Raw genomic sequence first — 144,179 nt, 5'->3', positions numbered from 1 at the left:
CTGAAAAACGCTCTAACTTTCGACAAAATCGTCCTAGATACTTTGTATAAGACTTAAAAAGCATGTGTGGTAAAATCCTACAACTTTTAGTCGAAACTTTTTTCAAAAAAAATTATAGTTTTCTAAATAGAATTTTTGGAATATTTTTGTCTCTTTTGTTTCAAAAATAGAAAAAAATTGACTATTGGAATCAGGATAAACTCCTTAAGGGGCGATGGAGTTTTAAAAACCACGTTTTTTGAGCTTAATATGAAGTCATTCTGTTGATTCTAACAGAAGTTATAGCTTGCCTTAACTTGAACGAAAGAAAAAAAAAAAAATCGATTTTCAGAAAAATAAAGAAAAATGTACTGTTATTGTATTGTTACTTTTAAAAACCATTTAAGAGATAAAATTTAACACGGCCCTAGCCGGAGTATTGAAAATTTTTAATTTTCAACGGTAACGCGGTCTACACGCCCCAACAAACGTTACCAGATCTTTTTTGTTACATGAATAAATAAACTTGGTGTCCGTTTAGTCTTGGTCTTTCCTTTGCAAGAAATATGTAATTCTTGTCTCGTTCTTGAAAATTTTTTGGAAAAGCGAATATTAATATATTTTCTAAACTACATTTGACAGGCTTATAGTGGCTGATTTTTCAATTTTCACATGGATATCATGACTGTAGAGTAACGATTGCACAATTATTTTTTTCCTTCATATATTAATAGTTTTGATAATAACAAGTACGTATTTTGTCATTTCTTTAACTGTCATATTAATGATATTTTTGCGAATGATGCAAACATAAATAAAGAAAAAGTAATTATAGCATATATAAAAGAAACTTTTTTTCATTAGTATCTGTTGGAAATTTGATATAATTTATTTGATAATTTTAGTTTATTCAAAAGAGAGATAGTGAAACAAAATAAAAGATTATCTTATATTTTATTTATGTTAAATTTCTAGATAAGATTGTGTGTGCCTATAGTAAGATTGTAATATGAACTAGTACACGTGTGACACTAAATGTCTTCCTGGAATATTTGTGTTTTGTTGATACATTTAGGATATGAGTCTTTAGTCTTGGTCTGAGTAGCTCAGGTTCAAGTCCTGGTTGAAGTATTTTTATCTTTTTTATTTGTGAGAATTTTATAAAAATGAAATTCTATAAAATTAATTTATGGGGGACAAATCGAAATATGCAAATATAGTTTATAATTTTTTACAAAAAATTCATTAAAAATGTACAAATGTACGAGTAGCCCGGGTTCAAGTCCAAGTTAGAGTATTTTTTTTTTTCCTTTTTTTAAAAACTTTTATAAAAATTCATTTATAGTGAAATATCGTAGCCGGATTATTTATTAAACATATGTATTTTGCCCAATAAAATAATCCTGGCTGATATATAATTGATTCAACCTAATTTTCCCTGCTCACTTAAGAAAACAATAGGAGGGTTTACGCAGATAGACACGTAATTTAGGAAGGGTAAATGACACCTGAAATGGACACGAAAAATATAACACAAACACAAATATAATTTAACCATGAAATAATTGAGACGACACACGAAATTTAATATTCGGATAAAGCAATTTTATTTATAAAAACACCATGATTTGAATTAAAAATTACATATAAAAACACATTTAATTCAACGTAAAAAATATAAAAATATAAAACGCTCAAAACTTAATTAAAACAAAGGCCCCTACGCGTCGATAATATAGAGAGAGAAAAATCAAGTGAATTACGGAGTCAGTGATTAGAAATATTAAAGAAGCGACCCGTTAATTAAATATTACGTGACTCGATAAATAATCAACTAGATTGAGAAGCAATCTAGTTGTTGAGAATTAACGAAACACTGACTCTACATTTACGTAATCATTACACTTGATAATCGCCGAGAATCTACTTAAAATTACACTGATACAAAACACAAATAAACACTTAAGATAAAATTAAAAATTGTACTTACAATAATTGCTGAATTAAAATTACTGGTAATGAACGACGTGGACCTTGGCTTCGCTTTGATTACAATAGATATTTAAAGATGTGTAGTTGATTGATGATGGACAACGGTGTTCGACGTAGAACAATGCACTCGCGAAGCACAGACGTTAAACTTATTTAAGTGACAATTATTGAATTATTAGCTCATTAACTGTTTATCTATTTATTATAATTATATTCTCGATATGAATTGAAACCAATTTTTAATTAATTAATAATGTTATTGAATTAACATGTAGTTAAAACCAATCTAATTAATTTATTGAATAGCAGAAGGCTATACAAATTAAGTTAAAATAATTAATGAATTTAATTTTAAATGAGAAATATTAAAATATTAAAATAATTAACTTGCAAATGATTCGACAATAAAAATATTCTAATTTTTAATTCAACCAAAAATAAAATATTCTAAGTTCTCAAAACAAAAAATAAAAATATTCTAAGTTTTAATCCAAAAATAATCAAATTTCTCTAAGTCAAAATTTAGATATTGGAAAATTTTCTAAGTTTTAATTCAAAAATATTAATATTTTTCAAGTTTTAATTTAGAAAAAATAAAATATTCTAAGTCTTTAAACTCAAAAATAAAAATATTTTAAGTTTTAAATCAGAAATAATTAAATTTTCTAAGTCTTTATTAGGAGAATAAAGCTTCGGCGATTAAGTACAACTGAATTAGAGCTGGAAGAGCTAGTTATGGTGCAGAGACTGCGGACCAAGTGAAGTGAAAAATCTAGATCGATTAAGTTTGGGACTCAATCAGCCCTTAGAAAAGTGGGGATCTTCCGGAGACGTTCGGTTTTCTCCTGGTCCATTCCCTATTTTCCTTAGTCTACTTTTTTTCTATCAGGGTCAGCCCAAAAACGTGATCTTTGATTATCAATTAAAAATATTTCTAATTAAAATTTTATAACATGAGTGGTATCAAGAGAATCCTTGTAATTTTACGATTCTGTTGTTATCACTCATTGTACTAATTTATCTGTTAAATCAATTAAGAAAATTGGCAGTATTGCCGCTTGGCATTAGTGCCGGCTCAAGAAAATCATTGAAGGGGCGAAGTCGTTGGTTCCTCATAATATATTACTTTTATATTGCGTAAGATGGAGCTCAGGGTATCGAAATATACCCTGAATATATAGAAGGATTAAAATATTTAAAAATAAAAATTAAAAAAAAATTGGTGCGCCTACCGCAGGACATTACAATAGGAAGAAAGACAAAGCATCCAAAATTAATTCATAGTTTCTTACAAAAAACTTGTTAGAATGTTACGAATTTTCCAGATATTATATATGCTAATATAAATTGTAAAAATTGTATAATTATAAATTTGTTCTTGATTAAAATGAATATTTTTTATTCCAGAAAGTATTAAGAAAATTTATCCAAAAACAAATAAATCATTGTGTACTCTCACAATTGTAATTTCAAATTCTTTTTTTAGAATGGTTCATCAGCACTAGAGAATAAAAAAAAAAAAAAAAAAATTACCATGAAAGTTTTATACGTATATGTGAGTGTTGGCATTCTGCCACGAAGGGCGTCACACTACTGTCGCTGCTTTTGAAAGCATTATCTACAACGAACACTTATAACATGATAAATAAAATTTTATTTGGATAAGTTAGCTTATTTATCGAATTAATTTCAGGTGAAAAAAATAAAATTTTCATGATAACAAGAAACAATTAATTAAATAGATTGAAGAATCAAATTTATCAGGTAATTGATATAATTTGATGATAGCTGGAAAATTTTATTTTATTAATATTAATTTTTCAATATGATAAATCATTTTCGATAATAAAATCTCAATTCATCTGGAGATTGAAAATGAATTATAACAACATAAAATTTTCATTGTAACAATTAACCTTTATTATGAATTCTAAAATTCAATTTTTGACGGAAATACAATTTTAAAAAAATGTTTCAAAGTTGAGTTTACCAAAAATTAATGATTGTTAAAAAATAATAATAGTTAATCACCCATATTGTTTTTTAGAAAACTAATATCAAGTAGAAGAAATGAAATGTCAATGATAATTATAGATAAATAATTTTCCGTTAATTGATATAATTTAGAAATGGTTAACAAATTTTATGTTATTAATATCAATTTCTCAATATGATAAATTTAATGTATCATATTCATCATGATCAAATAGATGAATTAAATTCGATAGCAGAGTAAGTAGTAAATTTTTATATCAAATAAAGATAAACACCTATATATTCATTTTTTATTTACATATCTATCATCTTCTTCGCAGACATGTCGAACATATTAGGATAAGCTAAGTATTTTTTTGACATCATTATTTATTTAACAGGAAATGTGGTGAAAACATGTATTGTTAGAGGTTGCTGTTATATAGTGAAAACAAATAATCATATTGCTCTTTTTTCTGTACCAAAGGTGATGTCTTAAGGGAGTACATCCGTCAATTAGTTTTCTTACAATTTTTCTAATTTTTGGATATATAAATCTTGAAATTCCCCTGCATCTAATGATCTTAACTTTGTGATGATGAACAATCTAGTATTAGAGATAATTGAGTCTAAACAGGTGAACTTTTTACGTGGTTTAACATTGCAGGTATAGGATTTTTTTTTAATTTTTTTATATTTTTAGTTCTAACAAAAAAACGGTTCTTACAAATTTGATAAAAAATTAATATGTCAAAATTGATATAATTTAGAAAATTTTGGAAAAAAAATTAAACGCTTGAACTTTCCAGAATCAGAGATATTGTTAGTTGAAGTTTGCAATATTTATCAATATTTGACATGAAAGTGAGGCCGAGTGTATCCGAGCGACAATGATGGGTCGCGCGCAACTCTCCACTTATTTTATATGTTACACATATACATTATGCATACAAACATCTAGATAATAAATAAACTATAATTTTATTGAATAAAAATTTCCAATTATTTTTAAACAAATTGATTATAATTAACTAATGAAATAAATAATCAAATGCATATTCCAATATTGATAATCTCAATTAACAACTAAATAAACAGCTGTCACAATAAGCATCATAGATTCACACAAACACAAGTACACATTAATCCAAGCGTTTTCCCGAACACAACTTGGCTGTGATTGGCTGGGATTTGTACAGTATCAGGCAAAAATTTCAGGCTCCGATATAGACTTTTTGTTGCAATTAACACTACGCTTTTTCCTAAACTTTCTATTTGGATTATCTTAAAAGTACTCCCTTAATATCAGGGATGTATAATTATTTTTTCAATTTTAATATTTTTTTTAACAACAATAGGATCCACTACTATTCAATGGTTGGAAATCGTATCTCTTAGAACTTCAAAAAACTCTAGGTTCATAAAGCTACGTTCGTGAAAAACATTTTCATCCAAGAGATGTATTGAGACATTATATTCAAAAATTACCATCACAAATTTGGTCATGTTCTTATAGTAAAAAACGATTGAAACCTAGCCCATCCTAATACACAAGGTGACGTTACAGTTTACCCTCGTTACTAAACACCATGATAAATGCATCTTTAAGTTAGACGACACAAACCCTGTCTGTTACAAGAATCAATACCTTCGTAAACTGTATTAGCAATGGATCAAAACCACAAAATAAAGAGTTCATTTGTACGATGAAAAATTAATGGGTATAGATAAGAGGGTAGGTAATTGATTGAGATAGGGTAAAAATCGCGAAAAAATTTTTAGAGGGGGAAAAAAAATAAAAAGTTTTTCTATTTTGAATAGCGGGTAGGATAAAGGGTTTATGGAAAAGTTGTAGAAAAAAAAATTAGCTAAATTTTATATTGTAGGTCGATTTCGAGTTTCATGGAAGGGTCAAGGATGATAGAAGGGTTTTTAAAGTATGTAGGTGCGTTCAATTGAAATTCGGAGAGGATATAGATAGCAATATCCAAATTCAGCATCGTGGCACCCCGGGGCGGCGTATTGTGAATTATTGGCCTTCCTACCATTCATAGTTCTCTCTTTATATTTTATTTTTGCCAAGTTCAAAATAAGGGACTTTCTTTCTTTGATTTTTTTGTTTAAGTTTTTTTTGTACTTTTTAAAAGTTTAATTCTTATATTTTTTTATAATCAATTTCAAATATGATTAAGGCTCAGTAGAAAATCTAGTGGCTGAGTAAAAAACTTAGAAAAAAAAAAAAATTGATGGCATCCAAAAAATGAATTGACGAGTAGAAGGACGTCGGTGTTATCTTGATGGAACTAAGAAAAATTAAGAAGCCCTGTGCTCTAGAGGTCAAGGCATTTGCCTGGTAAGCAAAAGACCTGGATTCAATTTCCGGTGGGGGAACTTCGTTATTTTATTAAGTTTCTGGTTTTTTTCAAAACCCTAGCTGCCACGGGGCTGAATTTGGATATTGCCATCTATTTCCCCTTCGAATCCCAATCGAACGCTCCCACACACTTTAAAAACTCTAATATATCCTTAACCGTTTTATTAAACTCGAAATTGACTTACAATGAAATTGAGCTGATTTTTTTTCTGCAACTTTTCCATAAACCCTTCCAAAATGGAAAAATTTTTTATTTTTTTTCTCCCTCTAAAAATTTTTTCGCGATTTTTACCCATGATTTTTTTCTAAAGTTCTTTTACAAGTGAGCAGACTCAACCAACTTTTGACTGAACTAAATACAAAGTCTCTGTTACCATTTCATCATGAGTTATAGTTTGCCTAAAAAATTGAAACAGCACAAGCTATAACTCAAACTAGAGTAGTCGCAGAGGTTTCATATTAGGATTAAAAAAATTGTTTTCCAAAAATTTATAACTTCTTCAAGTAAATTTTTTTCGTACAAATAGTGTTTTTCTACGAATTTTTTTTTTTTTTTTTATTTTCTGGAGAAAAAAAAAATGACAGAATAGATAATGCTTCTTTCTATCAGGAGTGGTAGAATTTCCAGAGACGCTCCTTTGAGGCCAAAACCAAAATCTTTACGACGAATAGTTCCGAAGTTATGAACGTTCTGTTTTTTGGGGAGATAAATTCAATACTTCGGCTTATATTTTATATTATTATATAGTTATACTTTAATTTTAATTATACAATTGAAATTAAGTTCTTTTCATATTTTCAAAATGTGTTAATTTCTTTGCCTAAACTAATTCTTCATAAATTAACAGGTAAACAACTTTCTTTCCTTAGCTACTATTTTTCACATAGCTTTTTATTTTTTTAATTGAACAAAGAGCTATAGGAAAAATGGTAGCCAAGGAAAGGATGTGGCCACATGTTGATTTATAAAAAATTAATTTAGCCAAAGAAATTAACACGTGGGCAACAACATTGGCCTCTTTCTCTGGACAGCTTGTTCTGGAGCATCTTCGTGACAAATTTGGAAATTACGTATTTAATGAATTGTGTCCGTATGTGTTAGCTGATGTTATTCATCGAGATTCTTGAAACATCTTTCTAACTAAACAATATTAATAAAAAATTTTGAGGCTCCTCTATATATATTTACAAAAGTCTACTTTAAAGTCCATTCTTTTGTCGTGGCTGAAACTTTGAAAGATGCGATTGAGGCAAGTGTGTTTAAGGTTATTTGAATGGAAATATTTTTGAAAGATTTTCCCTAAAATAATAAAAAAAAACTAGGAATCAATTAACTTCAAAATCAAGTGCGTGTGAGTTACCTTGTAATCTTGCAATGTCGAAATTTCGTGAAAGTGGTAATGGCTGCCTAATAATTAAATCAGTTAAATTGTGGGTCAATTAAGTCAATCCATCAAGAGCTTTTATACGAGTGATTCGCCGTCTCAAAAGTTTTTTAATTATTCTTCGAATCAATGAAATATTTATTTCCGTCATTGTTATATCTGGAAAATGAATTAATAATCCTCCAAGTCGTCCGCCAATTACTCGATGTGTTTTTTTTTTATTGATGCAATGATAAAACTTAAATAACTCAAAACACGAGCATGTTCTACTAATCGTTGAATTTACGTCTCGAATCTTCATAAAACTTCATCTATGCCAAGCTTCTCAATAAGTGCTTGATTTCTTCCGTTTACATCATAAATATCGTCAGCAGGCAGTAGAGGGATGACCATCATTTTTTTGATGATTGGTAAATTATGGTCATTGACTTCTATTCCAATGGCGTCTTTCTTCGTATCAACAATCTATATAGAATTAAATTCTAAGATTATTCTATAGAATAAACAATTCTTCCATTTTTATTTTAAAGGTGTCTTACCATACGAAAGTGATACAATTTTCCACGGACATTTTCACATAACATACGACAACTTTAAGTTAAGTCATAATCATAATTCGTCAGTACTAAAATTATAAGCATGAATTTTTCAACAGCTGATTCTATGATCGCATCATAGACTTCACGAGACTTCTCCGTTATCAGTGCCCACATGCAAGGCTATATTTGATTGGAGAATGACAAACAAGGTATAGACAATGAAATATTATAATATGAATAAATAAATGAATGAATATTACTATAATATATATGCATATATTGAAACAAAATCAAATAGTGTACATATACAGACTGTCAAATTTTAATCTATTAGTTAATTTTTCTCGAAAAAATGCAAGCAACATCCTTTACAAACTGTGAAAAATCAAGTTATAATGAAAATTATAAAATTTAAAATAAAATACATATGAAATGAATTAGATAAATAAATAAATGAATAAGTTTTTAAATGAATTTTTTTCATTTCCAATTTTTAATCTCATTTCTCCGAATATTTTTTTTTTTTTTTTTTGCTACATTTTTTTCTTCATTTTTCAATGTAAGAATATTTGTCTGCTGACAAACATCTGGAACAAACGCTATGATTTGAACTATAACAAAAGTCACATATGTCCTAATATTTTTCACCGGCAGATAATCTATTTCTCCGATAATTTTTGTTTCCTCAGAAATTCCCTCTCTTTCAAAATTTGACCAACGAGAAAAATAAAAATTATCATATTTTTTCTTCGAAGGGAAAATCTTTGTTCTTTTCTAAATGCCCATTTTTTTCTCAACATTATCATCAGTTCATCAGAGCAGCACCAGGTAACAACCAACTCGACAACAAGAAGAATTAAACTGTAAGTTTCTTTACTCTATACTTATTATCTGTAGAAATATAAAAATAATTATTCAATTACATAAACTACTTAACACAAATACTAATTTGTTATTATAAATTTGTTTCGTTTAGAATTTTTTAAAATGGCATGTGCAAAAACTAAACAACTTCAAATAGCCAAAGAACGTCAAGTTACTTGAGATCTATCAAAAAATGTAGCATATAAAATAACCAAATTGTTCAAGTTTCCTTGCAATGTATCATTTGATTGTTGTATACATCTACGATTTTTTTTTTCTTCAAAAAATGAATTGACGCATAGAAGGACGTCGGAGTTAACTTGATGAAACTTAGAGAAAATAAGAAGCCTCGTGGTCTAGTGGTCAAGGCGTTTGCCCGGAAAGCAAAAGACCCGGGTTCGATTCCCGGCGGGGGAACTTCGTTATTTTTTCTAAGTTTCTGGTTTTTTTCATCGGTTAGTTCTATTATTTTCGAAAATGACTTAGCTCTTGCTTATTTATAAACAATTTCAACTAAACCAAATGACAATGGTTTAACGGGATCAACACCATATGCAATTGCAACTTTTTTAATAGTAGCTCTAACTTGTTGAATAAGTTTACATTGTTGTTTGAGAAATGGAAATTTAATATCTGGCTCTTCATCTTTTCCTTAGCTAGTCTTTGTTAAAATACCACAGCAGATAATAATGATGCAATTCCATCTGCTTGTAGATTCCTTATTTCGATAAACAAGTTTAGTTATTAGTAGCTCATGTGTACCCATATCAAGTGTAAGACGTCCTTTTAATGTAACACGATCATCAACATCAATATAACTAAGTTCTTTCAATACAGCAACACAATTAACATAATTTAAATTTAATGCCATACTTTCATCACTCGAATGAAATTGTAAATCTCTACGCTGTCTTTCCAACTCCAGTATAGGTCTGCATGATGAACGAATCGATGATATACTATTCAAACCACCTGGATCATGGAAGGATGTACTACAGAAATATCAATTGATAAAAAATTGGTTGACACGAAATTGGCATGGCCTAACGTGGCTTGATGGTGATATGCCTTTTGAAAAAACATACAAGAAAATGACTGAAATTTTAAAACCAGCTGAGTTTATTTGTGTCAAAGGATTAGAAAAGAAAAAGTGGTTAGAAAATATTATTGATTATTCAAAACCAGTAATTGATCTTCATGATTACGGTTGTCCAGCTTTGAAGAAAATACGAATACCTTTTTATGAAAATCATAAATGTGGATATGAAAAGATCGAACATATGAACTGTGCTGTGAAAAACGTTTTAAATTTGAAACACTGGTACATATCGATGTAAGTATATTTTATGAATCCATAATATCCTCGAATTAATATTGTTCATCTGGTTTTGAAAATTCATTTTTTTTTTTTTTTTAGGTTATTGGAAGTACATTGGTGGGGTGAATCTACAATTTTTTCACAATTTTTATCATCAAATGCATCATACATTGATAAATTCAGTGAATTAAAAAGTTTTCATGAAGATTTACGCTGCTTTTGGGAAAGTATGGAACTTCTGAAAAAAGATTTCAATGTTGAAACACATGAAGAAGTACTTTCATGTCACAATAATCAAGCACCTCTGATTTTTTTGTCTACACAACGACCATGGGTCACAGATCTTCATCAACTCGTTAAAAAATATTTCGATGAATCACCATATACTGACTTTGAACAACCTATAAGCGATTTATTCAAGCTATGGAACAAAACTGAAAAATTGGAACATCGTATTCAAGGAAAAGAAGAGATAACTATAGAAGATAAAATGAAAGAATAATTTTTTTGTAACAAGAAAAAATAAATATATCTTCTTTTTCAATTAATTTTTTTTTGTTGTAAATATTTTTTTTATCCTATTCATATATTTGGAAAAGGTTAAATAAAAACATCAATTATATTTTTTAATTTTTAATGAAAAAAAAATTTATTTCATAATGTTTAAAATTTTTTCACATTTTTTAATCAATATTGGATTGATAATTTCACTCAATCGTTGAATTCTCAAGTTGAAACGTTCATAATCACGAGCAAGTTGTTCCCATTCTCCACATCGTGCAGCCTTGTTAGCATACAACCATGTATACATCATATGAATTTTAGGTGTTGAATTGAAAGAAACTTGATTCTTAATTATCCTTGAGTTTTTCATATTTGATATTTTCATATTGATTCGGCTTTTTTTCTCCCCAATTATATGACTTTGGTTCATTGAAATTTTTTTTTTTTTTCTTCATTCAACAAACAAGTTTTATCTGAATTCTCCTTAGCAGATTTATCTTTGCTTTTGTGAGTAGACTTATTCCTCACTTTATTATTTTACATTTAATTTAATTTCAAATAAAAATTTTGAAGCAAGAGACGAAAATTTATATTTAATATTAACAAGGATAAAACAATTAATTTAATAATGAGACTATTTAATATAATAATTTAACAAGACACAATATGTATATATTTTACTGGTTGTGATATGGAGGAGCCAAATCACCAATACAATTTTTAATTAATATTCTCAATATTTTTCGGACGCACCGTTTAGTTTGGTGGCCGGACAAGAAGTGCAGTTTAAAATTTTCTACGTCGTCTCTACGACACGCAGACACACATTACACACATACATTATACATTGATGAAAATACAAAATTATACTAGTGTCACGGAGACACCGATACATACATACATATATTTTATTTACAATATGGGTGTATCTATTTTTACACGCTACACTTTTAAACATTTTTCGTGTCGTTTCATCAAAAGACGATTGATTAATGAGAGATTTTTACGTTTTTCTCTCCTATTTATACCAATTTTCGTACTGAACCAGTGATAGGTTTGTACTCTACAATTCGATCGTGTAAAATTAAACAGTAAGCTGATGTATCATCAGGAAACTGTTTGACTGATTCGATTTCCAAACGTATATCCACAGGTCCACTTTTAAGAAATTCATTTTGTTTAGAACAGTCTATACCAGCAAGTGGTGCTTGATTTGAAAATCCCGTTTTTGTTAATAATGGTTCTGGCTCTTTCCCAAAGTATGATAATTGGAAATTTGTAAACATATCATAGAGCAGAGCAAATTGATTCTTGCTCATATCAAGATTCAAATTTCCATATGGGTAGGATTATGAATTCAAAAATAATTTCACATCTCGCAAATTGCAATGATCAAAATGACTTGCATTTTTATCAGCTTGATTTTTACGTGCAGTTTGAAATCCTACAATCACATATCTTGGTTTCTCGAGTTGTGTTGATGTTTTTACACTCCATATATGTTTTGAAGTGGCAGGAAGTAGAGGGTAATCATACAGCTCCCAGGCTCGAAAACTCAGTGAAATAGCTGGATCTTTTGATATGTAGTTTAATAGTTGAATTTTTTATTTATCTGAGACTCGAATATATGGTACAACCCATTCTATTTTTTGAATAGCAATTTTTGCCGTTTCTGCTGCTATTGTTTTTAGGTATGCATTGGTATCAGTATTTGATCTTGTAAGAATAAGTTCATGTTTTGTATTAGTAATCACTTTACGATAATCTTCAGCAAATCCAAGTAGTAAGCTCAATGGCATTGATATATCAAAGTATCCATTTGCATTATTTATAGCAGAATCTGTCCAGCCTGAATTTTCCAATAGTGGTGTGATGATTAGGTGTGAGTGATACATAACCTCTCATGCGAGTTGTGAGTGCTACATTTTTACTACGATCTACTTCAACAGCATTTATTTCATAGCGGATTTCTTGAAATAAATAAGCAATAGCCATTTTTACTAGACTCGTAGTATTTGCAACAGCAGTTCCATCATTTTTTGTAAATTTTCCTTGAATATGTTGAGTACTTTTAGATGGTAGTATGCAAAGATCTTGATGTTGAATTCCAATTCTTATTTCATCATTATTATTGAAAGATGGCGCTCCATAGGGTTGATGAGCATGGAGTTCATAATGAGCTATAGACTCATCAAAAACAATCGAATTTTGAATTTTTAGGATTTCTTCCATGGTATAGAACAAAAAAAAACAACACAATTGAACTTTAACTTTATTTGACGTGGTTTGAGATTGAGACTCTTGAGAAATTGAACATTTGGACGTGTTAATACTGTGTCCGATGATGACTGATGTATTTTCGGCATGTTGGTTTATTTATATAACTGCTTCCAACTATTCTCTTTTAAAAGACAATACCCATTATTTTATACTCTTCACATGAAGTCTTATTGATATGACTTCTCCTCGGAAATTTACTAAATCTCCGTCTTGATCAACAATTTTTAGCTGAAGATGATGTATTGCTCGGACGGTGACTGGTAGATAAATGACATGTGAAGGTACTTCTATGATCTTATATCCTGGCGGAACACCAGGGAAAAATTCATGTATAGTATGAACTTGTTGATTATTCAAATATGCACCTGTTACATTACATTCAACACGTAAAGCATTCACTTTTAATATTGTCACTGGTAAATCAGATTTATGAGTTACATTAGGTAAAAATCCTCATAATCTTCAAATAGAATCTTCAGGAATAAAATTTATCGGACGATCACATTTAATTTCACAACACAGTTCACTATTATTTGGTTTAAGACTCATGGAGACCATTCGCAGAAGGTATTTTTTAATGTCTTCGATTTCATAACTTCCTGTCGGTATATATAGAATAATTTCACTTTCATAACCAATATAAAATTTATTGTTATGTAAATCGATATTAGATATCGAATTAGAAGTAAGTAACTCAACAAGTCCGACAACATAATTTTTCTCAGGTAATGATTAATAGTTGTTATCGTATTTATAACTGCTCAGTTAAAAATTTCAGACATAAATGTCCGCAAATTACTGTAACATAATTTTGAAATTGCTGATAATTATATTCAATGCTACCAACATCGAGATATTTTACAAGATCTGCAGGTGGTTGTAAATCGCCAAAGCTATCGAAATAAATGACTTTATTATTCCTTTTTTTATATGCTACCCAATGCGTACCAGAGCCAACTTTGCCATCGAGATTTATAAGGCTGATTCATATTTCCATGGTTTAGTAGTTGGTAAATCTTTATTATTCCTTTTTTTATATGCTACCCAATGCGTACCAGAGCCAACTTTGCCATCGAGATTTATAAGGCTGATTCATATTTCCATGGTTTAGTAGTTGGTAAATCATTTCTCATGAAAACTCCTCTAAAATATGGAATATTCATAGCTTTAGCGTATTTTTCAAGATCAATATTTGTGAGTGCTCGATGTGGTAGCTTTATATGTTTTTTGCTGGTTTTAAGAATAAACCCATTCCTTTTTCATGTGGCTGGAGATAATGCAAACTTTATCGTCATTTTTCGACAAGATGAAATGAATTTAAAACATATTTATAATGATCATGTGAATACTGACATGACGTATACTCAATTCCGAAACTTATGTTTGAATTGTTGGGATAGCGATAAGCATGGATTCGTTGTTATCGATAAGGACAGTGAAATTAACAATGGCTGATATTGTAAAGGATATGATTGTTTTGTTACTATAAATTGAAAAGAACTTTCAAAAAAGAATTAGTTATGCAGTAAGTATGAAAGCGTCAACATGACGAGTAAAATGTTCGATAAAGAAAAAAATAATCTGTATCAGATTACAAAAGCTAGGGATGCAATAAGACGTAAACATAAAATGTTAAAAATGGATCAAAACGCTTCAGAAAAATATGCAAGTGACATATTTAGGCCTATTGTAACACCTTTGGAAAAATTGGTGAATCAAACGACAAGTGATATAAAAAACGAAGTGAAGAATGAACTTGAAAATGATGTTGTGAAAAAAGAAAGAGCAAAAGAGGAAGATGATGATGATGATAATGATGTTTTCTATAAATCTTTCGATAAGTTTGATGAGGATCCTGTAAGAAAGTCACTTGATCAAACATCTTCTACACTAGATACTTTTTTTTCGAAAAATAATGAAGAATATATGAAAAAAGTCGATGTCAGTAAAACTCGAGCAACAGGATTTCTAGTACGGAAACTTGATAATAATCTTATGTTTGGAAACTCAAATATTAAAAAATAAAAAAAATTTTATCAAAATTATTAAATTAACAAATGCTCAGTATAGATATTTCAAACCTAATGGTGGACTGAGTTTTCACTTCAGTCTCAATTTCAAGAGTTCATTAAGAATTATCGTCTTGAATTTGAGACAGCGCAAAGTCTTTCACTTCAAAATATAGACATTGAAGTCCAGATTAACTTCATCGAATAGAGCTTTTTGGAATTTTGAACTAAATTTTGAAAAATCACTCAACACATTGAGCACTGAAATTGGAAATTTGGAAATTAAAATAATAAAAAAACTGACAATCTTAGATAATCATCTCAGGATACTTGAAAATCGTTCTAATGGATCATAAAAAAGCAGTAGTTGCTCATGAACTACACAAACCTGCTCGTCGTCATGTTGACATTAAAGGATTGGATGAAACTTGGCAAGCAGATCTTGTTGATATGCAAGCTTATACGTCTGTTAACCGAAACTATAAATATTTGCTTACAATTATTGATATATTTTCAAGATTTGCATGGGTCCAATAAAATCAAAAACTGGAAAAGATGTTACAGCAGCGATAAAATCTGTGCTTGATGAAGGACGTATACTACAAAATTTACATGTTGATCAACGAAAAGAATTTTACAACAAGGAATTTGCAGCTCTTTTGCAAAAACATAAGATACATATGTACTCAACATACAGCAATCTCAAAGCATCAATTGTTGAACGCTTCAATAGAACACTGAAGAATAAAATGTGGGAAAAATTTACTTATCAAGGATCCTACAAGTGGTGGGAAATTTCACCACATCTGCTTGAAAATTATAATAATTTAAAACACAGAACAAAAAAGATGAAACCAATAGATGTTACGAAAGAAAATGAAAAACAACTAGTGAGAAATATTTATAAAAAATTTCAACAAAATCGTGATATCAAAAATAAATTTAAGATTGGTGATAAAGCTCGAAATAGTCAATATAAAACTGTTTTTAAAAAAGGTTATACACCAACTTTCACAACAGAAATATTTACAATCAAGGAAGTGAAATATACAGATCCAGTGACATATAAACTCATAGATTACAAAAATAATCCGATTGAAGGAGGATTCTACGAAGAAGAGTTAACTGAAGTTAAATATCCTGATATTTATTCAGTTGAAAAAATTATGAAAAAACGTGGCGATAAGTTATATGTAAAATGGTTAGGTTTTGACGATACACATAATAGTTGGATGAATAAATCAGATCTGTAAAAAAAAATAAATGTTTTTTTTTTTAATAAAATAAACTGTAAAAAATATTTTAATTATCTTTTTATTTTATAACCCCATAGTACAGTATCCGTAGTATTTGGTAACAATTCACTCTTATCATCTAACCAACTTAAAGCTATTTTCTTTTGTGCAATTGTATTTACTTTATGTTTTTCACTTCTAATTAGATATCGAGTTTTTGTTAATAATAATTATGTTCAAAAAGACAATTTTTATAATCATTGTAATATTCTAATTTTTATTTTTATTTATTTTAAAATTATATGATTTTATGCAAATTGTTTAATGAAAATTAACAAGTGAATTTACTTAACATAACCTGAAAATGTCGAGGTATTTTAAAAGATTGACACAACAAATTTATATTCATATTAATATTAATTCATTATTATTGTAATTTTATTTAAATAATTTTGATGACCCTATTTGCACACACGCTCATTCACACACACATACTATTCATACAATTATTTACAACCTGGTTTACGTGTTGCTCTGGATGATGATGTTGGCCAGAACTGGTGATGTTGTCCGGGTTGATCAGACCCAATGATGACAGATTATATTGATTATTTATTCCAAAACCAATTAACAAATATACCAGATGATTCCAAGTACTGTTTGATGTTGTTGATGTTGAACAAAATATTGGCGGTGAATTTTCACCGAATGGACGCCGTCCTGAATGCCAATATTTTTGCTCACAAAAATTTTACTTGGACAACTTGAAATTGCAATTGTTGTTTTGTTGTTGTTGTTGCAATAATTTACTGGTTACAATAACCCTCAGGTTAATTGCAAAATTGTACGTACAATATATTTAATTTATTTAACCACGTTTTGATTTTATTTATTTAATTGATTAAATTTTATTTTGCTTGTGATTTCTCGTGGCTAGCCGGCACGCCGGTAGTTAACCAAGTGACGGTAGCAGTGAAAAAAAATAGCACCGTCCCTTTAGACAACTCTCTCCGTCGCCATGTTGCTCTCCTCTCTCCCTCACATACAAACATTCACATACTCACATACATACATCAGTCACCGATATCACACAATATCACCAATATATATATATATTATTATCTGTGACTTGTTACACGCTACATCATCAAAGGTAATTTCTTTTAAAGTTGAACCTTTAACACCTTTGGCTTTTTGTAGCATCTTTTTTTTCTCCGAGTACACGAAATGTATAGAGTTTAGCTCTTAAACCAATACATTCAGTTATAATTTTTCCACAACTTTCATCTTTCATTAACCCGAGTACTTTTTTATTTACACGAGGCATTTCAAAAATATTATCTTGAGAATAATCAGAAGTATCGAATTTATCTAATTATTTTTTCATTTCTTCATAAATATTAAAATTAAAATCATATAACAAAGTATCTGTGTCGTGGTACATTAATTTTGCATTGTTACCAAATCTAGATTTTATATAATTATAATGAAAATCCTATAGACATGTTTTTGATATATCAAGTATTGAAAATCCTACATAAACTGGTTTATTAAAATGAATTTTTGTTCGATTCATTTCAATAATAACAATGTCTTCTCCAAATACTGTGAGGCTATGGAAATTCGGTTGTTGAATGTAGTATTTAGCACCATATCTGTTTTTCCATCTGGTGACCATTTTAACATCTTTTTGCTTTCTTACATTTTCAATACATTTTCCATATATAGCATTATTCAAAAGTTTATAATAATCTTTTTCAAATTGAGTTGTTGCCTCTTGTCTTTATTTCGTATTCAAATCTATGTATTTTTTTAACCAAGATGACTGTCTAAATTTGAGAACTCGATGAATTTTTAATAATTTCATACCGAGTTTTAAATATTGTTTGAGATTTTTATAATGAATAATATATTTTTCTTTCGGATAAAAGTTGTCATTTATTTGCATTGTTTAGAATTAAGTGGTATTTTGTGCTCTGGACACAATGGAAGATCTTGATGGAGTTCATGTAATTCTTCAGGATATTCAAGATCGACTTCATAAATATAGCCTGTAGAAGAGTCGTCAGGTGTTGATAAAATGTCTTCTAAAGACCACTGATTATTATCCCACTCAAAGCCACCGTATGGAAGATGTTGTGACATTGCCATTCCATATAAATTATTATTATCAAAGTTCATGAGGTATGACTCTTCTTTGATTGTATCATACTCAATACCCATGTATGGATTGTTGGCTTTTGCATAACGATTCGGACATACAGCTACTCCACCTCGTATTCCTTTCTCGATGAATAAAAGTTGTTTAGCATCTGTTAGTAATTCCAATTCAACACCAGTACATTTCAGCATACAATCCCCTGAAAATCCTGGTATTGTATCGTAATGAAGGGGATCCAAGTTGTAAGATGATAAACAGTTTTTACGAAAATTTTCAAAAATATCAGCTAACAACAAAACATCTGTACGTAAATATAAATCTGAATAGTCACCAAGTGTTTTAATTTCAATTTTTTTCCAAACTGTTTGGGCATGTTCATAATCATCATTTGAAGTATTGCTGTTATTTAATCTTGAATAAAATTGATCAATAAATGGAAGTTTCATATTTTCTAATCTATTCCAGGTATTGATGTATTCATATGGGAATACTCCTTTTCTTTTTAATAATTGAAATTTTTCTGGATCTTCCCAATATTTTTTAGTAATTTTTTTATCGCAATCAGCTAAGTTTGAAGCCAGTTCGTCAAGACTAGATGCCATAAATCTGTAGGAGTAGATAAATCTTAAATTTACTAGTCGGCTACCTCTTTTATTTAAACATGGATACTTCATCTCTTCTATGAAAGATATATATTTTTCTTTGTTGATCGGTAAAATTCTAATTGGGCCCTTAAACATGTTTGCTAGAGTTTCCAAAAAAAAGTGTGAGTCATAACCTGAGAGATTATGAAATATTACTGGTATCGTATGTGAATCTGTATAGTTGACATTACATTCAGGATGAGCTGCTCCACGATAATGGCCTGTGTAATGGCAGTGATCGTGATGCCTGATCTGTGCAGGAGAAAATTCATTTTCACAAATATGACATATTTAAGCTGTTGGCGAATCCATGATTTGTTCTTGAGTAAAAGGCTTCATTGGTATTAGATTATTCAAAATGTCATTTACTTGTTTCGTTCTTTCCCGAAGTTCTCTGACAAACCACTTTATACAATCAGGACCACGACGTGAGTTGAATTCTGACAGAGACTTATCATATGTACAATGAAGATAATATGCACCTTCTTCTGGTAAAATCATTCTCACTTTATTATTATTTTCAGTCAGTTAAATGTTTTTCATATGAATTTTGAATTTTGAAATGACAATGACAACGATCACACAACCACTTTTTATGATAATTTTTCGAAATTTGTGAACTGACAAGTCGCGATAAATTTCGTATCCAAGCAAAATGAAATATTGGTTCATCGGCTGACAATCCACTATTCATAATAAGTAAATGAATTATGGGTATTAATGACTTGTGTTTACTCAAATACACTGGTGCTATTTCATATTTATCATAAATACCGTAGACTCTGATTGATAAATCACTCATAACCATAAATTTCGGAATGTCACATAACATTATTAAAAAATTTATCCCATCATATTTTAGAACTGTCTTAAAATCAGGGTATGATGTGATACGATAGCTGTGCGATCGAGCTGGATACAAAGCCGCTGCGATTGCATACAAAAAACAGTACTCATCATTATTTTTAATATTTAAAACTGCTTTTTTTATTTGGATACTCTTTGGCAATTTGATAAATGTTGATAAACTACCTCTCAATGGCTAATAACGATTAATATTATTCATCAAATTAATAATTGCTCTTAATGTCCACCCAGAATCTTTTTCTTGAAAATCTTCAATTTTTGTGAGAAATTTTTTTGTTAAGTTGTCATTGAACCAATTTTTCAAGTCAGTAGTTGGTAATATCACTTGATTTTTTGTTTTAAAATATTTTGTATCATCGATAGGTCCACCATTTTTTACAATTCTTACAAGCTAAAACACCATTCACTTTTAAATTTTCATGATTTTTGAGAATATTTTTTAAACGGTTAATTGTCATCTTTTTAGAATCCTCTAAAAATAAATGTATATCAGTATGTTGAAGATTAACGATAGACTCTGATCGTATTCGACCCTGGAATGCTGAATCACCATCTAGCCACTTCACTCTATCACTTAGTTTTTTTTTCATATGTCCAACACCAGGACCATGTTTTCGTCCACTTTTAATATTTTCACTCAATGATCTTAGTTGGGATATTGTTGTTTGAATTCTTAATTTATCACCAATCGTTTTGGCAGCTTGCAATGCTTTATTTAAAAGCCGAATATATTTTTTTTCGAATTTCAACCAATTTCCTATTTGATCTGGCGTACGAATTATTCTATATGCTCCATCCCTAATCTTTATCAATTTGAGACACTGCTCTGAACTCATGTTGTTCATTTATTTGAATGCTCACGTAATCAAAAAGATCGATAAACTGACAGAGCCGTATACCTTACAGGCTTTATATAGCATGAATTAGGAATTTTCTGGAACAATTGAGAATGTTTTGGAACAGATCAAGAAACTTCGATGGATCGATGATTCAAGAATATATTGAAAGCATTATCGATATTTTTGAGAATAATCGGAAACATTAAAGAACATTTGAAAAAGATTTTAAAACACTCGGAAACATTTTGTGAACATTCGAAAATATTTTAAAACATTCGATGACATTTCCATTACTCTATGGAACATTCTAGAACATTCAATGAAATTTCGAAGACTCTTCTAGAACATTTTTTTTACTATGAAAAGAGTGCGATCAATATCAACAGCATCAGATTAATTCAAGTATTTAAACAGTACTCATCATAAAAGGAATCAAGGTATATATTTTTTTCAATTTAAAGCAATCAAAGTTTTTTGGTCAAATGTTACCAAAACTAATGACCATGTCATCGATGTGCATGTTGTTCCATATTTAGCAGTTTTTCCATTTATCATATGGAATTTCTAATTGATGTTCTTTATCATTTGATTTTAAAACTTAGAGCTACTAGAAAAAAAATAAATAAAAAAATTAAATTAATATTTTTTTTCCTATAATTGATCATAAAATTATAATAAGAATAAAAAAAAAAAAAACATCAAAAAAATAACTTAATATTGAAATTAGTTTTGTAATTCTCATCAGTAGAATCTGATGTTTTATACTTTTTCCAAGGAATAATTTCAAGCTGAGTTAAAAGGTCTGCTACAACTATAAAAAATATTGATAATCAATCAGTATATCATATCAATGTTCAATATTAAATTGAAGGTTGATATAAAAAAATTATTTGAAATTACTTACAGTTTTTAAATCTTCTTTGGTGACATATTCTTCATTATATTTCCGTTTGTTACTAACATTCGCATCCTTACTAGTTTTTATTTTATTCGGAACTATTGAAAAAAAAAAAAAAATTTGTGAGCCATCTCGACTCGCGGGTTTATTATGTGTAAACATCTTCGGCGTGTTTCTACGAAAAATTCCTACGAATGCGCAAAGTGGTTAAAAATGGAGTTGATATGAAAACAACGGCTATTTATCGGTTATATGTCGTATAGTTATTGAAATAACGATTAATTCTCAAGTTTAATAATGGCAGTTAATAGAGATCGTCGGAGAGAAGAAAATGTTTTTAAAAAAATTTCGAAATCTCGAATAGTTTTTGAGTTATAATATTTTTTAAAATTTCGATTTATCGATTTTTTTTTTTTTATTAATTTAATAATAGAAGTCAATTAAACTCATCAAGGAGAAAAAAAAATCGATTACAATTTTTTGATCGCGCGAATAGTGTTCGAATTATCGATATCTTTCTAATGTTAATAATAATTGTTTCGTAATTGATAATATAATAGAGGTAAGTAAAAAAATATAGCTAAGGAAAAAATATATAGCTAAGTAAAAAATATAGCTAAGTAAAATTATGTAAATATTGTGTGTTTGGCTATAAATATAGCTAAGTAAAAAATAGAGCTAAGTGAAAAAAAATAGCTAAGTAAAAAATATAGCTAAGTAAAAAACCTAGCGACCAAGTAAAAAAAACTTGGATTTATTCATTATTTTCGAAAAAAAAATATATATTCGTGCTTAACAATACGCGACAATCAATAATTAGCAGTTTTTTTTAAAAAAAAAACAAAATTTTCGACTTTTCTTTTTGAAAAAAAAAAAATTGTATACATTTTTAAAAAAATATCGATAAAATATCGATAAAAAGTAATATATGCAGCTGAAACGTTCAACTGACTAATGTTAATGACAATCGACAATCGACAAAAAAAAGTAAATTGTAAATAAATTTCAGTTATACCTGTTAGAATTTGTATACAATGTTATTTTTAGATTTTTTAAGGTATGTGTTTTATAATTGAATTGAAACAAAAAACAAAATGTTATGTTTAAAAATTTACAAAAAAAAAACGAAAAGTAAATTTTAAAACAATTTTGATTATGTCTGTTCAAATAGGTATATATTTTAAATTTACTTGAGATTTTTTCCAAATATAAAATAAATTGATTTTGTATTTTCATTAAATATATATAGCCGGCTCGTTTGGAGTAGTGGGTAGCACTCTTAACTCTCCACCCAAACGTCTCGAGTTCGATCCCGGGCTACGGCAAACAAAAATTACTGTTAAAGCTATGTGCAGAGCCTATACAGTAATTTTCATCGAAAATGTTGTCATCGTTACAACAAAAAGGCGATGTAAAATAAAGACTCGAGTTTTCGACTGCACAAAAATCTTCTCGAAAACACCAATAATGATGATCATCTGGTCGTGGATCAATGTGGAAGTCTGTGTGTCACTCTGCTACAACTGTGGATCGTCATTCGTATGTCACTCTGTCACAATCGTGAATCGTCATTCGTATGGCACTCTGTCACAATCGTAGATCGTCATAAAAAGTCATCAACGGCAGTCTACTACCACATGTTCATCTCATCAATTTATAATAATATTCTCTTACATATATAATTATATACATATTATTAAGTAACTTGTAATTGTAATAACTTATATAATGTAGCCCAAAAGAAAGAAATGTCAAGGGCGTAAACTTAATAAATAAATAAAATATATTTTTTTTCACTTATAAATGACATATGTCCGATATCTTCTAAAATACGATTTACCAAAGTTAGTATTTAGCCAAAGTAATAAGCTTTCCCCCACTCTTCTTGAAAAACATTTGATGCCGTGTCCCCTTCTCTAAAACTAACTTTGGTAAATTTTACTCTAATTCATTAATATTCAAAATTGCCTCATGGTAACAGTTACCGACCGCTGAATAACCTATTATACTATACATAATCTACCATTGCGCTTATTATAGTAATGGAGTCAGGCTAACATCTGTCACAGGATATGACGCTCTTTTTTTGGTTTTTTCATTTCACTCCTACTGTCACCCGCGCCTAAAGATGTTTACACATCAAAAATTTTAAACTTGACCTCACCTGGTTTTTCCCAAACAAAATTTCAGTATTCAAGACATATATTTTATCAGGTGGGGTCAAGTTTAAAAATTTTTTTTTCAATAGTTCAGACTTAACTACATGCGTCACAAACATATTTCCTTCTTGTCTTTCTGGTATAACATCTCAATTAATATACTCTTAATATACTCTTAATTAATTAATGATATTTCTGAGAGTACTAATGGCAAGATATTTCTATACACAGATGACGCTAAATCAATGTATTAATAATTGGGCTAATACAAGTGTCCTACAGGACTCATTGGATAATATCAATACTTGGTGTTTATCTAATGAGCTCTATCTCAACCATCAAAAATGTAAAATAGTGTCATTCTGTCATGGCTCTCGCGTATTTGAATTTAATTACATGATTGATGATTTAATAGTTGAACGTGCTCATGTAGTCACCGATCTTGGTGTCATGTATGATGCCTCGTTGTTATTCAACCAACATATTGACTATATTAACAGAATAGCAACTCGTATGCTTGGTTTTATAATTAGAGTAAACTCTCGACTTTTCACTTACCCGTGTACACTATCCTTTCTTTTCAGGACATATGTCTTACCCATTATGAAATATTGCTCTCCTGCCCTGGCTTATCTTACTAATAAACATAAGCACGAACTTGATAAAATTCATAAAAAATACCTCAAACATCTAATCTATAGAAAGTCCGGCTTATTCCCACCTAGAGGCAGTAATAATTTAGAACTTTGCAATACTTCTGAGGTTTGATTGATATGATACGTCCCGTTCTCCCTTAAGAGACCGAAAAAAATGGAAGAATGAGTTCGGAATTGATAATGGAAATAACATCACCAACAAGTCATAATGTTTGGAAATTAAATTATCAACAAAAATCATCAATGAAAATAAATAATGAAAATGATAATACAAATCAGAAAGACAAAGAACATGCGTCAGCAATGATGAGACCATCAGTGTCAGGCACGTTATGAATATTGTCATTATCAAATCGTCAAGAAAGTCTTGATGCATTTTTGAATATGTTACAATCAAATGGTAATAATTCTTTTATCAATTGAACGTCTGATTTTGAAAATGCAATAATTATGAACACATCAAGACCTTTTTTTTTTGGATACAACGACAGATATTGATAAAATTAATAAAAAAAAAATAACAATAATAAATTTATTGACAATGGATTGAAATATTCACAATGTAACGATGACATTGGTGATCGTTTAGCAATGGCTGTTTCACAAATTTTAACTGAATCAACGATGAAAATAAGTATGTTTAGTGATGTTTTTTGGAAGTAATTCATCTTCTAAAGATTAGTTGGAAAATTTAAAATGTGAAATTAAAGATAGTTTTTACAGTAATACTCTTACTAATACAAATAATACTTTTACGTCTAAATCGTTGAATGTATTGGGCAAAAAAAAATAATGATACTTTTACTGAATCATTAAATGTTTTTAATGGTAAAAATTTGAGACTTTAACTTCATTTAAAAAAACAAATTATGCCACATTCACTAAACTAGTTGATGTTTTATCAACAAAATATGACAAAATTGTTGATACATGTTTATTAAATAATATGTCAATAGAAAATAATGAGACATTCACGGAATTATTAGATAGTTTGTCAGAAAAAAAAAATCATAATGAAACATTTACATCAAGTGAATTCAAAAGTGCATTATCAACACTATCAGTTAGAAAATCATTAATTGCTAATGCTACATATGATACTGATTTGCCCCATCATTGAAACTATGCATTGTAACAACAGATTCACACTTGTATTATTATTTAGAAGAAAATCAAAACATTAATGACAGTAGTCATTTACAACTATTTCCAAACTCAACATTCAACTGTCCTAAAAATCAAGATGATGATGGTTGTAATGATAAAAAAACGACATTTAGATTTTCCAGATGTTACATCAATAAATCGTTGACCTTTGGCCTACATTTTATTAAAAAATTGAAATAATTATTGACTGACAATTAAAAAAATAATTCAAACTTGAAAATTAAAATTAATCAATGAATTGATCGAACTTTAATTAATTGTATATATGAACGCAAAAAAAAAAAAAAAAAAAAAAGTCATTGAACTTGATGGAAAAAAAAAATAAACACAAACAACATGTGATTTTGTGCATTCGACTTACTAGCACCATTACTGGTGATAATATGCACTGGCTTGCTCCGATTGCTCCATTCCGCGAGCTTTAACAACTGCCTATGCTAAAAGCTAATACACAATGTGACGTCACAACCTCTTTATGAAACTATATCAGAATAAATAATAAATTGATTCGTCAACGTATAAAAAAAAATATATTATTATTTAAACTTCACAAAAAGATGTGATATCATAACAGAAAAAACCTAGTTTTTTTTACAAAAAGAAGCGTCAAGTATTCGAAATTGTTTAGCTATTTTATTGTTTTAATACAAAAAGATGTGGTACCAAAAAAAGTCAAGAATTCAATATATTTTTAATGCATATAATTAAGTCTTAACTGTTGACAAAATTTTAAACTTGACCCCACCTGGTTTGATATATATGTATAATATATAAATGATATTTAAATTGAAAAAAAAAAGTGGGGTCAAGTTAATTATTTTCTTGACAGCTTTATCCGGCCCTGCCACCACAATCAGCATACTGAGCGATCCAGGTTTTTCTCTAGACGGTTTATCTCGAGTTTGTTTTCTGTTGGTTTGGTTAGTTTCGGATATGGTTCTGTATTTTGGTATTTTGAGCGTATGAATGGGTTATGCCTTTTTCGAGTTTTGGGGCGAGTTGAAAACCTTATGAATTTAATTTGAGCCGTTTTTATAATTTTCAAGCGATAAAGAAATTATATTATTTTAGCTAGGCCGTTTTCGTATATTTGAGGCGAATAAGAAAATACTGGGATTTAATGATAATAATATCTTTGGATTTTGAGTATTTGGTATTTTGGGTTTTAGTATGTGAAAATATTTAAATAAAGTATTATTAACATGCTATAATTCTTTGATAAACTGTTCAATAATGTAACAGGCAAAAATGTCACGTTATAGTGTATTGCAGTTTATTCTCATTCTCGAATATGTACAAAGGCCCAGGTGTGGTACTCAATGGCCAAGAGTACCAATTAGAGATGTAGTATCTTGTTACGTAGTAACACATATTACAATATGAGGAGATATTTAATTTTATGTTAAATCATTAGTAGAATTAGAAAATTAAGGAGCTAAATTTTGCTAATGTGTTTTAACAAGTGGAGAATCATGTGTTATTATTTACCACATCACAGTGTCATAAAAGAGTCGAGTACATCAACGAAATTGAGAGTAGTATTTAATGGTTCACAAATCACAAATACAAAGAAATCATTGAATGACAACTTATACGAGGGTCCAAAGTTGTTAAATTCTCTGGTATCAGTCCTGATACAGTGAAGAAAGTCACGTTTTGTCTTTTCTTGTGACATCAGGCAAATATTTAGGCAGATCTTGATACATCGTGAAGATCGAAAATACCAGAGAATACTTTGAAGACACACACTCACCAGTTCAAGAATACGAGCTTACCACGGTAACATATGGTACCAAGCCAGCTCCATTCCTGGCCTTGGCTACACTGAGACAACTTGAACTGGAAGAAGGAGATAAATTTCCACTTGTAAATCCAGCAATTTCCCAGGGATCATATATGGATGATATACATATATGTTGATGCTGACAATTTACAACAAGGAAGGGACAAGGCATTTTAGTACGTTCCTAACACAAGTTAAGTGTTTGCTCAAGTTGAGACCTTTGTGCCCAATGACTGATGATCTTGAGGATACAGTTAACACCTGGTCATTTCTTGGATGGTGAACCACCGAATGCAGTACCTGAGCCATCTGTTTTGGATGTACCTGACAATCGTCTCAACAAGTGGCGATTGTTAAGGAAGTTCATGGAGTCTTTTTGAGACAGATGGTCCAAAGAGTATTTACAAAAATACTTAGTCAGGTCTAAGTGGTTACATACATCTCCATGCATTCAAGTAGGTACAATGGCATTGGTCATTTATGAGAGACTACCGCCAGGTAAGTGAGCCTTGGCTCGAGTCACTCAGGTGTTTCTTGAAGCCAATGGATTGGTCAGAGCAGTCACTGTTGAGACACAAACTCCTGAGTATCAGAAGCCAGTGGCTAAATTGTGTGGTCACACATACATGAGTTAACAATTACATTGTCAAAGGGGGAGAATGTTAACGCGAGAGACCGCTATGTTGGGATAGCAGCACATCCGAGAATATTCGGCTACTTCTCCTACTGGATCGCTTACTGGACTGTGAGACGCGCAATGCTTCTTACATCGATAGACTCAACGTCTATATATAAATTCAGTGTATTAATACTTGGTGCATACAAAACCAAGTAGTTTTTGACGTTAACTTTAAGAGTTCGCAGAAGGTACACACAATCAATTCTAATTTCAATAACAACATCTAGCTTTCTTTTTTTTTTTTGCTTAGCATTTGATCAAGTTTTTTAGCTTGTGGTACACTTTGCTAGAAACCATCTAGTAAAAATCTACGTTTACAATCTTGTTTATTTGAATTACTATCAATCATATCAACAACAAGATCATCACTTACTAATTTTTCTTTTATTGATTATTTTTTTTAATTAAGCACCAATTTTTGAGCCAGATTGTGTTCGAGTACTGTCATTTAGTACGTAATATGTCATCAGTTGATAAATGACAAACACAGTAACATTCTTTAAACAGTGGTGCCTGTGATCCTTTTCCACAACAAGGTGGTCCTAATAATACATCATTTATTCTTCCTGATAAATTATGACGTATTTCATTTGTCATTAGTGATGGTGCTCAATCTATTGTTAATCAATTTAATTTATATAACAATCAACAAATTAAAATATATGACTGGTTGGAATGTTTGGCTCTTCCTTATTTATTTATTTATTTATGTATTTATATATTAATTCATATACATTGATATATTTATTTTTTACCAGTTTTAATTTGGTTTTTTTTTTGTACAGTAGTGCATTTTGTATCAGTAATTTTTTGTCTCCCAACTCGATTTAATCCACAGGTAAATATATATTTTTTTTTTTTTTTTCCTTTCAATTGAAAGATTATTTAAATCTTCTATAATATTTTTATTTTGTACCCACGTAGCTTCTTTTTTTTATATTTTTTTAATTTGAATCTCAAATTCAAATCCTTTTAAACACACTATTTTTTTTGTAAATCATCAATCAATGAATCAAGAATTTTTTCTTTTCTGTACCATTGGGTTAGTCATTTAATCGCACATGATTATCAACATTAAAATCATTATGATAAAGACATTTTAGAATTTTACATCTTTTATGAAATTTCTCTGGACAAAAATTATATATTAAATAATACATTTGTTTAAATATCCATTCAACCTCAGGATCTTTTTCATCATCATCCATTTCTTGAACTGCTGGTGCATTTTTTACATCAAGTTGTAAAATATCACCAGAATTTTTAACTGGCTGCATTATTCAAACAGGTGATGATTGACACCAACGTGTACAAAGTTTAATGGTAAATGGTGGTAGATTAAAGGCCTTTCGCACTGTTAAAATATGTTTACAAATAAGTAAACAAGCTACCCACTTGAAACGTGTACAATTATCAGGAGAAACATACAAAAAATATGTTTCACCTTCACGAATTACCTTCTTGATTTTACATTCTTTCAATGAATGATTCATGATGACCAATTTTTCAAAAAGGTAATTTTCAAGATCAAATTGTACTTTATGTTACAAGGGCAGTGGGAATAATGTGTGAATTTCCAAAGCGTAAGAGGGGTAGTGCGCGTTTTAGAAATTCACACATTATTACCACTGTCCCTAGTAACATAAAATATAGTTCGTTACATGTGCCCAATCAGAGAGCCTGCTTACAACTCATTTGGAGGGGAAACACTCGCCAAGGCTCGTGCTTGCCCCTCCAAATTCGTTGAGAGCACACTCTCTGAGTGGGCACTTGTAACGAAATATACTATTTTCAAACGCAAACGTGGTGGGATGTGCAAGAAACCCAAGTACTGAACTTTAGAACAACAGAAATGACTTTTATCACGATTGATAGTGAGGTTAGCATTTTTCAGATCACGTAAAACCTGTTCTAGAAAAAAAAGATGTTCCTTGAACGTTTGTGTTACAATGATGATGTCGTCTAGATAGACGAAGACTTTCGGATAATACTGGTGGCCCAGCAATCAGTCAACCAATCGCTGCATCGTCGTGAGGCTATTAGATAATCCGAAAAGCATCCAGAGAAATAGGTAAAGACCATAACCGGGTACAATAAATGCTGTAATTTCTCGTGAAGCTGGTGTAAGTGCATCTTGGAAAAATGCCTGACTTCAATAGTAGTGATATAATGTGCTTGACGAAGTTTGTCCAAGATGGCTGTCATATCCAGAGTTGAATAAGCATCCTTCTTGGTTACGTTATTTCCTTTTCTAAAGTCAACAAAAAAACTATATTTTTCTTTACCTTTTGGTACCAACACCACCAGACTCGCCCACTCACTTTGAGAAGGTTTATTGATTCCGGATGCCAACTTTTTGTCAACCTCTCGCTTCATCACCACACACATGGCTGGATTTGCTCGGTGTGGTTTCTGACGTATGGGTGAATATTCACCAACGTCAATGTAGTGCTGAGTCAGGTGAGTGACAGAAAATGATTTATCAGGTGATGGTGCCTCAGAAAGATTATCAGTCAAAAATTTATTTAATTTCGATTCTTGATCGGGCTCAAGTGTCCTTAGTCCAAGACAGTGTATTTTGGTGGCATTGACAGCTGGTGTAAATAGGGGTCTGTTTTCTAGGTTATCCCTACCACGACCTATTACCAAAGTCAATCACCATACCTGCTGCTTGTAAAAAGTCCAAAACCAGGATGAAATCTTTTGATAAAAAAGGCAAGATAAGTGCTTCCGTCTTAGTTGCTTTATCAGCTTCTACAAGAACAACCTGAATAAAATATAACACGGTTTCAATTTGACCACTCGCCGTGACAACTCGTTTTGGTGGTATAGCTTGTTGTTCCAAGCCGGATTGTTTTAACAGCTGAGTTCCAGCTGGACCCGCAAAAGAACGACTAGCACCAGAATTAATGAATGCTCCGATAATGGATGGGCCTATTACGATATCAAGATGAAAAGAAGTTGTATTATTATCAATAGCAAGTTCTACTTTTGGCTCTGGTTTGGGAACGAATTCCGGAGCCAATGGTAATAAAGTGGTGGACAGGGTTTCCTCAGGAGTTAATGCTCTATGGTCAACCACAGATCTCCAAGTTATTTTCCTAGTCAATTTAACCGGTTGTGAAACAACCGATTGAGGCTCAGACACCGGTGTATTGAGACTCAATTGGCGTTTCCTGGATTACAATAAATATAGGACGCCGTCGTGACACCTGCTCTCCTACAACAATAGCAAAAGCGTCGTCGAGGTTCCTGGCAATCACAGTATATGTGTTGTAACGAAATTTGTTATTTCGTGGGTTCTCGAAATAAATAATCAACAGAAAAGAGCCTGTTGACGTATAACGAGTTCTGATTATTTATTTGTTGTCGTATGAATTATTAATAATTAATGGGAGTTGATTATTAATGATTCAAAGGGTCACTGCATAAGCACTGTGGAGGGTCAAGTCTACTACGAGTGGTGTCAGTGTGGCACATGTTTCGTATATATTCGAGGTCCCGTAGTAGACTTGATACGTTAAACCTCGACCGGTGCTAGTTTTCCCCTCCATCCGTCGAAAAGACGAACTCTCCGAAGGCTACGGGCTGGATCGGATACCTATTCGTGTTGCGGGCTAGGAAAGCGTGCTGCGCATGTCCGGGACGATAGGTGGGAGAGCGCGCGAGTGGGGATTCAGAGGACTCACAGTAGCTTAGCATTGAACGTCGTCGTGAGACGACACAACTTGTCTGGCTCTCGAACTGATCACTTCTCTTCTCTTGACTGGCTCTCTTGGTTCACTACTGGTTCTCTCGACATCGTTTGGATCTCTCGTAAAGGTTCCCTAGGTATCAGACGTTGAAACTCTGTCCGAATTTCCAATGACGGACTAATACTAATGATCACGCTATATGGTTCTCTTATTATAATAATAATTATTATTATATTCATCGCACATAAATGTGTATGTGTGAGTTCACGAATGGATCGCTGTAAATAATAACAATAATAATAATATTGAGATATATTATTATTGCAATGGCAACGTATGTGTAAGACCTGGTCACGGATGGATCGCTGTATGGTTCCCTATACAAAATACATATCTCACATGTAGACTATTTGCTCCCACACTTACGATACTTGTGACGTAGGTATTTTACTATAGTATAGTCGCAATGTAATATAGGCGTATGTAATACACTATGCTTGGTTCACGATAGTTCCCTCAGGTTTGGTTACGTATTTCATAATCCAATCAGATGGACCGCGCCCCTCTACCATTTCTATGACTGAGTTAGGCTCCCGAATTAGTTCTCGTGACTCCCACGGTTGTTGGCTTCCGAGATAACCAACATGGCTCCCCCGGTGATTTTGAGGAGGATGGTGAGAAATCCTCGTTGCTAACCTTGGCCGATAGTTCTCGCCGTGCAGGTCAGAAAATCGGTTACAGTGTCTACGAATATCACAGTTCCAACTCTCAACTTCGTTACCACCGAATCGGTCAGCACGTTCTGGTTCGAGGTTCTTGGTGAGACATTTCAGAATTCGTCTTAAATATTTTTTTTGTTTTACTTTTTATTAAAAATTAAAACTTTTTTTCCTCACTGAGGCATTTTTTTTACTACTTTTTTCCACGCGTTTGCGGTGGTAAAGTGAACTATTATCTCACTCTTCGCTCCACACGTCTTTTTCCCTTTACCGTGCGTAACTTTCATTTTACCGTAAAAATCATTTTACCGGAAAGTTCGGTTAAAGTGAAAAAGACGTGTACAGCGAAAAGTGAGATAATAATTCACTTTACCACAACAAACGCGTCCAAAAAAGTAGACAAAAAATGCCCACGTGAGGAAAAATATATGCGACATTAGGGGGTTAAGCAGAATTTTATCAAACACTGTGAGTGAGGCCCGAGGCGGAGTGGGCCTCACTCGTAGCGTTTGATAAAACCCTACTTCACCCCCTAGTATCACAATATACTATTTCATATATAATTATTGCTTACGCAGTAATAATTGATAATATGTTGAATTTAAAATAATAACTGGATAGTTATATTCCTTTTGATAATTATCACTTACACAATAATAATGAATAATATTTCAAAATTCGTTTCAAATATTTTTAAATTTGATAGTTTGTTTTACAATTATTATTTACTAATAATAATAAATAGTATTTTGAATTTGGTTGAATAATTGCAAATTTCATAGTCCTTTTTGGAGAAATTACTACCTACACAGAAATAATTAATAATAATTTGAATCTATTTAAATGTATAAAACAATAATTTCCTTTTTTTTAATATCCATTCATTGATAATAATTGGAACTTGGTCAAATAAATCAAAATTTGATATTTCCTTTGCAGAATTAATAATCCATACAGTGATGAATAGCTATAAATAAAATTGTTTAAGTACTCGAAAGTTAATGTTCCTAGTTATATACTAATAATAATAATAATAATAATAATTTATTGTTTGTCAATAGTAAGTTGAATTTGTTCGAATATTTGAAGATAATCTTTTTTATTTTGATAATTATTATTCGAACATTAGTAATGATAATGAATTGTAATATAATAATTGATTGGTTATCAACAGAGCCAGGAAGTTCGTCTGTTATTTCAGTTTGCCGTCAGTACATGGCAACATAGTGAAATATAGTTTAAAAAAAAGACGATCTGAACCTCGTACATGGAAAAAATGGCCTTATTTTTTTTGGTTTCTTAAAAATGGCCTTATATTTTTTGGCCTTTTTAAATGGCCTTATTAACTATATTTCACTATAATGCCATGGTGCTATTCCTTGTTTCCAAAAAAAAAAAAAAAAGAATACTAAGACAATTCAATAAATAAGTACAAATTTGGGGGAATAAGCTTACAACAAATCGCCTTTATTGTATTTAATGGATGGTTCCTTACTTATTCGATATCAATTCTTGTATAGAATAAAAGTTTAATAATCTCTAATGTCGGTTGACAAAACAAAAGTAAGCAAATTTAAAAAGAAATATAATTTGAGACCGAGAGGAGAATTGTACTACGGTCCAGACAAGAAGAACTTAGAACTGTCAAGAATAGAAGCACGGTCAGTCCACAGGAGAAATATTTTGAAAAACCTGGTACTAAAAAAAGATCAATCATTGAAAAACAGGAAAAATGAAAGTTTCAATTTAATAAACTGAAATACACCATTAAATACAATAAACCCGGATTTCGAGTCAAGGTTATTTCCAGACGAATCAGAAAAACTGAGATTCGAACTCGAAGCAGAAAGGAAAAATAAAAAAATTTCTGAAATCAAACAAAAAAACGAAATAGAGCATTTTGAGTCGGAAAGGTCCCAATTGGGACAAAAAAATTAAGACCTAAACAACTTCTTCAACCAAAAACTTGAAACAAAAAGACTTTTGAGAGAAAAATACGAAAAAAGTCAAGAAGTCAAAGTTTTTGGCGAGAGCGCTAAAACTAATTCGAATTGGGAAAATTTTAGTTCATTGGCGTTTTCGTTTTTTAACAGGAAACAAACTAAAGAAATTAAAAGTCAAATAGATAGACAAATCTTAGAAAACACACCATCACCGTTAGTAAACATAACGGAATCGTGTGAAAAATTATCAGAACCACAAAAAAATTTACCAGAATCAAACAAAATGTTAAATAACACCCCAATAAAAGTACATATTAATTCACCCACAATAAAGCTACATCATTATAACGACTTGATTATAACCAACGACGAAGATAATTATAACAACAGTTTTAATATCCATACTGCAAGAAATACTGAATTACTAAATAGCAGTAGTGACAGCAAAAGTGACAGCAAGAGCAACACATTAGCAGAATAAGAAACAGAAATATTGATTGAAGAAATAGACGATCAATATTCGGAAGACGACGAGCTCAATCAGCAAATAGCGGAATCTCAGACATTAATAAGTAGTATTGATCTTGAAAACATAGAGAACAAAGAAAAAGAAAGAGCATTGGATACAAATCAAATTGCATTCAATAAGCAAGATTAGCAGAGATCCAAGAAACAACCCATCTTATGACTCTTATGAATAAGTTATATAAAAATATTTCCAATTATACAGGCAAGTCCCAAGAACTCACAAGATTCAGGATAGAATGTGAGGAAAGCCGAGACTGAGTAGGTAGAGACCTAGAAAAGAACTTGGTGGAAATGATAGTACGGACCAAAGTAAGCAGGGAAGTACGTGATGACATGACAAAAAAGAAATTTGAAAACATTGGTGAATTGATGAAAGCACTAAGAGAATTAATAGGCAAAACCAAAAATGAAAAAGTGCTGATTGGAGAATCTTTGAAATTTGCGACATTAAAGGTCACGATGCATAAACCTGTTATAAAATTGAAAATTATGTTCCACCACAACCGAACTATGACACACCAATATGCCAATTATGTAAAATAAAAGGGCATGTCGCAAGAAATTGTACAATCCAAAAAGACAATTGCCAGCGCCCTCAAGTGCAATTCAACGGAAGGACAACATCTGGAAGAATTCAACGTCCAATCTGCCAATTATGCATTATAATTGATCACCAAGCGAAAGAATGCAACCAACAACGACGGCGAAATTATAATAATTATAATAATGGAAATAATGATGGCTATTATAATTGTAATAATAATGGCTATTAAAATGGTAATAAAAATGATTATAATAGTAATAATATGAATGGTTATAATAATGGTAATAACAATAGTAATAATAATGATAACACATAATACATCAAATTAAAATAAATAAACCAGTCATTACCATAAATGCAACAAATTTTAATGCTATCCCCTATATAGAAATCAAGCTGAATAATAGTAACGACAAATTAAAAATGATGTTAGATTCGGGAGCAACCCGAAATCTTCTAGAAAAATCTCAGGCATCAGGCCTAGAAATTGATAAAAGTAAAATAGAAACTTTACAAGGCATATCGGAGGGTCTTTTAAATACTTTGGGTAAAGCCAAGATAAAAATTTGGGGGAAAGAAATAATCTGTTTAATTATACCCGATGAAGTGCCTATTAATTGCGCAGGTATCTTAGGTTCGGAATTTTTCGAATCACCGGGCGCAATTATAAATTTCGAAAAACATGTATTGAAAATTAATGATAAATTCGTTGTTTTCGAAAATCCAAAAATCGAGGGATTCATGAGAATTCCACCAAACAGTCGCAAAGTATGCTCGGCTTTGATAATTAATAATGATAAAAAAAAGGGCTACTTGAAAGGGAACAATTGAATTTGGGTAACGGTATTATTGCAAGAGAATGCTTGGTGAAGAATATTAAAGGTAGAGCATGCTTCCACATTTATAATACAAATAGTTATAAAATGGTTATTAAAGAACCAAAAATAAAAATGGTCGATTTCGAGATTACAAATGAAAATTCTTTGTGTGAGAGTATCAATGTAAAGGTAAATGAAAATTTTTTGTGTGAGAGTATTAATACAAAATTAAATGGAAATTCTTTGTGTGAGAGTATTAATAAAAAATTAAATGAAAATTCTTTGTGTGAAAGTATCAATCGAAAATTAAATGAAAATTCTTTGGGTGAGTGCGCTGGGGGAATAATTTAGAACGTTATAAACAAGTCAAAGAATTGTTAAGACTTGATCATTTAAATACGGAAGAATTGGACCATGTAGGTAATATAATAAAAAAATATACCGATAGGTTTCAAGACCTCCTTATAATTTACGGGAAGAAGTTGAGAGACGAGTATAGGAGGGAGTTTTGAAGGGAATAATAAAGCCTTCAGAAAGCCCTTACAATTGTCCTGTTTGAATTGTCCCTAAAAAACCCGATTTCGTAGGCAACATTAGGCATAGAATGGTAATTGATTATCGACCATTCAATGAAAAATTGATTGCGGATGCGTTTCCGTTACCTAATATAACGGATATATAAGACCAGTTGGGGGGATCAAAATATTTCTCTGTATTTGACTTAGCATCGGGATACCATCAAATAGAAATGGATCCTAAAGATGCGCACAAGACTGATTTCTCAAACCCACGTAGTCACTAGGAGTTCACACGCATGCCATTTGGCCTAGCTATCTCTCTCGCAACATTCCAGCGATTAATGAATTTAGTCTTTGTCGGTATCCAAGGAATCTTTATGTTTGTCTATCTAGACGACATAGTTATTTTTGCAAAAACCCTCGAGAACATGACTTAAAAATCACTGAAATGATGAAAAGGCTTCGTAAAGTCAACCTACGCTTGCAACCAGACAAGTGCGAATTCTTAAAACCGGAAGTACATTATTGAGGTCACGTAATTGGGGAAATCGGGGTTAAACCCGATCCAAAGAAAATTGAAGCGGTCAAAAATTTCCCTAAGCTCAAAAACCAAAAGAATGTTCGTCAATTCTTAAGGCTTAGTGGACATTACCGTAGATTCATTAAAAATTATTCAAAAATTGCGAAACCTTTTACAAAACTGTTGCAAGATGGCGTAGAATTTGTGTGGAAAAAGGAGGAAGAAGAAGCATTTGTTACTCTAAAAAACCTCCTTTGTAACGCACCATCTCTACAGTATCCAGATTTGAGTAAACCATACATCATCACTACGGATGCTTCCGGATACGCAATAGGTGGCGTTTTGTCGCAAGGCGAAATTGTAAATGCTAAACCAATAGCTTATTTTTCAAGAGCTCTTAGAGGAGCTGAACTATAGAGCAGACAAAGAAGCCAGAGCCATTTTGGACTCGTGGTGAATTTTCGAACTTACGTGTATAATTCAGAATTTGCAGTGGTAACTAATCACGAAGCCCTAAAATGGTTCGGTAACCCAGTTAATAATAATAATAGAATATGTAAATGGAGGCTAAAATCAGCTCAATATAAATTTAATGTAGTATATAAACCAGGTAAATTAAATTTGAACGCAGACGCACTGTCCAGGAACCCAGTAGAGAAACCTGAAAGCGAACGCGAAAAAGATATTTTTGTTGTCACAAGAAACCAAAATGGAAGGCCTCAATCTGTTGTTGGAACAAGGCCCCTTGAGGTTGTGACAACACCAGAACCCACACAGAAAAACAGGGGTAGACCGAAGAAGCTAAAAACTTTGGTGGCAAATAAACTTCCAATTTTATTAAAAAACGAGGGAAACCCAAGAAAATGGATCATTTGGAAACAAATGATATTCCAATTTTATTCTTTTGAGATACAGGAAAAGAGGGAACGAATAGGCAAGAGAGTCGAAATTACAGCAAGTAAACATCCAGTCGATATCGAAATAGCAGTAGACTCGCCAATTAATATAGATCAAAGAAATAAAGACGACTCTCACTTACAGGACTCAGAATTGAGCGAGGACGAGATCGAAACCCAATTGATATCAATTCAAGTAATATTAAAATTTGTAGGGAACCATTTCAAGTTCAAAAGAACCATAAAATATATTTTGTGTCAGAAAAATGCGAACCGTGTAATTCAGGCGCCAAAGAATTACGTAAAAAACATAGTAGTATTCTAAAACACCCTGTGGAAGCAGGAAAAGCAAGTTGTAAAATGGTGGGTAAGAAACTTTATTTTTCTCTAATAATAAGAAAAGAGGAGGGGGAGTCATTATTTACAATAACTAAATACATAAAAGAGGCATTAAATCACGCTCATGATATTATGATTGAAAAAAATGGAGTTGTAAAATGATGGGTAAGAAACTTTATTTTTCTCTAATAATAAGAAAAGATGAGGGGGAGTCATTATTTACAATAACTAAATACATAAAAGGGGCATTAAATCACGCTCATGATATTATGATTGAAAAAGAAAAAGAGTCTGTAGTAATTTCAAAATCAAATAAAGTTTGTGATATAGAATGGGTAGAAATTTTAGAAATGATAAAAGAAGAATTTATAAACAGTAAAATTAAAATTATAATTTGTACAAATGAAATTGAATATGTGGAAATAAGAGAAAGAGATAAAATCTTCAATAAAGCCCATTAGGCACCCATAGGGGGGCATAGAGGGGTAAATAAAACTTACAATAGAATTCGAGAAAGATTTTATTGGGAAAATTTAAAAGAAGATATCCAGTCACGAATACAACATTGCTTAGATTGTCAGAAAAATAAATTAGTATGCAAAAGAACAAAATCAATGGTGATTACCGATACACCAAGGTCGGCCTTTGAAGAAATCGTCATGGATGTGGTTGGTCTGTTAGCCATCACAAAATCAGGCAATCAGTGCATCCTCACTATGCAATGTCTACTGACCGAATTTGTAGTGGCAGTAGCCATTCCCAACCAAACTACTCCAGAAATAATTAAAGCCTTCATCGATAATTTCGTAAGTCTTTATGGTACTCCAGTCACAATCCTCAGTGAGAGAGGGAGGAATTTCGAGAGCCAGCTCTTAGAAGCAATGGCTGGTCAATTCAAAATTGATAAATGTAGAACCACTGCTTTTCATCTACAAAGCAATGGCTCATTAAAGAGATCACATCACCCACTGGGGGAGTATCTCAAACATTTTGTAAATAATAAGAAAGATAATTGGGACGAATGGCTCAAATTAGCAATCTTGTCCTATAATACGAGTGTCCATGAGTCTACCAAATTTACCCCATACGAATTAGTCTATGGAAAAAGGGCTAGACTACCGTCAGGTAAACCGTTACTAGAGTCGGAGCACATTTCAAGGGTTTATGGAAGACCTAGTCACGAACATCCATGAAATTCAGGGTTGCGCAAGACACAATCTTATCCAAAGAAAGGCAAAGACAAAAAAATATTATGACCAGAAATTAAATCCAGTAAATTTTAAAATTGGAGATTACGTCTATATTGAAAAAGGACCCAAACCAGGGAAGCTTTAACCTTACTGGGACGGGCCTTTCGAAATCTTGAACGTAACAGACAGGAAAAGTAGAATTGATAGACGGTGGAAAAAAGTAAGAAGTCTCCCCAAACCGTCTCAGGTTATCCAAAATTTCGCCTGAAGAGGCTAAAATACTAGATGAAAATAAAAGTAAATTAAAAGAATTAGAACAAGAAGAAGAAGATATGTATAATTGATAAAAAACCACTCACTTACATAAAAGTTTGCTCGCATGTTAGAAATAAGGTAGATATTTTGGACTAACAGTCAACTCCGTCTTCAGTGAGTCCAAGCTTACTGGGGGGGGGGGGGTAGTGTGAGTTCAAAAGAGTAAAAACCGGGTTAAAATAAAATTGTACAAATACCAGAATACTAAATAATAATCGACAGATGATTAAAACAAGCATAGTCACCTTGATATTAGCAGTAGCTATGGTAGAGGCTCTAATTAGGTTCGATTGCACTGGGCCCATGCTAAATACCACAACTATTTCACTGTTGGACGTTGATGAGTCCGATATTGCTCGAGATCCAGTAAAGACTAACAAAACACAGGTGATGCTGAGCGAACTAGTCACGTACACCCAGCGATATAAATAAATATTCAACCATATAGTTTAGCAAAGCCAACGTAGTAGAAAGTAAAGAAAGCCCGGTATATTCGGTAACAGAAAATGGGTATAGCTTTTCTCTTAAGACAAAAAGTTCATTCGAAAATTGCGGTATCAAAATACCTACTACCGAACACCCCAGACTATTTATAACTGTAGGTCCTCTGTCCATCGAGGACCATTTTTTTTTTTTACCTTAAACCTTGTTTCCTACCTGAAACAAGAAAACCTAAGTCCCTCGAGGGGCATTTTTTACCTTTAACCTTGCTTCCTACCTGAAACAAGGAACCTCAGTCCATCGAGGGCCATTTTTACCTTTAACCTTGCTTCTCCTACCTGAAACAAGGAACCTCAGTCCATCGAGGGTCATTTTTTAAAATTCCCATCTTACTTTTACTTGAAGTAAGAACTTCTAATTTTTATTCCATGTATGCATAAATTCTGTTTACATGTAAATTATTTAGTTAATTTTATTTTAATGATTCTTTTTATTTTTATCACAACTATTTGCATAGTGGCCGAATTTTTTGCATTTGAAACAAACAACTCCAGATTTATTTTTATCAATTTTTTCTCCATTTGTATTGTTTTTATCACAATAATAATTATTTTTTATAATAGTTCTTTCATATTTATAATGGTACTTATATTTGTTATTATTATAATTATTATTTTCTTGATGTGAATTATTTTCTCTAAATAACTGTATTATTTCTTCTCTCATTATTTTTCTTGATTCTTCTAGTTCCTTTCTGATTAAATTTCTAAATGCATTTAATTTATCGTCGAATTCTTGTAAATTTTTTGCCATTTTAATTCAGATGTTTGTCACTTTTTTAATATTGATTCAAATTAATCACTTTTTTTTTTTTTTTTATTAATCACGTTATTTTTGTTGTATTTTTATTTTTGATATTACTTCTGTGAGCGTTTCACTATTTTAAAAATAAAATAGAATTCAATTCAAATATCTTAATGAATTTATATTTTTGATTTTATTATTTAATCCTTTCTTTCTATTTTATTTTTAATTTTTCTTCTGACACCAATATTACGTTTTAGGGTTAAAATAAAAGTTATCTCTTTTCTATTCAAATTAATAGATCTTTATTTATTTGCTATTCTATTGCAACTGCCAACTTAACTCTTTCTCTCATCTCTTTCCCGTTACTAAGGTCGTCATTTGTTCTTAACAAATTCTATTGTCTGTCTCTGTCTATCATTAGGGAGGAGGGAGCGATTAACTTCATATTCGTAACAATATTATAATTTGTTGGAAAATGGATGTAGATTAGAAAGGAAACAATCGCGGGCAAGTCTGTCCCTCGCTGCAAATATTCCCGATGAGTTCGCTTATCAATATATGGGCGAACCCGGCTATACAGCAATAGTAGCAGAGGAAGTCATTCATAAGATTCGATGTGTGGCCGTAGAAGTCAAAATAAGACAAGACGGTAAAGGCTACAGTACTTCACCAATCACACGAGGAAGAAATGAAAGTATGTTCATGACTCCTCGCACACATATAATAACCCCTGAAGCAACTCAACTACCATGTAATGGGCCCTTACCACAATTCCTGAAAATTGATAAGTTATGGTACAAGTTTATACCTATCCCAGTCTTAGGCGACACACCTTCAATTTTAAAGCCAGCCACTACACGTTGGAAATGCAACGCATTGACAGAACTAGCCTCATTAGGTATTTACACCTCGGAAGATCTACAGAACATTAGGGAAGGAATCATGTTCCCTATTGAGAGATCCATGGTATTGGGTGACTTCGCAGCTCAAGCCTCCGGTACAAATCTCGTATACGCTAAAAGATCCTACCTTTTTCAAAGGATAAGTAATTTCTATAAATTAGTTATCGCTTGAAATAACAAAATTTTTTATCGTTAAAATGAATCTTATTTAAGTGAGTAATTAGTATCTTTATACGAGTAAGCGAGTTAACCTACATTGTAAATCTATGTATCGTCACCTATAACTTCAAAATCGTCTAGAACTTTTAAATCATCCAAAACATCTAGAACTTTGAAACATTCCAGAACTTCAAGATCCCCTAGAACTTCAAAATTCAATAGATAAACGTAAAATAATTATGTAATATAATCTTGAGAGTAAAAGTAAGTGTTCCGGGTCGAACCACATGTCTGTCGGTCCCAGACTGACCGGATTTTTATTATTTTTATTTTTTAAACAAAATACAATAAGTTGATAAGTTTTAAACATTACTCTGTTTTTTATGGCTACTTCGTGAAACGACAAACTTTAGAATAACATATGACTAACACTTTGATTTTATATTTTTTCTAAAATACTTAAAACAACGATTTAATTTATGTACTTTTAATAGCTTTTTTTACAAACTCGAATATTCTCACACATGGTCAACTCATGCATAGATTTTTGAGTAAAAATCACGTAACAAATAAAACCATAAACTCAAGTTTCTCTTTGGTACTATTATAACATATTTTTTAAAACATTATTTGTCAAGAATTAGAGAAAATCCCACATCTGTCAAACAACTGCACTAACGTATTTTCGATACATAGGATGATCGTAAAATCGACATTAAAAAAGTAAATTTATAACTATTTAAAATAAAATAAATTCATGAAAACGTCTTGGACTTTCCCGTCGTGAAATCTATATTTTTTGTTTACACATGGTACTTTATGCCACCCTTTGGACCACACAAGGCCCAATTTTATGTCTAAAAATCCCACCACCTACGCCTAGTTTTTTACCCTCTCTTGAACTAATTTTTGACCAATTAAAACTAATTTTTTAACTAAGTACACACCCATTTTTTGGACTTAACAATTTTCAACAAACTGAGAAATCAGTTGCTCTTCAACACTCGTTTACGTAACATCTCTAATTAATATTGATTCGCGTACAACGGGATTTCTTTATACTCACAATATAAAATAGTAGTGTCTGTCCATGACAACACCTTTTAGAGTCAACTCAATATACAATATACAATACAATTAATTATAATTTTAGTGAAATAATAAAGTGAATATATTAATAGAATTTAAGCCACAGTGTTTGGATTTATTTAAAGTGTTATTCCTATTATTTCAATTTACAACCTATCCTCCACATCCTTTGAAAGCCCTGTATCAAACATAAGGCCTTACAACCCTTGTGAAATTATCGTGGTATATTTGGATACGTGGTGCGATACAGTAAGCACGAATAATCAGGGAATAATACGATAGGCCTTCTGTTTACATACATTGCATTCCCTGAACGAAAGGTTCCACTGTGGGGGGTGTAATGTCTGGCGGTAAAACGTCTGAACTTTTTTATTTTTATTATCAGTAAAATATATAAAATCAGGGTGCATTTCGGCAACCCTAACTCCATCTAACGCACGACAAGTGTAGTGCGCTGGAGGAATTTAGAGGCCTTGCACCCTAAAATAAAATCTAGAGCCGGCACTAATGCCAGTTGGCAATACTGCTGATATTAATAAAAATAATTAATAATAAACTAATGTAATGAGTGACATCGATAAAATCCTAAAATTATAAGGATTCTGTCGATACCACTCATATAATATTCCAATAGTTAGAAAGAATTATAAATAATAAATTAAAGTCGGACTATTGTAACCAATTTTCTGACCTGCGCGGCAAGAATTATCGACCAAGGTTTACAACGAGGATTTCTCACCATCCTCCTCTAAGTCACTGGGGGAGCCATGTTGGTTATCTTGGAAGCCAACAGCCGTAGGAGTAACGAGAACAAAATACGGGAACCTAACTCAGTCTTAGAAATGGTAGAAGGGCGCGGTCCACCTGATCGGACTACTAAATACGTAACCAAATCTGAAGGAACTATCGTGAACCAAGTATAGTGTGTGACATACGCCTATATTACATTGCGACTATACTATAGTAAAATACTGACGTCACGAGTATCATAAGTGTAGGAGAAAATATTCTACATATGAAATGAGTATTTTGTATAAGGACCCACACAGCGATCCATTTGTGACCAGGTCTTACATATACGTTGCCATTGCAATAATAATATATCTCAATATTATTATTATTTTTATTATTTACAGCGATCCATTCGTGAACTCCCACATATACATTGTGTAGTGAAGATTTAATAATGATTATTATTATATTAAGAGAACCATATAGCGTGATCAGTAGTATTAGTTTGTCATTGAAAATTCGGACAGAGTTTCACCAGGACTTAACTTCTGATACCTAGAGATCCTTCACGAGATATCCGAACGATGTCGAGAGAACCAGTAGTAAACCAAGAGAGCCAGTCAAGAGAAGCTAGTGATCAGTTCGAGAGCCAGACAAGTTGTGTCGTCTAACGACGACGTTCAGTGCTTAGCTGCTATGAGCTCTGACCCCACTCAGTAGCACTCCCCTACCTATCGCCCCCAGACATGCGCAGCACGCTTCCCTAGCCCGCAGTTCGATAGGTTTACGATCGGGCTTCGTACGCAGCCTTCGGTGAGTTCGTCTCTTCGACGGAAGAGTGGAGCCATCGTCGCAATAAGGTTTATGTATCAAGACATCTTATAAACATCGAATAGGCACCCCATTGATGTCATATATGATAGTCTTGACCCTACACAGAGCCTTGCACTAGTGATCCTTTATTTGTTAATAACTAACTCCCATTAGTTATTAACACGCAAGCGTTAACAAATAAATAATCGGTATTGTTACGTACTGGTATTTTTCTATTTGAAAATAATTAATTAATATAAATAATTTTTGGTAAATTCAAGGGACATGTAGAATATCGAGTGACACATAAAATTTTTCTTTTTTATTTCTCATAATTATTTTTCATTTTTAGCAACATATACATTTTTAAATATTTTTTATACCTTTTTTTATATTATTTTTTATTTTTATTTTTATTTTTTCAAGCCGTAGTTCAAAGTCACCTCAGCTACTCGATATTTTACATCCGTTGACGTTACAAATAATTCTCTAAGTGAAATATTAAACGCTGACTATCGTGGGACAGGTAAAATATAATTGGTCAAGATGTTGCCACTTTTAATCATCCCTACTTTTTAATTTAATTTTTATGGGAATTATTATTTTATAATTTAAGGAGCTTCACTCTTGCGACAACTTTTGTTTGGACAATATCTAAATTAAATTTAAATCAATTTTATGAAATCAAATATAATTAAATAAAAAATAAAATCAATTGAACTTTTACGTTTCTAATAAATAAAATTTTAAAAGTGAATTTAATTTAAATAATCTTTGTGTTTAAATTATTATTTTTTCGTTTATAAATTGACTGTTTCTAATACTATAAAATTATTGACTGTGAAATTTCTCCGGGGTGTTGTTTTCTGTGCTTCGAGTTTATTTTACCGTTTGGATTATTTGAGACTACCAACATCAACAGGCGACCATCCAGATTGACACGCTCTTAACAGCAATTGTTTCGGATTATTCTTACATCAAGGTACATCTACAATCATACACATTCCCTCCTAACCCGTTACCCTGTAGGGAATAACAAAATAAGAGGATTTTTTAATATTAACGTGAAAAACCAAGTTGATTTATTTTAATTATTCTATGATTATTTGCTTATTTAATTTTGGTTTTACATATTCTTTCTTTTTTTTGTTATTTCATAGTTTAATTTTAATTTTTCAACTTGGTACGTAACAGTATTCTTTCCGATGATTATTTATTTCGAGAACCCACGAAATAATAAATTTCGTTACAAATTATAATATTATTAAAACTACTATTAATATTATTATTAATGATAATATCATAAAAATTATTGTTATTATCATTATTTATACTATGAATATAATAATAATAATAATAATAACAATAATATCAATGATAATAATGTTAATAATATTATGATCATTATTAATATTATTTTTATTATCATTACTATTATTATTGATATCAATATTATTATTAATATTATCAATATCACTGATATTATTTTATAATACTAGTTATTATTAATATATATTGTGTCAACCCAGAATGCAGTAAAATCAAGTTCTCATTTACGAGAATTAATAATCGCAATATAAGCAATGGACCTAGACTCATCAAAATACATTTCAACAATATTCTATCCTGTGATATGGTTAAACAGAGCTTTTTCACGGCACTGCGATCAAAGTTGCTAACAGATTGAATGCAGCACATCTATGTAAACAACGACTTAACTCAGCAACAACAAAAAGAGAAAAAGGAGCTATGAAAGCAAATAAAAACATCAGGGGACACCAACAAAATTGTCAGAATGGTTCGTGGGAAATTCAGCATCATCACAAAAAAGAACTAGAATCCAACACACCACCATTTTCACCGACATTAATAGTAGCTACATCATCAATAGATCAATTACCAACAACAGCAACATTATCAACAAATCAGGCAACTCATTAATACAACTCATAATACAATTCATAAACTTAGTAATAGACCAGTTAATTCAGCCGACCTTACAATTTATCACCAGAACGCTAGAAGTATCAACAATAAAAAACGAACAGATTTATTCATAGCATCAGCATCTTCATCTTTTTATTGCATTACTCTTACTGAGACCTGGCCAGATACTAACACGTCGTCAGCACACTATTTCGACTCAGCGTTATTCTACGTCTACAGATCTGACAGAAGAGATCCAACAAAAAAACGTGGTGTAGGGTTGTTATGTGCTGTAAAAAAACAATATGAATCACACCAAATTTGTCTACCAAATGAAATTAGCGACATAATTGAAATCGATATTCTTGGCTTATCTTTATCAGTACACCAATCTCAGGTAAAACTATTTATTGCCTATATACCACCATCTGTCATGTTAAACAACAACAATAAGCTATTCTCTCGTTTTGTACAACACTTAACTAACTTTTTATTAAACTGCAGAGGCAAGGTTGTTGTTGCAGGCGACTTCAACTTTCCCAATTATCTAAATGGTATCGAAAAGGACACTGATAACAATGTTCTAGCAATAAAAAATTTCATGAACACACTTCAAATGAACCAAATTAATCAAGTAATAAATTGCTCCAGTAGGCTACAAACAATAATCTTACATCCGTTTATGAGTGCTCACCTCTTGTACCAATTAATTCATACCACCCACCATTATTAATTGTTTTAAATCTGCCTACACATGCAACAACAACCTCTACTCATACTACTAATAGTCATAAACAAGAGAATACAATTAATTACAGAACAATAGACGTAATCAAATTTAAACACCATATGAGACAAACTGATTGGTCATTAATTTTAAATGATACGAATGATTTTCGTGATGTAAATACATTATGTTATAATTTTTATTGTAAATTAGAATCAATCATCGTACAAACTTGCAAATGTTATGCTCAAAAAAAAAATAAATACTTATATCCCAAGTGGTACACCAAGGATCTGATACAGATGATTAAAAAGAAAGATAAACTTAGAAAAAATTAAACTGACAGATAATGAAGAGTTGACTGGTGAATATAAAGAACTTAGAAACTGAGTCAAACAAAAAGTCCAAGATAATTACAAGGCATACAACCTTCGTGTTGAAAATAATTTTGAACATGATCCCAGAAGCTTCTGGAATCATATTAACTCTATTAAAACAGTGGTAAAGAATATTGACCAAGTGATGGTTGATGGAACGGTTGTCAGTGGTCACGCTGACATTGCTAATACCTTTTCAAATGAATTTAGTTTAATATATCCTAAACCACAAGACAATCTTTCAACGAAAATAGATGAGCTATTAAACAAATACAATTGTCACAACAATTACCTAATCTCTATAAGCATGTCTGATATCTCACAAGCCTTGCTAAACTTACCGAACAAACATACCATGGGTATCGACAATATCCCATCAAACATTGTTAGACTTTGCCCTGAGGCATTACTCTACCCTCTTTTTATTATTTACAACAGAGCCATTAGAGATGGTGTTTACCCCACTGTATGGAAAACATCCAAAGTTCGTCCACTAACGAAAAAAAGCAACTCGTTAGCTATTAAAAATTATCGTCAAATCTCGTTACTGCCATCATTATCAAAAGTGTTTGAAATTTGCTTATTTAACATCATTTATACATATTACGCACCACTTGCATCAAGATGCCAGCATGGCTTTTTACATTGTAGATCCACCAGCACCAACCTTATTGAGGTCACCAATTATTTAAGCATGAAACTTCATGATAAATGTCAAGTCGATATGGTCTACACCGATATGTCAAAGGCATTTGACATGTCGGACTGGATTATACTCTTAGAAAAATTGATTTAAATTGGCGTACCAAAGTGTATTATTAAACTACTTGGGTCTTATCTATCAGACAGGGAGTGCTTTGTATGTGTTGGTGGGTATGTGTCCTTGCCATATTCGCCTACCACAGGTGTACCTCAAGGCTCGAACCTGGGCCCGCTTCTATTCAATATCTTCATCAACGACCTACCCAGCTACTTATCTTGCTTTGTTTCCATGTATGCTGACGACGTCAAGTTATACCTTCCAGTCACTTCTTTTTCTGACTGCCAATATTTACAACATAATATTAACCTATTTGCCCAATGGTGTGCGGCTAATAAACTAATAATTAATAACGATAAATGCAAAATAATGTCTTATTCACATAAAAATAGTATCATGAAATATTCTTATCAAATCAATGGTGTACCACTTGAGAGAGTAACTGAATTCAAAGATCTAGGAGTTTATTTCGATTATAAACTAAATTTTAATAAACAAATCAATAATATTGTCAACGAATCTTCGAAAACATTAGGATTTATTAAACGTGTAGCAAAGAATCTTGTGAATAAGGAAACATTGATATTGTTGTATAATACATATGTTAGATCCAGAGTTGAATATGCACCCTGTCTCTGGCTAATAAAAAATAAAAAACAGGCTAAATTGATCAATAAAATCCAACGGAATTTCTTGAAATTTCTAACATGGCAAGACACAGGTGTATATCCAGCTCAGGGAACTAATGATTCAATACTCATAAATAACATCTCTGTTGTACCACTGCACGTTCGTAGATGCGTCAACATAATAGTATTCTTCATCAAGGTGCTCAGGGGTATCATTGATTTCCCTGAGCTACTTGATGGTATCACGCTTGACCTAGGTCTCGAGAAACGTCTCAGGAAATCATCTCCTTTTATTATACGAAACAATGTGCGTAGAACGTTTGATGCGTCACCAGTGCGTGCAGTGGTCCAACTGATTAATAAAATATGCCGTAACACCTGTCTGCTTGATCGAATTGTTAACATAGATAAAGGCATATCCGTCAACTACATAATTCAGTGTGTACTAGCCACAACTGATATCAAAAATAACTTTCTACTCACTGTAAAAGATTATTAAATATATCCTCGTTTTTATGTTCCGACTACTGTATTAGTGATCTGTTATTGAATAACTTCTTTTTTATAACAATGTATATATTCTAGTGTATCTCCTCAATGCACACATTCGCATTATCAATATATTAATATGTTAAGTTATACCTAGTTTACACAGTGCCGTAACAAGGAATTTTTGCGCCCTGGGCAAAATTATATTTTGCGCTCTATTTTTATCGATATAATATATAAAAAAGAATTCATTTGTTAGGTGTATTTAACAATAATATATATAACAAGCAAAACCGCCAGAATATACTGAAATTATTTTATTTTTTAAATAAAAATTGTTGTGGATATTAATATAGAAGACAAAATATTTTAAAAGTGATACCTATAGATGAAGAATAGATCATTAGAAAATCAAAACAGTTTTTGTCTTCTGGCGTTGTCGCTGGAAAATTCATCTATGATGTCATCGAAGTCTATTGAAGATACAATCAATTTGGCACAATGATTCTATTGTATTATAGAAACCATTGCAGAGAAATTGATCTAGATAATGAAATAATTTATTTGGTTACATCCAATCTTTAGCAACAGTCACCAATAGCTTTTTGATTAATTAATTATGGCAAATGTATCTAGGAAAGTATGTAACCAAATATATTAATTCCTAGTCTAAATTAATTCCTTAGCAATATCCATGGTAGAAGTACTACAGGTATGGCAGTCGTCCATGCTTTTTTCGTCGCGTTCTGCGCAGCCTTATTTTTTCAACCAATCAAGAACGCGCCATCGAGCTGTTTTGCTTTTCTTTCTAACACGCAATCTCTATTATAAGATCCTCTCTCTCTAACATACTGTTTTGACAACTATTTTTTATATTGTTGTAAATACTAATAAATATATGTGGAGCATGTTTATAAAAAATAAAAAAAATAAAAAAACCAAGACAGTTTAACAAATAAATTATAATATTTTCATTGTTGTTGTTTTTTTTGATGCCACAAACAATAGAGGTTGTGTTGTATTTATTATACTTGGATTTATTTATTTAATATGTTAGTTTTTATTTTTGATGTATGTGAATCATTATAAAATATACCAAATCTAGTTGAATAAATATGATAACTTTTGAAAAATTTAAAAAAAACTTGAAAATTTTCTTAACAAATTTGTATCGCGCGCGCATAAAGTCTTCCATTTTTGTGGCGAGAAGGCGACCTTCTGATTGGTCGATTCACAGCGGCCAAAACCAGGCTGCGCACTGCCATACCTGTAGTATTTCTACCATGGCAATATCTCCTATCATAAATTGAAATTATTGTCTAAAATAGCTAAAGAATTCATTTAGACTGGGAAATAATATATTTGGTGATACATTCTTTCCTCAGCAATATTTGGCAATAGCTTTTTTATTAATTAATATGGCAAATGTTGCTAAGAAAAGGATGTGACCAGATAAATAAATTCGTAATCTGAATTAATTTCTCAGCCATTTGCCATAATCATCTCAATTTATGTCAATTAAAAAAAGAATAACCTTTGGCATATATAGTCAATACAAGCAGAATAAAAATCGGTCCATGTTAACCTGCGTTAGTGGTTATGTTACCCGCGCATATCTAGAGACCTCTTGCGGATGGCATTTAGAAACATAATATTTCTATGTAATGAGTGCGAACGAGATAAAAAAAAGGAGAAAATCTTGTTTTTCACTTCCACTTAAGTATTTAGACAAAGACAAAAATTTATTTTTATTTATTGTCGAATAAAAAGGTCTCAAAGCCCTATTAATTTTTATATCAAAAGTTTCCTTACTGTTTCCTCTATCTATACTTAGTTTTTGATAAAGCTAGCCATATTTTTCGTGAAATGGCTAACCAGGTTTCTAAAAACTCAACCGGACTCTCCATAAGAACCTATGTATAACCTCCAAAAAAGTAGCTTACTTTATTAATTAATTACTAAGTAATTAGCTACAAGAAAATTATCATAAAATTTGAGCGTGTGTATTACTATTTCATTAAGCTACTTAAAAAATTCCAAGGCTCTAGCCGTATTTTTGATTTGTGCTGGATATTCCTTAAGTCGGTTATAGTACCATGTTAGTGATAGGTAGAATTAGGTAGAATTTTAGAGTATAGAGGATCGTGTCTTGGCCGTTGTCAGAAGAAACAAAAAAAAATTTCAATTCAAATTATTAAGTATATTTTTTATTTTACGTCTTATTTTGCATTTTTAATATTGATTTAGCACGATTGTCTCTAAACGACAAATGACAATAATGAGGACAATTAACTTCAAAATTTAGAAAGACAATCATGTTTATGTAATATCTGAATGATCATAAATGACAGTAGTCAATTTCTTTCCTGAAAATATAATTTTTTTTAAAATTGTTTAAAAAAGAATATTTTTTTTCTTGTGACGCGCTTCTAAGTGCGCCCCCCTTTACACTGCGCCCTGGGCAGTTGCCCTTCTTGCCCACCCCTTGTTACGGCACTGAGTTTACATAAAATATCTATAAGTGCATTATCATTGTATAAATTATCATTACATCATATCGTCGCAATTATTATAAAAAATTTTAATATTCTTATGTAACTCTGTAATTAGGGACCACCCTGTTGAGTTACTGTTTTAATAAAATAAAATAAAATAAATAATGAATACCATTGATAATATTGATATTAATAATAATATTCATAATAATAATATCAATGATATTGATAATGTTAATTATAATGTTTATAATAATAAAATTATGATTATTCTGACGATTATTATTATTAATATTATATCGATCAGCTGGGCAAATGAATGGCTTGAGGACTGGGGGTCAGAAGGTTTTTCAAGCGAGTGGTGTAAACTTATGAATACAAAAGTCCCTAAATAGAGAATGCTGAGTATGCGCAAAAAGTACGTTAGTGATGATAGGCCGACCAAGTTTTTTAATGGAAAATGATATTGTTTAAATGTTATAAATTAAAAAATGTAAATTTGACGTTAAAAAAGCACACATATCTATATGAGTTGACGGAAGAGAAATTATTTGAAAAAGTAATAATTTTTTTATTTTTATGTATGAAGTTGTTAAATTCTTATCAGTTATTTATAGTTTTTCCAAGCAATACTATAGCTTTATTCATAGTATAGTTACCTGTAAGATACTCGAATCAACCAATTAAATTTTTCTAAGAACTTTTAATGAAACTAACGGATTGTCTTTTTGAAATCTTTTTTAAAACTCTTACGTTAATCCGTGATGATTAAACATTTATTTTATAACGAATAAAATCTGAATACGAAAGAATTTTTTTTCTTATTCCAAAAATTTGTATTTCAATTCTAATCAGTCAAATCCACCATGTTACGATACTTGAAATATATTTTAATGATAATATGAGATACGAGACGTGTTTTGATAAGGGTTTGTTATGATACAAAGATAGAGCCGAAAAAGAGAACCATATCCATACCTTTATTTAGAAGCAATGTTTATGAATAATAAAAATGTATACTATCGGTAAAAAGAACATCATATTCTTAATGTATTACAATTTTATTCAAATATAAATGAATGTAATTCAGAACCTTTTATTATATCAATGGATAAACTTTATGTGAGAGAAAGTGATTCCGGATTAGCCCGAAAAAAAAAAATAGCGAATTAATACCGTCACTGACCGTCATTTTGCATACATACGGTCATATTCACATATATACACACTTTCGTGTACATTTCTATGAACGGCGACATAAAAAAGAGCACGCCTTTAGGTCTATGTATGAATATAAGTGTGGGCCATTGACATGAGTGATTGAGTGATTGGGTTTTATATTGTTGATTAATTATTAACTCATTAAGAAATACAAAGTGTAACATATAAATTAAATTATTGACTTAGTCTAAATGCTCAATTAATTTTTTGAAAAAGTGTAAAATAATAATTTGTGTTTACAAAAAAAAAAAAAACATAAAAACATTGAGTTCTAACCTCAACAATAAAAGTAAAAATGAAAAATATTATAAATAATATTTACTTTTCTGAATATTAATTTTAATATTAATATTTTTGTTTCTTAAAAAATTTTAATCATTATTTAAATTATTAAAAAATGAATCATATAAGAGAATCAAGAAGACACACAACAATAATATATAGTGATGATGGTCATTTATATAAAAAAAATACAATTTACAAAGAAAAAATGTAAGTATATATTAAAAAACATATTTTTCAGTTTTTTTGAATGATTATTAAATTTCATTTATTAATTATTCTAGTACGTATATGTGCACTGATCCCTGCAAAATTGGCTGCAAGGTTAAATGTCAAATTGAAGGTGGTAATATTTTGTTACGTAATGCACATTGTCACCCTGGTGATATAAAAATACTCCAGCAAGAGTATTTTAAAGACTCTTTATGGGAAGAAGTTGTAAATACCGAAGATGGTTTAAAAGAAATTTGGGAACGTACAGCATTAAGGCAAGTAATAACATTTGTTGAACGTTGTTTTTTTTTTTTTTATATTTTTCTTTTATTTAATACAAGTCTTTTAAAATTAGATTTCCAGAAGCATCAATTTTTGTAACATTTAAAAATATTGAAAAACAAATGACTCGTTGGCGTCAAGAAAGTCGTCCTAAAGTGCCTGAGACTTTATATGAATTTGCTGAAATAGTCAACAGCCAACGTTGGATGAAATATCGAGTTCACAATCAAGGACAATTTACAATACATACAAATGTAATTAATATTAATTCATCAGTCACAATAATGGGTGATGTACAATTTTTAGCTTCAATTAATAATGTTGAAGAACTTTATATTGATGCTACTTTCGAGATTATTCCAAGGCAAATGGGAATTTATCAATTTTTAACCATTATGGGTACAATAGATGACACTGTAAGTTTAGCTATTACTTTTTGCCATCTTTTTATAATAATAATTATATTTATTTCTATGGTAAAATTTTTATAGCCTACTCCATTGGCTTGGGCGTTTATGACAAAAAAAACCACAGAGGCTTATCACCAGGTTTTTGAGTATTTTCAAAGAACATTGGCACCTCATATTAATCCACGAGTTATACATATGGATTTCGAAGCTGCTACACGAAATGCTGTTCAACATATATATCCAAATGCAATAATTGTATTTTGTTTTTTTCATTGTTGTCAAGTATGTATGATTTCTTCAGTTTATATTCAAAAATAAAAATAAAAATTAATTAGAAATTTTTTCATACAGGCTATCCTTAAAAAATTAAAAACACGAGGTACAAATTTCATGAACCGTTTGGGATCTTGGGATTTAGCTAAAGCTTTCCTTAGAAAACTATTTGGCTTAGCACTGTTACCAGCAGCAAATATAAGGAATGCTTTTGAATGGCTAATTGCAAATAGTATATTTTATTCAATATCAAAAAAAATTAATTACAATCAAGAGAATAGAGTGGAACGTGAGCACTGGCTTGATCATGCTGATGATAAATATGACAAAGCTTTATGTTAATAAGTGACATTAAAGCAGCACTAAAAGTACTCGTTCTTTTTGTACCTTTGCCAATGTTTTGGGCATTGTATGATCAACAAGGTTCAACATGGACAGAAATGGCAAATTACATGGACTGTCAAATTGGAAGTTTTCGTCTTGGTGCTGATCAAATGCAAATAATGGATCCAATACTGCTAGTTTGTTTTATTGCAATTTTTCAAACATTTATCTATCCAATGTTTGCTAAAGTTCGTCTTCTTGATACACCACTTAAAAAAATGACAACAGGTGGATTTTTAGCAGCTGTTGCATTTTTAATATCTGCTGTTGTTCAATTCCAATTGGATACAACTTATCCAGCTGTTCCATCAACTGGCTTTGGACAATTGAGAATTGTAAATACACAAAATTGAATTGCATTTAATCTAGAGCCATATGGAGTGTGGAATAACATTGACATTGAAATTGACGAGAAGAAAACATTCAATTATACAGCTAACTTTGAATCTTGTGGTAATCCACGTACATCTTCTGGTAAAGTTGATGCTATTGAAGGGCAAGCATTATCCTATGTCATTGAGCCAAATAATTATTTGTACAAGTATAATGACAATGTTAAGAAAACAAAAAATAGTAGTCCAGCAATGCGAGTACTTGTTTATAATTCAAAAAATGATAGTTCAACAAATGTAACAATGTACAAGAATGGTCGAAGTGTTCATGACTTTAAAATAAATGGCACATTGGCTGAGACAGCACCAGCACAAGTATCACAAATTAATGAATTTGAAGCTGGAACATATCAGGTTTATGTAAATGGCCAAATGTTAACAAATGAAATTATCATGAAGACTGGTGGTGTCTACACACTAATTGTTGATATAGCTCATGATTCAAAAGATCCAAGTGCCAAGTTGTTAACAATAAGACCACCCAATTCCATGCATGTATTATGGCTGATACCACAATATATTATCCTGGCAATGGCTGAGGTATTGTTTGCTGTTACTGGACTTGAATTTGCATTTACCCAAGCACCAGGTACCATGAAATCGTTGCTACAAGCATCCTGGGTTTTAACAACAGCCATTGGAAATTTGTTAGTGTCAGTAATAAGTGCATTTAAATTATTTAACAGCAAAGTTTATGAAGCATATTTTTATGTTGTTCTCATGGTCATTGCAATGTCGGTGTTTACTTTGATGACACGTTTTTATGAGTATGCTGATTCTGGAAAGATTGAAGAAACTGAAGAAATTCAAAGTTCATCAGAAGCCAATGATAAAAAAAAAGTAAAGTAGAATGTATTGAAGTTTTATGAAGACGATGCAACTCTTATTTATCATATTTTTATAATGGTTTGTTATTTGATACCAATATTCGGTGCTCTTTTGGCTGACAGTTATTTAGGACGGTTTAGGTAAAATTATCACACTCAAAACAAATAACAAATAACAAATATTAATTATAATTTTTTATCAAAAAAAAAAACAGAACAATACTTTTCTTCTCGGGGATTTATGCTGTTGGTGATTTTATCATGTGTTTTGGAGCAACATCATTATTCAAAACCAGCAAAATGTAAGTTTATAAAAGCTAAAAAAAATATATAAATTTGTAAATTGATTTGTATTATTTTGTTTGTAGAAAAATAACTTTTATTGATTTGATTTTAATTGCTATTGGAACTGGTGGAATAAAACCATGTGTTGCTGCATTTGGTGGAGATCAATTTTACCTTCCCCAGCAACAAAAATATCTTCAAGATATTTAATATAATTTTTTAGAGTATTATTTTATCTTGGTAAATCATCATACAGACTTAAATATCCAAAAAAAAAAATATTATGCTTTGTTTTATTCATTGTATATTCGTAAGTCCTTTTATATATTTTTAATTTTTATTTAAAACCGATAATAATATATTTTTTATTTTTTCCAGTATGCAATTAGACAAAAAATTAAATTTTATCATAAAAAAGAAAAATCACATTGGCTAGATTTTGCTGATGATAAATTTTCGAAAAAATTAATATCAGATATTAAAATAGTACTAGCTATTTTTTATTTATACATACCATTACCATTTTTTTGGAGTCTTTTGGATCAACAAGGATCAAGATGGATCTTTCAAGCATCAAGAATGAATGACATTATATTTCAAATTAAAATTATTCCAGATCAGTTTCAGGTTTCAATTATTTTTATTTTCTATTTAAATTAAAACTTGAAAAGTAATTAAAAATTAATATGAAGTAAAATTAAGTATAATCAAAGTTATAAAATCATTCGAAAATATTAACTCTGACTGCTTCACCATACATCCTGCAAACTGGGCATCGGATAAAATTTCCTTCTTCGGTAGCATTCAGACGATCGGTACAGTCACCACATATTATTAAATGATTGCAATTATCAACCATGAATGATATTGGTCCATCCAGGCAGACTCGACAAGTCATTTCAACCGGTTGCATGCCTGAAAAAAATATCGGTCAATTAACATGAATAATACACATAAATATTAAATGAAAAATTATTAACAAAATTATATGTAATTAAATTAAATACGATAATAATGTTTGTTGATAATTTTTAATTTAATATTTATGTGTATTATTCATAAATTATCATAAATTATAAAAATATTACCTGGCCCCTCATTTTCATTTCCAATAAATACTCGGGTAAAACTTTCGGCCTCAAGATTGCAGCGTGGACATATCATATTAAATCCTTGTTCCTCGGTGCAGTCCTGACAAATAGCAACACAATAGCATGGCCTAGCAACCATTGCAATAGGTCGTCCGCTGCACCGAGCACATGGGAGACGTTTGAAACGACCTTAGGTAAAATGTTAAAATGATTATTTATTTATTTTATTTTTTTTTTTAATTTAATTTCTCTAATTATTAAAATTTTAAAATTATATATATTTACTCACCATTTTCTCTTGATGGTTGGTGCGTATGGACACCCTGAATACGCAGAGTATTATTTTCCATCAATATTTTGGCATCACACAAATGGTCTATACGAGATATGCAGTAAAATCCTCTAAAATATAAATAAAGTCCAAGTTATTAGTTTTATTGAAAAATATTAATTTAAAAAAAATAGTAAAAAAAATTAATCAAAAATAAATAAATAAATAAAATTTTAATAATAAAATTAAATAAAAAAAAAACAAAGAAAACAGCTAAAGAACCAAAAATAAAATATTTTTTTTTCTAATTTGTTTTTTAATGAAAAAAAATTATGATTTATTTATTTATGTATTTTTTAATTTATTTATTTATTATATGTACCTTTGATGATACTGAAATTCATATCCGTTGATTTTTATTACAGCATTTTCAATATTGCCAGCCATTATTGAAATTAACAATAAACTAAATATATGAACAACCAAAAAACAAATGAAATAAAAAAAGTTGACGATCAGTGACTGAACCATAAGAGTCAAACTGAGACCGCCCCCCACATGCAGTTTTTTTTTATAAAAAGCGTAATATTAATTAAAAAATAATAAAATGAACAGTTTTTATATGAATTAAAAATTAATAAAATAAGTAGTTTTTATAATAATTAATAGTAAATATTTTTGTGATGAATTTTGGAACAAATTCTAATCGTCGACGTTCCGTCGTCGAAATGTTTGCTGGGGGTCGTAAGTGGCATGTGGGGAAAAAAGCGAAGGATCCAGCTAGAAATCCAACGTAATTTTAATTTTAACTTAAAAAATAATTTTTTAAAATTAAAAATTAAAATAAAATAATATTATTAAAATAATTAATAATAAAACCTTTCAATGAACATTGTAAAAATAATTGTTTTGTTTTTTTTTTTTTTTTTGTAGATACTTGGTGTGTGCAGAAAAGAGAAATTTAAAATGCAATGCAACAGCACTGTTGCACCCAAATGGTACAATCGAAACCCGCCCTGGTCAGAGACATGCTGATGCAATCAAAAATAATCTTCTGGTAGAGTGCCAATTTCTTGAAAAATTATATTTGAAAAGAATACACTCATATGCATCAGGGGAATCCATCTATCAAGATGTAATAAGAGAGTAAGTATATTTAATTTATTTAAGAAATTACAAATGTTAATATAATTTTTTTTAAAGTTTTCCAGACTTGGCAGCTAGCATGCCATATTCACAGGTGTCAGGGCGGATGAACGATTGGATGAAATTTCTAAATCCACCAAGACAAAATACTTACGTGGATGTGCAGCGCTTAACCCAAAGCCCTCAGTGGAGCGAGCTGGTTCAGTACAGTGGTGGATCAGTTCAGCTGAGTTCAATTACCTCAATCGACCGGGTTACTGCGTTGGTTTATGGTGATCCAACACTGGTTCAGCAAATACCAGGTGGTACTGACTATCAACTACATATGATATTGTCCAGCTCAATTTTACCTGACATTGCTGATACTCAAGTTGTGTTGACTGTTTCATTGCTGTATGGTGGACGGGTAAGAGTATACTTTATTATTATATTATTTATAAATTTTAAATTGTTTTTGTTCAATTTAATTAATAAAAATAAATTTTAAAAATTAGAAATAAATTTTAAACATTAAAAATTGACAATTAACATAAACATAACTTTTCTTTTAAAATAAATTAAATCATGTTATTTTCTAGAATATAAAAAAAAGATCTTTTTGTTCATGGATACGACAAATAATCCAGGTAAAAATTAAAATACCAAAAAAAAAAGAATTTGTCACAATTTTATACAAATAATTGTCTATTTTATATTTTAGAATTTCCAATTGATTGGACATGTAAGGTTTGCTTAGACCGTCCTAAATCACATGTGATGCAAGTATGCAAGCATTTGATTTGCTTTCTATGTATGGAAACCATACGTGCAAATGACCGAAGAGACATTTTTACATGTCCTTTTTGTCGACGTGAAGGTGGAGCAGTTGCAGGAAACTTTGTTGGCTTTAATATTTAATCTGCAAGTATTTTTTTTTCATCAAAATTTTAAAATTCATTTATCTCAACATAAATACAACATAGAAAAACAACGAAAACACTTAATTTTCACTAGGTGAAAAAAAAAAAAAATTAATAAATAAATACATTCACAAGTTTTAATATTAGTAAATAGAAAAAAAACAAACAGTTTCTGTCAAGAAGAAAAGCTTGAAGTGTTTTTTAAAACAGTTTTTAGGGATAAAATAATTTTATTTGTAGTATAAAATGAAAAAATAAATTATAAAATTAAATGAGAAATATAAAAAATATAAATTTAAAAATATGAAGTAGAAACTCTAAGATACTCTATGAAAAGAGGCTAAATAAAATTAAAAAAAAATAAATAAATAAAAAAAAATTATTAATTTAAAATGAGAAAATTGTAAATATCCACAAGAATAAATAAATTTAATAGGTAAGAAAAATGTACTGAATTGACTATTGTTTGTTGGATTTGATAATAAATTACCGTTTGTTATTTATATTAATGTATTAACAACTAAATATGTATTTAACTAAAGACGTAAATAACTCATCGTAATATCGATAAACTTGGTATTTATTTTTATTTATTAATTAAAATTTAAAAAATTTATTTATTCACTATATTAATTTTTTTTAAATTTCTATTAAATTAGCACCAGGAACTAACAGCCCTGAAAATGTAAATTTAGATCACTCACCAAATTATAGTTTTGGCTAAAGGAGATCATTGACTAATCTCAGTGACACACCTGAGAATTATTTTTCCACAATAAAAGTAAAACTGTCTTGATAATAATATTACCTCTTTTTTTTTCTTATTCATAAGTTCCTGGCTCATACAGTCCTGAAAAAATAAGTTTACATTTTCAAAGAACCAGAATATAATTTATGTGGAAAAGGATTATCTGAAAAACCCAATGACAATCTTGGTAAATAAATTTATGATTCATCTTAAAAATAATAAAAATACTTTTAATATTTAAATATATTTTCATTGACGATTTGATGGTTCATACATCCAAGTTCATACAGTATAATACAGTGTAATATTTAAATTTAAAAAATATGTTCAAGAGAAAAAAATTTAGTGTAAAATATATTTTTAATAATCGATAATTGAAAATATAATAAGCAAAAAAAATAATATAATAACGCTATCTGTCGGAAGTATGATTTTAATACTTTCGGATGAATCCGGTTTCTTAATAAGATAAAATTCGTTGCAAAGTTAAGTTTTTACGTTTCAAATTAAGGAACGCAACGACTTATTACGGTAAATAATTATAAAAACCTTTTTTTCGATCAATTAATCATGACGTATTATTCATTATTCAAAAGGTTCTCCAATTCTAAGTATAACATCTACTTCGTATTCAATTTTCTCATTAATTATTTTAACTATATTCAATAAATTTATAGATTATACGTAGGATTTATACAATATTCTTTATTATAGAAATTCAGACAAACTTAGATAGGAATTCATTTCTTTTCAATAATTTACTCTGTTAGAAATAATTTAAAATCATTAAAAGGTCATAGTCGAAAGAAACTATATTCGTTAAAAGTTAGCAGCGTGTCATTATTTTCGTGGATAGTATCAGAAATAATATTTTTAGTTTTCAATACAACTTTTTTACATTCAATATTACAATTACAATCTCTATAGATATAATAATGTTATAATAGCAACAAACATTCTTGTAATTAATATTATAGTATGGAATATACTCTATAGTGTATTCATGAAAATTTTATAAACTATCTTTCTATATGAATATTAATAGCATATAAAATTTTGAGAAATAAATTGATTTCCGTACTATATTTTCTATTTTAAACTATCTTTGTGTAGATATATCTATTATTAAAATCATTTTTTTATAATTTTCGCGCTTCACACAGTTCCCTAGTCAACCATTTTTCAACGACGACCAATCACAATTTCGACCAATCTAGAGAGTAGAGACTTTTGTATTCATAAGTTTACACTACTCGCTCGAAGGCCCTTCTGACCCCCAGTCCTCAAGCCAAATGAATGGGCAAACGCACATACACACACATTCATTCCAAGCACATCATCTCTTCTCTCACTCCCCTACTCTCTCTACTATACTATACTGGCAAATGCTTGGTTGTATACGCTCGAGCGTTCGTACAGCCCGCGCGGTCGTACAGCTATTTATAGTTTCTTTCTTTAACTTCTATTGCTCAATTTTTACAATCCAATCATTCTACGAGTAACAGAAAAAAGAGACAACTGGTTGATATGACCGAACATTGTACATAAAGGTAGAAATTATTTTCTTAAAATGAATCATTCATTTCCGTTTTACATCCGTCAATTCCTTCAAGCGAAATATAATTAATTTGCTCATTGGAATTTTTTATTTTTAATACAGCTATTTATAGTTTCTTTCTTTAACTTCTATTGCTCAATTTTTACAATCCAATCATTCTACGAGTAACAGAAAAAAGAGACAACTGGTTGATATGACCGAACATTGTACATAAAGGTAGAAATTATTTTCTTAAAATGAATCATTCATTTCCGTTTTACATCCGTCAATTCCTTCAAGCGAAATATAATTAATTTGCTCATTGGAATTTTTTATTTTTAATAAGACATATCTTGTTTAATATAAATTAATTATTTGTTATTTTTAGAAACATATCACATTTGACATTTCTTCAGTCAAATTATTTTATTTTCTCAACAAAAGGTACAGGTTGGGAACAAACGATTAACTAATATACAGAAAAAAAATTTCTCAGGGTGACTCAGTTACTCAAAGACTTTCGTAGAATATAATATATATGAGGTTCATCGCTTGTACGATTTTCCCCTCGACATCTTCTGTCTTGTCTGGGACGTACATGTGTTCAACCATACTACCGTAAAGAAATATGAATTTTTCCACCCAAACCTGGCATTAATCTTTCATGAATGACTCACGGCTACCATCTTTCCTTAATCTACCTCAGTTACGAAGCTCGGCCGAACTTATAACGCGGATTCTACTAAGGAAAGTTTGCTCTGTCTTTAGTAGGAAAGTTATTTTAAAATATTCAACTTGATGATTTTTTTATCAAGATTTGGCCAGGTTCACGTGATCAGGATGTGATCAAGATACTTGATGCTATTTTGAACAGGGAAAATTGTTTTAAAAAAATATTTATTTTAGAATATTTGACTTGGTAATTTTTTGATCAAGATTTGATCAGGTTACCCTTCTTCAGGATGTGTTAAGGTTACTCGATGCTATCTTGATCAAGTTAGCTTGAAATTGAACGCAAACAAGTACTTTGATCAAATGCTGATCAGGATTCAATCAGGCTTCCTGAAATAAGATAACGTGACCAATTTTTGATCAGGATCGGATATCAAATCCATTGAGCCGGACCAGATTTCCATTCGGATGTATTCAAAAATACAACGGGAGCCAACGAAACATCACGAATTGGAGTAAGCAATCTGTGAGAACTTTGACGAATTGTCACGAGCACGAATAACTGAAGTTACTCCTAGCAGCCAGAACTAAACGAGAATTTTGAAGTGGACAAAACCACTTCGAAAACGACTAAATGCTAACCTGAAAAAATGAAAGGAAAATAAAAAACACCAAGATTGTTTATTTCGGTATCAAAAAAAAAACAAAAGCCATTTCTTTTCTTTGGTACAAGTTTCTGTTTCTTGTTATCTTCTTTATCTGCTTTTTCTTATCTGGCTCTGCTTGAGACTTTGATTTACGTGGACGTGGCTGTGGACGAGGTAAATTATCTCGTAATGCCGTTACATAAATATCAAGAATAGTGAAAATAACAATAACCTATTAATAATAATAGAAAAATTGCATTAGTCGATAAAAATACAAGTAAATGCATTCTCATAGTTTGTCTATTGTATAATTTCTTTTTCCATAAATTTTTGGACTTTTTTATTTTCTTGACTTAAATTACTTCATAATGAATTAATAATTGATTTTGAACATTATCAATATGAACTGAATGTGTATCATACACGTTGTAACTTTGAAATATCAATATAACACACACTAAGCTTACACGTATTCACACAAATTCATCAAGCTGCCATTTTGAAGCTATGTCGGTATGTAACGACTGGACTCTCTTTTCAAGGAACTTCAGGATGGGAAAGCATAGCTTTTACTTACTCATTCTAGTGAGCTGTTATAAAAAGAAATGTGGAAGGGGCAGCTTCGCCATCATCAACTCTTGCCAGTCGACCATAACTTCTCAATATATTACATATAATGTATCAGTAATAATACTTTATACTTATCATTCAATAGTATTTACCGTATATATTTAGTAAAGTACTTTCACGCGTATAAAAAGTGATGGTAATTATACATTTTTGTATCGTTGAAGCGAAACTGTAGTGCAAAATTGATGTCTATTATTAACCGAAAATTCTATCACTTAATAATTTTAACCATTGAAAAAAACATATCACAAATCTTAAGCTTCGGAGCTAACCATCGGTAAATAAACATTGAGATATTTTTCTTAGCTTCTGAAAACGTATCGGGTTGTATGTATTCTTTATAATTTAGATGGTTGATGAGAATATTTAATGTCATGACTAATGTTATCTTTAATTTTCATCAAAATAGCTGTGAGAATAGCTTCGGATATGAAACGCCAATTTTATGAATGACACTATACACACAATATAAATTGATACTGCGAATAGTATAATCAACGTCATACATCTACTGGCACTATTTTTGTTTTTACGACCTTGATAACGATGAACACTGGCCACCTGCCTGCCTGTCGATGAATCAATCTGATAATAGTAGTAGGTGGCCTGTTGTGCTCAAGATCTCCATCGAGCTTTTTGCATTTCAATTTGTCCTTCTAACGTTTTTGCAAGATAAATAACAAATAATTGGCTCAGGGCAATTCCAAGTGCGAAACCAGCAATTTTGTATAAATTCCTTTCCGCCCAAATACGGACGATCTCGATACAGCCACTTATCCAAATTTTTTTCCCAGCTTCAGAGGGTGGTTGTTTTTGAATTTCATAACCACACATTATGTTGACTAAACCACTTGATATGTCTGTTGTGTTAATACAGCAAGAAAATGGCACTCCACAACTCTCTCGACCAGGGCTTGAACAGTTGAAGTACTCATTTTTTTGCCAATCAAGATAACCTTGCTGACTAAGACCGCAACATTCAAACTAGAAAAAAGTAAAAAATGAAATCATTCTAATATTTAATAAATAACATCAAAATAAAAATTCTTAATTCTTGTATACAGAAGTGACTCATTTTTTCCTCTTTTAATAAAAAAAAGATGTGAAATAAAAAAAAATTAGGGGGTTTTTTACGATAGTTTATAAATTTGGTTTTGTAATTTGTAAAAAACTGCCTAATTTTTTTTATTCATATTTTTTTTTTATTCACATTTTTTTTTTTATTAAAAAAGAAAAAAATAAGTCACTTTTGTTCACTTTTTTTGTTTAATTAGACGCTATTCTAGGGAAAATCCTAAGTTTTCAATTTTCTAAAAACAATTTACAATTTTGAACAATTGTTTTTTGAAAACGAAAAAAGAATCTAGCGCGCCACCCCTGTCTACAGTGAACCAATCCGATGAGCGTATCCGTATGGGAGTATGCGTATTAGGCTGATTTGATTTTTTTTTTTTTTTTTAATTTCAAAGACACTCTCGGAATATCTTCGGTATTTTAAAAAAAATGACCCAGTCAAAATTTGAGCCCAAAAAAAAATTTTGTAGAGGGTGCTGTCCTCATATTTAGTTTTTCCATTTAAATAACATAGGAAAGTAACAACAATTCCAAATAATCTAACTCGCCGCTTCGAATTCAAATTTAACGATATTGAGACTAATGTTTTCTGAAAGAACGCAAAAAAATACATACATTTTAGTTACCAAAAACTAAAATTTACTATGAATAAGGTGGTACTAAGTATCGAAATTGAAAAAAATTGAAATTGAAGTTTTTTTTAATTTTTTTTTTTACATACTATGGAATAACTCATACAATTATTTACTCAAATAGCTTATATATTAAACTTATTTTGTAGGTTTTTAAAAGATCCATCTGTTAGTTATTTTATATTTGTTTCTTTTATATTTTATAATAGGAATCAAGTTGAAATTGGAAAAAAAAAAAGTTCAATTATTTAAAAAAAAATTTTTAGTAACGGATTCGTTCTATTGAAAATTGAAAATTTTCAAAACTCCAGCGAGAACTTGTGTGGTTCCTCTCGATTATAACAAAATCATTATAGTTTCATTTTTTCAATAATTTTGAATTATATAATTGAATGTTCTTTGTATGTTTTGTGCTGACGTGACCTGCCAAATTACGTACATAAATAAAATTACAGATGAAAAAAATTTGAGGTTATACTTCATGTAATCAATGATTTTATTAGATTCGTTTAAGAAATAAATCAACACAAATATAAAAAAAATAGATCATTCAATTTACTCTTTTTTAACTAAACAAGTATTTTCCTTTGAAACCATTCTGTTCAAAGTTGTTTGTAAATAATCGAATTTCTACTCGATTTTTTTTTAATTAGGCTTATTTTTCAAATAAATTAATTATCTATGTTGACGATTTATTTCAATTTTTCTTGCCTCGGCTTTTTTGAGATAATGAATGTCGAAGTTGGCAACTTTCATACACGAGAATAGGGCGAAACAATTTTTTTCTTTTCTTAGCAGCATATAGTAGATCCGTTGTCTACTCGAAAACTTATTCTTTTCTATCAAATTGTAGATAAGAAAAAAACGAATATAATTTGAAATAATAAGTTATGTTTGCCACGAATTTTAAAAGTTATTCGCGTTTAAAAAAAAAAATATTCGCTTTCTTGCGGCAAGTAATGCACACAGACGTGACATACGCAAGCATATAATGTAGCTGTGTACTATACTTGCTTGCTAGCAGTAGTGTTAGTGTATGAACGGACACACTCAAAAGCCGATTTTCGAGACAGGAGCGCAACAAAATTTCGGGCACTCAGGCATGAGGTTTAGCGTTATGATATACGGGCCCCTCAAACTACAAATATTGGTTCAAAAATGACTTTTACAAAGAGCCTTAATACTTTTATTTATGAAAATTTGTCTATGGCAGGTTTTTTTTTCAATAACATGATAATTCAAATAACTATTTTATCGATCAAGCAAATTATAACCGAATTATATAAAGAAAGCTTTAAGCATGTACTGTAACTTTTTTTTAAAAGAAAAAATGTTTAAAATAAAAATCGGTATTTGCTTATATTTTGGATAACTTTTAAACAAAGTTATATTCAGCTCAAAAAATTTAATAATGAATTCCTGAGAGCCACCCTGAAGAGAGTGGCTTTCGGTATCAAACAGACAATGAATTTAGGAATTAAATGAAGCTTGCAAGTTAGACTTTTAAAAAGTTATGCAAAATATAATAGAACGGCAATTTTGTTTTTTTTGTTTATTAACAATCTTCTAACGACATTCAAAGCAGTTGTCAACTCTATGATTATAAATTTTGTCATCTCTAATAACCTGGTGAAAATTGCAATCCATGATTTGTTCTTAGTTTTCTTATTATTTGACCTTGAAAATTATATGGCGATCATTTTTTTGTTATCAATAAATGAGCTAACAAACAAAATCACTTAAGCTTCACTTACGTAAAAAAGGTAAAAAGGATTACTTATTTTCCATTAATTAATTTTTTTTTTCAATTCAAGAATGTTCAATAAAAAAATATAATTCAAGAAGATTTTTTTTTTTTAATTTATGCTTTAAAACGATACTAACTGAAATTTCAATAAATATTATTAGATCTATACTTTAAATGAGTATATAATAATCTCTTAGTGTATATATTTAGTTATTCCCTGGTAGAAATTTGTGAGCGCTGCCTGACTTAACCTGTACAAGCATATATGCTTATACATGTAAAGTCGGGCCAACGCCGGGCCGACGGAATTTTTCTACCAGGGTTCATCAAAAATAAAGTATTTAATTTTCAAGATAATAATTTAAGGTATTATATGTCAGTATTTTTTTTTTTTTCTCAAGAGTGTGTGCTGTCTACTAGTTAACATGAACTTGAGCTATATCAAATCATGTTTATATTTTTATTTTTTTAAAAGTAAACAAAAACAAAGATCTGGTAACATTTGTTGGGGCGTGTGGCCCGCGTTACCTTTGAAAATTGAAAATTTTCAATACTCCGGCTAGGGCCGTGTTGAATTTTATTTGTTGATAATAAATTTCGATTGTTCATTAACAATAAAATCATTGAAAAACGATGTATCGATACACGAAGAGAAAAATATATGAGATTTTCATATACAGTATATAAAAGTCGCACCAAATCTGCTGGTATATGAGAATTTCATATACTGTATATGGAAATTTCATATACTACATATGAAAAAACCATATACTCGGAATCTTTCAGCTCAAAGCTAGTATATGAAAAATTCATATACTGTAAATGAAAAATTCCATTAGTACAATATATTTTAAAAAACAATAAGTAACTCGTACATTATTGTAAATGAATAATGATAATATCATTTTATTTGTCAAATTCATATCTCTCGCATATTAAGGTAGATTCCGGTACAATGAAAATATTAAGATTTTTAAAATATTTAAAAGCTCGCTGCTCAGTTTTAAATTTTCTCGAAAAATAATCATAATTTGTAAACATATCATCATATGACTCATAATAATGTAAAGCATTAAAATTTGTTTTCTTTCTTAAATTAACTTGAGTGTGTCAATCACCAACAACAATTGCGCGCCTTCCCTGCCGTTTTCTCAATAACAAATGCGAGTATTCGCGCTGTCGTTTTGGTCTGAGCGCTTGTTAAAAACGGTATTGAAGGCGCGCAATTTGTTGTTAAATCAATATCTTTTTTATTTATTGGCATAAAAAGCTGAAATTTTCAGGAAAATTTCATGACATACTAATAAACAAAGTTTTCGCTCAAAATTATGTCGGTCATGAAATTTTCTCGATACTTTTTTGCGTCAAAGCGCAAGAAACGTAGTTTTCGTCGCGTATCAAATAAAAATTTCCTATAAATAAACAATAAACGCAAATCGAATTTCTATCATTACTAAATGCATCGCTATACTGTACTTAATATGTATTTAAAATTTCAAAGCGATCCGACAATATTTCAGAAAGTTATATTTAAAAAAAAAAAAAGAATTAGCCCGTAAATTTTTGTCATTTTTATTTTTTATTTCGTTAAGGCGACATGAAACCCGATTCTGCCTTACCATCAAAGATAATAAAACAAATTTTCAATTGAACTTTTTTCGAAAATGGCTGAATAGAAAATTCTAAAATTTTAGCAGCAAGTCTATAATAATGTTTCCGAGGGCATGACACTTTTTTTTTTTTTTTTTTTTGAAAACTTTTTTTAAAGTCAAAAATTTTAAAAAATTTTCAATTGAACTTTTTTTGGAAATGGCTAGATGAAAAATTCTAAAAATTTAGCAGCAAGCATATAATATCACTACCAAGGGCATGACAAATTTTTTTTTTTTTTTTTTCGAAATTTTTTTTTAGTCGAAAAATTTAAAAAATTTTCAATTGAACTTTTTTTGGAAATGGCTAGATGAAAAACTCTAAAAATTTAGCAGCAAGTATATAATATCATTCCCAAGGGCATAACACTTTTTTTTTTTTCTTTTTCTAAATATTTTTTTGAAGTCAGTAATATTTAAAAATTTTCAATTGAACTTTTTTCGAAAATGACTAGATGAAAAATTCTGAAAATTCAGCTGTAAGTCTATAATACTACTCCCAAGGGTCTTCTGAAATTTTTTTTCTTTTCTTCAAGAAAAAATAAGAGACATCTTCATCATACTATACGAGATGTATCTTAAAAATTTAAAATACGCATAAAACTATTATGTAATATTTTCAAAGAGATCTATATTTATATTAACTAGAAAAAATGGCTACTCCAATAGCAATTTTATATTAGCCGTGGCAAGTTCAAAGAAATAATAATTTTTTTTTTTTTTTTATTCGAATGATATAGTTACTATTTAACAAATTTTAACAATGGACAATCATTCTCATTATTTTTGTTTATTTGTTGTGACAATCATTTGAAGACTCAAATAATACATATACGCAATTTATAACAAAAAAATGAAATGACGAATAGATGACGTCGGAGTTAACTTGAAACTTAGAAAAAATAAGATGCCCTGTGGTCTAGAGGTCAAGGCGTTTGCCCGGAAAGTTATAAATTGCGTATATGTATTATTTGAGTCTTCAAATGATTGTCACAACAAATAAACAAAAATAATGAGAACTGTTGTCCATTGTTAAAATTTGTTAGATAATAACTATATCATTCGAATAAAAAAAAAACAATAATTATTTCTTTGAACTTGCCACGGTTAATATAAAATTGCTATTGGGGTAGCCATTTCTTCTAGTTAAAACTAGTTACGTTTGCGGGGCTCTAGTGACATTTTGGATTGCGCCTCGAAACAGCGCTCACACTGATATAACAGCTGATCTTACATTGTCCATCTCTTCTTCTTGAGACAACAGCAATTTATTGTTAATTTATAATTTTTTAGCTGTCAATATTTTGTAATAATAATGGGTGCACAAAAAAATTAAACACACTAGAAATCGTAAATGGACAAAAAGGTATGTATAATGGTTTTATAATCGTGTTTTGATGTTGCTGTCATAAAATTTTCATATCTATTTATCCATTCATTGTTTTTATTTATTTATTTATCCAATTATCTTTTCATTCATTTATCCATATATTTATTTACATTCCTATTTATTTATACATTGATTTATTAATCCATTAATTAATTAATTAATTTTTTAATCTGTATATTTACTGTATTATTCGGGTATTTATTTATCCATCCATTAATTTATTTAACGGTTTATTAATTTATTTATTTACCTATTGAAGTGTTCATTCATATATTTTTTATTTATTTATTAATTAGTTAATGTTTATTTATTTGACCATTGTTTCATTTATATATGTATTGGCGGAAAAGTGGGGAACTCCCTAACCCAGATTGACTGAACACTAAAATCCCTAGCATGAAGCAATAGTAAATTGAGGGTATTTCAAGACTTGTAAAAAATACGTTCGTTTACAACAAAAGTCCTATTTATCTATAAACAATAAAAAATTATTGTATTGTAAATAAATATATTCTTTACAAGTCTGGAAATTCTCTAAATATGGCATGTAGCTGAAACTAACCATCAGAGGTAGCGACCAGAGTTAGCAAAACCCATTACAGACACACCAACACTCGTATTCAATAGACAATAGAAAAACAAATTTTTTCTAATAAAAATAATAATATAATTACATATAAATAAAAGCATAATTTATCTAGTGTCTTAAATTATAAAAAAAAAATTCTTTGTGTTTACTTTTTTTTTCTAATTGTTTAAACCGTTATTGTTTATCATCAAGACAAAAGTTTATTATGCTTATTTTATTTAACGCTTGATTTGATGGTTCAAACCAGTTGACAACTAGAAAAAAAGATACTAAATTCTATTTGTAAAATTTATTTAAACATTTAAATCGATAAATATTTGAAATAAAAAAATTGTAATATATAGTAATAAATATGTAGATTATAATAGGCATGATAAAATTCTACTTCATTTATAAATAATAATTATTTAATGTTTTTTGTTTAAATTTCAAGACAAAATTGAATTATGTGTTCATCTATATTTCCTCATATTTTCATTTTAGAATTTTTGTATTTTTATTGTCTCTACTAAATAACAACAATACCACTAAAAGAAAATTACATGTATTTTATATATAAAATAAATAAAAATACCAAGGACAAGCAGTAGCTAAGGAAAAGATATAGCTAAGGAATTAAAGCAGCCAAAAAAATTAAATGGCGAGCAATATCAATTTCTTAGCTTCATCTTTTCCTTATCTACTGCTTTTTCTTGGACATTTTTATTTATTCAACAATTAAATCTTATGTAATTTATTTTTTATGAAATATATATACCAAGGAAATGCTGTAGACAAGGAAAAGATGAGCTCCATCTTTTTTATAGCCACTGCTTTTCCTTGGTATTTTTTCGCACTACGAGAAAAGTTTTTCAGTTATTTTCCACTAACCTTATAGTAAACACTACCATAGTCGATTTCAAATCAATGTTATTGTATACTAGTAAGTTACTGGAAATGATTTGTCATCTGGGTTAATAGCTTTTTGCTTACTCCGGTGACTATCTTTTGCAGCTAGTTTGAGCCGCATGATATGATGCGGATTTACTATTGCTTTATGTTAGTTATTTCGCGTAAAAGTAATAAAGTTGGTGCGTAATGACGTTATTTACAAATCGAGTGTTAAAATTGACTTGATCAGCAATTTTTGGTAATTTTTTTAAGACGACTTTCAATGCATGATGACGGTAAATTGATCTTTCCGCGGTCATCTCGAGATAATTCAGTAGATTCCTCAGTTTTATCCCAGACAATACTTCGGTCACCAAGTGGAAGTGCTTCAAAAGTAGATCTAGGTCAAGGTAAGGTAGGTAAATTTCAAGATTTTTCTAAATTGCATAACGATCTTTCACATATGAAAGATGTTAATATTACAAATATAGATTTCGAAAACGAAATCATGAATGAGAATTGTATTGATGAAATATTCCCTTTCGAATCTGAAAAGAATCATCAAGAAACGAAAAACTCAAACATTAGTGAGGATGAATATACACCCTTAACACCATTCCAGAGTTATTCTGAAGAACATTGCTTTTGTACAGAAATTTGTACGTGTCCCCAAAAAAATGATTTAAATAGTAAATCGAATTTTTTGGAAACCATTCTCGAAACTGAGAGTATTGACCAGTCTGTTTATAATGATAATATTATAAAACAAGACAATATGATTAGTTTTGATTCAAAAATTAATGTAAGTGATTCAGTTGATCACTCTGCTCATGATAACTTGACTGCAATTCAAAGTAATACTTTTGAAACTATTAACAAGCTCATTGTTCCTGAAAATAATTCAGTAACGATCAATGAAACAGATTTAACTGAGCAAAAGATTACTGATGATTTAATAATACCTAAGGATAATTGTTTAATTCCAGAAATGAATAATTTACTGACTGAGGATGACGATACTAATAATTTTAGTAATAATAATAATAATAATAATAATAATAATAATAATAATAATAATATTAGCGATGAAAGTTATGATGAAAAGAAAATGTCTGATGTATTCATTCCAGATCGAAAAATAATTGACATAAATCATTTATTCTTAAACTTGCATGAACAGTTTGATCACCATAACGATTGGTGTCCAAGTGCGTTTAGAGATATGCACATATATAAGTACTACGATACTGGTTTAAATTCTCGACTTTACGTAGAGTGTTTGAATTGTGGGCACACTGGGGATGTTTGGACTGATCCAATAGACCAGAAAAATAAAATTCCACTCAATGATAGTACGGTTTTAGGAACTTTGACTTCCGGTATAGGGTATAATACTATGCATGAGTTTTTAGCAAGTTTAAATATTAAAACTTTGTCTCATAAAACTTATGAGAAAATTCGTATGGTTAGAATTAATGACCTAGTTCATCAAGTATTTGCTGCAAGCATGAAAGCAGCAATAGCAGAAGAAATTGAATTGGCATTGAAAAATGGTAATGTTACTCCTGAAGGAATTCCTTGTGTAGCAGTGGAAGTTGATGGATCGTGGTCAAAGAGATCTTATAAAAATGGAAGGTATGATGCTCTATCAGGTTTAGCTGTTATTGTTGGCACAAATACGAAAAAAGTATTGTTTCTTTCTGTACGAAACAAATATTGCTCGGTGTGTGATAGAGCAAAAAATAAGAATACAATACCTGCTGAAAACCATAAAAATTACTGTTGGAAGAATTATGACAGGAATGCTGCTTCAACTGCTATGGAAGCAGATATCCTCGCCGAAGGTTTTCGACAAAGTTATCCCATGCATAAAGTTATTTATAATCCAATTGTTGGAGATGGTGATAGCAATGTTTACAAAAAGATTCAAGAAATGGATCCTTATGCACATTTGGGCATTCATGTTGAAAAAATTGAATGCAAAAATCATTTATTAAAAAATTTTAGTAAACATATCGTTGAAGCTTCAAAGTACCGAGTAAGTCTCTCTTTAAGAAGAAAACTTGCTAAATATAGAATACCTGTACTGCGAAATTATGTTGCTACAAGTGGATATAAAATGCGATCATTGATTGAGAAAAAAATCAAACAACTCAACTCTGAGCATTTAAACAGAGAAACGATCATGAGAAAATTTGCAAAGTTTATGGCAACAATTCAATCTCATACCTTCGGTGAACACAAATTTTGTGATTCAGAAGAAATGATATGCGACGAAAGAGATGATAATATGGTTAAAGATCTTATAACAGTTGGAATATACGAGTTAATTTCAAGGCATGTAAATGATATAGCAAGGTATTCTCAAGGTCTATTGAAAGATAAAACAACAAATCATGCCGAGTCTCAGCATTCTATTACCAACAAACTTTTGTCGGCACGAAGAATAAACTTTAGTATGCGTAATAGTTATGAATTGAGAGCGCTGTGCGGTGGCGTACAATTTAATACTCAAGATGTATCATTCAGCAAAAAATTTGGCGTATACAATACCGGAACGAAAAATACTGTTGAAGTTTTATACAGGAATGACGGTGCTTAACTGCTATAAGCAATACAATCTCCTAAGGTTTTTTACAATTTTGTCGGTGGTTTTCTAATAAGTTGGAGATGGTGATAGCAATGTTTACAAAAGATTCAAGAAAGGATCCTTATGCCCATTTGGTTACATTTGAAAAACGTTTGAAAAAATTCATATGAAAAAATTTTAGTAAACATTTCGTTGAAACTTCATATATTGTAAGTGAAAAAGAAGAAATTTTGCTGTATATGAAAACCTGTTTTGCGGTGGGTTTTACAATAAATAAAAATAGATCATTGATTGAGAAAAATTTGACAACTAACTCTGAGCATTTAAACATAGAGAAACGATCATGAAGAAAATTTGCAAGTTTGGTCAACAGATTCGTAATCTCATACCTTCTGTGAACACAAATTTATATTCAGAAGAAATGATATGCGACGAAAGAGATGATTATAGTTAAAGATATTATAAGTTAAAGAAATTTAAAGTAAAACGAGATAATTAAACATTTATTGTATAGCAAGGTCTAATATGGATAAAAAACGAATCATGCTGAATCTCAGCATTCTATTACCAACAAACTTTTGTCGGGACGAAGAATAAACTTTCTTGTAATATAAAATAAGATAGGACGTTGTCGGTCACGTACTCTAAAACCGGCGTTGGACATGCCTTAATAATAAAAATGTTCCTCTTCAAATTTTCAAAATGGAAGAGAGTAGACAAGCTAGTGTAAAGGCTACTCAATTATATAGAATGCGCAACAAATTTAAAAAAAGACAATACCAGAGCAAGACTGATAGAAACTATGGCCCAAATTGTGAAAAAGGTGATATTTCACATGAGCAATATCAGTTACTTTCAGAACAGCATTTTGAAAAATTGAAACGAAATCAAGATGATAGAGTAGAAATTGAAAAAGAAACGAGATCTCAAGCTTCATCTGCTCTATGGAAAGAATATCGCAAAAACTTAATCACAGCATCCCATTTTGGAGAAATATTTCATTTGATGCCAACAACATCATGCTCTAATATTGTTAAAAAAATTCGCTATGATTTTGGTTACTGTACAAAACAGATGAAATTAGGTAAAGATTCGGAAAAAGATGCTGTTAAAAAATTATCAAGTTTGATTGATAAAAGTATGTCTCCATGTGGTTTATTTATTGATAAAGCTTGTAGCTTCATTGGTGCAACACCAGACATGTGCATTGAAGAAGAAGACTCTATCGTTGAAGTCAAATGCTTAGCATCTGCAATAGGCTTAACTGTAGATGAAGCATTAAAGTCAAATACTAATTATAGACGAATTTTTCACAATAAAGATTTAAATAAGATGAACGAACATCACAATTATTATTTTCAAGTACAAGGTCAGTTAAATATAACTCAAAGACAACACTGTTATTTTACAGTATACACATTGACTTCAAAGTTTAATCATGTAGCAGATGAAAGCCATTACATGAAATATGAAAACATGGAAATTTATGATATAAAATATATCATTGTCGAAAAAGATCCAGAATTTTGGAAAACTTTGCAACCTGTTTTAGAAAAATTTTACATGAATTGTCTTCTACCGGAAATACTAGATCCAAGATATGAATTTAAATTGCCAATAAGAGATCCTTTGTATATTATAGAAGCTCAAGAAAATGCAGACGGAAAAAAGTCAGCAAAAAAACGACTCAGAAAAGACGAAAATATTAATGACGTAGTTCCATCAAAACTTATTAAAAATAATAAGAAAAAGTCAGTTGGTATGATTGATATCTCAAGCAATGCAACGGAAAAATATCTAGAACAAGACGATGACGTTCAAGTAATTAGTTCATTGCCAGTAGATAAACAGTCTAGAAAAGAGAAAAAATTTTATCAATCTGAGCAAATCCGGATATCTAGATTATATGATAAAATTATTAAAGAATTACCAAGCAGACAAGTTGAGATCATCAAAAATATCAATTCATGTTATATGATACAAGATGATGGAATACAATTATTTTTACAAACACTAGTAAAAAATACTGATTTTAATACGTATCCTGTTTGGTATTTAAACAGTCTTCACGTTGTAAAACCTTCTGAAAGTAAGAAGGATATAGTAATAGTGGGTGGTACTAATGAATTTCGGCATTGGGCATGTCTGTACTACAATGGTACAGAAATTTATATTTATGACAGCTTAGCTCGTAACTCTTATGATTTGTTATCAAATGTTGAGAAGAAATTCGTAGCGAAACGCTATCCTGAAATAGATAGAAACAAAATTTTTTTCAAAAATGTAACACGACAGCCAGATGGTACGAGCTGTGGCGCATACGCTTCTGCGTATGCAACAGCTGTTGTATTGGGATATGATCCAAGCACCATCAACTTTTCACCAAAAGCTTCAAAAATACGTAAGCATATGGCAAGCATTATTATTGAACAAAAAGTTTCGCTTTTTCCAACGGCTACTGAAAACGCATAAAAATAAAATGCTTAGATACTGAATATAACGAAAAAAAAAAAGTTCAAAATGATTATCAATACAATAAAGGTAATGAGCTTCTAGTCATGCAGTTATGAGAATAAGTATTTGTGATATTTTCAAATTGAAATATAAATATGTATGATATTGAACAGAGATTGTGGCACACGATTAAATCAATTTTTGATATAAAAGCAAGGAGGCTCATCATTGAAAAAACAATGATGGGGGTGGATGGAGGGACTTCCAATAAATTATCAATGAATAATCGATATACATGATGTATTAAAATTAAATATTTAGCCATATAAGAATACGCGAAGAAACACGTAAAAAAAAAATTTTACCGCAGAGGAATTATCTCCACGTGTCTTTTACGCGGAAAAATTTTTTACGAATTTTCTCCGAATCGACTTGGTTAGAGAAACGTTCGGAAATATTTCTCCGTGATAAAATATACGCGAAGGAACGTGTGAAAAAAAAATTTTTACCGCAGAGAAATTTTTCCGAAATCAACGACGAGGAATAAAATTTCTCACCCATTTCTCCGCATGAGTCAATTTGGAAAAAATTCGGAGTGATCGCGGAGAGATTCGGAGTAACCGCGGAGAAATTCGGGCAAATTCGGAGAAATATTTTCACCAGGGATGTCCTTAGCTACTGCTTATCCTTGGTATTTTGTTCGTTTATTTGACAAATAAATTTATTAAAATTCATTTTATAAAATTAAAATACCAACGAAAAGATGTAGATAAGGAATTAATGTTGCCCAAAACATAATTTTTCTGGCCACCGTAATTCCTCAGCTACATCTTTTCCTTAGTTACTGTTTTTCCTCGGACATTTTAATTTTGTTTAAATAAAATTACATGTATTTTAAATATTAAATAAATGGAAAATCCCAAGGACAAGCAGTAGCAAAGGAATGACAGTTGCCAAAAAAATTATGTTTTAAGCAACATTAATTGATTAATTTCTGAGCTGCATCTGTCCCTTAGCTACTGACACATAAAATGTTTATTGCTTGATATTGTTAAAAACAAATGCATCAGTAGATATTCAATAACAAAATATATTTTACTCTTCTAAAATGTCTCTCATTCAATGGATATTTCAGAAATACTGTGCAACGAATATTTATGGTAAAAAAAAGATAGTCAAGTTCCCCAAGGTGCACCCTAAGTGTTCCGTAGGATTTTTTATTTTTTTTCTTGCTTTTTACAAAAATATTGTAAAAAAACAGTTTGTGACACTACATATCGTTAAATAAAAAAAAAAGCAAACGACCGAAAAATTTGAAAAAAATATCGTAGAGTCTACAGACGAAGCGTCGTCGATTAAAACATTGCCGGAATTGATCGGTCAATATTTGGCATTGCGCCATGTCCAAAAATGGGCATATTAAATCTAATAAGGCCCAAAAAGTAAAAAAAAATATCATATCTGTTTTTGGAAAAAAAAACCTAAATTTATTTTAACATTGACTAATTCGGTTCAGCGGTTCAAAAAATATTGTAAAAAAACAGTTTGTGACACTACATATTGTAACGAGATTTTCTCGTTGGCCTTATAAACCCAGCTACTTTATTGTTCAGACTTCTCGCCGGTGATATTATTTAATTATTTAATTAATTTTATTTGTTAAAACCGGGTAAACCCGATGATATGTATTCGATTCATTATTATTATTATTATTTGAAACTCCAGCTGGATGCGGAGAGTATACTGTTCAACACACTATAGTAAAAAGGGAAAGAGGGGAGGAATTTAGTTTTGTCGAGATATTTTTTTAGAGTAGCACAAACTCTCTCTCTGCTTTTGGACTCCGAGCTGAACAGTCGTTCTCTCTGAATAAACCAGGTATTCTGAGCAGTGGCTATCCCTGAGGATAGCCTCGTGTTCGTTTTTGGTTATGTTTGACTTGGGTTAAGCCCGGCTTCGTTTAGCTTCGAATATTACTCTCGCGGATATCTTTGATTTAATTAATTATTAGAGGTTTGTGACGACGAACTACGATTAAGTTGATCTAGTTAATTCATATTATTGGTATTATCACGCGTTAGCTAATTTTCCAATCACGATTTTAGTCTTACTTTGTATCTGATTAACGTTGGGGTATTTACGAATTTAGAATCGGTTTACTGGCGGTTTGTGCGATCAAATTACGATTAAGTTGAGGTAATCTCGGTTCTAGTTTTGTTATGAAAATATACTTGTATATTTGATACGTTTTTAATTGTGTTTTGTATTTTAATTATTGAGACTTTGAATATAAATCTTGGCTTACGGCTTTGCTTAAATATTGTTTGTTAAATTTATTGTTCAATTAATTCTCACACACAACTTTACCCGTCCCTCTCTCCATAACCCACACCCTGAGCGACCCTGAGGTTTTCCTCGAAGACTGAGTCTATGGAAGGTTTGATTGATTGAGTTTCTGGTGTTAATTTTGTGCTTTTAAATTCTGATTACGACTACGATTATGTTTGAGATTTCAACTACATTTATGATTAAGTTTGAGTTACCGTTCAGTTCCCGTTACGTTGCAGTGTTGCAGTTGGATTCCCAGCAGTTTTAAGTGTTTTATTTTGAAAATTACGTTTCAGGTTACCATTATTATTATAGATCTCATATTTTAGTTTTTGGTATTATTGTTCGGCTTAAAAATTGAATAAACAAATTATATATTTAATATTTATTTATATTTATTTATAAATATTGTTTTAAAAATATTAATTCCCATAGCAACAGTCCGAGAAGGACTCAAAATGTCATGTTACAATATCGTTGAATAAAAAAAAAAATAAACAACCGAAAAACAAGCCGGCCCGTTTGGTGTAGTGGATAGCGCTCTTAACTCTCCACCCAAACGTCTCGAGTTCGATCCCGGACTACGGCAAACAAAAATTATTGTTAGATAGTGCAGAGTCTATACAGTAATTTTCCATCAAAAAGTTGTCATTTAAGGCAACTCAGGGCGATGTAAAATAAAGGCTCGTTTTCGAGAATCTGTACAATCTTCTCGAAACTCCAATAATGATCATTTGGTTGTGGATCGACGTGGAAGTCTATGTGTCACTCCGCTACAGCCGTGAATCGTCATATACATATGGCACTCTGTCACAATCGTAGATCGTCACGTGGTCATCAGCGACTGTCTACTACCACATGTTAATCTCATCAATATATATACTCATCTCTTTACATATATAATAATACATATTATTAAGAAACAAAACTTGTAATTGTAAAACTTATATAATGTAGCCCATAAGTACGAAATGACAAGGGCGTAATACTTAATAAATAAATAAATAAATAAAAATTTGAAAAAAATATTGTAGAGTCTACAGATGAAGCTTCGTCACTTAAAACATTGCCGAAATTGATTGGTCAATATTTGGAATTGGGCCATGTCCAAAGATGGGCATATTAAATCTAATAAAGCCCAAAAAGTAAAAAAAAATATCATATCTGTTTTTGGAAAAAAAAAAAAACCTAAATTTGTTTTAACATCGACTAATTCGGTTCAGCGGTTCAAAAAATATTGTAAAAAAACAGTTTGTGACACTACATATCGTTGAATAAAAAAAAAAATAAACGACCGAAAAATTTGAAAAAAATATCGTAGAGTCTACAGATGAAGCGTCGTTGATTAAAACATTACCGGAATTGATCCGTCAATATTTGGAATTGGGCCATGTCCAAAAATGGGCATATTAAATCCAATAAGGCCCAAAAATTGGAAATAAATATGACCATTGCTTTTGGCCAAAAAAAATAAAGAAAATGAGCATCTCACAAGCCAATTCGATTCAGGACTTCTCGTTTTATCTCAAAATAACAAAAAGTCACAGAAAAGCGAAAACATAAGTGTCCTACGGAACACTAAAAAATTGTTCAAACTTTTAAAAATTTCTAACTTTATATTAACCAACAGTGGTACAATTTATCAACGTGATAATTAATTAAATGACTTTTGTTCTCAAAAAAAGTTCTCAAAATAATTTTAAAAAAATTCTGAAAAAAGATCTCAAAATATTTCTAAAAAAAGTTCTCAAAAAAATTTTAAAAAAAGTTCTTAAAAAAATTTTGAAAATATTTGTAGAATGAGTTATAAAAAAAATTCTGAAAATATTTGTAGAAAAAGTTCTAGAAACAATTTTAAAAAAAGTTCTAAACATATTTTTAAAAAAGTTCTCAAAATATTTCTAAAAAAAGCCCTAAGAAAAATTCTCAAAAAAATTCTAAAAAAAGTTCTCAAAATATTTCGTGAGTGTTTTCAATCAAACATTATCATACCAGTACTTTGACCAGGACATTTTTCCGTACTTTTAACAAGACATTTTCTGGTACTTTGTCAAGGTCATTACCGGTCCGTCGATCAGGACATTTTTCGGTACTTTGACCGGGATATTTATCGCTCGTTGATAATTTAAAAACAAAAAAACACAAAAATAACCAAAACCACCCACTCCACCCCCTTAAAAGTTTATCCTAAAATTACTTAAATATATTTTTCTTAATCAGGAGGGTAATTTAAACTAAATTTTATGAATAAAAGAATTTTAAACAAAAAAACCTGTGAAAACAGCCCCCCCCCTGCCACCCATAATATTGACTTATTTCCGCATTTTTCCCATAATCAGGGTATTTTTCTTCAAATACGCTGCCGCATATCCTATGATTATCAAACACGGTGTATATCTTGTCGAAAAAAATTTTAAAAAAAGATTCCCCAAGGTGCGCCGTAAGTGTTCCGTAGGATTTTTTATTTTTTTTCTTGCTGTTTACAAAAATATTGTAAAAAAACAGTTTGTGACACTACATATCGTTGAATAAAAAAAAAGATGTGTGTTATTGTACGCACAGGGAAGTGAAACTCCTTTAATAATTCTAATAAATAGTAATTAGAAGATCTCTCGTTGCATTAATATATTTTTGACTAGTTGTCTTTTTCGCTCTCCTCTCGAGTGAACTATTATGTTCATTCAGTCATTAACAATTATGATAGAAACTTTTTAATTTATTGATTAGTTATAATATTAAGGTTCTATGTAAATGAAATTCTAATTTAAAAACTCAACACAGAATATAATTTTATATAAATATTTATTTATTGAACAACTAGTCAGCCGAACACTTCTACTACTCTTTTATGTATACTTTTTATTTTATGTATATATACAGACTGTCCCATTTTAATTAGATAATGGATTTTTCTTGAAAAATATAGCTCAAATTAAAAAATGATTCAAGTAAAAGTTGTAGGGTTTAGAAAGGGACCTAGAAAAAAAAAAATTCAAAAAATTCAAAATTGTGGAGTTTCAGGTATAAAAATAGTTTTTTAAAATGGATACTGTATTTCTTTTTTGCACCAAAATGTTTCTTACATCAAAACTAACACTTTTTATTTGAAAAATTTTTCGATAAAATCACTGTTTTTTCGGCTCGATTTTATCTGTTGATGGATTTTCCTGAAAAAAAAATGGCTTTGATTTGAAAATGATATTTGGAAAAGTTGTAGCGTTTAGGAAGACAAAAACGGAAAAAAAAAAAATTTTGGTAAAAAATTCAAAATGGCGGAGTGAGAAATATGGATAAAAAGAATGGACTTAGCCAAAAAATGTTATTTAAAAAAAGTGTTAATCTTGATGCGAACAATTTATTAGTAAAAAAAACTTACACCTAACCTTAAAAAAAAAAAATGTTCATACTTTAAACTCCGCTATTTTGTACTTTTTTAAAATTTTTTTTTCCTTTTCGTGTTTGTCTTCCTGAACGCTACAACTTTTCTAAATATCATTTTTAAATTTGAGCCATATTTTTTGAGGAAAATCCATCAACAGAAACATTTTAGTACAAAGAAAAAATATAGTATCCATTTGAAAAAACTTTGTTCATACCTGAAACTCCGCCATTTTGAACTTTTTGGTTTTCTTTTTTTTCCAAGTCCCCCGCCAAACCCTACAACTTTTACTTGAATCATTTTTCAATTCGAGCCACATTTTTCGAGGAAAATCCATTATCCAATTAAAATGGGACAGTCTGTATATTCATGAAATACTGAGTTTTTTTCAGTTGCTCTTTTATCTTCAAGATTTTTGTCGGGATGATATTTTTTAATATTTTCCCGATATATCAACTTTAGATGACTTAAGGTTCCAATATTATTGAATATTGAGTCAATTTCAGCCTTGTAATCTGACATGTTACAGCCTGAAAAATATAAATAAAATTAATACAAATTATAATGGAAATAAATTTGATTTTGATTTAGTAGCTATCTCCTCAATATTTGAATAAAAAAAAAAACAAAACAAAACGAACTATTTGATGTTTAAAAAATTTAATGTCAAATATTGATCGATTTTTTCAACATCTTTTTTATGAGCGAATTAACCACAAACACATGATGATGCATCATCGCCACCACTACCACCACCGTGTATTTGTTCTATTATGATTGCTGTTGTTTATATATGATCAATATTGTTGTTGTTATTTTGATTTCCACTTGGTACATCATTTATTGAATTATTATTTACTCCTGTTGTTGTTGTTTCATTGAATGATTCAATATTTAATCATCTGTTCCATTTTTTTGTCCTTAACAAATTCATTCAAGATCTTGAATTTATTTCGATCATGACAAACACGATCATAACAAGCACAAGCACTTGAATAACCACTATCTTGTGTATATTATTTGATTTTCAGACAGATTCATTTTAAATACTCATTATTTGTCTCTTCAAATCCTATACAATCTAAAATACGATCTTTACTATCTTCACGTTTACGTAGTACTAAATTTTATCCACATATTATTTATTGTTGTTTGGTATTGTGATTATGATGTTGCTGTCGTATTATATCAAGCACATGAATAACCACTATCTTGGGTTTTATTTGTTTATTTGACAAATTCATTTTCGATACTCATTATTTGATTAAAATTATTATTACAACCACCAGTACAAGTCTCATGAAAATTACCAGACATTGGTATAGGATCTAGTCGTATTTTATTAAATTTTACTGATTTAGGATTACCAGTACATTTCTCACATTTTTCTGATAATATTTCAATGTCATTAACTGTTTCTTGAAATCCTATACAATCTAAAATACCATCTTTACTATCTTTTCGTTCACGTGGTACCACATTTCATCCACATATTATATATTGTTGTTTGGTATTGTGATTATGATGTTGCTGTCGTATTATGTCAAGCACTTGAATAACTATTATCTTGTGTATTATTTGTTTATTTAACAGATTAATTTTAAATACTCATTATTTGATCAAAAATAACATAATAAATTATATATTGTATATAATAAAAGTTTTAACCTTAATATTCACCTTTGTCTCTTGAATCTTTCATGAAACTATTTAAAATTTTGAAACAAATTTTAAACAAATTTTTTCGTATCGTTGTCAAGGGAATAAATAAATAAAACAAAATAAAAAATAATTTAAAATTACTTACCTTCATACCGTTACTTTCGTTGCATCCATCTTTTGTTTTTTTTTTTTTTACTGCCCATTCTAAAGAAGTTTCACTTAAAAAACAGTAAAAAAATAAAAAATCGGAAAAACGAAAAAGCGTCGACGACGATTAAAACATTGCCGGAATTGATCGGTCAATATTTGGAATTGGGCCATGTCCAAAAATGGGCATATTAAATCTAATAAGGCCTAAAAAGTAAAAAAAAATATCATGTCTGTTTTTGGAAAAAAAAAAAACCAAAATTTGTCTCAGCTTGTTGAAAATTGTCAAGTCCAAAAAATGGGTGTGTACTTAGTTAAAAAATTAGTTTTAATTGGTCAAAAATTAGTTCAAGAGAGGGTAAAAAACTATGTGTAGGTAGAGGGATTTTCAGACATAAAATTGGGCCTTGTGTGGTCCAAAGGGTGGCATAAAAGTACCGTATGTAAACAAAAATTATAAATTTTACGACCGGAAAGTCCAAGACGTTTTCATGAATTTATTTTATTTTGAATAGTTATAAATTTGCCTTTTTATTGTCGATTTTACGATCATTTTCTGTATTAGAAATTCGTTAGTGCAGTTGTTTGACAGATGTGAGATTTTCTCTAATTCTTGACAAATAATGTTTTGAAAAATATGTTATAATATTACCAAAGAGAAACTTGAGTTTATGGTTTTATTTGTTACGTGATTTTTACTCAAAAAATCTATGCATTAGTTGACCATGTGTGGAAATATTCGAGTTTGTTAAAAAAAGACTATTAAAAGAGTACATAAATTAAATAATCGTTGCTTAAAGTATTTTAGAAAAACTATAAAATCAAATTGTTAGTCAGATGTTATTTAAAATTGTATGATCTCACGATCTAGCCATAAAAAACCAAGTAATAATAAAAATTATAAATTTGTTGTATTTTATTTTAAAAAATAAAAGAATTAAAATCTGGTCAGTCTGGGACCGACAGACATGTGGTTCGACCCGGAACACATTGCAATGTTAAAACCCTTCTTTTAATACTGTAATCTCCTGCCGTAGGCGCACTAATTCTTTTATTTCCTATTTTTTAAATCCTTTGTTTTTTATTATATATTCAGGGTATATTTTGATACCTTGAGCTCCATCTTACGCCACATAAGAGAAATACATTGAAAGGGGCCAGAGACCTTGCACCCTCAACGATTTTCTTGAGCCGGCACTAATGCCAAGCGGCAATACTGCCCATTTTAATTATTAATTTAAATGATAAATTAGTACAGTGAGTGATATCGACAGAATCTAAAAATACAAGGATTCTCTCAATACCACTCATGTTATAAAATTTTAATTAGAAATATTTTCAATTGATAAACAAAGATCACGCCTTTTAGGCTGACCAATAGGAAATACATAGACTGAGGAAAATAGAAAATGGAGCAGGAGAAAACTGAACGTTTCCGAAGTATCCCCACTTTTCTAAGGAATGACTGAGTCCTAAACTAGATCGATCGAGATTAACTAGATCGATCGGTCCGCAGTCTCTGCACCATAACTAGCTCTTCCAGCTCTAATTAAGTTCTACTTAATCGCCGAAGCTTTATTCTTCTAATAAAGACTTAAAAAATTTTATTTTTTCTGAATTAAAACTTAGAAAATTTTAATATTTCTAAATTAAAACCTAAAAAATTTTACAATATCTGAATTTTGACTTAAAAAATTTAATTATTTCTGGATTAATACTTTGGATAATTTTATCCTCGGTTCATCGATAAGTTCATTTATTGAATATTTTAATAATTCCTGGATTTCTGGATTCAATTACTTTGATTATTTTAAATAAATATGTATAGCCTTCAGCTATATATAAAGTTAATTAAATTGATTTTAAGTATATTTTTATTTCAGTGGAAATAATTATAAATCTCTTAGTCAATAGCTTCATTAATTTTCTTCAAATCAATTGAACGCTTGGTTCAATAATTTGTTAAAATTGAACAATTAGATATTTTTCGTGAACAATTAAATCACGATTTTTATCAAATAAACCTAGGGTCTGTGTAACGCGAGTGCACCATTCAATTACAAGCACTATGATTCATTATCAGTCCGTTTACATAAAAATATAAATATATTGATAAATTATATTAGTAAATATAATAATCCCAGTACCAAATAATTAGAAGCCAAGCCAAGGTCGAGGTCCACGTCGTTCACAGCCAGTAATTTTAATTCAACAATTATTGTAAGTACAAATATTACTTGAATATTTAGTGTTTGTTCGCGTTTTATCAGTGTAATTTTAAGTAAATTCTCGACGATTATCAAGTGTCATAATTACGTAATTGTAGAGTCAGTGTTTCATTTATTTTAACAACTAGAATGCTTCCCAATCTAGTTGATTACTCGCCGGGTTACGTAATATTCAATTGACGGGTCTTTTCCTTCAATATTTCTAATCCCTGACTCCGTAATTTACTTGATTTTTCTCTCTCTAAATTATCGACGCGTTGGGCCTTTTGTTTTAACTAAATTTAAAGCGTTTAATATTTTACAATTTATATGAAGTTGAGTGTGTTTTGTATGTAATGTCTAATTCAACTCATGGCGTTTTTATAAATAAAATCAATGTTTTGTCTGATTATTAAATCTCTTGCGTCGACTTAATTATTTTACTGCTGAATTATATCTGTGTTCATATTATACTTTTCGTGTCCATTTCAGGTGTCATTTATCCTTCCTGAATTACGCGACTAATTTCCCAAACCTACCTATAGTGTCTTAAGTGAGCAAGGTGAATTGGGTTAATTAAAAATATATCAGACAGGATTATTTTATTGAGTAATAATTAATTATTTGATATTTAATCCGGCTACGATATTTCAATACCATCCTCTAATTCAAGGAACCTTTTTTATTACAAAAATAATATTCAGCATCTTTTTCTGTAAGAAAACAGTATATTTATTACTTATTTTGATTGATAGTCTTGCACCAGACTTTCTTTCACAGTAACTTCAAATTTTTGTCAAAACATAGTAGACATCTTTTGTCAAATCTTTCAAAAATTTATATTCTCTTTGAAGTCGCTTAGTCTTGGTGTTTATCAGTTTTATATTATAATTATTTTTTTTGTCTAGATAATAATAATTACATTTGAAGAAGAGTTAACAAACTTTTTAATTTTTCTTATTTTAAGAGAAAATAAACTCACATTTGTTGTATTTTCCTCCCAAAAGAAGAAGATGACAACATCTATCGATCGCTGCTTTTTCAATTTTCGTAAAATAATCATTATTTTTCATAAACTTGGCGATTCTGCTTGATAGAAAGATATTAAATTCATCGTTTAATGTAGCCATAACTCCAATCGTATTCATTATGAATCTTCTGTAGAGCTGTTACTTTGTCCTTTCTATTAACCTCCAACTCAGACATTTTTTTAGGATCCAATTTGCTCTCCATTTTAGCAACATTATTCAATCGTTGTTCCATTTTTATATATAATGGTCTTTTTCTACAAAAATTTTAATTTCAAGCAAATAAATATGTATAAAATATAATAATTACTAATGTCTATGTATATTATTGAATTGCTTTCTTTCATGTCTTTACAGTCTTGATATTCGAATGATAAAATTTCACAAAAACTTCTCGTTTTTATAGGGATAAATACAATAGAAGAGAAGAAGGAGTACCTATTCAAATGACACGTATTTAGAGTCAGCAAATTCTTACGTGCATATAAATTTTTGCAATTATTATTTATTTTTTGTTATAAACAATACAGCAAAAACTACTACAGCAAAAATTACACGTATTGAATGTCACCAAATTTTTTTTGCAAAATCGTATTCTAAAAATATTTATGTATGAGACGTGAGACGTTAAAAAACCTGCAAATAACCTTCGATAGCTCGGTTGGTAGAGCAATAGACTGTAATTGTATATTGTTATAAACAATTCAATAAAATATCCATTGGTCGCTGGCTTGAACCCGGCTTGAAGGAATAACTTTTTGTTATTTAATGAGACAAGACATATGACATGAAAAATCTCACGTCAAAATGATACAATTCGATTTTTCCTGGTCAAGTCTATATTACTGACACATGGCAATTTATACATTTAAATGAATTATTCAAATTTCTTTAACATCTCTGCATTATCGACACATGACAATTGAGAATTCTCACGTTTCAATGATATATTTAAATTTTTTGCACCATCTCTGTTTTACCGACCAAGTTGCAGTCCCCCGTCCCTCTCTGATCTACTTTTTTTCAACCACCTTCTGATATAGATATAACTCTTCTTGATACACTATTCACTTACGTTTTGGTAGATATTAATTTTTCTTTTTCGCACAGCCAAGAACCACAACACTGAGTACATAGCTTATTTTTTGAAAAAAAAAATCTCTTTTTTCGTGGATTGTTTGTTTTATAAAATATTGTTCGAGATTAAATAGAAAAAAGACTCAACTTTTCTCTATACGCACAATGTATAAACTTGTCAAAGAAAGATCTCCACTCACATGTAAATATTAAAGTGCCAAGGAAAGACATCTATGGTGAACTATTTTTGAGCGTTTCACGTCGAGTGAAAAAAATTTAACTTTAACACATTTTTACCTCTTGTTGACCAAAATCAATGAAGTTTTGCAGGTCTGGATCTTCTCTGTAAGTTTGAATGATTTTGTGGGTGACGGATTCCTCAAGCAGTGATTGCAACGTATGTGGAAAAACAAATCCAACGATTGAAATACTCATTTCAAGTAGGAAAAATGCTAACAAGCACCAGGAATACTAAAAAATATAATAAAAGTTTATTAGTGAATACTGCGATTTAAAGCATCTGAATATTTAGGTTGTTATTAGTTCACTTGACAAAAAAAATTAGACAATGAAACATCAGTAATTAGTAGTTTTATTCAAAGTAATTTATGGAAATCAATAACAAGTTATTTTCATTCTAATCAAGTACTTTATTCGTTTATTATGATGATTATGAAACTGGTAATGCTCTTGGTAGTCATGCAGGATATAATAAAATGGCTGGGATGTACGTTCAAATTCCATGTTTTCCTCCTGAATTTTCGTCATCACTCAATACAATTTTTGATGCTTTTAGATTTAAAACCAACGATAGAATTATTCATGGAAATTTTGCAGTATTTAGACCACTACTTGGAGAGCTAGAATTATTAGAGACGAAAGGAGTGGTTATAAAGTTACCTCAAACCACTACAACTTTGTATTTTAAACTTGGTTTAATATTTAGGTGATAATTTGGGTCTTCATTCAATACATGGTTTTATTGAAGGTTTTTCGAGAAATTTTTCATGTCGGCTTAGCAAACTAAATAAAATACAACGCTTTTTAGCTACTGTAGAAGATAAATATTATATGCGAACTGAATTATCATATAATATAGAGCTGAATGATCCATCAGCTACTGGAATCAATGGTAAATGTATTTTCAATCAAATTCCAGGTTTTCATGTATTAAAAAATCTATCAGCAGATTTAATGCATGACGTTTTAGAGCATGTATGTAACGCTGATATTCCTTTGATAATTAATTATTATATAACACAAAAAAAATTCACACTCACTAAGCTAAAACAGCGTTTAAAAAATCACGATTTTGGCATGATAAATTCACGCAACATTCCACCAGCAATAACTCTTGAACGGTTAAAAAAGAATAATATTAAAATGTCAGCTTCTGAAATGTGGAATTTTGTTAGACACTTTGGTTTAAATATTGGTGATACAATTCCTGAGGGTGATGAAGTTTGGGAATTATACCTAAGCCTGCGTCGTATTCTTTCACTCACGACTCCTACTTCATTACAGAAAGAATCGTCATTACTTTTAAAAAACCTCGTAGCACAACATCATTACTTAGTAAATATCTTCCAGGTATGTTTTATATATGGAAGATAATGTCGATGAAACTCCATGTTTTGGAGTAATTCAATTTGTATCTCTTCATACAAAGTAATTCAAACTGCTGACAAACATCATATTATTTATTATAATGAATTACGTGATTCACGACCAAATAGTTTATTGAACAAAAAAAAATATTAAATATATTTTAATAAAATCTTATTTGTAAAAATTTTTGATATAGTATAATAAACATAACTGATTATAAAATAAATTTTTTTTTGATAATCTATTTTATAATTTATAGAGGTGTGCGAATATTCGAAAACTCGAATAATTCGAGTTTTCGAATACCGAATTATTCGAGACTATTCGAACTATTCGAATTTCGAATAACTCGAATTATTCTTCTTCTATGACAAAGTTAGATTAAATTCTATTACTGAAATAAATTAAATGAAAAGAATCTAAATTTTTATTCATTTTTCAACAAAAAATAAACAGCCTAAATTTTTTAGTGTTCCGTAGGACACTTATGTTTTCGCTTTTCTGTGACTTTTTGTTATTTCGGGATAAAATGTAAAGTTCTGAATCGAATTGGCTTCTGAGATGCTCATTTTGTTCAATTTTTTTGCCCAAAAGCAATCGTCATATTTATTTTCAATTTTGGGGCCTTATTAGATTTAATATTTCCATTTTTTAACAGGGCCCAATTTCAAATATTGACCGATTAATTCCGGCAATGTTTTAATCGACGACGCTTCATCGGTAGACTCTACATATTTTTTTCAAATTTTTCGGTCGTTTATTTTTTTTTTTATTCAACGATATGTAGTGTCACGTTTCGTTTTTTCGCGATATTTTTTGAACCGCTAAACGAATTAGTCGATGTTAAAACAAATTTAGGTTTTTTTTTTCCAAAAACAGACATGATATTTGTTTTTACTTTTTGGGCCTTATTAGATTTAATATTTCCATTTTTCGACAGGGCCCAATTCCAAATATTCCAAAAAAAAAACAAAAGAACGTTCATAACTTCCGAGCTAATTGTCGTAAAGACTTCGGATTTGCCTTAAAAAAAGCGTCTCTGGAAAAATCTATTCGTACGGAAAAAATTTATTTGTAAAAATGATAGAATTTTGGAAAACAATTTCATTAAACCTAATATGGAACCTCTGTGACTATACTTTATCTTGAGTTATATAGCTTGTGCCGTTCTCGTTTTTTAGGCAACCTATATAACTCGTGATGAAATGGTAATATAGAGACTTCGTATTAGACTTGTTATAGTGACATGCGTACTCGAAATATCTATCGCTTCTTTGAAAAAATTTCGGTTGAAAAATCACATTTTGTATGAAAAATAAAAATAAACCGAGTTTTTTTTTTTTTAATTTAGTTTTTAGAAAAAAAATAATCATACAGTTGCTGAAGCAACTGTGCCTTCCCTGCGGGGGTAATTTTAATTTCTTCTTTAATATATATCGAAATTCGTGACTGCAAATTTATTTCATTCTCTATCGTTACAATGATTATTGTTACAACTAAAATTTATTTAATTTTCATTCATTTTGCTTGTTCCTTCTAATGGGTCATCTCCATGTCCAGAATCGCTTTCTTCTAACCTTTTAAACTCTCCGTTTTTATTCATTTTGTTGTACTATGATTTTGGCCTGTCAATGTTAAATATTTATTACGAAATTGTCGAGTTCGATTGTATTTATTTTATTTACTTTTTTCTCTCGGTTGAATAAGGATTTAACGTTTTAGTTGTTGCTGAAGTCGTCGTTATATTTTTAATTTTTTTATATTCATTTATTTTCAATTCCTTTGATGCTATCACATCACCCTTTTTCGCTAGAAATTTTCTGCCTCTTCATTCCATAAAGTTAGTCCAATCTAAAATATATTTCCCTTTGGTAAAATTATTATTATCTTTGTTTAGTTTAATCAAACTTTTTTCATTTAAATTTTATTTTACTTCATAATCACTGTCGTCTTTAATGTTATTGTTCTTTATTTTAATAACCGTACTGACATTGCATATATAAATTCACTTTATTTATTGCTATTATGATTGCGATGATATCTAAATAATGTCATTATTATTATTATTGAATTTTTTTTTTTTCGCTAAAATTATTTTGCCTGCAAATGATTTAATTGGTAGATATACAATTTCTTGTATTTTTTTAATTTCGAAATTAATTTTTGGTATATTTTCATTTTCCTCATCGTCATCGAATTTTATATTAGCTTCTACTGGTATCATTATTTCTTTATTATTTATTGATGGGTATTGTTCATTAATTTTTCTCACTAATCCTCCAATGATCGTATATATTTTGTTTAACTTGAATATTTAATAATTTATCATGTTAATAATTTTTTTTTAAATCTTTTTGTTGAAAAATCTTGTTGTTAAATATGATTTTTCCATGATATTCTGCGATACTTTTCTTTTTGTTTACTCATATTTTCCTAATATTTTCCTATAATTATCGTATTTTTCTTTATATTCAGTGTTTTTTCTATATTTTCATTTATTCGTTTATATATTCTTTATTTTTCTATATTTTTCTTCATTTTCCATATTCATCTTGTTTAGATTAATTAAGGGACTTAGAAAATGTTCGGGGAGGGGGGGGGGGCATAATTGATATGTTCCCTTATTTATCGTTTTTTTTTTTATATTCAGTCACTTTTCTATATTTTCGTTTATATTTACCGATTTTTCTTTGATATTTTCCTATATTCTCCTTTATATTTACTAATATTTTCCCATATTTATCGTTTTTTTCTTTATATTCAGTCACTTTCCTATATTCTCTTTTATATTTACTGATATTTTCCCATATTTATCGTTTTTTTCTTTATATTCAGTCACTTTTCTATATTTTCGTTTATATTTACCGATTTTTCTTTGATATTTTCCTATATTCTCCTTTATATTTACTGATATTTTCCCATATTTATCGTTTTTTTCTTTATATTCAGTCACTTTTCTATATTTTCGTTTATATTTACCGATTTTTCTTTGATATTTTCCTATATTCTTCTTTATATTTACTGATATTTTCCCATATTTATCGTTTTTTTCTTTATATTCAGTCACTTTCCTATATCCTCCTTTATATTTACTGATATTTTCTCATATTTATCGTTTTATTCTTTATATTCAGTCACTTTTCTTTATTTTTCTTTATGATTACTGATATTTTCCCATATTTATCGTTTTTTTCTTCATATTCAGTCACTTTTCTATATTTTCCTTTATATTTACCGATTTTTCTTTGATATTTTCCCATATTTATCTTTTTTTTCTTTATATTCAGTGAGTTTTCTATATTTTTCTTTATATTTTCCATATATATCGTATTGGTTAAGATTAAGGGACTTAGAAAATTTTTTGGGGGGTGTCTACCATGGTTGAGATTAAAGGACTTAGAAAATTTTTTAGGGGGGGTGTCTACCATGGTTGGGGGGGGGTCCAGAAGAAAAGCGAAAACAATAGGAAATTAAAATTCCCTAAAAAAAAGTTACTAAACAGATATGCTCTTCCCTATGAGGAGCGATGGAGTTTTACTACACTGAGAGAAATTTTAACTAAAAATTACAAACGTATAAGAAAAAATTACAAAGCGAATAGTAAAAACTACGTTCCTCCGATTATTTGTAAGAATTATTCGTATATTGATAAATAATTTTTACAATAAAGTTATGTAAAAAATTTGGCCATTGACTATATACAACACTAAGCCATAAAAATTACATAATTTTATTGTAATTTTTCTTTAAAAAAAATGACTAAATTCACGAAACTCACAAGTAAATTCTAGCAGATTGAGAATATACGCACTACCGGTTTTAGAATTTACTATATTTTATTATAAATTTTATTTTAAAAGTTGGACATTTTTTGTGCTAAGTTCGGCAGTTTGTGCTAGATTCACGGAGAACGGCAATCAATTCCCGGCAACATTTTTTCTTTTCTGTTTACACGCTCAAAACTCGAAAACTAATTGATAAATAGAAAAAATTCATTCTTGATAAATTGTTTAGAAATAAATTACCAACAATAAACCTCGCTTCACCCCATACCTAGCTTCAACAGATAAGGCTGTAGAAATGCTTGAAGTTACATGACAATTCAATCATTTGTTCAATCAGTCGGCCATCTTTGTATTATTTCGCCCCACAACCAGAATTTTTACAAAGCGATATAGTAAAAAATATTTAAGTCTATGCTAACTTTTATATGTGTACATGATAAATTTTATTATATATATTAGAATATTTATTAAATTGTTCAGTATTTTTTATTCGAACTTATAATATTTTTTATCGTTTCCACAAAACATGTATGTGCTTTATTTTAATTAACTCATAACTCATTATCTAAGACATTAATCAAAAAAAGTAATTCTTTATAAATTGTTTAGAATTAAATTCTCAATAATTAACTCCACTCAACCCCATGTCTATCTGCAATAGATAACGATGTACAGAGACTTGAAGTAGCATAACAATTTTTTGACATTGTGTGGCATTTTACATAATTTTATTGTAGAATATCATCTCTCGCGGCCAATCCCAGAAATAAAACAAAATTTACAAAGCAGTATAGTAATTTCTATTCAACATGGGTTTTAATTTTTAGTTAAAATTTCTCTCAGTGTAGATGCGTTGTTTAAGCTTGAAACGAATAGTCTCTATTACAATTTTATCAAAAGTTTTCTAATAATTTTTTAAAAAAGCTTCAACTTTTGACGAAATTGTCGTAGATACTTTGTAGGAGATTTAAAAAGCATGTGTGGTAAAATTTTACAGTATTTGAAACTTTTCTCAAAATAAATTAGAGTTTTCATAAAATAATAAAAAAAAGAATATTTTTTTTTTATTCGTAGTTTTTTTTCAAAGATAGTAAAAAAAATTGACTATTAGAAACAAAATGTACACCCTTAGAGGCGGTATAATTTCAAAAATCACGTTTTTTGAGCCTGATTTGAAGTCATTCCGTTGATTCTAACAAAAGTTATAGCTTGCCTCTCTAACTCTAATTTGAACAAAAAAAAAAAAAAAAATCGAATTTTAAAAACATTAAAAAAAACTATATCTCGTTGAAATCGAAATTCTTAAATAATTTTATCGTAAATGAACTATTAAAAATCAATCAACAGATAAAAATTCAACACGGCCCTAGCCGGAGAATTAAAAATTTTCAATTTTTGAACGGTAACGTGGGCCACACGTCCTAGCAAACGTTACTAATTTTTTTTTTTTTTTTATTCCAATTGTTCATTTTTTGAAATTTAAAATGATTATTATTTAGTTTTTCTATTGATAATAAATAATGTGAAAAAAAAAAATAATTTTAAATTATAAATTTAAAAAAAAATAAAATAAAATATATCTCGTTATTAATTATTAAAAAAGTTATGAATAATAATGACAATAATCATTAATTCAAAAATAACAATGATTATGATTATTCGAATAGTTCGAATAGTTACGAATTATTCGAATAGTTCGAATACTAACGAATTATTCAATATTCGAAACTTCGAATAATTCGATTCGATTCGAGGTCGAATAGTACTATTCGATTCGATTCGATTCGAGCACTATTCGCACACCTCTAATAATTTATTAATATGAATTTATAATATTATAAATAAAATTTTTAATATAATAATGAATTTAATATTGTTAATATAATTTTATCAATCTTTATTCCTCGATATTTTTTTTTTAATATAAGAACTCATATTTATTAAACAATTAATTGTTTTTTGATAAATAATTTGAAAAATTATTTTTATTATTATTAGTTCATTTATTTAGATCTTTATTCATAAAATTTATTTTATATATATGCAATATATAATATATATTTTATATATACATAATATATATGCAAACATGCACAAGCGTCGCTCTGTATTTATAGGCACTGTTCAACTGTATTTATTGAGCAAGCGATGTGCTCAGGCTGCTCAACGAATACAGCTGAACAGCGCTTTTGGATTAGCGGAGCGACTAGACTGGGATTGGAGTTCCTTAAATATCATTGAGCAGCGCACTCAGTAATGCGTGCTCCATGAATCCGATGGAACCAGTGCCTATAATCCAAAGGCGCAGTTTTTGCAGTGTAACAATTGAATATATTTTTTCTGATAATCCTACATGTAATTATGTTAATGTTAATAATGTTCATACCAATGGTAATTTATTGATAAATCTTAATGTCATAGTAAATGCCGAATGGTATTGTGTCAATAATTTCAAGTAATGCATTTTAGCACATACCCGATTAGGGGTCTTCGATTCTTAAAAAAAGAATCGATCTTCAAGAATCGATTCTTTTTTTCGTGAGAATCGTATAGCCGATATATTTACAAAAAAAGTACTCGATTCATAAAGAATCGATCCAAAAATCGTCTCATTAGAATTACATTTTTTATTAATTTTTTTTTATACATTATTTATGTGTTATAACAATATCAATAAAAAACCATGAAATTAAATGAAAAGTATCATATTTAAAAAAAGAAAATATTATAAATATTGATAATAAATAATTAAATATAATTATTTAGTTAATAAGTGGCAGGAGTCATCAAGTCCAATCATCAAGTGTTTCTTGATCTTCAAGTAATTAACACCAAACGTACTCAAATGAATTGATTTTTAAGGTTAACTTTGTTGTTTCTTTCTAATTTGTTTTTTTCCTTCCTTCATGTAAAAAAAAGTTCACAAAAAATAAAAAAGATGGCCTAGAACAATACGCTTTGTAACGGCAAAAAACAAGTCCGATTCTTTTGGCGATATTTGGTGTAAAAGAATCGTGAATCGATTCATCGGCTCTAAGAAGAATCGGATACTCGTACTCGATATGATGACCAACCAGTACACCGAAATTTGTAACTAGCCATGACATTTCAGAGGCTGATAATTTTAATGTTTTGTTTTTTACTGCCCTTACTGAAATTGGAGGAGGAGTGTGAACTCAGATGCTTGATCAATATTATATGCAGCAATTCTGTTATTTAAATATTCAACATCAAAATATTTTTGATTTATTGTAAAGTCATGAATAATTTTCCCCATCAAATAACGAAAACCACCTTCTTCTTTATCAGGAAATGAGTTAGAGTAGGTGATTCAAACATCAAAAGTATCAAAAAAAAAAAGATTATTTGTTGAATATTTGTTGGAAATATAACCGTTTGAATTGTGTCGTTACGTCGTAAAGAACGGCAGAATGTGATTTTTTCAGTCAGTGTGACATGGTGTAAGTGAACGAGTCAAAAAAGAGAAAGAGAGAGAGAGAGAGAGAGAGTAAAATCCCTCCAGAACGGCCAAGAAAGATCTAACCTTCCTGTTAGAGCATACAATTTTTTCATTACTATATAAATGTATAAATAAAAAATGTTTTTCTGAGAAGCGGGGAAAAAAAGAAAAAAACAAAATATAATAATAATAATTAATGCATAAAAAAATTATTTTTTATCGATTAAACTTATACATTTTTTCTTCAAACACGTGATAATATTTAGCTTAAAACAAAAAAAAAAAATAAGTGAAATAATTATATATATTAATATGAATATAATCAACGATTGTCTACAAGTCTTTCGATACTGGCAAAAAAAAAAAAAATGCCACGATATACGGTCCATAGTACCAAATAATTTGAAAATTCTAAATCTCGCATCTACTTATGTTACTGACGATCGTATTTGGTCATTTTCGAAATCTTGTTCACTTATAAATTTTTGAATCTTACTTCTACTCGAATTAGTGTATTGAATTATGAGAAATTAGTTTCTTATATGCCAAAACTAATTATTAAGAATTCAAAGATTAAAAAATAAATTGTTATGAAACTTTTTGATTATTTTGAATAAATATATGTCTAATATATACATATGTTCGAATTAATATAAATTATTTGTTCACAATTAATTGATAAATGTATGTAAAAAATCAAAATCGAAACATTTTTATTATATAGGGGATAGTATTACAAAATGTGTGTCTAAAATGGTTAGTGTCATTTAATCAATCAATCATTTAACAAAGTTTTTCAATTTTTCTAACGTTCAATTTTTCTTTTAATTAATCATCTTTTAATCATTTTTTATACATATAACAAAATATTATGGTTTAAAATTTCTTTTTTGTTAATAATCTTATTAATGTTATAAGGCGAGTTTTATTGGAAATTGTTTATTTGGAAATTGTAATCTTTCAAAATCGAATGGCATATCAATTAGTTTAATAGGTATTCTTGGAATGAAAACATCTTCACCTTTTTCACATCCATTCAATATTCTAGTTTTATTCTAGACAGTTCCGATGAATTTAAAAACTCAATTGGATAATATATTGCCTGTTCAGGAGAACATACTGTATCAATTGATTTATATGTTTTACAAGTTCCTGGAAGGAAATTCAAAATACTTCTATTTATTTGATTAACTTTATCATTTTTTGATGCGATAATAGCTCTTTCACATAACCATTCAGTATTAATATAATTTATATGTATATTAGAAAACACCTTTTCTATTAATGAATCTATTGATTCTACAATATTACAAGAATTTGATGGGAATGTGATTGTATCATCAGAATTTTTTTCTCATTTTCTATCTCCAAGTAGTAATAACTGTTTTGAACATTCTGCTAAAGTAGAATCACCCGTTAGGAATAGTCGCATATTTTTCGTTAATGTTATTAATTGTACATATTTCCATAAATATGATTTTTTTAAACATGCATTCATTTGATCAGCTGATGTTCCTCGTGGAATAATTGGTAGAGTTTGTCGGAAATCACCAGCCAAAATAACAACAATTTTCCCCATTATAAATTTGTTGTTATTCAAATCTTAAGATTTGCAATTGCAAAGTTCTATATAAGGCTTCTAATCCTTTTTTATTGGCCATTGTAGATTCATCCCAAATAATTATTTTACTTTGCTTTAGCAGTTTACATGTTGGAGGGTTACTTATAATATTACGAATTGGCTCATTAGATAAATTAAAATTAATTGGCAATTTAAGTGCTGAATGTGCAGTACGTCCACCGTGTAATAAAGTTGCTGCTACATCAGATAAGGCCACTGCTAATGCTATATTTCCACTCATGCGAATTTTTGCTAATATTAAATTCAATAAAAATGCTTTACCTGTTCCTCTTGGGGCATCTAAAAAAATAAGTCTTCCTGTATCATTTTCAATCATTTTGATAATTTTTTTATATGCTTTTTTTTGGCCGTCGATTTATAATAATTCATTGTCTTTAATATATTTGTCCGAGTTATTAATATCAAATGAAGTTTCACGTATGATTTCTGAATCTCGAATATTATTATTTCATACAGGTGATATTATGCCCTAATGAGGAAATATTTCATCTGTGTAGTCTAAATCATAATCACAACGTAATTTTTGATTTCGATACAAAATATCTTTACTCATACATTTTTTATATTTTTCCCATAGACCTTCAGGATTTGATGGATTGCATGGTGTTAAGATAACAGAAAATAATGATCTTATTTTACTTGATTTTTTTGTTTCATTTGCTCCATTTAGAGCATCATCCCAATGTTTATCATCTTTAAGTAAAGAAATTCTTGACATGCTTCTCTATAAGTACTAAAAATAATACTATTGACTGATCGAAAATCTTCAAATGATATTTGGCCAAGAACATTATGCAATAAAATTCTTAAATAAAAACATTCTGGATTGTTTGAATGGATAGTATACATTCGACCGAGAGTATCAGATTGAAAAATGTCTGAATGTAGTCCTTCAGATCCGATTTTTCTACGATTAAATTTTTTTTTTGAATTATCCCATGTAAAATACTTCGGAATTTCATAGTATAATAGTGTTCTTGCAAAATCATCCCTTTCACATAATTAAAAAAAAGCAGTTAATGTTGTTTCTGTTTCTGTTGCTGTCTAAGCTTTTGTTTCTATATTTTCATTTGAATAATAAACACTTTGTCCACTTTCGAGGTGTACATTCAAATGTTGAATATTCGGATATCGATCATGAATTTTAAATCCGAGAATTCGCCATATTGCTTCATTACTACTTGTATACTGTCTAGAATAATATTCTTTAATTTTATCTTTTATCATTTTTCTTTTCCATGGCAAAAATTCCTTGATCACTACCTTTATGTATATATTTTAATATATATTTAACCGCAACGACAGAGCTGCATAATTCGACATGAACATGTGCTTTCATTATTTTAGAAATAAGGGGACAATAAGGGACAATTCAACGATTATCGATATTTATTTTTTCATATTTATTATGAATTTTAGCATTAATAATTGTCTGAAAACTACCTTCTTCTATATAAAGGCTATCCATTCTTATCTGATCTTGTAGCATCAACGAAAGCACGGGGATAATTATATGAACATTTACCGTTTTTCATACATGGTAAAAAAGGATTCAATGGTCCACATAGTCCATGTATCATATTTTTTTTAATTATTTCGTGTAAAAGTGGATCTTGTTCTGGATCTGGTAGCTCAGCAGAAATAATATCATCAATTTGGATGGCATGAATTTTATTTTTCAATCATACTAAAATATGAGCGTGGGGTAAACCTCTTTTTTGCCATTCTATTGAGTAAACCCAAGATATAACATCACCACAAATTTTATGTTTTGTTATCAGATCAATTAATTTTTTCAATTTACATTTAAATACTCTAGCTAACAAGTCATGACGATCGCTTGGTTGCTGATGAGGCAACAATAAGTTTTTAATTTTATCCCATCGATTATTACATGTACATGTAATAAATAAACATGGTTTGCCATTATGTTTTACATAACAAAGAGCGTCTTGTATATATTCATGCATATGTCTTGGATTACCGATGAAACTTGCTGGTCAAATAAATGTTTGCCCTATATTATCTACATTTTCATCATTTTTGAATGCATCTTTTAAATGAATGTATTGTTCCACTTTAAGAATTTTTTGATTACATCGAATATAACGTAAACGTTCACTCTCAATTTTCGCATATATATCAACGACTAACTCATTTAACAATTGCTTTAAACATAATAAAAAATTTTTTGGATTATTACGTATCATAAGTTTTTGTACATAAAAATCCATTGCCGAAACTTTTTTATTTGTAGTTAATCCAGTATTAGGGTTTATTTGCTTCAACTCAAAATGATATCCATCTTCTCCTCGCCAAAAAATTAGTGGATATTGTAGAGCATCATATGACTTATGAGTTTCTTGAACTATTACGAATTCGTTACTACGTTTTCGTAATATAATATTACGTTTTATAAATTCATTTCCATTGATTATTGCAGCTACTTTTTGAGCAAGAGGTAAATTAAAACGTCGTGCATGTTTATTTAAAGGTATTTTATCAGCTCGGAGAACTAGTTTGCATTCATTTGTTGGCATATTTTGTAATGGATTTTTAAATAATTTTATCAATAAATTATGTTTATGCAAATATTTTTGTAAAAAATCGATAATTTTTTGTTGTACATTTGGGACAATTGAACACCTACGTTGTGACTCTATCTGATCATCACTGATTTTATACATATCTTAAGTAGGCTGTATATTTGAAAGAAAATGCAAATTATTATTTTTTCTATGACATGAAACATTAATGTAAAATTCCCAAATAAAATATAATATCTTCCAATAAACCATAAAAAAAAATATCATATCTTTTAATAAACCAGAAAAAAAACAGATTATATATTATCGAATTGAAAAAACCCTGAAGATGATGAGAAAATCAGTTTTTACCTCCTGGTGATCACAAAACGTATCCGGGGTAATTTTTCCTGTCATCTGTACAATCAGATAGCTGAACTGAATATCTATGTTAAATTTCGAGTAAATCGAAAAAAAAAAAAATTAATAAACGATTTCCATGATTTTGGTTTAATATTGAAATGTGAGCTTGTTGATCAATCTTGTGACAAAACTCAATTAATAACTAGAAAATTTTCTATTTCAAAATCGACAAGTTATTTACAGTAAAGTCTAGTCTAGAAAATATTAATGTGTTACAAATCTGTAATACGTACTTGAATCAACAATAATTAAATAACAAGTAGCTTAAGCAAAACAAAAGCTAGTTGGCTTTTAGCGTAATTCTCCATATCAATTGTATTTGAAAAATTTAAAATATGTTACTGAGGAAAATATAAAACTGAAATAATAAACATACTGATAACTACTATAAATGAATTATTCAGCTGGATTTAACACTCATTAATGAATTTAATTCTCATTTTTTTATATATTATAAATAATAACTCTGAGGTTTAATTATCGTGAAAGGCTCATGCAAAAACTGTGTACTGAGACCCGATAGGATTTGTTCATATAAAACATTTTGATTACCTAAACCTTGATGGCTAATACGATATAGAAAGTCGAGTATTGCAATATAATAAAACTATAAGTAAAAGATGATTTTTTATTGAATTTTTTTATCAAAAAAAATATCAAATAAAATTGACTGAAAACAATTTTTTTTTGAAAACTAACAAATACCCCGACTGGAAATCTGTTCAGGCTAGCATAATTTAACTTCGAGTCTTGATCAATACAGAATCAAAGTTGCCTTAACTCGAGGAGCTTGATTAAGTTTTGATCAAGAATTCATCTAGATGCTTGACCTGATCAAGATACCATCCAGAATACTTTGAGTCATCCTTAATAAGACCAGCCTGATCCAAACGTGGTCTCAATACTTGATCAATAAATCAATTTTTCTTGAATAAATTGATTGATTTTGAATAAATTGATTCATCTTAAATAAATTAATTTATTATCACCTTCAATGTCAGATGAATTCATTAATTATAATAAAAATTCTAATTTTCAGTTCTAATATATAAGCTTCAATAACTTGGTGGTCAAGCGGTTTAAAGCGTTCTCTTTTCTACGTCAATCTATACTTCGTCGGTTTGATCCTCAGCGAGTGCGTTTTAGAAAAAAAGAAAAAAAAAATTCTATCCTTATTATTTTCTTACTTTACTCTAGGACACCACAAATAACAGTGAAACAAAGAATTTTTTTTTTCAATTTTTTGATCAAGTTTTGATCAAGAATGAATTTGAAATCAATCTTGCTCATTGAAATCAATATTATAAATAAAAAACAATTCGTTTAATAAAAATTCTTGCTTGAAATAATAATTGGTTTATAAAATTTAGATAGAGTCTTGTTAAAAACGATGGATAGTTCGGGTCAAGAAAGAAACTTCTAAGCGTAAGCCCCACTACTTCTTGACACAAGCACTATTATAATTATTATATTCCCCAAGGTACTCGTTTCAAATGGCAGAAAGATTTTTTTAAGAAATAAACTTTTAAAGTAATGGCACATGGTGTTTGATTTAAACAGTGGCTGTTTGTAAAAAGGAATTGGTCATTTATTTGAAACAAACTAATGTTTGTTTCAAATGACAGATGACTCAATAAAAACAATCAAAGTAGATATTAAATAAATTGGATTTTGTTATAAACAAAAAAGATTTTAAAAGAATCAATTTTCTGTTTGATACAAACGAGATTTTTTCCTAATCAAACTAATGATATGTTGGAAATGTGAACAGAGAAAAATAATTAATCAATTATTTTTTCTATGAAACTATTTATTTATTTTGTTATAAACTTAATTCAACACGTTATCCGATTGACCGCGAGATTGAATGTAGAAAATAATTAAAAATAAATTTTCTATGTAGATATTTATTTATTTTGTTATAAACTCAATCAAACTATGAGACTGAACTTTTTTTTTCTTTTCCTCAACTAAATGATTTATACGGGGATCGAACTGAGAACCGTAAGACCGGAAAGCCAGCATGTTATCCGATTGACCGCGAAATCGAATGTAGACATCAAAACTTAATTCTGACACATAAAGAATTTTGGATTTGCCGGGAATAATAATTTTTTTTTGAATGACATCTAAAATTTTTAATTATCCAACACATCATTAGTTTGATTTAAAAAAAATTTCGTTTGTATCAAACAAAGAAATGATTCGTTCACAATCCTTTTTGTTTATAACAAAATCCAATTTATTTAATTCATTACTTTGATTGTTTTTATTGAGTCATCTGTCATCTGAAACAAACATTATATCGTTTTAAATAAACGATCAGCTCTTTTTTACAAACAGCCACTGTCTAAATCAAACACCATGTAGCATTAGGTGCGTTCTTTCGTCAATTTTTTGTTGGCGCATCATGACCACGCATTTGCGCAGAAGTCGAGAAATCAAGTAAAAGTTTCAAAGTATGTATGTGTGCGTTACTCACACTTAAAAACAATTAAAAACTTACGTGCTTTTTCAGCTTTTGCGCAAATGCGCGGTCATGATGCGTCAACAAAAAATTGACGAAAGAACGCACCTATTAGTTTAAAAGTTTATTCCTTAAACAAATCCCTCTGCCGTTTGAAACGAGAACCTTATGGAATATAATAATCATAATAGTGCTTGTGTCAAGAAGTCGTGAGGTTTACGTTTAGAAGTATTCTTCTTGACCCGAACTATCTATCGTTTTTAACAAGACTCTATCTGAATTTTACGAACCAATTATGATTTCAAGTGAGAATTTTTTTTTTTATAAACAAATCGTTTTTTATTTAAAATAAATAATTTTTTTTATTATCAACCATTTTTCGCCAAGAAGTATTCTTCTAAAATTAAGAACAATTCCATCAGTTTTAACTAAAAATTTTCCCAGTGAAGTTTAAATCAAGACTTGATTTTAATTTCCACTCGGGAAGCTTTATATTTTGATCTAAGAAACTGTTTTTAAAAATCGAAGGACTTTATCTATGAACCAGGACTCATGTACATTTACTTCAAGACAAAAAGTGGTTAGAATTTAGACACTCCGGTTATTGGTAAAGATAATTTTTATGTGAGATAAGAAAAAAAAAATTTATTTAAGTATATGAGTAATGTGGACCCTGGCAAAACTGGCGTGATCGCTTTTGTCGCCAAAGCCAGAGCAAAACCAGAGCAAAGCCAGAGATAATAAAAACAGAATATTAACGTATCAAACGTAAATTTAGGCTTTATATGGATATATTATTTAAATTGAATTATTATTGAACTTATTTTTAGCAATAATATTGATGTAAAGAGATAAATATAAATATAACAAGTGATGTAAAAATTGACAGATTTTGACGTTTTGAGGTTGACTTGAATCGGCTAAACACAAAAATCCCTAGCGTGAAGCAATAGTAAATCCAGACCTTTTCCAGAGAAAAGCCGAACTTGTAAAAAAGACATTTATTTATAACAATAGCACTAACTATTAATAAACAATATTAAATTAATAAATTTTAATGACTTTTAGAGACTTTTTTATTAATATAATTAATGTTTCGCGTGGAAAAAAAAAAAAAACACATCAATCTCTGGCGATACAAAAGCCAGAGGAAAGCCAGAGTAAAGCCAGAGTAAAACCAGACAAAAGCCAGAGCAAAGCCAGAGGAAAGCCAGACTTGTAAAAAAGACATTTATTTATAACAATAGCACTAACTATTAATAAACAATATTAAATTAATAAATTTTAATTACTTTTAGAGACTTTTTTATTGTTAAAATTAATTTTTTGCTTAAAAAAAAAAAAAAAAACATCAATCTCTGGCAATACAAAAGCCAGAGGAAAGCCAGACTTGTGAAAAAGACATTTATTTATAACAATAGCACTAACTATTAATAAACTATATTGAATTAATAAATTTTAATGACTTTTAGAGACTTTTTAGTTATGTTTTCGCTTTTCTGTGACTTTTTATTATTTTGAAATAAAACGAGAAGTCCTGAATCGAATTGGCTTGTGAGATGCTCATTTTCTTTATTTTTTTTGGCCAAAAGCAATGGTCATATTTATTTCCTTATTGGGCCTTATTGGATTTAATATGCCCATTTTTGGACACGGCCCAATTCCAAATATTGACGGATCCATTCCGGTAATGTTTTAATCGACGAAGCTTCATCTGAAGACTCTACGATATTTTTTTCAAATTTTTCGGTCGTTTATTTTTTTTTTTATTCAACTATATGTAGTGTCACGTTTCGTTTTTTCGCGATATTTTTTGAACCGCTAAACGAATTAGTCGATGTTAAAACAAATTTAGGTTTTTTTTTTTCCAAAAACAGATATGATATTTTTTTTTACTTTTTAGGCCTTATTAGATTTAACATGCCCATTTTTGGACATGGCCCAATTCCAAATATTGACCGATCAATTCCGGCAATATTTTAATCGACGACGCTTCATCTGTAGAGTCTACAATATTTTTTTCAAATTTTTCGGTCGTTTATTTTTTGTTTTATTTAGCGATATGTAGTGTCACAAACTGTTTTTTTACAATATTTCTGTAAACAGCAAGAAAAAAATAAAATTTACGGAACACTTAGGTTTACCTTAGAACTTGACTATCTTTTTTAGTAATATAATTAATTCCAGGTAAAAAATCAATCTCTGGTAATATAAAGGTCGAGAGTTTTTTTATTACGATAATAGTCACAAATTGATTTCAATGACTTTCCGGAAGAATATAATTACTTTCGTGAAAAAAAGAAACACATCAAGTCTGCCTTTTACTCTGGCTTCTTTGTTTTGGCTTCCTTACCCTAATTTTGCCTATTTTCTTGGCTTTTGTATTGTCAGAGATTAATGTGTTTTTTTTTTTCACGAAAATTAATTATATTAATTAAAAGTCTCTAAAAAGTCATTATAATTTATTAATTAATATTGTTTATTAATAGTAAAGGCTGTTATAAATAAATGTCTTTTCACAAGTCTGGCTTTCCTCTTCTCTTTGCTCTGACTTTTTTTGTCTGGTTTTACTCTGGCTTTACTCTAGCTTTCCCTGGCTTTTTGTATTGCCAGAGATTAATGTGTTTTTTTTTTACGCGAAAAATTAATTTTAACAATAAAAAGTCTCTAAAAGTCATTATAATTTATTAATTTCATTGTTTATTAATAGTTAGTGCTATTGTTATAAATAAATGTCTTTTTTACAAGTCTGGCTTTTCTCTCTGACTTTTGTCTGGATTTACTATTGCTTCACGCTAGGATTTTGTGTTTAGCCGATTCAAGTCAACCTCAAAACGTCAAAATCTGTCAATTTTTTATTATTAGTTTGTTATTAATTAAATAAATTTTTACAAGTCTGGCTTTTCTCTGAAATGCTCATAGAATATATAATATCTATGAGCATTTGATTTGTATTTGAACCTCAAAACGTCAAAATCTGTCAATTTTTACATTACTTGTTATACTCATATTTATCTCTTTACATCAATATTATTGCTAAAAATAAGTTCAATAATAATTTAATCTAAATAATATATCCATATAAAGCCCAAATTCACGTTTGATATTGTTCATATTTTGTTTTTATTATCTCTGGCTTTGCTCTGGTTTTGCTCTGGCTTTGGCGACAAAAGCGATATCGTTTTCTTCTGGCTTAGCTCTCACCATTTCCGCCAGGGGAATCAATGTTTTCTTACTCCAATTCATGATTACAATATTTAAATTGAATTTAAAATCTATATAAATGAGAAATTTGTTTTTTTATTAAGACTTTTTTTTTCTTCAAATAAACTGTTTTTATCTTCTTTCAATTGTTTTTTTTTTCCAGACAAAATATTCCATTCATTAGCATTTTAGGTCTTAAAAACGACAAATAATTTTTACAGTGTATATCAGGCTACATGTGAAGTTCCGTCCTCTTGCTCGATAACGCATTTGATTTCGTTAAGAACTAAAGTGTCTAAATTTTAGGCATTTACGAGTACAGATTAATAACATTTTCCTTTTTTCAACAACAATGCTTCTTAAATATAATCACTTGAAACTTTAAAATAATGCATAAATATCTTGTTTTATATAAGGATTATCTTTATTAACAACTGAAGTGTCTAATACTACAGAAGACAAAGAATAATATTCTTTTTTTATGAAAAATATTTCCTTGGAATAAAACTTAATTTCATTGGATAAAACTAAGATTTGTTTTGAGTCCAAGACCTTGTGATTTGTATAAAATTATATTTTTTTTGAATTATGAACAAATAAAATATGATGAAATTAATTATTTTTTGATTGGTGAATAATAGTATATTTCGAATTTGGAGGGGCAAACACGAGCTTTGGCGATAATAGCTTGTTGTGAGCGATCGAGTTGAACCTAACCCTCCAATTCCTTGGGAAATTATTTCAAAATATGATTGATCAGATAAATATATTATGTCTTCTGATCATTTTATTAAATCAATATCACACTTTTTTATAAAAATAAAAACATATTTTTAAGATGTATACTTTTTTTTAAAACTTTAAAATCATTTTCAGAAATTGCGTTTTTCTTGAAGATTATTTAAAACCTTACTGCACTCTGACAAACATTATAAAACCAAATCAGATCAAAGCAATAAGGTTTCCAAGTCCAGAGCAATTTGACAACATTATAAAAATAAAATTGTGCAAGGTAATAGTAGATGGTGTGGGAAACCTTCATATTTACTTCAGTATCCAATATCGCATCGATGGCGCAAATTAAATAATGATACTTTAAGCTATGTTCCCAAGTCACATGTTATTGTTTATTTTTCTTTCCATCAAGTTTAATGAGTTTTTTTTTTTACATCATATGTAAACAAAAATATAAAATATTTCTATTTACGAAAGGATTTATTTTCGAATTTCTAAATCAGCTGCCAGAAGCATCGGTCTATAGAGCAAGAAAGCTAACATATTTAGATGGTGTGAAAAAACCTTTATATATGTCAGTATAGTATTCAATATCGCATCGATGGCGCGAATCAAATAATGATACTTTAAGCTATGTTCCCAAGTCTCATGTTGTTATTGTTTATTTTTCTTTCCGTCAAGTTTAATGAGTTTTTTTTTTTTACAGGATATGTAAATAGAAATATGAAATATTGATTGAATATCGTGGTCTCTCGGTCTCTACGACTTCACAGCTCTATGTTGTTATTTATTTTTCATTAGCAATGTACAATTGTAGCTACGAACAAAAGTATTTAGAAAAATGTGAATCGTGTTCATATGTAAATGTTTCCTTGTCAAACGAATTTATGATAAATCTTTTAATACCAAATAAAAATAACACATTCACTTTACAAGAACTTATTGATCAATCACTATCATTGTGGCACAAAGGGGTTGGTACATGTGTCGATTGTTTTAGATCAACGAAAATTCTAAGAAAGATTGAAGTCCTCAAAATTAATGATATCATTGTTTTAAGTCTACTCTACATCAATAAATTTAAATGGTCAAGTAAAAATGATAATTGCTTAATCAAAGGAATACCCACTTCTAAAATTCACATTTGTGGTTCTACCAAGAAGACTAGAAAGAAGGAGATTCAACTCCGTACATTGGAAATGGGACAAAATATGTCCTGTACCTCGAGCTTCTCAAATTTGCCAATTTGGCGCTGATTGGGTTCTACGTATAAAGTTAGTTATTTTGTCAGTTATTTACGCAAGAATACTAGCTGGATAAAAATTGATAATTTGTTCGTTGCTAGCAAGAACTGGCGAAGTAATGCAAAAAATGCTTACATATTTTTTTTTAGAACGAACAAAAATTAATACGGATGGTACCAAGTAATTTTATATACTTTTTAATATTATCGTTTTTTCTATCGAATGATTGAAGGACTTTACAAAAAGATGTGATATCTAAACAAAAAAAGAAACAGTTTTTTTTACAAAAAGGAGCGTCAAGTATTCGAAATCCCTACTAATTATGTGATTATAGTAATTTTATTTTATATTGATATTTATTAATTTTTAAGATACAAAAAGATATAATACCAAAATAAGTCAAGAAGGAAATATTTAACGCATATAATTAAGTCTTAATCTTTGACAAAATTTTATTGACCCCACCCGGTTCTTCCCAAATAAAATTTAGACTTTCACACCAATGCAGATTTACTGAAATTTAGTAGTCGTTCTACATAAATGTATGCGCAGTCACAAACTCGCGACTTTATTATAGTAGTTTCATATACAAAAGACAAGAATAGAGCGTGACAAGTGTGATTTTTTTGAAAATCTATGAAAAGTATTTCAATTATATTAAATTAATGTCTTAGAGCTCAAACGCACGACAAGCTAACTTTTGCTTGTAAACATGGCTGACGTAATTCTGAGTGATCTAAGCATGCGCAACACGTAAAATTACTAAAAAACCACGATGTCTGGGGACATATTACTAGTTTTATGAGAATTAGGACGGCCATGTTTACAAGTTCGACACAACCCAACTTGTTGCGCGTGCTCAGTACGCTTTACAAGCAAACGTTAGCTTGTCGTTTAAACCCTAACTTGTTACACATGCTAGTGCGTTTTACAAGCAAAACTAGGCTTATCGTGAGTTTAAACCCTTAGCTTATTAGCATTGTAACTGAATTCAACTATATTTTTTGGTGATATCTGGGAAAATTGCATAGTGGACACCACCCTTTACACTGTAAAATATATATTCGGTGCTCGTGTCATATTATGTCATACGCAGTGTTGGGTAGGTATGAAACCCATTGTAATTTACAATGTAGTTTACATGTAATTTACATGTAATTTACACCTTGTTTTGTACATGGTAAACTACACGACTTGCGCGCCTCGCCGTGGAGAGTCTGGAACTATGTATTTCGTAGCCATTTTGCAAACATATGTTTTATTAAATGTCGTTAAATACAAATATATAAATATTTTAAATAGCTGAATAAGAATTTGGCTTAAATATAAAACCCTAAAAAAAACTCTGTGCTTAACAGATAATTAATATTTCAATAATTTGCTAAAGATAATATGAAAATATTATAAATTTTTCTACAGAACACCAAATAAATATATAATATGTAATTAACAAATATCTGATACAAAAAAATAACTATTTTTTTCTTGTGTAATACTAATATAAAATTCTTGGTTAATGCAAAGTCGTATAATTTTTTTTAATTATGAGACTAGCCGAAAATGTCATTTTTAAGTTAATTAAAAAAACGACAAATTTATTTACATTTAGTTAAATAATCGTAATTATTAAATAAATTAATATGCAAAAATCATGCTTATTTTTTAACTAACTCTGCTTTTTTTGGCACACATGTTACTAAATTTTTTTGTTAATGCTATTGATTATAATATTATAATGAACTATTTTATATAAATATTCATCTAATAATTATGATCGTTCGTTCATTTATTTATTATTGTATTTATTCTCACAAAAAAGCTAGATGACATTGACATATGTTTTTTTCTGTTTACAACAACAGGTTATTTGGCATCAGGTAGGGCTAGGTATGGGTTCTTTACATTATTTACGTTTTTTACGTAAATTACATGTAAATTACATGTAATGTAAATAACTCGAAAAATCGCCCATTTAGGGTGCGTTCCGTAGGGGGACCGCGGTCCTTTTTGGCCATAATCAGAGTGAATCCATAAAAATTAAAAATCTCCCTAGGAATCCCTAAAAAATAACCAGACTCATGTATACTTTTTTTTACACCTTTCTATGTATGTATTGTTAATGTTGTGGATGTGGTGCTTACTGAATTTTGTACTGAATAAAATTATCAAAACTAATTAAAACAATAAATTTGTTAATAACAGTTAACAAAATGAAAAGAAAAATTCCACTTCAAACACATTATCTATTGACTGATGTAGGTAGTAATTGTTGTTTTTGTTGAAAATGAACAGCAACATCAGCCAGTTTAAGATCTTGAAAGATAACAAAAATATAAGTGCTGTCCTAACCTTACATTTGAGTTATGATAGGTTTTGAAGCATTAACTTTGAGAAGAAATACAATTTACAGGCTAAATAATTGAGATAACAACAATATACACCTACTATTTTAATTGACAATTTTTTTTTTGATGCCAAATTATTTTTTTCTTTATAATACGTTGATCATATTTTTCGGTGCTTACGTTTGCTTATGTTTGTTTACGTTTTCTAATACATAGCAGTGCTGACACTACAACGAAATTAAATTCACCATGATAAACCACGCCTATTTTTGGTAGACCGCGGTCCTCGACGGAACGCACCCTTACCCAACACTGGTCATACGCATTCATTAGGTGTGTTCGTTCACTATTCACACCGAGCGTATGCACGGAGCGTATGCAAGGAAGCGCTAGAGTTTTGCGGTCATTTGAAGAAACTTTAGTAACTAAAATTTACTAATTTACTTATTCGTTATTTTCAGTCATTGTGTTTATTTTGTTAATTTAATAATTTTTTCTCAGACGCAAGAACAAATTACCAATTAACAATAATGAAAGAGAGCGAAAGAACTGAAAAAAACGAATAGCATTAAATAAATAGTAAATTTTAGTTACTACAGTTTCTTCAAATGACCGCAAAACGCTAGCGCTTCCTTGCATACGCTCCGTGCATACGCTCGGTGTGAAAAGTGAACGAACACACCTATTATTGAATTGTTGATTGACGAAAAAAGTATATATAGACTGTCATTTCCCTTATCTCAAGACAAGTTCAATCTATATTTTCAATTTTTTTTTTAATGTCGCATCGACTTTGAATATTTTCGATTTTACAAGCAGAGTTCATTTACTTTAATACTTTTTCAGTTAGAGACTGAAAATACGACCGTTCGATTGAGAAAAGCTTTTAAAAAATTTATTACCGGCCTGTAACGTTCATTCTTGAAAATTTTTGAGAAGACCTTTCATTCATTAAAAAATAAAAATTCGGCATATAAGATAAAGTATCTAAAGCTTTTTAATGAAGCTTTCTAAATAATCATCTTGAATTCAAATATATTGATTATTTTGAGAGTTATAATTTTCTGAAACACTTAGATGAAAACAGCATTTATTCGTTTATAAAAAAATTGCACAAATAACACTGTTTTTTTTTTAAATGTTTCAGAAAATCATAACTCTCAAAATAATCAATATATTTGAATTCAAGATGATTATTTAGAAAGCTTTATTAAAAAGCTTTAGACACTATATCTTATATGCCGAATTTTTATTTTTTAATGAATGCCCAAAGGTCTTCGAATAAATAAATTATCGTTTTTTTAGAAATAAACGTCTACAAAGTTTTCTAGCCGCGAAACAGTTGATTGAAAATTTTTTTTTCAATATGTGTTTTGAACCTTTTTTTTTCAAGCTTTCGAACGGTCGAATTTTCAAGTCTCTAGCTTGAAAATTGATGAAGTTATGAACAAAAGTATTAAATAAACACTCTGCTTACATGTATTTTAAATGGAAAATATTCGAAGTCGATGAGCGACATTAAAAAAAAAAAAAAAAAAAAATTGAAAATAGTAGATTGTTTGTCTTGTTGAATACTAAGATTTTAGGGGGTGGGAGAGAAAAAAAAAATTTTTTTTTTTTTTTTGAAACGGTCTAATATATATATATATGGCTATGTCTACCAATTATGATCAACGGTTCGTGCGTCACTATCTGCAATCACATTGAAATTTATAAATTTTGTAGCTCATATCGAGATATATGTCTGTGAATTTTTTCAGGTTTTTCCTAACATTATTTTAGCAAATATTATATGGGGTATTTCACGATTTTGCAAAAAAAAATTTTTTTTAATCGATTTTATTCAATATTTTTTGCAATAAAAAAATTCAATGATGAATCACTTTCCATGTAAAAAAAGGTCAGCTTTACAAAAAAAATATTTTTTTTTTTCCAAAATATTTTTAAACCATTTAAAGTTCACTTTTTTGTCTAAAAAACGATTTTTATGGAAGTGCGCATACATTGATCGTTTTGAAAATATTTTTTTCAAAAAGCTTAGCAAATTAAAATATTTTTTCCAAAATATTTTTCCATTTTTTAGTTCTAAAAAAACGATTTTTATGGAAGTGCGCATACATTGATCGTTTTGAAAATATTTTTTTCAAAAAGCTTAGCAAATTTTACGTAATATATGTCTTAATGTCAGTGGGATCTCCATAAAAACTCTCGCAATCATCTGAGAACCAAAAAAAATCTAAGAAATAATCCTTCAAAATCATGATTGTCAAGATAAGTTTAATTTAAATATTGCTCATGATAACGAGGCTTAGAATCATGTTCACAGATGTTGTTTTATTGCTGATTCTTACGCGCAGAAGCTGATTATACAAGCTAATAAAATTCTACTATTTCTAATAAACGTTAACTTACCGGTTTTTCTACATAAATAAACTGCTTAGAAATTATAGTATATCAATGAATACCTGTTAATAGAATATACATAGAAGAAAAAAAATTTTACAACCAAGATCGATACTTTTATAAAATAGAAGTTTTCTCCTTGCAAATAATTTTTTCGAATCATGAACAAAATGTTCTTGACTTGTGAAGAGCACTTCTTATTTTGAAAAAAAAAAAAATTTCCTCAATTAACTTCTTTTTCAGGTAGTTGAAATGATGATGAATCTATTAAAACAAACTCTCAAGTCTTTTACAGATTTAGTTAAAAAGTTATAATGTTTATAAAAAAAAAAATTTAACGTGGGGTCTTATGGAGTAATGAAAAAATGACCCTCCAAAACAGTAGTTATTGTAAAAAAAAGTGTAGACCGGAATTATTTTGTATAGTGTTTTTTTGTGAATATAAGTAAACAAAGTTATGTAGAACAGATTGACAGTTTTAGTTTTATCAGTTACTATTTTCTTATTAATAAAAAAAATAGCAATTAAAAAAAAAAACGCTTTTTTTATCATTTTTTTTTTTCTTGTCAACAAAAATATTGCAACTACCCATTGGATTCCTGTTATAAATTTGATGATATATTATCCACTGCGTTTCTGAAACGTATGTTTACTTGAACCAAACGTTGCCAAATCGCTATTGTTGTGTAGGTGTGAATTTTTTTGTAATTGTGTGGGTAGAAAAAATCAAAAGTTTTCACGTCAGCGACTGCTTTTGGGACAGGCAAAAAATAGAGCTTAGGGACAAAACTTTTGGTTGATATGATACGTACCGTTCTCCCTTAATCTTTTATTATGGCGCTTTGAATTTCTATCAAATATTTTTTTTATAACACCATGCAGAGAAAGAAAATATTTTTGCTGATAAATCGTGTTCGTGGTAAAGTTAGTTGTGGCAGAGAATTAAAAGGAGACTATGATTTTCTCAGCAGTTTATTTATGTAGATAAAAACCGGTAACTTAACGTTTATTAGAAATAGTAGGATGTTATGAGCTCGTATAATCACCTTCTGCGCGTAAGAATCAGCAATAGAACAACATCTGTAAACATGATTCTAAGCCTCGTTATCATGAGCAATATTTAAATTAAACTTATCATGACAATCATGATTAATTTGTCTTAATTAATCAATTCATCATTAAATTTTTTTATTGCAAGAAATATCAATTAAAATTGACTATAAAGCCCTCTTTGGAAATTCACACATTATTCCCACTGACCTTGTAACATAAAATTGTTTTTTTTTTACAAGTATTTATTCCCCAAAATAAATCTAATTTTAATTTGATTAGAGATGTAAGAAGATAGTTAATTTAAAAAAAAACGTATATTATTTAGGGGTTATTCCGATATTTCAGACATGTTTTTTTATTCGTTTCAGTCAGGAAATTCTCTCACGATTACGGGAAAAATACGGAAATAATTCCTACGAATGCGCAAAGTGGTTAAAAATGGAGTTGAAATATGGAAAAAACGGCTTTTTATGAGTGACGTATTAATTTTAAAATTTAATAATGACAATCGATTTAACTCGGCGAGCAGAAAAAATGTCCTCATAAAAATTCCGATATCTCGAATAGTTTTCGATTTATAATAATTTATAAATTTCGATAAATTGATTTTTTTTTTTTTCTAAATATAATAATGGCAATCGTAAAAATTCGTTGAATAAAAACAAAATATAGATAACAATTTCGATATCTTCAATAGTTTTCGAGTTATAATAACTTATAAATTTCGATAAATTAAATTTTTTATGAATTTTTCAATTTTAATAACGGCAATCAATAAAACTCGCCGAATTTGAGAAACAAGCTTGAATAAAAATTCCTATATCTTGAATAGTTTACTCAGCTATTAGGTATTTTACTTAGTCTCAATTATAGCCAAACACACAATAAGCTTTTATCAAGCAATTCATTGGCCGAGTCTTGGTAAATTATTGGATTGCTAAGACTGGGAATATACAATTGAGCCAAGAGTTGGCACATTAAAGGCATTAAAGGCTGGCCAACGTATGACTTGCCATTCGTCGATTGTTCTTTGGGTCACCAAGACTAATCATTTTTCATTCTTTTGACATATATAAATATATTAAAAGCCGCTATTATGTATTTAATATTGAAAGTTTGTTTGTTCACTAATATATAACAGCTACTCATTTTTATACATAACGAGAATTTCAAGAAAAACAATTTTTTTTTCATAAATTATGAAAATACATTCCGGGGTATAAGAAACAAATAAAATTTATATACCGGCTGAGTGTCGGTTAATTCTTGGATTGCCATGATTATAATAAATATTTAAGTAGAACAAATTTTCGTCACCTTTAATTGTTGCTGCTATGGTTAAGTAAGTAAGGCTCTGGAGTTTTAACTAGGAGATACCGTGTTCAAATCCTAGTGATGTCAAGTATTTAGAGTGTAATATTTTCGGACAAATAAATCATTCATTATATAAATAAAAAAACACTAAATTGTTTAAACAACGAAAAAATATTTTTTTCTATTAAATTAATAAATTTAAGGTATAAGTTTCTATATATTATAAAATACAGTTACATATGATTATATATTAGCCTGTTAAGCCAATTTAAATATCATATAACTATATATTGTTACATACACGGAGAGAATTTTTTATTTTTTTTTACGAAAAAAACATAGCGAATTTTACAATGGCCCATAGCTGAGCTGCACCATCTATCGGTTTCATGATATTTTCATATGGGCCATAGCAAAATATCGTGTAGGCGTGGCTATTTTTTTTTTTGTGTACCATAGTAATTTTTGTTATGGTCAAACGCAAAATTTATTCCATTTATTGAAAATATTATAAAAATTTTGTTTTTTATTGTCAATATCTATAATTTATTTATTTGTTTTTTTTTCATTTCTTTTTATTTTATTTTATTTTATTTCTTTTATTAACCTAAACCAGGGTTTGAACCTCAAACCTTCCGAACAGAATTCCTACGCGTTATCCGCTGCGCCACAACAACATTTACAAAAGCTAACATTTGTTTGTTTTTCATTAACAACTTAAACATAAGCAAAGACACGCCTGCGCAGTCGGCTAAAAAGTGGGGGTGGTTGACATTTCTGAGTCTGTCATTGCTTTTGCTATGGCCCATTGTAATTTTAACCATGTTGCTTTGTATTTATCAGTGACACCTATAGGATTTCTAAGAGAATTAAATTTTTACTATGGCACATTGTAAATTTTCAGAGGATCATTTTAATTTTGTGCACAGCAACAACGTAAAATTTTATGAATAACAAAGCAAAAAAAAAAATAAATATATTTTGCTATGGTACAATGTAATTTTTAGGCTAGATTATTTTAACTTATAAATTTGGCCTCGGTAAAAATTTCTTATAGCGTTGTAATTTTTTTTCTGAACATAGCAAAAAAAAAAACATTATATAAATTGCTATGGTACATTTCAATTTTTCAAAGCAAAAATTGTTTTCTTTTGTTAACATGATAGTAAATATTTTAATAGTCAGAAGATAGACCCTCAATGATATGGCGCCATAGCAAAATTTGCTGAAAATTTTTCTCCGTGTATAAATATAAATATTTTGACCGGGTACATCTTTTCCTTAGCTAATGCTTGTCCTTGGTATTTTTTTTTCATTTAATTAATAAAATACATGTAATTTAATTAAAAAAAAAAAAAAAAAATGTCCAAGAAAACGCAGTAGCTGACTAAACATAATTTTAATAATAATAATAATAATAATAAGAATAATAATAATAATAATAACAGACGAACTTCTCGGCTCTGATCATAATATATATTATAATTACTAATAATAATAATAATTATTATTATATTATAAATTTAATAATTTTTCATGTATTTTATTTTAACTCGATTTAGCTTCGATTTAACTCCGTTTCGACGTCGAATAACGTTAACTTTCAATTTCGAATAACGTTACTTTTCAACGTCTAAACAAGCTTGAATCAAGGTTGAATCGGGTTAGAAAATAAAATACATAAAAACCTAATAAATTTACCATTATTATGGTTTTTATTATCATATTTTCGTTTAATATAACTAATACTATTGTATATTTTTCAGTATAATATCTATTATCTAAGTCTTTTTGGGTATCTTTTATTCTCCGCCTCGTTTTAACCTCCACTCAACCTCGTTTCGACGTCGAATAGAAATAATAACTTACAAATTTAAGTAAGCATGTATTTTCCCTGAGCGCACCAACACAGCCGGCACAGCTAACTATAAATATCACTCCACCAGCTATAATCAGGACGAGGGAAATGTTGAGTACAACATCATATACTGTCTCGACTCTCATCGAGCCTGTAGTTTGCCATTTGTCGTAAAAAGCATAAAGACCAACTCCAATCAGCAATCCTCCAAAAAGCTGAAACGATTCAACCCAATAAGTAAATGAATAAAATTGTATTGATTTGTAAGCTTACCCAAAAAGTAAAATTAAGAATAAAAATCATATATTTCACGCATGAACTAACATACGTAAAATTAGCCAATCTTCTTCGATTGTACATTACTACAAATAACGATATTTTCCATACAACTAATAGAAAAAAAAATTCAAAACTAACGTCAACTACGACCGATGTATGAGATTGAATAATCAAAGAGTAAAAACGACACGAGTTGTAGCTAAACCAATGTTTATTTTGTTAAATCGCATTAAATCTAAAGTGCAGTGAAGCTGAAACCATGGCCGGATAAAAAGTCTGAATTGAATGTGATAATATAAATATAAAAAAAACATTAGTTACAAAGTCCCTGATCAAAGAGAACTGCAAAAATAGATCAGTCTTTATTTACATTAGTAAAACTGGCAGATCATTTTCGAATATATTTCCTAGAGATGTGAGTTAGTGATTACTTATTGATTATTCTCCAGTTATTAACACGCGGCTCAGTAATTAAATTGAAAAAATATGCTTTTTTTATTCGATAGTTTATGAACAAATTGAGTTAACAGCTATTGTGTACATGTACAAGATAGCACTTCAGTCAAATCTGACATGCGCATTATAACTTCCCTAGTGGTGAATGATGGGATTTCCATATTAAGGCTGAATGTAAATCCCAAAGTAGGACGACTCTTTGGGTGCAAAAGGGCACCCTTATAACCATAGTTTAAAAAAATAATAAGCGCCCCCTAATGTCTAAAATTTTTATACTTTACTGCCACGTCTTTAAAAGTATAAGTGTATTTACACACACTAATCTACTTCAGCAGATTTTCAATGCTTCACCCGGTACTTTTTGACTGTTTTTAATATTCTTAAATAATTAATAACTTTCAAAATCCGTGGTAGAAATCGATGATTTTTTTTTCATTATTTTCGTAATTTGAAGAAGTATTAGCTGTAGTAAAATAAAGGTTTTTTGTGAGAGCGTTTTTTCAATAGAAGTGAAAACGTGCCGATGCTTCCTATGCGTGTGTAAAAAGCGTCAACTTTGACCCCAATTATCTCGCTTAAATCGTGGTAGAAGATTACAAAAAAAATTTGATAAAATAGATCTTTATTTCACTTAAAAAATAAGCCTACTTTGATCAAAATCTGTGAGAGGGAATTTTTTTTCAATATTTTGACATTCAGCCTTAAGGCATGTCCAACGCCGGTTTTAGCGTGTTGTGGAGGAGAGATGTCCTATCTATTTTACATTTTATGAAATGTAATGCCAACCCTAAAAAAATAATTTTTTTTCTTTATCGATCATAAAACGTTGTTTTTATCATATTTGACCTTATTTCATAATAAAAAAATGTTTATAGACTTATTTTATTTAAGTTTATTTATCCAAAATATCATTTACTATAACTTAAAAATTATGTTGGAATTTAATGTTTGCAACTTGAATATAGAGTGCGATTGGCAGAAAAAATCACGACAATTACGTGGCTGTGTGACCACTCATGCAAACTTCTTTTGTCAGTTTTACTCTGTTTTACTCTATGTTTGAGCTATGCCGACAATAATACGTAAAAATTCCTATTTTTCGCGTCTATTTTTATTTATTAAAAAAAACCCACCGACAAAACTTTTTTCATATACTGCTTAAAATTTTCGTCTTTTTTCATTTTATAATATATCAGTTTTTCGAAATAGTCTCTGTATTTTTTTATATAGTTTCTAACCAGGTTTGTGTGAAGTGTACTCAGCTGGCCATGAGAGCCTATGTATAATCTCCTTGAAAAATGTCAACTTTATTAATTAATTAAAAAAAAACCACCGACAAAAAAATTATAAAAAAATTAGGGATTGAGTATTATTACATAAATAATCTACTGTCAAAATTTCAAAAACTTCTCTGTATTTTCATTCCGCGTTGGACATGCCTTAAAGTGTATACTGAACCAAATGTTATGCATTATAAAAATCTATAAGTGCAATTAATTAGTTTAGCTTTTAATTTTGTGTAATTGAATTCCTTTAATGTTGATGCTACCCTGGTGGAAATTTTTCTTCGCCTTTTTTCGACTTTTCTCGGCCTTTTGTTCAACTTTTTCTTCTTTTTTCTGAAAATGACCAATGGTTGGAGAAATGGCGGTAATTACTCCAACTTTATATTTTCTCCAACTTTTCTCCACCAGTTTTCCGACTTTATTCCAACTTTTCCAATTTTCGATTGTTCCAAAAAAAATTACTAATTATTAATTGTTACATAACGCAAAGCATGATGATGTTTATTTCTTTTGAAAAAAATAAAAATTCAAAGACACTTTTTTTTCGAAAGACTTGGACTACAAAACTCGAAATGATGGAGAAAGGTTGGAGAAATGGTAAGAAAAAGTCGCAATAAATTTTAGGTGGTGAAAGGTTGGAGAAAAGGTGAAAAACCAACCATGGATCATATTCAGAAAAAAATGAAAAAAAGAGAAATGATGGACAAACGGCAGCGCAATATTTCCACTATTTATTCCACGAAATATTTTTTATTTCGAATACCGGGTAAATAAAAGTTTATCTTTATTCTCTACAAGACCGTCTGCATTCAACACAATTGTTGGATTTTTCTTTTATTATAAACAAAAAAGTTATGTAATTTTAATATGATTATTGCTTCAAAAAAAATTTTTTTTTTTGTTATTAATTCGTTCTGTTGTTATTAATTTGTAAAGAAAGTACATTTTAACCCTACCTCCACCCTTAATTTTTGAACTACAAATTAAAACCTTCTTATTACAAATTACTATATAAATTCTAACAATTGTATAGGTCCTAATTTCATCGCTTTAAGACAATTTTTAAAAAAATTACATTCAAACCCTACTTCCACCCTTAATTTTTGAACTACAGATTAAATCTTTTTCACTACAAATTACTACAAATTAAGACCTTTCAAATGAACTTTACTAAAAGTTTCTACGATAAAGTAGGGTGCATGAAGACTAGAGACCAGGAGAACTAACTCCCGTGGTGGGGGTTGTTATAACTACGGCGGCTATCTAGAGTGCACAACTTTTACTCCTGAACGGTGCACTACGTAAAGGTACGGTCTCCAAGGAGCGTCTGCGCCGGCTGTCGGACTGTCGCGTTCGAGCGTTGTGATCAAGCGCTTTGGAACGCTCATAGCCGAGTGGTCTCCAAGGCGCGCTCACAACTTCCAAACAGTCGAGCAGCTGTATGATGATTATACTTTTTTTCTAAATAAAAATATAAATATCATAGATAATAGAACAAAATTAATTTTGATTATAGCTGATAAAGTTACTTAAGAATATTGTAGGAGAAAATGACAGAAAAATTAAAAAGAAATGAAAACCTGTTAGCGATTTGCATACAATAAAAAATGAGGGACATTTCTAAATATTAATAAATGGTTATTTAAACAATAATGATAAAAAATTTCATCGATTTTTCTGGGATTGGTCCCGAGAATACAAGTTTTATGTTATTGGTCTCCAAGGCGCGTTCGCTCTCGGAGCGCCGCAGTCAGAAGTCGTGTCTGAACGCTCGACTGACCAAAGTCGGGTCAGGCTTCTGTAGACGCTGGGCAGTCACGCACATATATATAAGTTCTTTAACTGAATGTGTTTAGCTGGTAAAGTGTTAGTGCAGCATACTAATGTTTTTATGTTTACCATAGTTTTTTTTTAATTTAATCTAAAAAATAGTCAAACTGATGTATATTAAGACAGAAAAAACGATGAACCTTAAAGCGCATTTTTTCATCCTTGTTCACCTCAGCCCATCTTTGTCTTTCAGCCGGCCGATTGCATATAGTACGCCGTTCAAGAGTAAAAGTGGCGGACTCTACATAGCCGCCGTAGTTTAAGCCACGAAATGTTACCCCACCATCGAAGTTAGTTCTCCTGGTCTCTAGTCTTCATGGTAGGGTGTCAGGTTCACGCACCTAGCACAGCACCAAGCGCCCAGGTAGAAGTTCTCGGGCTTGAACAACTGTGCCAGGCTTGTGCGAGGGTCGTGTATCAAGCCTTGACACAACCTTGTGCCCATTGATTTCCCCGGCCTCACACAAGCCTCGTTAACACAGACTTGACACAAGACTGTCCCCGTTGTTTTCAACCGGCCTTACACAGGCATCAATAGTCCAAGCTGGTGTCAACCCTGTTTTTTTTTTGTTTTCCCTGGCCTCACACCAGCCTCGTTAACACAGACTTGACACGAGACTGTCCCTGTTGTATTTAACCCCCACGGAAATATTTTATGAAATTTTTATAAAAAATGGGCAAACTTGTTCAGAAGTTTTTATAAAATTTTCATAAAATTTTTATTTTAACTATATAAAAATTTTATAAAAATTTTTAAATTTTTGTAACAGTCTCCCCCCCCCCTCCCCCTCCCGTAAATTGATTTTTGAAAAATTAACTTAAATTTTAATGGAATAAAAAAAATAATAAATCTTTGGTCGGGATTTGAACCCGGGTCCTTCTGTTTGTGAGGCAAGTACTTTACCTCGAAGCCAGAAATCTTATGATAGATATTTATTAAAATATACATAAGAATATGACTATACTAAATTCTTGATCTATGGTTTTTTATTGTTATTTTTCAAGTTTATAAATTTTTTTTTTCCTTCAAAAATATTGAAGTTTATCTTGTCTTTTTTAAAACAAAAAAAAAAAATAAATAAATAAATAAATCAATTATTAAGATAGAAATTTAATTTTTAAATAACAATTTTACAATAAACAATTGCTTTCATTGTTATTTTCCAAGTGAAAATATTTTTTTCACAATAATATTGAAGTTTTTTTTGTCTCCTTTAGAACAAAAAAAAAAAATTTTCAAATCAATTAATTATTAAAATAGAAATTTAATTTTTAATAATAATTTTACAAAAAACAATTTTTTTTATGGTTGTTTTTTAAGTGATAATTTTTTTCATTTAATTATATAATAGCACGTTTCAAGCCCTTTAAAACAAAAAAAAAATTATTGAAATCGGTTAACTATTGAAGCTAGTATCCATTTGTTAATATTAATTTAACAATAAACAATTGCTTTTGTTATTATTTTTCGGCCGCGGATGCTTCGAAAATGAAAATCGGCTCAGAGTTTGATTTGAAAAAAAAAGAAAGATACATATTTAAAGAAGACAGATATAGTAGGAACCGAATGAACGAGCGTGGCCGAGTGTAACCGAGTGTGAGCGCGACAACAATATATTTCCCTCTCAACTTTCCCCTGAAACTTTTAGCTCCCCCACTACTTACAACGATTACGCGATTAATTTAAACTTTGAACCCTGATATTAAATCAACCCTTCTATAAAAAAAAAAACTAAAAAAACCAAAAAATTGCAAATTTTTTTCTCAACAAAAAGTTACGAAACTTTTTCTCTGTAAAATTATTTTTTCTATGTGTTTTTTAAAAAATAAACTTTATTTATTTTTTTTCAATCCTTTCCCACGGGTTGATGCAATTTTTTTTTACATATCTATAATCAGCTCGTCACAAGGAATCTGCCCATATTTTCCATTTTTCTTGTTGAAAAATTTGGCGAACTTCGAAGTTTTTTGACTGGACTATAATCAAATTTAACAACTTTAATATGTACACTGTAAAAAAAAAATAATTAGTTTTACTATAAAAAAAGAATTATTTTTACTATTTTTTCTGGTACTCGGGGACGTTTTCGAAAAAATAATAACATGTACTATGCACAATGTGCATTGCACATAGTAAAATTTTTTATCCTAGTATAGTTTACAATGTTCCAATTGGAGAAGATACGATGTATCTTGTTAAGAAGTACTATGTTGCATAGTCAAGTCTAGCGTTCGTTGAATCTACTATGTTGCATGGTGAGATTTACGATGTTCAATAGTACATTTCATTATATTCTATTTGTATTTTCGATAAAAAAAAACAGAATTATTTGTTTATTTAAGAAATAACTTTAAATTATTTATAATAATTATTATTATGTTTATACATTTTTTTCAACTTGGCTATTTCTTGACCTAACTCGGGATTCGAACCCGGGTTTCTGGATTCGAACTCCGATCGTTTACCCAAATTGCCATTCCGGTATAAAACAGTAGAAGAATCGAAAATGTCTATATATATTTATTCTCTTTTATTCCCTTCTTCTTTCATGCTAGCATAGTGAAACTAACTACAGACCTAATAATTTTTACCATTTTGTATATAGTAACACCTACGAGTTGCATAGCACATTTTAAAGGTTTCCATAGTACGGTTCATTTTCCAAATGTACCCTCACGGTCATGGTGAATTTAAACACACAACATAGTACAAAGTAACAAGTTTATGGTTGTTCGTATCATTGGTATAGTGAAGACTATCTATTGAACAAGTAAAGTCTACTAAAACCATAATAAAAACCGGTTTTACCTCAGCAGAGTACTTTTTACTATGTTACTATCGTGAAATTTAAAATGCACATCGTAAAAAAAATTATAAAAAATAATATGTTGAACCATATTTCCGAAAACGTCCCTCAGTACTATAGTAACATAGTAAAACTAATTATTTTTTTTTTACAGTGTATTTTACGATAATATGCTACAAGTAGTGTTATTTGTAAATGACATGCTGAATCTGTTGATGAATCCATTGCTATACAATATAAACACATATACTTGACTATCACAGAGACGTGATAAAAATCACTAGCTTCATTGATTTTTGAAAAATATTTTCTTTGACTTCCCTGTTAAAAATAATTTTGACAAAAATTGCTAAAATTAGTTGAAATTAACCAAAATCTCCGATTTTAGGCAAACACTGGCAAATATTGACAAAAATTGGAAAAATTCGTCTAATTTTGACAAATTTTGTCAAATTTTTTTTGGGCAATTTTTGGCAATATTTGTCAAATTTTGTTGATTTTGATAATTTTTTTTTTTTTGATAAATTTTGGAAACATTTTACAAAATTTGTCAAATTCAGTCAAATTTCATCGAACTTCACCAAATTTTTTTTAAATCGTTAATTTAAAAGAAACTATATGATTTCGTTAATTCTTCAAAATTTATTTATAAACTGGAAGATATTGTCAAATTGTTATCATCATTGCCACTGATAATATTAATCAAACAGAAGAAAATGGACAATAATATATTGATAAATGTTTCTCGCATGCAGGCATGTAATGTTCTGTTAGTTATGCAGACAACATGAGTAGGTTTTTTTTTTTCAAATCGAAAAGTTTTAGCAAAACTTGACAAAATTTGATAAAATTGCCCTAAGTTTGATAAAATTTGACGAATAATTTTTGTTCAAGTAATATTCGAAACAAAAATTCTAATCAATTATCACGAGTTTTTTTATCGTTAATTTGCAGAGTTCAATTTGCTGGATCCTAATTTCATTGCCTCATTATTTGCCTGATAATAATTAATTTATAAAAATATTAATAAAAAGCTGAAAATTAATAATCAAGGAAGAGCTAGTGCACATGCGCATACCTTATCAGCTGTCACGAGTATGAGTATTACTATTATACGGAAGCCGGGTAGGGACATTGAGTGCTTATACGTGCACCCGTATTCACAGAGCAAATTTCATACAATTTAGGGCTTCTTTTGGTCATTGATGGTGCTTATAAAATTTTTTTCATATAGATTTCACATACAAAAGCTCACAAGCGCTGCCAGTGGAGAAAAAAAGCCCTAAATTGTAATTCCCTGTGAATACGGGTGCCGTAGGCTTGTGGAGCCTTCATGAAAAGATTTTTAGGAAAAGATTAAATCAATGAATTCAATCTAGCAGTCTTAACAGGGGAATAATTGTGATGAAAATATTATAGAAATATTTATAGTTATCATAATTGTATACTGGCCACCTCAGGGCTCAGACAAACACCTGAAAGATAATGTAATTGTATAATGCAATCATATACTATAATTATAAATAAAAATAAATTTTTTATTATCAACTTTTATGAAAATTATCTAAAAATACAACTCTTATTATGAATTTTTTTTTTTTTACTTTTTAACAATAAAAAAGTGACGTTTCATGTTACTTATTAGTTATAAGTACAATATCTTCACCATCTTCTTCTTAATATGAACGACCAGTTGCATTTGAAATTAAATTCAGAAGATCACTCAGATTTAGAAGTTAACAAACTTCTTTGAAGATAATGACAATTTGTATTTGTTGTGGCTACTTTCATCGTTCTTTACTGAAAAAAAAACAGATGATAAAATAATGTATAGTAAATAATGAATGAATGATAGTTTTAAGCAATCGTATATTTGAAGAGATATTGACTTATACAGTGTAACTCATTTTTAAATAGCTTTGTGTTGAATTGTCTATCTAAAGAAATTCAGATGTTGAAATTATATAAGATTACCCTGGTGAAAATAATTTTGACAAAATTTGCCAAAATTAGTTAAAGTTTGCAAAAATCTCCAATTTTTGGCATACATTGGCAAATTTTGACAAAATTCGTCTTCCCCGCTTTGGTACACGTAGCAAAAAGTTTTATAAACATTTCTATAAAACGTTTTTATAAAAATTTTTATACAAATTTTTATACAAATTCTATAAAATTTGTGGTTGATTTTTAGAGAATGAATTTATTAATTTTTTATAGGATTTATTGGTTTATAAGATTATTTTTATAAAAAAAATGATTTGTATATATCATAATCATAATAATACGCTGTTCTATAAAAATATTCTTCTATAGAATTTTGAATGATTTTTATTAAATATCCGAAACGGAATGTTTTATAAAATTTTTCCTATAGAATAGTTTTTATAGAAATATTATATATAAACTCTATAGAATAGTCCTGTATAGATTTTATTATATATGTATAACATTGTATATAATTGATTTATTTCATTTATTTATTGCTGTCTTTTTATTTATTGTACAATAATATTCATTTTTTAAACAAAGATATAAACCAAGCCAATTAAACATGATGACACTTAATCCATTGACAAACAGTTACAGTCATTTCTGAATCATCAGGGTCTATCTCATTATTAAACTTGACTAGAACACTTTTTTTTTTTTAATTATATATTATCTATTTCAATAAATATTTTCAATCATACGCAATAACAATAAATCGAACTATCTTCATAATATGTAAAACTTTGAATAATCAAGTATCAGCGACCACGCCATTTATGAACGACTATGCGCATTGCTTTCTGGCAGTCGACTGAGTTTCCGTTAGACCATATAATCCCGTGAATACGGGTGTGGCAAGCCAACGGAAACTCAGTCTGCTCAGTCAACTGCCAGAAGGTGATGCGCATGGTCGTTCATCAATGGCGTGGTCGTTGATGCTTGATTATATAAAATTTGATATACTATGAAGATAGTTTGATTTATTGTTATTATATATATTTATTGTTAATTAAAAAAAAAAAAAGTGTTCTAGTCGAGTTTAATAATGAGATAGACCCTGATGATTCAGAAGTGACTGTAACTGTTTGTCAATGGATTAAGTGTCATCATGTTTAATTGGCTTGGTTTATATCTTTGTTTAAAAAATGAATATTATTGTACAATAAATAAAAAGACAGCAATAAATAAATGAAATAAATCAATTATATACAATGTTATACATATATAAAAAAATCTATACAGGACTATTCTATAGAGTTTATATATAATATTTCTATAAAAACTATTCTATAGGAAAAATTTTATAAAACATTCCGTTTCGGATATTTAATAAAAATCATTCAAAATTCTATAGAAGAATATTTTTATAGAACAGCGTATTATTATGATTATGATATATACAAATCATTTTTTTTATAAAAATAATCCTATTAACCAAATTCTATAAAAAATTAATAAATTCATTCTATAAAAATCAACCACAAATTTTATAGAATTTATTCTATAAAAAAAGCGCCAAATCTATATAAGAATTTGTATAAAAACTTGTATAAAAATTTTTATAAAAACATTTTATAGAAACGTTTATAGTCCGTAAGCTGATGGCTAAAAAAACTAGACACAACCTAAATGGTCAAATATTTGTTCAGTGGTAGTTCTTGAGTTCCAATACACGTTGCACCTACTCCCTACCGTCCTGATTGGTAACTATCCACAGGTAAGCCAGGTGAAAATCCGATAATTCAGACAGCTCATAATTACTTAATTTTTTGTTTAATACTTTTAATTTTATTATATTAATTCAATTTTAAAATCCCTACCAAATTCATTGGTAACCGACGGAGATATTAATTTTTGAAAATTGAAAAAAACACGAATTATTATTATTATATGAGGCACGTTAAAAATAATAATAATAACTCGTGTTTTTTTCAATTTTCAAAAAATGAATTGACGCATAGAAGGAAGTCGGAGTTAACTTGATAAAACTTAGAAAAAAAAAGAAGCCCTGTGGTCTAGTGGTCAAGGCGTTTGCCCGGAAAGCAAAAGACCCGGGTTCGGTGCCGGCGGGGGAACTTCGTTATTTTTTCTGAGTTTCTGGTTTTTTTCAAAGTTAGATTTTTTACGGAGGCTAGGAGCCATAAGGCTCAGCCGCAGTATTGAAATCATCGGCAAAAAAAAAAAAACCGTTATAACTTATAAAATAATTGTCCTAGAGAGTTCGTTTAGGGCTCAAAGGATGCGTCTCTGAGAACACTATCGCACGTGATAAAAAACATTTCTTCATTATTTTTTTCTTTTTAAGAAAACTTAAGAAAACTTAAAATTAGATGATTTTTTTCATTATTCAAAAAATTATAGAGTGAAAACTACCCGTGTAGGAACCGCCAAGCATGGAAACATGGCCATACACTGGCCGATAAACGGCAGCCCATGATTGGTAGCCAAGCAAGAGCCATTAATGGGATATACTTGGCAAACGATCGGTCCATTATTGTGTTGCCAAGATTGGCAGTCTTGTCTTGGCCAACGTCTGGCCATTAATTGGCTGGCCATTCAATGGCTGCCATTCATCGGCCGATCCTTGGCAAATTCATGGCTGGCCATTTAATGGGTACCATTCATCGGCCAATTCATGGCAAAATCATGGCTGGCCATTTAATGGCTAACGTTCATCGGCCAATTCATGGCAAAATCATGGCTGGCCATTTAATGGCTACCGTTTATCGGCCAATTCATGGCAAATTCATGGCTGGCCATTAATGGCTACCAACCATCAGCTAATTTTTGACAAAAAAAAAAAAACAAGACAATAGAAAAAAAAAATCAACAATGGAGCATTAAAATTAAATGAATAAATAAATATATTTGTATTTGAATAATCATCTTCAAAAAAGTCTACCAAGTCTACGAGTGAACTTAATTACTACAAGAGAACAAAAAACTTCCGAAATATATATATCGCGCTCGTGGCTCAGTTAGTTAAAGCATAGGTTTAGTGTAGGTTTAGGTTTCCGGTCGAGAGTTCGCGCCCGGCGAGAGGCAGAAAAAAAAAAACATTTATTATAAAAAAAAACAGAATTGGACTCGATAATCTATATATGCAATTGAAAAAAAAAAATATTTTTTTTATTTTTATTTATAAAAATAATTGATTTCGCAAGTAATGGGCCAATCTTGGCAAATTTTAATGGGCCAATCTCGGCAAATGTTAATGGGCCAATATTAGAATGGTGTAACGCGCCAGGCCTGGCGTATGAGTGGCCCATTAATGGCAAAATTTCGCCATGCATCGGCCGTTGCATGGCCGTGTTGTAGTCTCCTACACGGGTAATGAAGTTAGACTGACAATCATGTAATGTTTTTTCTTCCAGAGATTCAGCTGTATAAGAATAAGTTCATAAAAGATATTTTTGGGCAGGAATAGATGCATTAATGACGATTTTAAGGCAATTTTAGGGAATTCTTAAAAACGGGAACCTCGATAACTCTTGATAGAATTGTCGTAGAGTTTTCGTATATAGCTTAAAAAATGCGTCTTTCGAATACCATATATTTTTCTACAAAATTTTTTTTTTTTCAGTTATAGTTTTCGAGAAAAAAAAAAAAAACTGTTTTTTTCGATTTTTAGTTTTTTTTTTTTTCACCAAAAAGTATAAATAACTAAAAAGTAATTTTGTAGGTAGGTAAAAGGTATTGAAATTACGCTTCTTTTAGGCCTAACATAACCTCCCTAGGATTATGTTATTGAGACGATATCGTGTAAAAACGTCATATTGCAAAAATTATAAATTCGATAACTCTCGATAGGATCATGGTAGAGACTTCATCTTAGACTCAAAAAAAGCGTTTTTAAAAACTCTAGAACCGCATCGAAAAACTATCCCTCCAGGCAAAATAGTTTTTGAGAAAAAAAAAAAAAAAAAAATTTCTTGTTTTATTTTTTATTATTTTTGCGAAAAACAATAATGCCTAGGAGAGTGGTTCTTAAACGCGGCTCTAGAGTTTTTGAAGACGCTTCTTTTAAGCCTAGAATGAAGTCTTTCCGATAATTCTATCGAGAGTTATCAAATTTATAGTTTTTTCGCTATTCGATTTTCACACGATATTACATGATATCTCTGGATAGCATAATCGTAGCAAGGTTATGTTAGGCTTCCAGGAAGCGTCTATCCAATACCTTCCACCCACCTACAAAATTACTTTTTAATTATTTATACTTTTTAGTGAAAAAAAAAAAACTAATAAAAATCGAAAAAAACAGTTTTTTTTTTTTTCTCGAAAACTATAATTCAAAAAAAAAAAATTTCGTAGAAAAATATATGGTATTCAAAAGACGCATTCTTTAAGCTATATACGAAAACCCTACGACAATTCTATCAAGAGTTATCGAGGTTCCCGTTGTTATTACATGGTTAGCGTAACGTTACTCAATCGATAACTCTCGATAAAATAATCGCAGCGACTTTATGTAGGGCCCGAAAGATACGTCTTTCAAATACTCATCACTTGTATATAAAATTATTTTTCTATGATTTATAATTTTTAAGGAAAAAAAAAAAATGAAGGTTTTTTTTTTTTTCATTTTTCGATTTTGATGTATTTTACTTGGAAAAAAAAAATTAATAACGAGTTGGATCTGTTAGACCGTGATAGAGTTTTAAATGACGCTGAATTAAAGCCTAATATTTTTTCTTTTTTTTTTTTCAAAAAAATATTATTCATTAGCACTAAAAACAGGATAAATTCTTCATCTTCAGGATTTGATATCGTCATTTTAATATAAGGAATGATTCTAAGTAATAACAACAGTAAAACTGATGAAGACCGGAAATCGAAAACTCAATCGTTACAAAAAAAAAAAAAAATTAATATATAAATATTTATGTACTTGTTGCTTTTTATTTATTTTTTTTTTTTCTTATGGTATTGTTGTACATATATTAACAAACATTTTAAAACTAATAAAATATTTTTTAACGATTGGAAAACTAAATAAAAAAGTTTTAAATGAATTTATAATTTTGGAAGTTATTTGTCTATTTTCTTTATTTTTTAGTATTTAATGTCGAGCAGCAATAGCCATTATAGAACGTAAGCATTTTGAAAAATTTATTGAAAAAAATTTTATTTACAAAATCGCGTAACACGGCCACGCAATGGCCCTAGCCGGAGTATTGAAAATTTTCAATTTTCAATGGGTAACGCGGGCCACCAGCCCCAACACACGTTACCAGATCTTTTTAATTTTTAATTTTTAATTTTTTCAAAATTAATTTTCAAGATGATTATGGCAAATGGCTGAGAAATTAATTCAGATTACGAATTTATTTATTTGGTCACATCCTTTTCTTATCAACATTTCCCACAATTGATTACTGAAAAAGCTGTTGGCAAATGTTGCTAAGGAAAGGATGTAACCAAATAAAATGATTTATAATCTAGATTAATTCCACAGCCGTTTGACACAATAATTTTGATTTGATACATAAAATAATGCTGGGGAAATAATCCAGATTATAAATTAATTTATTTGGTTACATACTTTCCTCTTCTAATTTTGCTGTAATTATTTTATTAAAAAGCTATTGGCAAATGTTGCTAAGGGAATAATGTAACCAAATAAATTAATTCTCAGTCCAGATTAATTCCCAGCAATATTTTCTATATTAAATTAAACCTATTGTGCCAAATGGCTGAGGAATTGATCTGGATTTTCAATTAATTTATTTGGTTACATCCTTTCTTTAGCAATATTTTTTAATAGCTTTTCAATGAATTAATTATGGCAAATGTTGCTAAGGGAAAGAATGTAACAAAATAAATTGACTATTATTCTAGATTTATTCCTCAGCCATTTGACACAGAAATTTTTATTTAATATAAAAAATATTGCTGAGAAATTAATCTAGACTTCAAATTAATTTATTTGGTTACATCCTTTCCTTAGAAACCTTTGCCATAATTAATTAATAAAAAAGCTATTGGCAAATATTGCTGAGGAAAGAATGTATAACCAAATATATTATTTCCTAGTCTTAACAAATTCTTTAGCTATTTTAGACAATAATTCCAATTTATGATAGGAAATATTGCTAAGGAATTAACTTAGACTAGGAATTAATATATTTAGGAATTTAACAAATATCATTTCATCTAGATAATTTGCTCTGCAATAATAATAGAATAAAATCATTGAAAATTGCTTCAGACTATAACATCATAGATGAAACATTCACTTTTTTTTGTAATGATTCATTCTTCATGTCTTTAATATTATTATTCACAACAATTTTTATGTAAAAAAAAAAAATAATTTCAATATATTCTGGCGGTTTTGCTTGTTATATTTATTATTGTTAAATACACCTAACAAATGATGTCTTTTTTATATATTTGTATCGCACCACGTATCCAAATATACCACGATAATTTCACAAGGGTTATAAGGCCTTGAGTTTGATACAGGGCTATCAAAGGATGTGGAGGATAGGTTGTAAATTGAAATAATAGGAATAACACTTTAAATAAATCCAAACACTGTGGCCTAAATTCTATTAATATATTCACTTTATTATTTCACTAAAATTATAATTAATTGTATTGTATATTGTATATTGAGTTGACTCTAAAAAGTGTTATCATGGACAGACACTACTATTTTATATTGTAAGTATAAAAAAATCCCGTTGTACGCGAATGAATATTAATTAGAGATGTTACGTAAACGAGTGTTGAAGAGCAACTGATTTCTCAGTTTGTTAAAAATTGTTAAGTCCAAAAAATGGGTGTGTACTTAGTTAAAAAATTAGTTTTAATTGGTCAAAAATTAGTTCAAGAGAGGATAAAAACTAGGTGTAGGTGGTGGAATTTTTAGACATAAAATTGGGCCTTGTGTGGTCCAAAGGGTGACATAAAAAATACCATGTGTAAACAAAAAATATAGATTTTACGACCGGAAAGTCCAAGACGTTTTCATGAATTTAGTTTATTTTAAAAAGTTATAAATTTACTTTTTTATTGTCGATTTTACGATCATTCTGTGTATCGAAAATACGTTAGTGCAGTTGTTTGACAGATGTGAGATTTTCTCTAATTCTTGACAAATAATGTTTTAAAAAATATGTTATAATATTACCAAAGAGAAACTTGAGTTTATGGTTTTATTTGTTACGTGATTTTTACTCAAAAAATCTATGCATTAGTTGACCAGCTTTTTCTAAAAAGCTATTAAAAAGTACATAAATTAAATCGTTGTTTAAAGTATTTTAGAAAAAATATAAAATCAAATTGTTAGTCATATGTTATTCTAAAGTTTGTCGTTTCACGAAGTAGCCATAAAAAACATCGTAATGTTTAAAACTTATCAACTTATTGTATTTTGTTTAAAAAATAAAAAGAATTAAATCTGGTCAGTCTGGGACCGACAGACATGTGGTTCGGCCCGGAACAATATTATATCAATAAAAATAGGGCGCAAAATATAATTTTGCCCAAGGCGCAAAATATAATTTTGCCCAAGGCGCAAAAATTCCTTGTTACGGCACTGTTGCTACGTGTACTATTATGACATATTTTAGGTGTGTTCGTTCACTTTTCACACCGAGCTTACGCACAGAGGCGCTAGAGTTTTGCGGTCATTTAAAGAAACTTCAGTAACTAAAATTTACTATTTATTTATTGTTATTTATTTTTTCCAATTCTTTCGCTCTCTTTTATTGTTATTAATTGTTAATTTGTTCTTGCGTCTGAGAAAAAAATATCAATTTAACAAAATAAACACAGTTACTGAAAATAACGAATGTTTTGGTAAATTTTAGTTACTAAAGTTTCATTAAATGACCGCGTGACTCTAGTGCTTCCTTGCATAGTATGCAATGCATACGCTCCGTGCATACGCTCTGTGTGAAAAGTGAAAGAACATACCTTTTATATGTCGCTTGAATTTTTGAAACAATTGATTAGTTTTCTATTCTAGATTAGATGGAGTATTACGTGCAATACAAAATTCTTTTCATCGCATATTGTCGTAGGATGAATTATTCAAAATCATATTGGCAATAATGCGATTCTCAACAAGCAATGATGAAAAGCGTACTAAATACTACTGAAGTTCTACCACATGTTATTTATATGAAAATATAAAGACAAAGAAATTTATAAAATTTACGATCAAAGAAATAGAGCAATTATATTCAGAAATAGCAATAATGTTTAAACACAATATTTTTATAAATAATTTAGATTAAATTCATTTATCATATTCATTCAAGCCAAATAAAATGATCCTTCACTTAAATTCAAATTATTAATTTATTCTAGAGAAGAAAGGAAAAATACAAAACGGAACAATATTGCAAGTATATAAAATATGTCATAATAGTAATACTAATAATTACTAATTTTTCTCCACTGGCAGCGCTTGTGAGCTTTTGTATGTGAAATCTATATAAAAAAAATTTTATAAGCGCCATCAGTGACCAAAAGAAGCCCTAAATTGTATAAAATTTGCCCTGTGAATACGGGTGCACCAAGAAGACTAGAAATACAGGAGGACGAACTTGCCTCAAAAAACCGTATCGCTATACGGTCGCCGCATAATTGAGGGGCGCTAGTAGTACCACGGTAACGTGCGCGACTTGTATCGCTTTTTTTTACAATGCGCACAATACAAACATACTCTGACAAACACTAATAGAGCATTATACACATGAGGTGCTTTCTTTTGTGTATTCATTTTTTTTCACTTTAATGCGCATGATCATGCACATGCGCATATTATGCAAACATAAGGAAAGAGCAGTGGCGTAGAACCAAGAAGACTAGAAATACAGGAGGACGAACTTGCCTCAAAAAACCGTTCCGCTATATGGTCGCCGCATAATTGAGGGGCGCTAGTAGTACCATGGTAACGTGCGCGACTTGTATCGCTTTTTTTTTACACTGCGCACAATACAAACATACTCTAACAAACACTAATAGAGCATGATGTTTGTCAGAGTATGTTTGTATTGTGCGCATTGTAAAAAAAAGCGATACAAGTCGCGCACGTTACCATGGTACTACTAGCGCCCCTCAATTATGCGGCGACCATATAGCGGAACGGTTTTCATATACAGGCGAGATAGGGAGTAAGTCCTCCTGTATTTCTAGTCTTCTTGCGTAGAACGAATAATTCTTGGAAAATAAGAATTGACATATAGCTGATCCAGACTCTTATGTGCTACGCTGTTGCAAACTGACTTTTCGCTGATTGCGCATTCAACTGCGCATGCGCAAAAATAAATAGGAAAAAAAATAAATACACAAAAGAAAGCATCTAATATGTTTGTTAGAGTATGTTTGTATTGTGCGCATTGTAAAAAAAAAGCGATACAAGTCGCGCACGTTACCGTGGTACTACTAGCGCCCCTCAATTTTGCGACGACCATATAGCGATACGGTTTTTATATACAGGCGAGATAGGGAGTAAGTTCTCCTGTATTTCTAGTCTTCTTGGGGTGCACGTAAGCACTCAATGTCCCTACCCGGCTTCCGTATAATAGTAATACTCATACTCGTGACAGCTGATAAAGTACGCACAAGCGCACTTGCTCTTTCTTGGTTATAAACAAGAAGACTAGAAATAAATTAATTTTCTAATCTTCTTGGTTATGAATTTACATCTTTTTATTATTATTTTAATTAATTAACAATCATCAGGCAAATAACGAGGCAATAAAATTTGAATCCAGCAAATTGAACTCGACAAATTAACGATAAAAAAAACTTGTGATAATTAATTAGAATTTTTGTTTCGGCTAACTTCCACATTCATTTTCAATAATTAATAACAATTAAACTATTATCAGGCAAATTTTTTTATTTCTATAGCAAATTCAGGCAAATCGGCAGGGGCCCGTTTGTAATGGCAATTTGGCAGGGTTAGGGTTAGTAGAGTCAAGATAACACCAAACTATAACCCCGTCCTTTCGTAATGGCAGAAGTTATTGTTTGCTTAACCCAGCTGGCATATAAACGAATTTAAATCAGTGTCTTATTTTTTTTAATAATAAAAACAAGCGATTTTTTATTGTAAAAACTTGCCAGAAAGATAAAATTTGTTTCAGGTGTACCAAAGGGTATACATGATAAAATAATTTGGATTTGTTTATATGCCAGGGTTAAGTAACCACTAACTTCGGCCATTACGAACGAACGGGGTTATAGTGAGGTATAAACTTATACAAGATATCCCTGCTAAGTGCTTTCTTTTGGGTGTTTATTTTTTTTTAAATTCATACACATGCCCATATTATATAAACATGAGAGTTCAGTGGCGCCATTGCTAATTGAGGTATAAACTTATACAAGATATCCCTGCTAAGTGCTTTCTTTTGGGTGTTTATTTTTTTTTAAATTCATACACATGCCCATATTATATAAACATGAGAGTTCAGTGGCGCCAAACAAACAATTCTTCAAAAATAAGTATTAAAACATAGCTGATCCAGTCCCTCATGTACTACGTTGTTGCAAACTGACTTTTCGCTGACTGCGCATTCAACTACGCATGCACAAAAATAAATAGGAAAAAAAATAAACACCCAAAAGAAAGCACCAAGAAGACTAGAAACCAGGAGAGTCAACTATGTACATTGGGAATGGAACAAAATATGTCGTGAAATAAGGCTTGTACATTTGGCCACAGAGAGGCGCTTTCGGCGTCTCGCGAACAAAAATTGTTCACAATTGTTGTTGATATTTTAATGCTGATTTGTTCTATTTTACGTATATCAATTTGATATCAAAATACGCCACAAGTTTGTTATCCAAATTTATACAATTAATTGATTGTATGTAATAATTCTTGCTAAAAGAAGGATGTAGCTAAATAAATTATTTCGTAGTCTAAAAAAATTGCTCAACTATTCGCCACAAATATTTTAATTTATTATAGAAAATGTTGCCAAGAAATTAATCTAGACAACATATAAATTTATTTGGCCACATCTTTCCCTTAGATACATTTTCTAATAGCTATTTAATCGATTAATTATGGAAAATATTTTCTAAGAAAAGGATGGAACCAAATAAATAAATTAACAGTCTAAATTGATTCTTCAATTATTTGCCACCAATATTTTGATTTATCATATATAATAATTTATAAATGATAAAATAATTGATTCAGCCAAATAATTTAATTTGTAGTCTATATCATATTTTTTATGATAAATAAAAATATTGGTGGCAAGTGATTAAGGAATTAATTTAAATAGACTGTTAATTTATTAAGTATATGTATTATATTCAATACATGTGTGCGTGGTTCGTGGGTCGACAACAGCGCTGAAACGGCGTTTTTATAAAGCCTGCCCCTGTGTAAAAGTTTACGACGTTTTTGGTCCCATCCAGCCTATCCCCCACTACAGGGAGTTGACTCTCCTGGTCTCTAGTCTTCTTGGAAAGCACCTACTAACTCTGCCAGCTGCGTGAACTTAGCACCCCACTTTATCGTAGAAACTTCTAGTAAGGTTCATTTTAAAAGTCTTAATTTGTAGTAATTTGTAGTGCAAAGGGTTTAATTTGTAGTTCAAAAATTAAGGGTGGAGAAAGGGTTAGAAGGTACTTTCTTCAAAAATTGACTTAGAGCGATGAAATTAGGACCAATACGTTCGTTAGAATTTGTAGTAATTTGTAGTGAAAAGGGTTTAATTTGTAGTTCAAAAATTAAGGATAGAGAAAGAGTTAAAATGTACTTTCGTAAAAAATTAAAAAAAAATAGTCATAAATAAGTCAAATAGCTTTCTTAGAATTTGTAGTAATTTGTAGTGAACGAATTTTAATTTTAAGTTGGAAAATGATGACAAAAAAAAATAATTTTTTTTTTTGGAGCAATAATCATATTAAAATTGCATAACTATTCTGTTTATAATAAAAAAAAAATTACAAGTATAATAAATAAAGAGAAACTCGTGAAGAATATAAATAAACTTTTACTAAACCAGTTTCCCAAAAAAAAAAAAGGTCAAAAAAGTGAAGAAAATTTTTTTTTTTTACTCCAAAATATTAAAATCTTAATAACTTTTTTATTTATAGATAAAAATTTAGACTAAAATATCGAAAAGGTACGGGAACATCCTACCTAATTTGTAGTGAAGAAATTAGAATTTGTAGTTGAACTGTTTTTCCGGGAAAATTAATTTTCTTAAAGAATACCTTAATAAAATATTGCATAACTTTTTTATTTATAGACCAAAATTATAAATAAATTATCAAAAAGATACGGAAACATCTTAGCTAACTTGTAGTGAAGAAATTAGAATTTGTAGTTGAACCGTTTTTCCGGAAAAATTACTTCTCTCAGATAATACCTTAATAAAATATTGCGTAACTTTTTTATTTATAGACCAAAATTCAAACTAAAATATCAGATAGATACAGAAACATCCTAGCTGATTTGTAGTGAAGAAATTCGAATTTGTAGTTGAACTGTTTTTTCACAAAAATTAATTCTCTCATATAACACCTTAATAAAATATTGCGTAATTTTTTTATTATATGATAGAATTAATTTTTCCGGAAAAACGGTTCAACTACAAATTCTAATTTATTCACTACAAGTTAACTAGGATGTTCCCGTATCTATCTGATATTTTAGTTATAATTCCGGTCTATAAATAAAAAAGTTACGCAATATTTTATTAAGATATTATATAAGAGAATTAATTTTTCCGGATAAACGGTTCAACTACAAATTCTAATTTTTTGACTGCAAATTAGCTAGGATGTTTCTGCATCTATCCGATATTTTAGTTTGAATTTTGGTCTGTAAATAAAAAAGTTATGCAATATTTTATTAAGGTATTCTTTAAGAAAATTAATTTTTCCGGAAAAACGGTTCAACTACAAATTCTAATTATCCTACGATTGATGTAGTATTGTACGTATGAAACCTCAAAAATCGTCAAATTACCCATGACTGCATTTTTTGTGACTAATGACAATAACAAAAAGTCACAATATAAAACCTAAATAAAAAAAAAAAGATGTGTGTTATTGTACGCACAGGGAAGTGAAACTCCTTTAATAATTCTAATAAATAGTAATTGGAAGATCTCTCGTTGCATTAATATATTTTTGACTAGTTGTCTTATTCGCTCTCATTCCGAGTGAACTATTATGTTCATTCAGTCATTAACAATTATGATAGAAATTTTTAAATTTATTAATTAGTTATAATATAAAGGTTCTATGTAAATGAAATTCTAATTAAAAAACTTAACACAGAATATAATTTTATATAAATATTTATTTATTGAACAACTAGTCAGCCGAACACTTCTATCACTATTTTATGTATACTTTTTATTTTATGTATATATATTCATGAAATACTGAGTTTTTTCAGTTGCTTTTATCTTCAGGATTTTTGTCGGGATGATATCTTTTAATATTTTCCCGATACATCAACTTCAGATGACTTAAGCTTTCAATATTATTGAATATTGAGTCAATTTCAGCCTCGTAATCTCACATGTTACAGCCTGAAAAATATAAATAAAATTAATACAAATTATAATGAAAATAAATTTGATTTTAATTTAGTAGCTATCTCTTCAAAAAAAAAAGGGACGCACCGGAATTCAGGCCCGTGACACCCATGGTGCTCTCCATGGCGGCTTATTGTGTATTATTGCCTTTTCTACTATTCGTATTTTTATTTTATTTTATCTAGTTTTGGCTCCAAAATAAGGGGTTTTTTTTCGTGAAATTTTCTGGACTTAGAAAAAATGTAGCTAAGTAAAATAATGTAGATATTGATTGTTTAGCTACAACTACAGCTAAATAGAAAATTGAGCTAAGCAAAAAATCTAGCTAAGTAAAAGATGTAGATATTGATTGTTTGGCTACAATTACAGCTAAGTAAAAAAATTTTGCTAAGTAAAAAAATTTAGCTAAGTAAAAAATCTAGCTAAGTGAAATAATGTAGATATTGATTGTTTGGCTTTAATTACAGCTAAGTAAAAAATTTAGCTAAGTAAAATCATGTAGATATTGATTGTTTGGCTACAATTACAGGTAAGTAAAAAAATTTAGCTATGTGAAATAATGTAGATATTGATTGTTTGGCTACAATTACAGCTAAGTAAAAAATTTAGCTGAGTGAAAAAATTTAGCTACGTAAAAAATCTAGCCAAGTAAAAAATCTAGCTAATTAAAATAATGTAGATATTGATTGTTTCGCTACAATTACAGCTAAGTAAAAAATTAGCTCAGTAAAAAAGTTTAGCTAAGTAAAAAACCTAGCTGAGTAAAAAGTCTAGCTAAATAAAATAATGTAGATATTGATTGTTCGGCTACAATTACAGCTAAGTAAAAAATCTCGCGGATAAGTAAAAAATTTTGCTCTTCACGGAAAAAAAGTCTCAAGTCTTCAAGTAAAATGTGAAGGGAAATTCCATAGTTAAACTTAGTTTTTTTCCTAATTCCAGAAAGTTCACGAAAAAAAACTAAGTCCCGTATTTTGAAGCCAAAACTGCATAAAATAAAATAAAATTACGAATAGTAGAAAAATCCATAACTGCCAATAAGCCGCCATGGGGGGCACCTCGGGGTGCCACGGGCCTGAATTCCGATACTTCCAAAAAAAGACCTGGTAACATTTGTTGGGGCATGTGGCCAGCGTTACCCGTTGAAAATTAAAAATTTTCAATACTCCGGCTAGGGCCATTGTTATTTTTATTGCTTAGACATATTTTAACCGTGAATTAACGAAAACATTATTCATATTTAAAAGAAAGGCAATAGAGTTTTTCAAAGCTTTTTTAGAGCCTTATAAACATTTTATTTCAACTCTATGATGACATGTTTGGTCCGTTTTTTTTATTTTTTTTTCGGCAAGCCATAACTTTTGTTATAATCAAGATAGAGAGTTCGTATTAGGCTCAAATTATGCGCCTAAAAAAATCTAGTGACGGCATTACGGATTTTTTTTTCTCCCAATAAGAGTTTTCGAGCAAAAAAATTAAATATCCGAATTTTTTGTCAAATTTTGAAGGTTTTTTTTTTTTTCTCAAAAACTATTATAGATAGGGGAAAAAACCCATTATGCGGGCGATAGAGTTTTTTGAGACGCATAATATAAGCCTTATACGAAGTCTCTCTTTTGATTTCGCGTTGAGTTATTCATTGCGCCGTTTTTAAGTTTTTTTTCGGCGAGCCATAACTTTTGTTATAATCAAGATAGGGAGTTCGTATTAGGCTCAAATTATGTGCCTTAAAAAAAATCTAGTGACGGCATTAGGGGTTTTTTTCTCTCTCAATAACGGTTTTCGAGAAAAAAAATTAAATATCAGAATTTTTTTTTTTTAATTTTATAGTTTTTTGGAGACATTTTTGAGTTATTTGATCAAAAATAACATAATAAATTATATATTGTATATAATAAAAGTTTTAACCTTAATATTCACCTTTGTCTCTTGAATCTTTCATAAAACTAAAATTTTGAAACAAATTTTAAACAAATTTTTTTGTATCGTTGTCAAGGGAATAAATAAATAAAACAAGATAAAAAATAATTTAAAATTACTTAACTTCATACCGTTACTTTCGTTGCATCCATCTTTTGTTTTTTTTTTTTTTTTACTGCCCATTCTAAAGAAGTTTCACTTCAAAAATGAATAACAACAGCATTTCAGCTGTTAATGCTAAAACTTGTATAGTTGTAAAAACAGTGATGAAAATTCGATATTTGACCCTGATGACTTGCTT

The 144,179-nt window shown here is 29.5% G+C and overlaps 3 protein-coding genes and 1 long non-coding RNA gene across 5 annotated transcripts; 2 read left to right on the top strand and 2 right to left on the bottom strand.

The window, feature by feature from the left end:
• The first annotated feature begins 55,693 nt into the window (after nucleotides 1–55,693).
• Nucleotides 55,694–56,983, top strand: LOC122856366 (peptide transporter family 1-like). Its single transcript, XM_044158046.1, has 2 exons — nucleotides 55,694–56,077; nucleotides 56,159–56,983. The coding sequence occupies exons 1-2, from the start codon at nucleotides 55,694–55,696 to the stop codon at nucleotides 56,981–56,983; spliced, it is 1,209 nt and encodes a 402-aa protein (XP_044013981.1).
• Nucleotides 56,984–57,996: 1,013 nt separating this feature from the next.
• LOC122857614 lies at nucleotides 57,997–58,729 on the bottom strand. The gene is made up of 3 exons (XR_006374245.1): nucleotides 58,627–58,729; nucleotides 58,335–58,526; nucleotides 57,997–58,161 (listed from the first exon to the last, which is right to left on the bottom strand). It is a non-coding gene; the product is annotated as an uncharacterized LOC122857614 (long non-coding RNA).
• Nucleotides 58,730–59,336: 607 nt separating this feature from the next.
• On the top strand, nucleotides 59,337–60,500 carry LOC122856365. The gene is made up of 5 exons (XM_044158045.1): nucleotides 59,337–59,401; nucleotides 59,542–59,754; nucleotides 59,812–60,160; nucleotides 60,333–60,380; nucleotides 60,455–60,500. Exons 1-5 carry the CDS (start codon nucleotides 59,337–59,339, stop codon nucleotides 60,488–60,490), a joined length of 711 nt encoding a protein of 236 aa, XP_044013980.1. The 3' UTR covers nucleotides 60,491–60,500.
• Nucleotides 60,501–61,726: 1,226 nt separating this feature from the next.
• On the bottom strand, nucleotides 61,727–128,569 carry LOC122857595 (tetraspanin-33-like). Of its 2 annotated transcripts, none has more exons than XM_044159850.1 (4): nucleotides 128,101–128,569; nucleotides 119,788–119,991; nucleotides 90,008–90,181; nucleotides 61,727–65,871 (listed from the first exon to the last, which is right to left on the bottom strand). In XM_044159850.1, exons 1-4 carry the CDS (start codon nucleotides 128,131–128,133, stop codon nucleotides 65,503–65,505), a joined length of 780 nt encoding a protein of 259 aa, XP_044015785.1. In that variant the 5' UTR covers nucleotides 128,134–128,569; the 3' UTR covers nucleotides 61,727–65,502. The 2 variants fall into 2 exon arrangements, with proteins under 2 accessions (XP_044015785.1, XP_044015784.1); XM_044159849.1 differs by lacking the exon at nucleotides 128,101–128,569 and adding an exon at nucleotides 120,050–123,285.
• Nucleotides 128,570–144,179: the final 15,610 nt, after the last annotated feature.

Source organism: Aphidius gifuensis, linkage group LG5, assembly GCF_014905175.1.
Source record: "Aphidius gifuensis isolate YNYX2018 linkage group LG5, ASM1490517v1, whole genome shotgun sequence".
NCBI classification, from domain to species: domain Eukaryota; kingdom Metazoa; phylum Arthropoda; class Insecta; order Hymenoptera; family Braconidae; genus Aphidius; species Aphidius gifuensis.
The sequence above is the reverse complement of the archived record's forward strand: the minus strand, read 5'-3'. Positions and strand labels throughout refer to the sequence as shown.

Bases quoted from the DNA above. Each gene is read 5' to 3' on its own strand.
- LOC122856366 (XM_044158046.1), top strand. From the start codon at position 55,694: ATGTTAATAAGTGACATTAAAGCAGCACTAAAAGTACTCGTTCTTTTT. The intron at 56,078-56,158 runs GTAAATACACAA...ATTGACGAGAAG, and splicing joins GCTTTGGACAATTGAGAATT to AAAACATTCAATTATACAGC.
- LOC122856365 (XM_044158045.1), top strand. From the start codon at position 59,337: ATGTTTGCTGGGGGTCGTAAGTGGCATGTGGGGAAAAAAGCGAAGGAT. The intron at 59,402-59,541 runs GTAATTTTAATT...TTTTTTTTGTAG, and splicing joins GATCCAGCTAGAAATCCAAC to ATACTTGGTGTGTGCAGAAA. The intron at 60,381-60,454 runs GTAAAAATTAAA...TTTATATTTTAG, and splicing joins GGATACGACAAATAATCCAG to AATTTCCAATTGATTGGACA.
- LOC122857595 (XM_044159849.1), bottom strand. From the start codon at position 120,136: ATGTACAATCGAAGAAGATTGGCTAATTTTACGTATGTTAGTTCATGC. The intron at 119,992-120,049 runs GTAAGCTTACAA...GAATCGTTTCAG, and splicing joins TTCTTAATTTTACTTTTTGG to CTTTTTGGAGGATTGCTGAT. The intron at 65,872-90,007 runs GTAAAAATGTGT...ACTTTTTTCTAG, and splicing joins TTGATTTTGGTCAACAAGAG to TTTGAATGTTGCGGTCTTAG.